The 137533-nt window shown below is 37.2% G+C and overlaps 18 protein-coding genes, 1 long non-coding RNA gene, 1 other non-coding gene and 1 pseudogene across 44 annotated transcripts; 14 read left to right on the top strand and 7 right to left on the bottom strand.

Annotated features, from left to right (window-relative positions):
- The first annotated feature begins 9358 nt into the window (after positions 1–9358).
- Positions 9359–10302, top strand: LOC148692072 (MLP-like protein 328; annotated as a pseudogene).
- Positions 10303–14094: 3792 nt separating this feature from the next.
- LOC137738299 (Tetratricopeptide repeat (TPR)-like superfamily protein) lies at positions 14095–17091 on the top strand. 3 transcript variants are annotated; one of them, XM_088682238.1, is made up of 2 exons: positions 14095–16734; positions 16867–17091. In XM_088682238.1, the coding sequence occupies exon 1, from the start codon at positions 14196–14198 to the stop codon at positions 16050–16052; it is 1857 nt and encodes a 618-aa protein (XP_088538364.1). In that variant the 5' UTR covers positions 14095–14195; the 3' UTR covers positions 16053–16734; positions 16867–17091. The 3 variants fall into 3 exon arrangements, with proteins under 3 accessions (XP_088538364.1, XP_088538362.1, XP_088538363.1); XM_088682236.1 differs by having other exon boundaries at positions 16863–17091; XM_088682237.1 differs by having other exon boundaries at positions 16838–17091.
- A 4687-nt stretch (positions 17092–21778) lies between these two features.
- LOC148692071 (uncharacterized) lies at positions 21779–23070 on the bottom strand. Its single transcript, XR_015954746.1, has 2 exons — positions 22776–23070; positions 21779–22627 (listed from the first exon to the last, which is right to left on the bottom strand). It is a non-coding gene; the product is annotated as an uncharacterized LOC148692071 (long non-coding RNA).
- A 2149-nt stretch (positions 23071–25219) lies between these two features.
- On the top strand, positions 25220–28688 carry LOC137736838 (uncharacterized). Of its 5 annotated transcripts, none has more exons than XM_068476123.2 (7): positions 25220–25495; positions 26258–26503; positions 26699–26757; positions 26860–26938; positions 27030–27168; positions 27664–27777; positions 28181–28688. In XM_068476123.2, exons 2-7 carry the CDS (start codon positions 26337–26339, stop codon positions 28370–28372), a joined length of 750 nt encoding a protein of 249 aa, XP_068332224.2. In that variant the 5' UTR covers positions 25220–25495; positions 26258–26336; the 3' UTR covers positions 28373–28688. The 5 variants fall into 5 exon arrangements, with proteins under 5 accessions (XP_068332224.2, XP_088538778.1, XP_088538780.1 ...); XM_088682652.1 differs by having other exon boundaries at positions 25260–25350; XM_088682654.1 differs by having other exon boundaries at positions 25334–25962.
- Positions 28644–31894, bottom strand: LOC137736837 (phytanoyl-CoA dioxygenase-like). Its single transcript, XM_068476121.2, has 9 exons — positions 31714–31894; positions 31465–31589; positions 31292–31349; positions 30821–30889; positions 30582–30700; positions 29815–29962; positions 29527–29671; positions 29334–29420; positions 28644–29098 (listed from the first exon to the last, which is right to left on the bottom strand). Exons 1-9 carry the CDS (start codon positions 31766–31768, stop codon positions 29032–29034), a joined length of 873 nt encoding a protein of 290 aa, XP_068332222.2. The 5' UTR covers positions 31769–31894; the 3' UTR covers positions 28644–29031.
- A 979-nt stretch (positions 31895–32873) lies between these two features.
- On the bottom strand, positions 32874–38585 carry LOC137736836 (protein ESMERALDA 1-like). The gene is made up of 11 exons (XM_088682651.1): positions 38009–38585; positions 37121–37190; positions 36852–36919; positions 36629–36717; positions 35999–36196; positions 35132–35336; positions 34854–35021; positions 34264–34431; positions 33987–34177; positions 33502–33690; positions 32874–33228 (listed from the first exon to the last, which is right to left on the bottom strand). Exons 1-10 carry the CDS (start codon positions 38372–38374, stop codon positions 33528–33530), a joined length of 1686 nt encoding a protein of 561 aa, XP_088538777.1. The 5' UTR covers positions 38375–38585; the 3' UTR covers positions 32874–33228; positions 33502–33527.
- A 4576-nt stretch (positions 38586–43161) lies between these two features.
- Positions 43162–44758, bottom strand: LOC137738069 (10 kDa chaperonin, mitochondrial-like). Its single transcript, XM_068477672.2, has 3 exons — positions 43803–44758; positions 43559–43698; positions 43162–43459 (listed from the first exon to the last, which is right to left on the bottom strand). The coding sequence occupies exons 1-3, from the start codon at positions 43905–43907 to the stop codon at positions 43411–43413; spliced, it is 294 nt and encodes a 97-aa protein (XP_068333773.1). The 5' UTR covers positions 43908–44758; the 3' UTR covers positions 43162–43410.
- Positions 44759–47755: 2997 nt separating this feature from the next.
- On the top strand, positions 47756–47837 carry TRNAS-AGA (transfer RNA serine (anticodon AGA)). The gene has a single exon. It is a non-coding gene; the product is annotated as a tRNA-Ser (tRNA).
- Positions 47838–50018: 2181 nt separating this feature from the next.
- On the top strand, positions 50019–56006 carry LOC137737515 (putative sulfate transporter 3.3). The gene is made up of 13 exons (XM_068477026.2): positions 50019–50302; positions 50528–51144; positions 51527–51575; positions 51815–52022; positions 52189–52360; positions 52557–52622; positions 53288–53401; positions 53498–53614; positions 53744–53870; positions 54281–54567; positions 54778–55048; positions 55351–55427; positions 55514–56006. The coding sequence occupies exons 2-13, from the start codon at positions 50755–50757 to the stop codon at positions 55709–55711; spliced, it is 2076 nt and encodes a 691-aa protein (XP_068333127.2). The 5' UTR covers positions 50019–50302; positions 50528–50754; the 3' UTR covers positions 55712–56006.
- Positions 56007–56285: 279 nt separating this feature from the next.
- On the bottom strand, positions 56286–59441 carry LOC137737516 (SEC12-like protein 2). Its single transcript, XM_068477027.2, has 10 exons — positions 59085–59441; positions 58873–58967; positions 58520–58667; positions 58279–58370; positions 58089–58188; positions 57735–57801; positions 57517–57637; positions 57227–57343; positions 57090–57157; positions 56286–56606 (listed from the first exon to the last, which is right to left on the bottom strand). The coding sequence occupies exons 1-10, from the start codon at positions 59376–59378 to the stop codon at positions 56500–56502; spliced, it is 1209 nt and encodes a 402-aa protein (XP_068333128.2). The 5' UTR covers positions 59379–59441; the 3' UTR covers positions 56286–56499.
- A 173-nt stretch (positions 59442–59614) lies between these two features.
- LOC137737514 (uncharacterized) lies at positions 59615–67662 on the bottom strand. Of its 9 annotated transcripts, none has more exons than XM_088682970.1 (25): positions 67179–67662; positions 66684–66796; positions 66466–66587; positions 66283–66381; positions 66142–66210; positions 65908–66042; positions 65769–65837; positions 65242–65297; positions 64929–65088; positions 64457–64621; positions 64231–64315; positions 63813–64046; positions 63631–63725; positions 63456–63498; positions 63083–63240; positions 62473–62607; positions 62301–62369; positions 62032–62175; positions 61827–61901; positions 61565–61741; positions 61301–61441; positions 61036–61161; positions 60788–60901; positions 60431–60547; positions 59615–60320 (listed from the first exon to the last, which is right to left on the bottom strand). In XM_088682970.1, exons 3-25 carry the CDS (start codon positions 66544–66546, stop codon positions 60255–60257), a joined length of 2613 nt encoding a protein of 870 aa, XP_088539096.1. In that variant the 5' UTR covers positions 66547–66587; positions 66684–66796; positions 67179–67662; the 3' UTR covers positions 59615–60254. The 9 variants fall into 9 exon arrangements, with proteins under 9 accessions (XP_088539096.1, XP_088539092.1, XP_068333123.2 ...); XM_088682966.1 differs by having other exon boundaries at positions 64457–64624; positions 66466–66592; positions 67179–67506; XM_068477022.2 differs by having other exon boundaries at positions 62497–62607; positions 64457–64624; positions 66466–66592; positions 67179–67506.
- A 4759-nt stretch (positions 67663–72421) lies between these two features.
- Positions 72422–74626, top strand: LOC137737166 (nudix hydrolase 25). The gene is made up of 6 exons (XM_068476559.2): positions 72422–72632; positions 72949–72999; positions 73274–73366; positions 73494–73588; positions 74091–74202; positions 74291–74626. Exons 1-6 carry the CDS (start codon positions 72567–72569, stop codon positions 74393–74395), a joined length of 522 nt encoding a protein of 173 aa, XP_068332660.1. The 5' UTR covers positions 72422–72566; the 3' UTR covers positions 74396–74626.
- A 1528-nt stretch (positions 74627–76154) lies between these two features.
- Positions 76155–79138, top strand: LOC137737163 (uncharacterized). Its single transcript, XM_068476554.2, has 4 exons — positions 76155–76454; positions 76904–77347; positions 77601–78119; positions 78331–79138. The coding sequence occupies exons 1-4, from the start codon at positions 76230–76232 to the stop codon at positions 78961–78963; spliced, it is 1821 nt and encodes a 606-aa protein (XP_068332655.2). The 5' UTR covers positions 76155–76229; the 3' UTR covers positions 78964–79138.
- Positions 79139–79586: 448 nt separating this feature from the next.
- On the top strand, positions 79587–83604 carry LOC137737164 (mitogen-activated protein kinase 12). 7 transcript variants are annotated; one of them, XM_068476557.2, is made up of 11 exons: positions 79587–80145; positions 80786–81194; positions 81286–81413; positions 81536–81595; positions 81789–81938; positions 82026–82181; positions 82268–82405; positions 82516–82589; positions 82709–82810; positions 82915–83029; positions 83269–83604. In XM_068476557.2, the coding sequence occupies exons 1-11, from the start codon at positions 79918–79920 to the stop codon at positions 83317–83319; spliced, it is 1611 nt and encodes a 536-aa protein (XP_068332658.2). In that variant the 5' UTR covers positions 79587–79917; the 3' UTR covers positions 83320–83604. The 7 variants fall into 7 exon arrangements, with proteins under 7 accessions (XP_068332658.2, XP_068332656.2, XP_088538677.1 ...); XM_068476555.2 differs by having other exon boundaries at positions 79657–80145; positions 82915–83173; XM_088682551.1 differs by having other exon boundaries at positions 79702–80145; positions 80789–81194.
- A 55-nt stretch (positions 83605–83659) lies between these two features.
- Positions 83660–85770, bottom strand: LOC137737167 (uncharacterized). The gene is made up of 4 exons (XM_068476560.2): positions 85266–85770; positions 85066–85147; positions 84744–84860; positions 83660–83978 (listed from the first exon to the last, which is right to left on the bottom strand). The coding sequence occupies exons 1-4, from the start codon at positions 85382–85384 to the stop codon at positions 83928–83930; spliced, it is 369 nt and encodes a 122-aa protein (XP_068332661.1). The 5' UTR covers positions 85385–85770; the 3' UTR covers positions 83660–83927.
- A 501-nt stretch (positions 85771–86271) lies between these two features.
- LOC137737165 (serine carboxypeptidase-like 50) lies at positions 86272–87872 on the top strand. The gene has a single exon (XM_068476558.2). The coding sequence runs from the start codon at positions 86352–86354 to the stop codon at positions 87714–87716; it is 1365 nt and encodes a 454-aa protein (XP_068332659.2). The 5' UTR covers positions 86272–86351; the 3' UTR covers positions 87717–87872.
- A 2463-nt stretch (positions 87873–90335) lies between these two features.
- Positions 90336–99135, top strand: LOC137736976 (ATP-dependent DNA helicase homolog RECG1, chloroplastic/mitochondrial). 2 transcript variants are annotated; one of them, XM_068476307.2, is made up of 21 exons: positions 90336–91004; positions 91142–91231; positions 91771–91853; positions 91935–92070; positions 92219–92476; positions 92585–92773; positions 92874–92986; positions 93477–93708; positions 94345–94508; positions 94854–94935; positions 95174–95263; positions 95344–95577; positions 95901–95972; positions 96098–96250; positions 96349–96492; positions 96772–96930; positions 97253–97336; positions 97604–98176; positions 98430–98530; positions 98625–98686; positions 98801–99135. In XM_068476307.2, the coding sequence occupies exons 2-19, from the start codon at positions 91202–91204 to the stop codon at positions 98520–98522; spliced, it is 2889 nt and encodes a 962-aa protein (XP_068332408.2). In that variant the 5' UTR covers positions 90336–91004; positions 91142–91201; the 3' UTR covers positions 98523–98530; positions 98625–98686; positions 98801–99135. The 2 variants fall into 2 exon arrangements, with proteins under 2 accessions (XP_068332408.2, XP_068332409.2); XM_068476308.2 differs by having other exon boundaries at positions 90869–91004; positions 98610–98686.
- Positions 99136–102575: 3440 nt separating this feature from the next.
- On the top strand, positions 102576–105484 carry LOC137736442 (homeobox-leucine zipper protein HOX3-like). Its single transcript, XM_068475709.2, has 4 exons — positions 102576–102802; positions 103249–103436; positions 103555–103634; positions 105026–105484. The coding sequence occupies exons 1-4, from the start codon at positions 102706–102708 to the stop codon at positions 105339–105341; spliced, it is 681 nt and encodes a 226-aa protein (XP_068331810.2). The 5' UTR covers positions 102576–102705; the 3' UTR covers positions 105342–105484.
- Positions 105485–112317: 6833 nt separating this feature from the next.
- On the top strand, positions 112318–118620 carry LOC137736727 (auxin efflux carrier component 4). The gene is made up of 6 exons (XM_068475967.2): positions 112318–115456; positions 115666–115990; positions 116095–116180; positions 117368–117525; positions 117611–117687; positions 118052–118620. Exons 1-6 carry the CDS (start codon positions 114190–114192, stop codon positions 118116–118118), a joined length of 1980 nt encoding a protein of 659 aa, XP_068332068.1. The 5' UTR covers positions 112318–114189; the 3' UTR covers positions 118119–118620.
- A 7813-nt stretch (positions 118621–126433) lies between these two features.
- Positions 126434–128104, top strand: LOC137738420 (putative aquaporin NIP-type). The gene is made up of 5 exons (XM_068478057.2): positions 126434–126739; positions 126844–127065; positions 127162–127359; positions 127454–127515; positions 127614–128104. The coding sequence occupies exons 1-5, from the start codon at positions 126638–126640 to the stop codon at positions 127864–127866; spliced, it is 837 nt and encodes a 278-aa protein (XP_068334158.2). The 5' UTR covers positions 126434–126637; the 3' UTR covers positions 127867–128104.
- Positions 128105–133021: 4917 nt separating this feature from the next.
- LOC137737787 (protein WVD2-like 7) lies at positions 133022–137259 on the top strand. Of its 4 annotated transcripts, none has more exons than XM_068477341.2 (10): positions 133022–133513; positions 133608–133688; positions 134231–134896; positions 134988–135209; positions 135312–135355; positions 135438–135524; positions 135622–135718; positions 135837–135908; positions 136123–136233; positions 136478–137259. In XM_068477341.2, exons 2-10 carry the CDS (start codon positions 133647–133649, stop codon positions 136946–136948), a joined length of 1812 nt encoding a protein of 603 aa, XP_068333442.2. In that variant the 5' UTR covers positions 133022–133513; positions 133608–133646; the 3' UTR covers positions 136949–137259. The 4 variants fall into 4 exon arrangements, with proteins under 4 accessions (XP_068333442.2, XP_068333440.2, XP_088539266.1 ...); XM_068477339.2 differs by having other exon boundaries at positions 133201–133513; positions 135622–135730; XM_088683140.1 differs by having other exon boundaries at positions 133341–133513; positions 133592–133688.
- The last annotated feature ends 274 nt before the right edge of the window (positions 137260–137533 follow it).

Here is a 137533-nt window from a genome sequence, read left to right as displayed (position 1 = left end):
CTCGAGTAGTCATCTTCAACGGTTGATACACTTCCAGAGAAGGGACCACTTCTGCAAGGGGGAGCAAGTAAGGCAAGGGGAAAAAGATACATTGAAGCATGTAGAGACAAGCAAATGTTGAGCTATCCTCTAACCCTTTTCAATACGAATTGGAAAGATTGAACAAAGAAACAGATAAGAAGAGGAAGCTCAGACCTTCGGGGGAGACCCAAAGGAATCCTGCTGCCCAGCTCAAGAGTAGCACAAAGGAAAATCAACGATGGGAGAACCCGTTCAAGAGTAAGCCTCAATGCAATCACCAAAGAGAAGATGGAATTTACAACGGTTGATACACTTCCAGAGAAGGGGTAAGCTCAGACCTTCGGGGGAGACCAAAAGAATCCTGCTGCCCAGTTCAAGAGTAGCACAAAGGGCCGGAGACGATTTTCACAAATGAGCAATCTTTTTTTTTTTTTTTTTTTTTGTACGCACTTGTAATTTCTCGGAGATCAATGGACATGCTTTATTTTATTAAGTGTATTGCTCACTGAAATTTAATCAGCCTGTAGATTAAGTGATTCGGACTCTTGAAATTTAATCATACAACAAAAACTTATTATAACTTATTATAACTCTTCCATGGCTTCAAATTGGCCCATTTCGACGGCTATAAACAAAAAAATCACGATCTAACGGTTATTTTAACTCTGATTTTGATGATTTTTTACAGCTACACTCTTTAACCCTATATGAATACAATGAACTAATTGGATCATCAATTTAAAACATTTACACAAGTGGATACCACAAAAGGAAAAGGCAATGCAAGAACCTCAAAAGAAAAGCAAAAGGAAAAAAAAAAAAAGGATTTTGCGCGACGTGTATATGCTTCGAGATCGCATACGCCAAAATCGCAAAAAACAAACATTCAGAAATCAAGTAATGGGACACACTATTTCGACGGCCATAAACGAAAAAATCACGATCAAATGATTATTTTAACTCTGATTTTGATGATTTTTTACAGTTACACTCTTTAACCCTATATGAATACAATGAACTAATTGGATCGTCAATTTCAAATATTTACACAAGTGGATACCATAAAGGAAAATGCAATGAAAGAACCCCAAAAGAAAAGCAAAAGGGATTAAAAAAAAAAAAAAAAAAAAAAAAGGACTTTGCGCGACGTAGGTACAACTCTGTCGCGCAAAGCTGTTTTGCGCGACGCCTTCCCAACTACGTCGCGCAAAGCTATTTTGCGCGACGTGTTTCTGCCTTCGTTGCGCAAAGTTGGAAAAAAAAGCGGTAACGATCCTTCGTTTGGCGCCAAAATCTTTCGCGACGCATATAGGGGTCACGCAAACGTCTTTTGCGCAATGCAACTTTGCGCGATGATGTATTCGTCGCGCAAAGCTGTTTTGCGCGACGTCGTCTTCGTCGCGCAAAGTACGTTGCGCAAAATAGCTTTGCGCGACGCGTTTAGGATAGGGTCGCGCAAACACACTTTGGGCGACGAAATTTGATGCGTCAGTTTAATTTTAAAAATTGGGTTTTTCTTGATTTTTAATTTTTCCGGTCGTTTTAATTTTAGTATTATATTATATATGTGGAACTTCTAAGTTTTTTTGTAACTGAGTATCTTTATCCCGTGGAGGCAAGATCTCCCATAGTGCATAGACGCATATATTTTCTCACATTTGTTTATTTATGTCACTCATATTAATTGAATTAAAAGAGAATTCAAAAAATTAAATTAACTCAGAATTTGTAAAAGGAGAAATGGGTGTGCAAATGGAGATCTTATTCTAAATTTATCCAACTCGATACGTATGAAAAATTTACTACACAACTTGCCAATTCTCTTTAGCGCACGCCTTAAGGTATTGTGACTTGTGAGCAACCTAACTGTGATATCAGTTTCTTTGTATAACTTTTGACAATCATGTTGTTCAGGATGTATTCTCACTGTTAATTACACAATGAATTTTGAGTTTTTCTGTCAATAGTTCTCCAATATATGTTGTTCATGATGTATTCTCACTGTTAATTACACAATGAATTTTGAGTTTTTCTTTCGATAGTTCTCCAATATATATGTAATGTGAGAACAACTAGTAAAAAAAACACTTTGCGCGACGTAGGGACTTTCGTCGCGCAAAGTAAAAAATCGTTGCCTAAGGGTTTGCGCGACGCAACCTTCGTCGTGCGTTAATCGTCGCGCAAAGTCTAAGACGCTAGGGTTTGCGCGACGGCCCATGGGGCGTGCGTCGCGCAAACCCACTTTGCACAACCCACTTTGTGCGTCACGCAAACCCACTTTGCGTGACTAACGGTGTGCGTCGCGCAAACCCACTTTGCACTACCCACTTTGTACGTCACGCAAACCCACTTTGCGTGACTAACGGAGTGCGTCGCGCAAACCCACTTTGCACTACCCACTTTGTGCGTCACGCAAACCCACTTTGCGTGACTAACGAAGTGCGTCGCGCAAACCCATTTTGCGCGAAATACGCATGAGTCACGCAAAGTGGGTTTGCGCGACGGAGCCATGCGTCGTGCAAAGTGATTGGTCGTGCAAAGTGGGGAGTAGTTTTGGTCAAACTTTTTTTTTTTTTTTTAATTTTTGATAAATATTGTAATTAAATTCGAAAGAATAATTAATTAACCAACCAAAAGTATTTAATTATAAAATATATGAAAATGTACATACAAGATCCGAACAAAAAAGAAAAAACTAAAAGTGAACTAGGTTTACATATAAAAATTACTAAAAATGTGACTTTCTTCTTTTCAAATTCAAATTTTTTTTAGTAAGCCCCACAATAATATATTTTTCTAACAAAAACCCACAATAATTTTTTTTACATATATCATTCAATTTCTTAAGTGCTATAAGTACAAAATAAATTAAAATCCACTTAGTAAATATATATACCATTGAACTTGATGGGAAACGCATTGTACGAAACTAGTTTCAAAGATCCAACCGTCAAACTTGTTTGTATATACTTCGAGATCGCATACACCAAAAATCGCAAAAAACAAACATGCAGAGATCAAGTAACGGGACAAAACTTTTCGACGGTTATAAACGAAAAAGCACGATTTAACGGTTATTTTAACTCTGATTTTGATGATTTTTTACAGCTACACTCTTTGATCCTATATGAATACAGTAAACTAATTCGATTGCCAATTTAAAATATTTACACAAGTGGATACCATAAAATCTTATGTTATACTTAATGAAAGTATAAATAAACTCCAAGTGTTAGTGAATCTAATATTTTGATGGGATACACATTATATGAAACTAGTTTCAACGATCCAACCGTCAAACTTGTTTGTATATGCATCGAGATCGCATACACCAAAAATCACAAAAAACAAACATGCAAAGATCAAGTAACGGGACAAACCTTTTCGACGGCTATAAATGAAAAATCATGATTTAACGGTTATTTTAACTCCGATTTTGATGATTTTTTTACAGCTACACTCCTTGATCCTATATGAATACAATAAACTAATTCGATCGTCAATTTAAAATATTTATACAAGTGAATACTACAAAATCTTATGTTATACTTAATGAAAGTATAAATAAACTCCAAGTGTTAGTGAATATAATGTTTTGATCGGATACACATTGTACGAAACTAGTTTCAATGATCCAACCGTCAAACTTGTTTGCATATGCTTCAAGATCACATACGCCAAAAATTGCAAAAAACAAACATGCAAAGATCAAGTAACGGGACAAACCTTTTCGACGGCTATAAATGAAAAATCATGATTTAACGGTTATTTTAACTCCGATTTTGATGATTTTTTAAAGCTACACTCCTTGATCCTATATGAATACAATGAACTAATTCGATCGTCAATTTAAAATATTTACAAAAGTGGATACCACAAAATCTTGTGTTATACTTAATGAAAGTATAAATAAACTCCAATTGTTAGTGAATCTAATGTTTTGCTGAGATACGCATTGTACGAAACTAGTTTCAACAATCCAACCGTCAAACTTGTTTGTATATGCTTCGAGATCGTGTATGCCAAAAATCACAAAAAACAAACATGCAAAGATCAAGTAACGGGACAAACCTTTTCGACGGCTATAAATGAAAAATCACGATTTAACGGTTATTTTAACTCTGATTTTGATGATTTTTTACAGCTACACTCTTTAACCCTATATAAATACAATGAACTAATTTGATTATCAATTTAAAACATTTACATAAGTGGATACCACAAAAGAAAAAGGCAATGCAAGAAAAAACCCCCAAAAAAAAAAAAAAAAAAAACTTTGCGCAACGAAGGTGCCTCTACGTCGCGCAAAACGCTTTGCGCAACGCAATTGTACCTACGTCGCGCAAAGTCTTTTTTTTTTTTTTTTTTTTTTTTGCCCCTTTTGCTTATGAGTACAAAATAAATAAATGAAAATGTACTTAGTAAATACATATACCATTGATTTTGATGAGAAACGCATTGTAAGAAATTAGTTTCAACGATCCAACTGTCAAACTTGTTTGTATATACAACGATCCAAGAACCCCCTCACCAAAAAAAAAAAAAAAACTTTGCGCGACATAGTTATACCTACGTCGGTCAAACTTTTTTCTTTCTTTCTTTTTTTTAACCTTGTTGCGTATGAGTACAAAATAAATAAATGAAAATGTACTTAGTAAATACATATACTATTGATTTTGATGAGAAACGCATTGTACAAAATTAGTGTCAACGATCCAACCATCAAACTTGTTTGTTTATATTTTGAGATCACATACGCCAAAAATCGCAAAAAAACAAACATTCAGAGTTCAAGTAACGGGACAAAACTTTTCGACGGTTATAAATGAAAAATAACGATTTAATGGTTATTTTAACTCTAGTTTTGATGATTTTTTACAGTTACACTCTTTAACTCTATATGAATACAATGAACGAATTCCATCATCAATTTAAAACATTTACACAAGTGGGTACCACAAGAGAAAAAGGCAATGCAAGAAAAAACCCCCAAAAAAAAAAAAAAAAAAAAAAAGACTATGCACGACGCAAGTGCACGTACGTCGCGCAAAGTTGGAAAAAAATGGTAAAGTATTTTTTGTTTGGCGCCAAGATCTTGTGCAAAGGCCTTTTGTGCGACATTTTGTGTTTTGTGTCGCGCAAAACTACTTTGCGCGACGAAATTTGCTGTGTCGCGCAAACATGTTTTTCTATTAAAGTTCCACATCGGTGATAAATCAAACCATGTAAGGGTGTACTAGAGGTTAGGCTGCTACCCGTATTGTCAATTGATTTTATGATGAAAAATGAAGTTTCTTCATGGTATATATCAAAGCAAGTTCGCCCACGTGTGAAGTCCAAGTGCCCAACAGCCACACGTGCTCCACGTCACCTTATTTGTGTTGTCCATATATCTGGCTTGAAAATGGCCACACGTGAAGGATCGTGTGAAAATATGAGGTCAAAGCCTCAAGTTGGTAAGAGACTAAACCATGCAAAAGTTTATAAAAAGTTGAGTTACTATTTAGAAATGGCGAGTTCTTTTTCCTTGATAAAAAATAATAGGGCAAGGGAGTCGGTGATGACTTCTCAACAAAAGAACAAACTTAATACCTAAATTTTAATCTATCCAGAAGGGACAAAAATGTGATAATTGAAAAGGTAAAATATAATATTGTAAAATAAAAAATAAAAAAAAAATCCAATGATTGGTCAATTTGGGTACTGCTACTTTGTACCAACATTTTAGATTACAACAATTTCACAATGACTCGTTTGGACCTTATATGTTCGAAAGTAAGAAATAATCACATCATTTTGTACCTAAAAGCTGAGTAAATAGTGAGTGATTTTAATATTAAGGGTGATATTATTGATATTTAAAAAAGGAATTTTTGAACTTTAATTTTTGAAGAAGATTAAAATTTAATAAAAATTTGGTGTTAAATTGGATATTGATTTTAGTCCTCTAATGTGTACTTAATTCAAATTTATATTATATTTTTGTTTTAATATTTAATAGATATCTTATTTAATTTCATTATATTAAAATTAAAATTATTTATTATTATACACATTTTAATTCATTATATTTATTTTACTTCCTATAATTAGTGTACCTAAACATCCGTATCATAATATATTTTACTAAATTAGTATACCGAAATGTCTGTACCTAAATATATTGTAGTGAATTAGTGGCACATAAGAAAATATGCAAAAATATAAGTATACCGAAAAATTCGGTACCTAAATATATGATATTAAATTAGCATGCCGAAATGTTGGTACTTAAATATATTATAATAAACTAGTGTACCGAAATATCTGTACCTAAACATATTATACTAATTAACCTATTGTACAAAAATGTTCGTATATATATTGTAATAAATTAATGGCACATAAAAAAATATGCAAAAACATGTATACCGAAAAATCTTTACGAAAATATTTTCTTATATAAGATACTTACCATAATGAGAATTAAAATTTATTAAATTTTCATAAAATTTAATTTATGAACACCATAAAACTTTTTTTTTTTTTTAAAGGAAGCGATGAATTGATAACTAAACTCAAAAAGAGTTACATATGTCTTGGAGGAGGAGCTCCTGAATAAGCGTAGGAGGCTCCTCAATCCAAACTAGATTATTGCTACTAGACAAAGTAAACTTAGCAAGGCAATGGGCAACGCCATTACATAACCTGGAAGCATGAATGAAAATAACCCGAGAAAAGGTGGACGCCAATTGCAACACATCCCCCGCAATCATACCTACCTCTGAAAACCTTGTGTTTGAGCTACCTGCAGACCAAATCGAACCGCTAACATCTCCAACAACGCCACGGAAGTGATCCCTGAAAACTGGTGCGCTCCAGCCGCCAAAAAACGACCCCTCCAGTCTCGCAATACCACACCCACACCCCCCATATTTGTATGACTCATCACCGCTCCATCCGTATTAAGCTTGACCCATCCTTGATTAGGAGGAGACCATCGCAGAGGAGTCTGCATCACCACCCTGGTAGACTCACAATTTGCAGCCTGGAAAGCCGATAGCCATGCAGAGACCTTCTGCCACACGACCATAGGTAAAACTTTGAAACCCTTCCATACCCATGAATTCCTTTCTTTCCAAATGCCCCCACATAATCATACACGCCAACTCAAAATCCACATTTTTCATTTCCAACACCAAAAGTAACCAATCCTTAAGCTGTATACGCATAGTCCCCACCGACCGAAGGCCAAATGGAGAAATAAACCACACTGCTCTAGCAAAAGGACATGACAACAGCACATGTGCAGCCGTTTTGTCACATCCCGGCCCGGGCGGGACCACTTCCCGGGCCCGCTCCACCACCGTAGCACGATATTGTCCGCTTTGGGCTTACCATTCCCTCACGGTTTTGTTTTTGGGAACTCACGAGCAACTTCTCAGTGGGTCACCCATCATGGGATTGCTCTAGCCCCCCTCTCGCTTAACTTCGGAGTTCCGATGGAACCCGAAGTCAGTGAGCACCCAAAAGGTCTCGTGCTAGGTAGGGATGAGAATATACATATAAGGATCACTCCCCTAGGGCGATGTGGGATGTCACAATCCACCCCCCTTAGGGGCCCGACATCCTCGTCGGCACACACGCGACCAGGGTTAGGCTCTGATACCAAATTGTCACATCCCGGCCCGGGCGGGACCACTTCCCGGGCCCGCTCCACCACCGTAGCACTATATTGTCCGCTTTGGGCTTACCATTCCCTCACGGTTTTGTTTTTGGGAACTCACGAGCAACTTCCCAGTGGGTCATCCATCATGGGATTGCTCTAGCCCCCCTCTCGCTTAACTTCGGAGTTCCGATGGAACCCGAAGCCAGTGAGCTCCCAAAAGGCCTCGTGCTAGGTAGGGATGGGAATATACATATAAGGATCACTCCCCTGGGCGATGTAGGATGTCACACGTTTCCTCCTCCCCTTGACACACCCCACACTCCATCTCTACCCTCACCCCTTTCCTTCGGAGATTGACTTTGGTCGGGAGTATATCATGGCATACCTTCCAGGTGAAATTCTTAACTTTAGGAAGGATATGAGCCTTCCAAAGATGGTTCCAAAGCTTCTCATAAGCACTGCCATTAGTAGAAGAAGACGCACTACTATTCACCGATTGAAGCCATTGACGAGCTACCTTATACCCACTCTTCACTGAATACAAACCCCGCTCATCATAATGCCACACCAATCTATCCCCCGGGGCACGAAAACTAATAGGCAGAGATAGAATCAAAGCTACTTCCTCCAGGCCAAAAAATTCCGATAACAAATCGGTACGCCAAACCCGTGTAGAAGTATCAATGAGTTCCTCAACCTTCATTTGAAGTCTTCCAGGTGGAGGCGAAGAAATAACCTTGAAAGTACTAGGCCGAGACAACCACCTATCCAACCACACCCTAACTGTCCACCCATCTCCCACCACCCACCTCGATCCACGAACCAGAACCTATCTTGCCTTCATAATACTTTGTCAACAAAACGAAGCAGATCCAGTAGCTTCCGCATCCCAAAAAGAAGAATTGGGGAAGTACCGAGCCTTGAGAACTCGCGCCACCAAAGACGTGGGTTGATGGAACACCCATCACCCTTGCTTAGCCAACATTGCCATGTTAAAAGCATATAGATCTCGAAACCCTAACCCGCCTTCAGCTTTGGGTTTACACATCTTGTCCCAAGACCACCAATGGATTTTCCGATCCTCTGAGCCATTACCCCACCAAAACTGCGACATGAGTTGATGTAACTCATCACAGAACGTCTTCGGGAGTAAAAAACAATTCATCGCATAAGAAGGAAGGGCCTGAGCAACAACCTTGACAAGAAGCTCCTTTCCGGCACTACTCAAAAGCTTACTCTCTCACCCATTAAGCATTTGCGTCACCCGCTCCTTAATAAAAGAAATTATAAATAAATAAAAAAAGACATCTAATATGCTGGCATTAAATAGAGTCTAGGGACTAAAATCAATTTTTAATCTTGTATAAGACATTTTTCTAAACTTCATCTTATTTAAGGATTAAAATCTAGTTTTCTATTTAAGGAATCTCATTTAAGCATTTTTACAAGTGTATTTTTCATTATAAATATAAAAAAAAAAATTATGTGCACAATAATTTTTTAAGATATCAACAATAGCATCCTACAATTATTATTGATCCAAATCATGTACTTAACCCAAAGTTATTACGACTTGATCCCTTGAAGAATTACATTTTCAAAGTTATCCAATAAATTAATATTACACAATTGAATATTGTAGCAGTAAGGGCTGCCCTTAAGTTTCTTTAAGAGTCTGCCTACGAATCGCTGAGTACGATAACAACGGATCATCATAAACATGGCTCTGCGCAAGGTTGAGACTGAGATTGAAATTAAGGCACCCGTGGAGAAGTTCAACATGGCTCACCACGTCCCAAACATTTCTTCTGGCACTATCCACGGAGTTCAGGTGCATGAAGGAGACTAGGAAACTCATGGCTCTGTTAAAAGTTGGAATCACAGTGTAGGTAAGGCCATCTGTACATAATATATAAATATCTACATGTATTTGGTGTGTATCTTTTTTCTCAAAGACAAGAACACAATTATATGTTAATCATAATTCATCAATATCAGCAGGATCACAATTAGCAGAACCCTAATTCACAAGTGAACAACTAACCCATGAGTGAAAAATACATACTGATATAATGGATAATTAAAACAATATATCATATGTAAGAATTGGAACTGATTTTGAATTCAATATTCAAATGTCGGTAAAGAATCTAGGTGTGCCACAATAATGCAGTTGGTTCAACTCAAATTTGAAACTTAGACTCCATTTTGACAACGATTTCATGTTTAGTTTTCAAAAAATGAAAATTAAAATCAAGATAAATTTACAAAAACTCACAAAAGTAACTTCAGTTTTCATTTTTGTGAAAACTTAAAATTTCCATTTTAGTGCTTCTTTGGTTAATATATATATTGCTTTCTTGTGAATATAGGGGACGAAGTTGGAGTATTCAAGGACAAAGTGGAGTTTAACGACGAGAACAAATCCATAACACTGAATGGTTTGGAAGGAGATGTTTTCCAGTATTACAAGAGCTTCAAGCCAGTCTATCAATTCACTCAAAAGGATGAAGGCAACATTGCAAAATTGTCGATTGAATATGAGAAACTGACTGAGGATGTTGCAGCTCCAGACAAATACGTTGGTTTGATGGTTAACTTAGGATCTTGATGCTCACTTTATCAAGGCATGATTAATTAAGGAAATAAAAAGCATGCAATGGTGAAACGCGACGTCCATCATTAATATCTAATATTTAAGTTAATACTGCGTGCTTTGTGTGATAAAAATGCTTTGCTATGTGAGTTTGCCTTATAATAAATGTACGTGAAGGGATATCAGATGTAGAATTGTGATGCATAAACTATGATGTGGGATATATTGTGATGTATAAACTATGGTTTATATGTAAAATGAAACGTGCAGTGCACCATCTCCACTTTGTTGCTCATCATCACATAAAATGGCCTTAATTAGTACTTTTTTAAAGAAAAAAATAGTCTTTTTTTTTTTTTTTTTTTTTTTGTGTGTAAAACAATGGAGATATGATCCTGGAAGATATAAAATGAAAAAAAAATAATAATACCCTCATTGTTTAAAAATTATACGGTGAATTAACGTTGAAAAACTGATTTACATCATATAAATTACAATCAATCACTCCAACAATGCTAAGAGCGGAATCGTTGAAGTTTCTTTCAATATGGTCCGCGTAAATTCTGCTATTATTGGATACTTTTTTCTTTCCACTTATTGTTGATGTCTCATCATCAAGTTCGCTATTACATATTAAAATTGAAATATATTGAGCATGCAATGCACCTTAGGGTTTACACACCTCATGATGAATAATGGATCAGGTCATTGGTGGGTGCATAATTGTAATTTTCCATGTGAATAATCTACATATATACGTGTACGTGGAAAGTCCGAGACATCGAAGGAAAAGGTGGAAGTGGACGAAGCAAACAAGTAGGTGATGAGTCATACAGCTTTGGAGGGATCAGATGTCCTGGATCTAGAAAAAAGCATTAAGATAATTCTCCAGGTCACTCCAAAGAGCGAAGGAAGTTCCACGAAAATTGCTAAAGAATATGCAAAACTTAACAAGACCGCGATTCGTCTCCACATAAGTACCTCAGCTTTCTGGTGTCATTCAACATATTGATGCCTATCTTCTCAAGGAATAAGCGCCAAGAAAATGGTTTATAAATGCATGGAACTTTGAGTAATCTTCAAGAATGAAGACTGGAAGAAGAGCAAGCTAGCCTCCTTGTTTAAATCCGACTTGGATTGTCTTTAATTTTATGAGCAAGAATGAAAGAGTATAATAGCATTGTTATGTTATGGTGCGAATAAGTTTAATCAATTGGCATGTTTATACTTACATATAAAGGGCGGAGTCAAAATTTTCATAAGGGTGGGCTATAATTTTCATGCTTTTACTTACACCTATGGAATCAAAAAATATTTTTAAGTTCCACAAACACAATGCATAATTCAATATACAACGACCAAAAATTAGATCATCAACGGAAGGAATAAAAAAAAAATTTAAAGTGAAGACAACTTAAAATATTAATTTGTTTTTAGGTTTCATTTGGTTTGCTTTCCCTTTATACATTTATGCTACATACCCACTCTTTTGCGTCCCACATTTGACTTATGTATTTCTCTCTACCACTAACACAAAAAGTGAAAAACCAAAAAATTAAATAAAAAATAAAAAATTAAATGGTTAGCAAAAGAACTACTAAACTTTATGGTTTATAACTTTATAATAGAGAATATTTTCTTGTGAAACCATAGGCCATGAAGTCACGAAGTCAGGATGTTCAAGGAAAAATTAAACGATGAGAAAAGGTCCATAACTAAGAGGGCACGTTTATGCACTTGGAATCAGAATGAACAATAATCGGATTATGAATGAATCAAAGTCAACGTGAAATGGAAAGATGGATTTCCATTAAAATGTACCAATAAACTCCCAGGAATCAGAATGATGGTGTGAAGGTAGTTTTAGTATAAAAAGTTTATTCACATCCCCCTCCTAGCTCAAATCTCACCTCCTCTCTCAATGCAATCCTCAAAATTGGACCATCTAATGCGGGACTCGTGCATATTTTGGTTCCTCTAAAATTAGTAGACAGGAATGACATTCCGTGCATTTCCTTTCCCTATGAAATGGATTGAAAGAGATGTCTTCCAGTATTACAAGAGCTTTTAAGCCAATCTATCAATTCACTCAAATGATGAAGGCAGCACCCTTTCCTCCCTCAGAGCATCACCTAACTATTGACAAAAAAGCATGTCCAACATAAGGCGTGACACATTTCATGTCTCAAATTCCCATGCATACATACCGCATAGAACACCACGATCGAGTTTCTTACTATTGTTTTCATCTTTGTAAGACTTTGCAGGAGATTGTGATCCAAATATCTGCACTGTTAGGCTTCCACCTCCAGAGAAACAAGAAGCAAACATGAAGAATTCATATCGAAAACAAACAAGTATACGTCAACCTACAAGATGCTTGGGAATATGCTGAAGTGCGGGGGAAAGGATAAAGCATTAGTCTGAAATTAGATAAAACTTTGCTGCTGACAGTATGCTAAATTCGAAGCATTGCGTTTATTGATGGTGTACTTGGTAGTTGACTAATACTAGGTAATGATAAATCAAAATTTTGAGATAGAGATTTTTTCCCCTTCTTTAGCTGATGAAAATAAAGAGTACTTTACGTAGCACCAGAGCAGCCCCAACCCAACCCATAGCACTCTACCTTTCCCCAAGGAGAAACCATGCAAAAGCAGCACCCCAAACGGGCTACGAACTATAAATTAGCGTAGTGCTGTCCACAAATCCTTTTTTATCTTCTACACATACTTGTTAATTTTGTTCATTGATATTTTTCAATTCATTTACTCTGACGGTTGAAAATTGAGAATTTATGTAAGAGGTAAATATAGGTACGTGAATAGCGGTACCCATAAATTATTGCTCTTTCGGTTGCTGATACAGCATGCATTGCAGCCATCTGTAAACACTAGTTTCTATGGAAAAAAAACTTAGGCTAAAAGAAACGTTTCAAAAAAATAATATTTGAGAATCTATTTTATTTGGAAATCTTGGAGGCCACCGGACCCTGCTCCAACGCAGTACCATATTATTGACATGACAGCAACAACACAGACCTGAATGGAATCTTAGAACTGTCCGACAATGAAGATTAACAAGTAGCATTAATCAAGATGTAATTAACATGGACATAAGGACAACATATACCAACCTCGTACCCAAGCAGAGCTAAGAAATTTTCACTTTTCGTGTTCTTGAAATATGCTCAGTTCTTAGCATATGGACAGCAAAAAACACAGCACTTAAGAAGTTCAACAGATTAATCTCCAATCCGAAAGGGCTTTGTTTGTTACAATTTGAGATTGAGAGCAAGTGAGAGAGACTGATCACCAAAATTATAACAAATGAAGATGATTCTCTATCATAGAAGTTCCACTGGTGCATTGCAACTCCTATGATAGACACAAGAGCTCCTAATTGTTCAATGAACCTAATTAACTAACAGTAATACCATCAAGTAAGGGTTCTATAACTACCTGTTAATTTCAACATTGAATAAATATTATTTGGTTTGGTATTGAATTGAAATTGATTTTTTCCCGTTGAGCATATAGGATCATTACTTGAAGCTCAAATTTAAAATTTGATTCAACCACACAAATTTATCAATGAACTCAAAGAGAAATATAAAAATGAGAATGAATGAAATGGTGATAGAGTTGACTTTGAAACTTGTAGAGAGAAATATTACTAGACGAAGTATTAGCGATACTAGTTCAATAAATTTAAAAGGCTTTTGTTTTATGTCCCCAGCTAATGTTTGACGAAAAGATTTGTACAATCCAGAACAAAACTGGTTCGGCCCAAAACAGACCCGGTCCACTCCACCGGTCTTCCAGTTGGACACGTGATACCCCTATGCAAATTGGGGAAGAACGATGAGGTTCAAGTCATCCTCTTGGGAAATACTAACGACGACGACTTGAAAAGGCAAATGCAGATACCATGGTCGCCGGAAGCCGCTCCATCACGACCATGGCGAAGCTTTGCTTCCCTCTCCCGCTCAAACCATCTCTTCCATTCTCCTCCCTCGTCCAAATCCAAAACCCCGCCAACCCACGAGTTGGTTTGACCAAGCAAGCGTTGACCGCCCTCCTGCAATCATGCTCTGCGCACCCAAACCAACTCAAACAAATCCACGCCGTCGTCCTCACGACCGGCCTCTCGATCAAGAACAGCCTCCTCACCCAACTCCTCACCAATTTCGCACTCTTAGGTGACATGTCGTATGCCCGCCAACTGTTCGACCAAATGCACAAGCCACGGGTTTTTCTCTGGAACACCCTTATCAGAGCGTATGTTAAAAACCGTATCTTTATGGAGGCTGCGTTAGTTTACAGGCAAATGCACGTCCTGGGTATTCGTCCTGACCAGTTTACTTACACATTTGTGGTGAAGGCATGCACCGAACAGCCCGAATTGTGGGCTGGATCGGCTGTTCTTGCCCATGTGGTGAAATATGGGTTGGAGTTTGTTGCCATGGTGAGGACTGAGTTGGTTGCAATGTATGTGAAATTTGGGGAATTGGGTGTGGCGGATTTTCTGTTTGAAACTATGGTTGAGAGAGATTTTATTGCTTGGAATGCTTTCATTGCGACTTGTGTGCAGAATGGACATGCCGGTAAGGCTCTTGCATTGTTCCGCCAGATGGATGCGGCTAGGATTAAGCCTGATGCTGTTAGTGTTATGAGTGCCTATTCGGCTTGCGGGCAATTGGGGTGTTTGGAGACCGGGGAAGAAATCTACGGGATCATGAAAAAATATGGGATCGGATGCAATATAATTGTCGCCAATGCGCGGCTTGATATGTATGTGAAATGTGGTAGCATAGGAATGGCTGAGACTTTGTTTAAGGATATGTCTCAGAGAAATGTTATTTCCTGGAGCACTATGATAGTAGGATATGCTATAAATGGGGAGAGTGAAAAAGCGTTGGATATGTTTTCGAGGATGCGAAATGCAGGTGTGCAACCAAACCATGTCACCTATCTGGGAGTTTTATCTGCATGTAGCCATGCTGGGCTGGTGAATGAAGGCAAGGCTTATTTCAGTAACATGGTTCACTCTGGTGACAAGAGCATCCGACCAAAACTTGAGCACTATGCTTGTATGGTAGACCTTCTTGGACGGTCAGGACATCTTGAAGAGGCCCATAATTTTATAAGAACTATGCCAATTGAACCAGATTCTGGAGTATGGGGAGCTTTATTGGGTGCCTGTACAATCCACCAAAATGTTGAACTGGGCCAGCGGGCGGCTGGTATGCTTTTCAAATTAGCTCCTGATATTGGTTCATATCATGTCTTGATGTCAAACATGTATGCGGCTGCTGGAAGGTGGGATTTCGTCGACAAGTTGAGGCTCAGAATGAGAAAACGAGGTGTCAAGAAAGTGGCTGCCTACAGCTCGGTTGAATGTAATGGAAACTTCCATATCTTCTATGGTGGAGACAGGTTGCACCCAGAGTCAGCAGAAATATATGAGAAGTTGAAGGACTTATTGAAACAAGTGAAGAGTATAGGTTACGTTCCAAATACCAGTTATGTGTTTCATGATGTGGACATAGAGGAAAAGGAAGCCACGGTAAGCACCCACAGTGAAAAGCTGGCCGTCGCATTTAGTCTCATAAATTTAAGGCCCGAAAGCCCCATTAGGGTGGTGAAGAACTTGAGAATGTGTGACGACTGCCATAGTTTTTGTAAGTTTGTCTCTAAGGCTACCAAAAGGGAGATTGTCATGAGAGATAAAATCCGTTTTCATCATTTTAGAAATGGAGATTGTTCGTGCAACAACTTTTGGTGATCGCAAGAAACAGTGATGACTTAGAGGTGATAAAAGGTACAGAGATGTAATTTGGTTGTTGGTTTCCTCTTAATTTTCAGGTGTGTGATTCGAGAAGAACCACTGATGAGCTCACAACGGATACTAACTATTGGCTACGTAAATAATACTTGCACCAGCTTTTGCACTTTGTGCTGACATGTGAAAGGAAGGACAAAGTATCAACGCCAGCAGATATCTCATCTTTGGCAAATGCCAAAAAGTTGGATTTCCAGCATGAGCATCTGCACAGCACATTGGTTTGTAACGTTTCAGTTAAACTCATTTACAGCAGCCAAGAATTTTGGCTCAGAATGTGAAACTTGTGTGCAATGTTATCCCCCAACATTCATAAAAAAACGTTACCAGCTGTTCTAGTTTTCTTCCTGATTCCTTAGCATGCCTAAGGGAAGCATTGAGAAATGGTTTCAGTCCCACAACTGATAGATTGCAGAAGCTAAACGCGGTGGCGGGTGTTGCCTTGGCATTTTAACATCTCTATCATGGTTATTCATCATATTCGGTTCACAGTGATACAATGCCAACTATTGTCCTTCTTGATCAAGTATGGTTGCAGATTCATCTGACTTTGGCTTTCCAAACTCTAGGGAAAGGGAGCATCTACTAACCAAGACCCTTGCTACGGTTGGACATACGGCATCATGTAACGTTTCTAACTACTTGATTAATTTACTTTTTGTGTTTTCATTGAAATTATGTTCATTATATTATCGTGAAGGAAATCAAATTTGATTGATAAAAACTAGTCAAAGTTGTGATTTTTCTTGCTAGGTAGTGAAGAGAAATGTAACATGCTGTGCATCACAAATTGCGGTAACAGAAGTCCATAAAATAAGAGAGATTTCTAGCAAATGTAGCAAGGCCAAAAATTGTAGCTTGAGCACTTTAAATGTACAATAAGAGATCAACAAAAATGCATATCTGCCAACATTAAAAGTTTTCATCTGCCAGAGAGCCTCCCTTTTTGGGGAATCTCGTACGAAGTAAGACTTACATGCAATCTCAGAACGTCTCTCTCTTTCTTTCTGCTCGCTCTTGGGGTACCCCCAAGCCCCTTCTCAGTTTATGCCTTTTTCTTTTCTCATCCTCTACCAAGTCCCTTCTGATACTACACTATAAGCTCCTTAAAATTCCCGTTGGACAACTCAGGGATGTTTTAAAGAGATTTTTCAATATACTCAGAACACGGTACAATAAGCTATATGTTATTATGCAAGTGGAAGGAAACTTTTTTTTCAAATATCTCTCCACTTATATAATAGGTTTATTATACAAAATGGTCCCTGAGATTTGCATGATCGATAGAAATGGTCCCTGAGATTGAAAATCAATAGAATTGGTTCCTGAGATTGTCTACCATCCATGATTTTGGTCCTTCCGCTTCGTAATTCAACTAATTCTTAACCAAATTTGACCCATAATATATCAAAATGAAGATAAGAAAATGTAGAACAAGATTATACCTATTAGGAAGCCCAATGATTGCCAGACATGGCTGGTAAATAACCTGAAAGGTGACTGGTCCGCTGGAAAGCTGGAAAACTGGAAAACTCGTCGGAAATTGGGCAAACTTTAAACGTTCATAACTTCTTCAATACTCAACGAAATCGAGTGATTCAAAAACGAAAATCATACTTCTCGAAGAGATGAAGAGCATGATATCTTTCTTTACTGCTAACTTGCAGTGATTTGGTCGGAAAACTGCTCGAAAATGGTTAGCCACTTTCGAGTCGTTGTCCAACTAAACCACGGCGAGTTAGCCTTCGAAAAAGTTACCATTCTCTTCATCTCGTCAAGAAGTATTATTTTTGTTTTTGAATCACTCGATTTGGTTGAGTATTGAAGAAGTTATGAACGTTTAAAGTTTACCCAATTTTCGGCAAGTTTTCTAGTTTTCCTACGGACCAGTCACTTTTTAGGCTATTTTCCGGCCATCTCCGGCAACCATTGGGCTTCCAAATAAGTATAATCTTATTCTACACTTTCCTATCTTCATTTTGATATATTATGGGTCAAATTTTGTTAAAAAACGATTGAGTTACAAAGCTTTGAAAATTGCTCAAAATTGTTTTTAACGGAATAATCAAAATCAGGATGATGGACAATCTCAGGGACCATTTCTATTGATTTTCAATCTCATGGACCATTTCTATTGATCATGCAAATCTTAATGATCATTTTGTATAATAACATATAGCGCGTGTCCGTGTTCCGGACACATCTCTCGATGTTTTGGTAGAAGGAACTCCGTTTTGGCAATTTTATGGCCCTGCTAGTGTTTTTTTTATGTATTTATTAATTTTTAACTTTTCAAGCATAAAAAAAAGTACTTATATGACTTGATAAATTGTAAGGCCGGTTTCAAATGACTTGTAACGTTATCCTTACAGCACAAGCAAAAAAATCTTAAGAAAACTCAAAAATCGATATTTTCACAAAATCTATGAGTTATAACTCATGGTTTTTTCACAAAAACCGAGAGCTATACTTATGATATTAAAGTACATAAATTATGAGTAGGAAAAATCTGCAGATGTTATCGTGTTGTTAAAACGAATATAATAATTTAAAATACAAGAGGAGAAGAACAAAACAAAACTGATGATATACAGTGAATGAAAACACTATCTCAAATTCGGGCATTTTTCTGGGATTCTCTGTAAAAACAAAGTATCCTGCTCTCTTTTGAAGCTGTCACAAAACCCAACTTAGACGTTCCTTATTACCGTTCTTCCAAGAAACATGGCTGTCGTTAAACGAAAGGAAATGCCAAATAACCCCCTCTATTCACTATTTGTTCAATCAGTAAGTACTATGACTCCCCCAAGGTCTTAATCTACTTGTTTGGTGGGTGCATATTATCTTATATTATTATGCTGCCATTTGGGCTTTGAGTTTTGAGATTAACTTACATGGCGCAGTATATTGTTACGGTGATGTCTTATGTCATTTGATAAAGAGAAATTTACGCTAATGAGAGTAATATTGACACGAAACATCACGACAGTACTATCTTGTATTGTGCAAATGCAAGACCTTCTCAGGTGTTTCTTACCACCACTTGTTTAAAATTACCGAGGATTGAAGAAGATCCATTTTGTAGGATATATCAATCCTTGAAACCAATTATCATTACCTATATCATCAAGCTGTAATGATGCTGAATGCGACCTACATTGATAACATATATGATGAATTATATATATATATATATATATATTCGCTTGTTAATTTTGTGATAAACTTGGCCTTCCGGTCAACTTGTCCGCCAGTACCCTTTGTATTTATTCTCATTTATCTCTACGCTAGTCCCACATAACTAAATGTATTGCCCTCTAGAAATGTCGGCTCACACAGACTATAAATATATATATCTCTTCTCTTTACATCGTTGATCAAGTGATACATCACGTATCATTAAAATGTAGAGAGAACGGTGATAACAGATGATTCAATGAAGATGTTGATTGAAGGACCCAAAAATGAAAATAAAAATGTCTTTGAAAAGACAAAAACAAAAGACCTAGCAAGCAATAGAATGCAAAACCTTGGGGGTGGGTGGAAGCAATAAACGGGTTTTATGGGAGTTGACATAGAGAGAGATGAGGTGGTTGCATTTCGATCAGAGCCTCTTTAACTCTCTCATCACACATTTATGAACGACTCCAAGCAAACATTCATTTCATGGGGAATGACCCACTTTAATTAACTGAGTAATTTCCACAAACAAATTATTAACCTAATTAATTGACACCAAAATGCGAGTATGAGACGTGATTCAAAGTACAAAGAGTAGATGATGGTTTAAAAAACCTTGGAAAGAAACTTTTAGAAGAAAAAAAAAATGAAATATTTAAAGCTAACGAAAGACATGAAGTAATATTAAACACAGTAACATTTTAAAATTTATACAACCAACTCATTCAACATGATAAAGGTATAATTGTTACTTTGTTTATTATTAGGTGCCAGAATCTTTTGATTTTTGAACTCTAATTAATTAAGTAGTCAAAAACTACTTGATTCAGTTAGATGAAATAAATACCTTTTTCTGTTCTCTGGCCAATTTTGGGTTTGCGGGCTCTTAGCTTTATATATATTTTTATAGGATTCACGTATATTAATTCAGTTTCTACACAACTCAATTCCAAGGAAGTTTCCACGGCTTTGTTTAATTGTGGATCAAACCTTGAGAGCTTGAACTTTGTTTTGTCCGCAGGTGACATTGAAAACACTGAGGGACAACTAATCTCTATTATGCAAAGCTTTTTTTTATTTTTTTAAATGCATAGAGTACGGAGTTGGATTCTCTACCTTCAACCTCCTCTCTCAGTTTCATCTTCTTCTTTCTCTGTCTACAAAGAAAATAAAACAAGATGATGATGATGTGGTTTAATTTTAAGCATTCAAATAAGTGGGAATCAGTGCAGGAAGAGAAAAATGAGACAGGAGAGAATCCAGATTCCTAAAGGACCACAAGTTGTGGCTGCCCTCAATTTTAATCTAACAAGAGCAACCCTACTAAAACAAGGCAAGAAGAGTTGTCCTAATACCCTAGAGTTGTCGTTTCTAGGATTTTGGGACAATCCTCACATAAACTAATTAAGACAAACGTGAGGTTTGATGAACTAAAATACAGAGGATCTCATGTTTTTATGAAAATTACGTACTTTACAAATGATGGAAGTTACAATTAGAAAAGTAACTTAACTTATTTTGCCCATGCACAATGTTTTTTAAACTTTTCAAAGATCTAAAACATTAACTTCGTATCTTAAAAAAATGACGTGGTCCAAAATTCTCTTTGTAAGTTTCTTTCCAAGGAATGGGAGGGGCTTTTTGAAGTTTAAAAAGTGGGGGAGTGCCCGATGAGTGCTACATGCAAGAAAACCTTTAGCACCATTAGTTCATGTTGGGAGAAATGCACCCTAAATCCTGAGGAAGCGTGTTGGCCCATAGGGACGGGCATCCTCTTTGAGAGCAAAAAAAAATGATGCATTTAAGTCAAATGCAGATCTAGGAACAATCAATCAAAAATAGTCCAATTCCCAGCCAATATTTATTTCAGAGGACTTACAACCACATGAGCCATGCCCTACTTGCCCACGTGGCTCATTATTAGACGTTCATGTTTTACCCTAATAGGTTGATTGCTAGATGTACCTTAGACCAGTGGTCATGATCATTTGCTTTGAATCAGCGCTGTGTGATTAGGTCTAATTGCACTGTTGGAGAAGAGGCACTGATTGCACGGTTGGATCTGCCTAACAATAAACTATACACACTCCAATTTATACTGTTTTTAGCCTTATTTCTCCCTATGCATTCCAATTCATTTCCAATCTTTAAATTGAATACCTCAAAAAATAATTAATAGACAGATATACACAAAGATGGGAGATAATCAATTTCTTATTTAGTCTACAATTTAGATGTTCATGCGAAGTTTGGTAATATGTCACATGATGTATCGGACGGATGCAATAGTTTATCAAGGATTTAATAATTCTTGCATAGAAAAACAAGAAAACCTAAATCCAACACTTTATAGACTTACATCCAAAGGCATTTACAGTCTATCTAAGATTGATTCTGTAGCTATACATTCTGTGCTGCAACAATGTAAATGTGTAGGGTTATGGGGGAGCTCTGAACCATGACATGAACAAAATTAAAGTGGAGAAGAATATATAATGACTAGGTGCAGCAATGAATTGAATCTCTCTCACAAATTACAAGAATTTCTAAACATACAGAGAGAAAGGGTAAGTAAGAGCAATTTTATGAGTCACTGCAAAAAGAAAACAAGAGCATTAACTAGCCTTTCCAATTTTTTCCCTTCCTCTTACTAGTCTCTGCATTTGCTCCTCTGCCCGTAACCCTAATCGTCAAACACTACTGGAAAAGGCTAGAGCCATGCTCTCATTCTTTCTACCTCAAAAACAACAAAAATAAAAGAAAAGAAAAACTGATGACATAAAGATGTTACAGTCATATTTCACTTGAAAATTCTAGCTAGCTAACTGTAGCTAAGCTAGCAATAGTTCGTACTGGAATACACAGGAGAAGCAGCAGCAGCGGCAGCAGAAGCGGCCGTGCAGTGACACAGTAAACCCTAATCACAACCACTGATATCGAAATCAGAACATTAATTGAATTCGATATTAGTTAGTTGTGAAGAGGGTTTGGACCCGTATGAACTATTCTCTTGTCATCTCCGTATAGCTTGCCCGGGTCACCGTTGATCGCCGGAAGACGATGAACATGGTGAGATGGACTACTCGAAGGTGCGTAAAACGATACCTTGCCCAAAACTCGTGCTTTCCTCTGCGGCGATGACCTCATTATCGGACCGGTCCACTCATTGTCGTGACTGGTACTAGTAGTAGGAGTACTGGCAAAAACCATCAAATTACTCGTTTGAGCAAATATTAAAACGACACAGAAGATGAAAATCGCAATGCTTCTAGCTTCTCTACGGCCATTTCTGCTTCCTTTTCTTGTTCCACCTTCTCCAGCAGCTCTCATTGCACCAACTAAAAATTTTGTATAAATGCCAAAGACTAACAAAGCTCATAAAACTAAAAATGTAGTGTGAGTAATAGTACTACTTCTGGGAAAAGTTGCTTTTTTTGGCAGTGATTATCAGTGAAGAGAAGAAAGAAACAAAAAAAAGCTTAAAACCTTTTGCTGCTTGTTGGATTTTCCTCGTCTTGTGGGTCTGAAGGCACATGAGCTTGACCCTTGATCCCTGGAACCTTCTTATATTTTTTTTATTTCATCACTTCTGAGAGACTTGGGAGTCTGCACCTTTTACTCACCCCACCACCACTCACCACTGCTTTGCTTTTGCTCTTCGGTATCTGTTTGGTTTTTTGTGTGCTTTGATGTTTTTTTATATATAATATACATATTTATAATATTTCTCATATATGCTGCTGGCTTCGGCTTGGAGACGGTGGGGACTGTCCAGTATTAATAGCCGTTGTCCCCGGAACATTTTCAAATCTAATCTAGCAATGTGGAAAGGAAAAAAAATGGAGCCTTATACTAAACCAACTACCTCTTATGCTATGTTTACTAAATCGTAATCGGCACTTAAATAAAAAGTTAATCTCGATTATGAATCATTCTTGTGTTTATAAATCATAGGGTGAATTGCTAATTTAGTTTTTGAATTATCATATCAATGAAAGTTAGGTTTCTGAACTATTTTTTCAAAAAAAAATATGTCATTGAATTATAAAAATATGCCAATTACATCCATAATATTATATTCAAAGCTACTATATTCCAATTTTATGTCAATTTAAGTTACGTTACTTGCATGTGATAAACATTGGAGGGTAGGTTGGTAGTTTTTCATAAAGAAATAGTGTATGTAGTTAACTTTGAAGAGTAAATTGGGAGTTTTTCATAAGAAATAGTGTAAGTTAACTTTGGAGGGTAATTTAGACTTTATATTCGCAACCTATATGAAATGTTAAGGGCTTATAGGCGAGAAAAAGAACGGTATTACACTATAAAGCGTGTCAAGTGACTTAAGTTGACGAAAAATTGGATAAACTAGCTTTGAATATAACAATAGGGATGAAAGTAGCAATTTTTTAAAAATCTAGAAACTTATTTTACTGAAAAAATAATTCTAAGAACCTAATTTTCACTGTGGTGATAATTCAACAATTAAATCGGCACTTCACCCTAAACCATATAAGATTGAAAGTAAGAATGGAGCCTATTCAATATAATAAATTTAATTTAATTCTTGATTTTGGAGAAAATTCGACTTTTGGCTGGATAGGAAGTGGCATTCTAACTTCTAGATAAACAGCACATTAGAATTCATTTTTTATCCAGTTTATCCTCGCATTATTTCTAAACTTTCAAGCTTGCCCAAGAAAATAATTTTTTCCAGAACAAGAGCATCTTAGTAATTAAAATAGTTTTAAAATTGATTGAGAGAAATCAATAAACAACTTACATGGAATCCAATATTATTCTTACTCCAATTAGAGGTATCTTAAGTAAACAACTTTAATGCAAGTCCCAATTCCGACTCCTACTCAATCCAATTCATAATTACTGACTTGAAACTAGTAAACATATCATCAGTATAGTAGTACTTCTCTTCTTAACGTGCACGACATTTCAAGTTAAAATCGCACATTACAATCACTAAAAAAAATAGTAAAACTCAATCGTTGTACCGTATTATGGTTTATCCATTGCTTGTGACACCAATAATTTTTTCTTTTTGGTATGTAGCTAGGGATGTACTATAATTTACCTGAATCTCTCTCTCTCTCTCTCTCTCTCTCTCTAATTTCATGGACTTTACTATTCTTTTACCATGCTTCAACTCTTTTGTCCTCACTAGCTAGGTAGGTACAATATGAAGATTTTGTTTTTGTATTGCACAGCTAATACAAAAACGCCTTGATCTTGATCTGATTGTTCATTGTTACTTACGTTACAGACACTTGATCATTTTGATTTTAATTTAATTAGTTAACACTTACCCAAACTCCGATCGAACCTATGCTTAGCGGGCCTACGGCCTGCAGTCTGAATATGGGCCGTCAAAAGCATCCTGACATTCCGTCTGAGGAGAAAGGCCCACTATTTGGACGTGGAGTTAAACTCTGGTCTCTGTATATATCTAAGATTTTTAATTTTCAATTTTCGACCAATAGAAGAAAGTTTTCAACTGAAAATTAAAAACATAATATTTGTTTGATAATTTTTTTTAGTTTTCTAATTGAATGAATTATCAAATAGATTATAGAAGAACAATATTACTATGTTTAGACGAGAGAAATAAATTTGAAATTTGAACAATGTTCAAAGTTTATAAATTAACATTCACTAATTATCTTGTTTGAATTATAAACATAAAAATCTAAATTTTTTGGGTGGAAAAAAATCTTAAAATTTGAAACCTCTAATTTTCATGTTTAAATTATATATAAACATGTGTCATTCCATAAAGTTTTATGAGTGAGAATTTAAATATAACAAATTTTGTATTTAAATTTTATTGTTATTGATTAATCAAATAAAAAAATTCATAAATTCTAAAAAAATAAAACTCGGCTGTTCTTAAATTTTTTTTCGTCGAAACAGAGTGTACAAAATTTCATAAAATTATAAATTGACAAAAAAAATAAAATCCATTGGTGGAGAGAAGAGACAGAGAACAAAACGCTTGGTCACCGACTCACCCTTTGGCTTTATCATTGCTTATGAAATTAGAATTTTGGTAAGATTTGGATGCGAATTGGGGAATATGCGCATCAGGAGGGGAGATTCCCAGCGTCGTGCGCATCTTCTTCCCCTTTCTCCTTCCTCCCAACTCAACTGAATTAACTCCCCTTCCTTTCCTCACCTCCACCAATCCCACCCAGGTTCTCTCTCTCTGTTTTGGTTATACAATTTTCTGTGATTTTTCTGATGTGAATGTTGGTGTCTTGCTTGCTTTGTAATTATTGGGTTTCTTTTGGTTTTATTTGCTTTCTGGAGAAAATCAGGTAATGGGTTTTGGTCCTGGGTCGGGATTTTATCATGCACACAACCTGTTTGATAAAATGTCGCTTCGAAATCTCAGTTGCTTCTGGGCCGTCCGGTTATGTTGGTTTTACCATGACATGGGATCTTGCTATGACCATCTGCATTTCGGGTGTTAAATAACTTAAATTATTCATGTGCGTTTTGATTCAAAATTGCACCTCTAACCACATTTGCTCAAACTAATTCCTGCTCCATTGAATTGATCCAATTGTCTTGCATGTAGCACTACAACACCTGAATTCTGGGCCGGCCGGTTATCTGGTCTTGTGGGTGATTTCGGGTTTTTAGTTCTTTAAGACCCTACGTAAGTTACATTGAGGTTTCTGCCTGGTTAGGTTTAACATCATTTCCTATGACCAGGCTCTTACTTTGATTGCTTAAAAGATGCAATGCAGCAGTACAACTTAGAAACATACACGGGTCCGGGATAGCTTGTAGTATACATGTTTAGATTAATTTCCAGGGTAAATTTGGCGATACACTTTAAAAAGATTCGAGCTTTTCTTTTCAATGCACGCTTTATTTGTAGCTTCAGTGGTTGCTCAACATTATGATTTGTTCTGCTCTTAATTTGTGGAAGTACTGCTGCTGTTTTGTAGTGGTGCACTTTTAAGCAGTATATTGGCTCGTAGCCAGCACGCTTCTTCCAACACTTGCCAGCAAGTGATTGCTGGCAATATGAGTCCCAAAAGTACATTGAACTCGAGCAGAGCCCTACAGGGCATGCATGGGGTGCATGTGGTGTCCAGTTCTCGGTTTGAATCAGAAGAGACTACTCAAAATGACCTTTCTCACTCAACTTGTGGAACCTCACCTATTGGAGCAAATCAGCAGCTTTTTATGCAGTGAGTGAGAAACCTAATTAATGAGACTTGTTTATCAACATACGCTATTAATATTTTGGATTATGCATAGTTCCCATCAACAGGACAAGACTAAGCAATGAATAATATTTATTTAAGATAATTGTGATGAATTTCTGCAGTTTTGATGTCATGCTACTTTCAAATACTTATTTAACTTTGTCTACTTGTTTTCAGGCGAGTGTGGCAGCAAAGACCGCCATGCTTGAAGCCCATCCAGGGCTGCTGCATTCAAGGTATTTTAGATATAAAAGCATTTTTTAATCTTCATCTGGTTTGCAATCCAATTTCTTGCATGACAAACAAATATTTGCTTACATATTTTCCCGTTTTATCAGGTGATCAGAGTGTTACAGAAACATTCGTGAATGTGCTCACTTCACTTCCTTTTATAGTTCTTGGAATCCATGCCCCAAGGTAATACATTTTTGGAAGTCAGTTGATAGACATAAACATAATCTTACTGATGCATCAGGTTTAATTAAATTTATCCTCCTTGGGGAAACAGGAAGAATCTAAATACCAAGCTATATGCTAATTCATTAATCGGAGTTGGAGTCGCCTCAAGTTTATATCATTCTTCAAGAGGAAAACTAAGGAAATATTTAAGATGGGCCGACTATACGATGATAGCCACAACAACAGTAGTAAGTCAGATAAAAGTCCCTAAATATAGTTGGCCGCACTCTTTATTATCAGCATCTGTGAGCTTTTTCTGGACGATGGCAAATTGCTTGAGTCAATATTAAACTCATAAAAATATTGTAATGGCAATACTTCCCTCATACTTGAATGTATGGAATCATGTATCATATATAGAATTGTTACAGCTTAAGAGGGATTTTCCACATAGAAATCATTGCTCGATTCAAGCATTAAAAGTCTAAGATATAATGCTTCTCCACCTCCTGCTCTCTGAACATTTACCTGGATTTTATTTATCTGAAGAAGTGCCAGGATTAATTTGTACATACTCAAAACTCATCTTTGGCATGTTTACATGGATTATGCCCTGCCAGTTGCCAATGTGTCATTTCTTGTACGAATTATTAGTTGTATCTGTATATTTTGTTTCTGTAAAGTTTCTCAGTTGCTCACTTTTAGGCATGTAATTGGAAATGGATCAACTCAAATTTTTGCAGTGTCTATCAAGAGCCCTCAGAAATGAAAACCCAAAGCTGCTGACGGCAGCTTCTGCATTATTTTTACCTTTCCAGCCTCTGATGGTTTCTGCCGTTCACACGGGATTAATGGAGGTAACTTTTAAGATTTAACCACCGTTCTTTATCAATTTTATGACTAGTGTCATCCTTGTTGGAAATGGTGCGTGATCAGCTAGTAATAGGTAAAATCATCCGACCATGATATTTATGATTTGAAAAATCTACGGTTTTAATGCATTTACAGAGTCTATTATCTACAACTCTGCGTTGTGGATGAAGCTTGACAAATCTGGAAACATGTTTTATGGAAGTAGGCTGTTAAATATCACAAAATTCAGACTTAAGCTTGCAACTTTCCAGTAATTGTATGGAAAAGGACCATGTTAGTAATTAGTCATAGCCATAGGTAACCTGAAAAGTTTTATGTTAAGCTCCTCTCACTTTCTACTAAAACAGTTTCCCACTTTTCTCATCAGCCGTTACTTCTTGTTTTCAGGTAGCATTCGCCAAGAGAGCATTGAAAGATCCAGAGCTAAGAAATGCCCACTATGCACATAAGATGTCATCACTATTGGGAGGTGTCTTGTTCATTGCCGATGACATGTTTCCTCAGACTCCGTTCCTTCATGCTGCGTGGCACCTTGCTGCAGCCGTCGGTGTTGGCACCTGCAATAAGCTTCTGGAGTAGCCATCGTTCAAACAGATAGAAGACCTGGCTAGCAGGCTAGATACAATTCTACAACCAAATTTGTCGATCCAACCTTATTATTTTGCAGAATGCCACCGGAATTATTATTTATTTAATATCTAGGTAAAATCATAGGCGCAGGGACAAGGTACGAGGTACGAGGGTTGTCTGGGAAAGTCGGAACAATATTATCTAAAATTATCCGATTGACATGTAAATAAGATAATAGCATTATTATTGTTGCTGGTGGATATTCTGTGTAATTGAAAGATAGTGGCAACCAATTTCAGTACTAAAAGGGACTTGAGCGTCAAAATGTCTTTTACAGGTACCCTTCCTCCCTCTATGATGACAAGGATTCATGTGTGTCGTGCTTCTCAACATGTCTACAAGATTATCGTTTGAGGATTCGAATTTTTCCACTCCATATAAAGGCGTATAAAAGTGAAAATAAGTGTGCATAAATCATTTTTCTAAAGAAGAGAGGGTAAAAGCAAGAGAAGATTATAAATTACAATGATCAATGGCTCGGCTTTATTCATCCAAAGAAACAAATGTATCAGCGTTCATCGACCTTCTTGTCGACAACCCCTTGTAGATGTAGATGATCTCGGGAACTTCGAATACCGAATACCTCGATCAGATGGTCTGCTTGAGATCTAGAGATCAAGTTTTAGGTCAGAAGAGGATACGTACAGAGGCTCTGGCTCCACTTTTCTCCTGATCCTGCAGGTTAAACATAAAACCATGCACATTCTTCAGAAAAATTCAGTTCAGACTTCAGAGGTCGGAGACGCTCAAGAAAACGTGGAAAATTATTCCAAATCCAGAAGAAACATTTAAGTTACAATCCTAGACACCGCACGAGCCCTACGCCTAAGGTGGTACTCGGGAGATTCACTCACTCGTACCACTAGCAACCAGTAAAGCTCAGTAATTCTACAAAGAGAGACGTAATTACCAGTTATCTTGAGACCATCTGCAGCCATCGGTATCCACCACGTGCAAGCTGTACGCATGCCTGGATTTTGAGGACTGGTTTTCGAAACTGCAGTTGAAGCATTTGACAGGAACGGCAAAATTAAGCTCCTTAGAACCACCCGACTACGAATAAATATTTAAAGGGTCAACAGAAAGAGTTTATTTGAACTCACCTTTGATGAATAAGATCACCGTGAATAACAACTAAAGACCCAGCTTTCACTTCGATGGGAACAAAATCCTTTTGATCATACTCAGGGGAAGGCCGATCAAAGGTCACACCGTCTTCACCTCTAATGAACCGTCTCATTAGCCCATCTGTTAAACAACATAAAGACCGATTACAAGAAAGAATTACTAAACAAAACAATTTCGAAGCCTTTCCGACTCAGAAGCAGAAAATTAAAATAGGCAAAGATATTATTTAGGAAAAAATAGAGAGAGTTGGAGGAGAATGCTACTCTTTTGCGATCCAGGAATAGCCCATAGGCAGCCATTCGTTATTGTTGCATCTTCTAAAGCCAGCCACAGCCCCGTGCAAGTTGGTGGATCGGTATAAAGAAATGAGTTATCCTGATGCGGCACTACCTCACCTCCGATTCCTGGTTGCTGCCAACAATATTCTTGCAGATTAGTTTATGCATACTTGAAGAGAAGAAAAACAACCAGTATAAACATATAACATAACCAATCTCTCGAACACATACTATGTTCCGACACTATGTCAACTTAAAATCATGCGATCAAGGTTTAGAGCCTTCAAATCATAATACTGCTAACTCACAACTCCGTGGACACAAGTGTTCCCATTGTAGACCTAGTCCCAACAAAATAACAAAAAACTTGTTCTAAGCGGGGTGAGGCAGGTATCTCGATAAAGACTTGCCCCTCTCTCCCTGATTATGTGTGTGCATAACTGTATAAAAACTTTTGAACCCATATTTTTATATGCAAGTGTTTTCATATAAGTGTAGAAATGTCGATCAAGTGTTCCCCATCTGCAACCACGAACACCAGTCTATATGTACAAGCCTCCATGCCAATTGTAAATTGTATCTAGTTATTCCAAATGCATTGTGTCTAATATTTTTAGGGTTCTTCCGACCTGGTAGCCTTATTGTTAGAAACCAATCCTTTCATCCAAATGGACCTTAAGTCTGCATCAATATAAACCTTATAAAAGCTGCAGAACTAAGCGTTATACACGAGAGAAGATGTAATGTAATACCTTGAAAATGTACATAGACTGAATGACAATGGGCCTTCTGTAACCCAAGGAGATGAACAAGCCTGAAACTTTCTCAGAAAAGGTGAACCCTTTAAATACTGGATCGAGCTCATGTAATGCTGCACCAACAGACCACACGCTTTACACTCTCAGTTCGAGTTAAAAACGCAGAGACAAAAACTACAATCCATTTCTACAACTTTTATGATAAAGATAAAACTAAAGGGTTTAGAGCTTACCATGGCCAACTTTGTTAATCGAAAGTTCCTTCGGCTGTCGCAGTTCTCCATCACTCCCAAAAGCTTTCTCTGCCAAAATTAACGAGTCCCAACATGTTAAGATGTGCTAATTAAGTGTTCAATTTCACTATTGGAACAAATTCAAGCTACCTAAAATTCAAAGTTTTTTAACAAAGAAATGGAATAAAAACATACAAACAGGAATCCAAGTAGGGGCTTGTTTGGAAGTGTATTTAAAATGACATAAAGCGGTTTTAATGAAATTGATCATGGGTTCCAAAAGCATTTAAGTGTTTTTTGGAAAAAGCACCAAATATGTACTTCTTGCAGGAAGTAATTCAAGTGTTTTTCGAAAGTCCAATTAAATTTTTACTAAGGATTGGTTTCGAAAACACTTTCAGTCATTTTAAAAACACTTCGAAACAAACTCTAAATGATTTAGAATACTGATTACTGAAACATAAATCATACCTTCGAAGAAAAACGAAATTTTGTCAACGCTATCATAGAAGTAATTGTCAGTAGACTTCTCGTGCAAGATATAATTAAAAGGGAAGATTTAATTACAGAGAAACATACACAACTAGCTAAAAATTATGATAAAAACATGATGAATTAATCAAAAAGAAAAAAGAAACAGAAACCTGGTTGGTGGTGGAGAAAATAGAGGCGGTGGAAGAGCAGTCAAAGTCCTGGAGCAATTGGTCCATTCGGTTCCTCATGGCCTCGATGTCCTCCGCGCTCGCAAACGATTCCATCACAAGATAACCTGCGTAACCATAAAAACAATTTAACAACAGACATGATTCAAGTCAAAAACATAAGACTAGTGTTTTCTTAGGATAATAGGAGGTAAATAGGAGCTTAATTAAGGTTTGGTTTGGTTTGGTTACCTTGGGAGTGGAAGGTCTGGAGCTGGTCAGGACTGAGACTTCCGACGATTCCCATGGCGTCTGAGACAGAGAGGGGCAAGAAAACAGGTCGTCAAACGTTGGAAGTTTTTGGAGGCGTTTCGGAGGTGACCGTAATCTCCTCCGGTCCTCTGTGCTCTTTTATATATATATATATGAAAACGTGCAATCTTGGATTCCATATATTCACGCGGGAGTAAACTGCCGTTTAGTATCAACCCAGTTGAAACTGAGCCACTCCACTAATTTGTTTTTGATAAATTAACCTCATGAATAATATGAAATTAGCCATTAATCTCTTGCCGTCGAATTCAATGAAATTTCATTCATTTTTCCGTCAAATACTGACATGTGACCAACACGTAATTCACTCTTGAGAGTAAAGTCGTGCCAATATTTAACAGCAAAGTGAGTGAAATTTCACCAAAACTGACAATGAGGGGTTAATTGGCTAATATCAAATAGTTTAGAGAGTTAATTTACCAAAAAATTAATTCAGGAGTCAATTCAACTAGAGTAATAATCCAAGGAGTCAAATGATAGGTATACCCATTATCGCAGGATTTGTCAAATTTACTCGTATCTTCTAATAAGATCAAAAGTCAAATTAATTGTGGCTAGTCTCGTTTTGATATTAAGAGGTTGTTCAAATTTTGTTTGTAAATATCTCATCATTTGTAAATAATAATAAAAAATCAACAAAAATTCGACAAGAGAAAAAAATAAAGTAAAAAATCTTCAAATTAGTCACGCAATGCAAGTAAAAATTAACGAATTGCATCACCGATTCGGTTTATACCGTTGAACCCTCACCAATTTTGGGTCAGGCCAGCGAAATAAATCCCCACCAACGGAAAAACTGGATCAAATCACGTTCTGCCTTTTGAAAGTGGTGTAATGGACAAAATCTCCACATGCCCACGATCCGTATACCATTCCCATAAAACGCTTCATGAAACGACACTGTAACGAGTAAGTCAATCACGTGTTGTTACATGTTTTATAACTTTCCTCTACATGACCCTGTTGCAGATTGGCCACGACCGAAAACGCAAGTCCAAAGAATACACAATTAAGGAAAGACAACGAAGCACTAGCTCTGGCCAGAACCACAGAAGAAAAGAAAACGAAACACACTACAATTTTAAAAAATTTGAGGCCAACTGTAATTACTTTGAAGCTCCCTGTATCACAAAATGTACATACTGATGGAGTTTAAAACGTATCCTGGGAGCGTCCGTAACGAAGGTAAAACTTCGATGGAAGGGATAGAGGTCAGGAAATGATACACATATGAAACACCGAAAGAACCGTAAGGAAAAAAAAAAGAGAATCAAAATAAAACGAATGCCCTGATCTTGGATAAATGTACAAAAATTATCCTACCTGATCCTGTTTGCAATTGCAGATCAAACTCCTAACTAACCTACAAACACGGCCAAACCAGGGTGTGAAAGGAATGTGATTTGTCAGTGCACAGCTTGTTAAATACAGCAGCTGCAGATATGAAACAATGCTCCGTCAAACACCCGGGAAACTCTTGTGATGGAAGGATTTATGTCTCGCTATCTTGTCTTCTGACATCGTATACAAATTATGCAACTTCCTCACCGTACAATCCCGGGTAAAGAATCAGGCAATTGTGACCTCCAACAAATTCCTTGTCTCTCCCAAAAATTAGTGTATGCCCTCTCCGCGTCCGGACAGGGGAAAAAAAAATGAAAGAATGGCAACACAAATGTAGGGGGGTCAGCAGTAAGGTGTGCTCACATAATCAAAGGCATCTTCAAGCAAAATCATGTAGCTGATGCTGCTCTTGAATCTTCTGTCTTGTTTGAGCGGCACATACAATCCGGGCATGGGAAGGTATATATAGAGTCATTAGGCCTCTTGATCTCATAGCCCTTTGAATCACTATGGGACCTCATGCCCAGCAAGTGACGCTTGAAAGTCTTCCATCTGAGGAATAAACAACAAAGCCAAGAAATGTTTACTATGGTGTCCAAGACATTTTTGTTCATATAACTCAAATGCATGACAGTAAATAATGTATTTTCATCTATACTTAACCCACTGCGTCGGCTAGAACCTCCTGCCTACTGCCGCAACATCCATAAAAGGCTTTGACACAAATATCAGCAAATGTAACCAAACTTCTAGCCATTCAATACATACAAAGACGCATTTTTAATGAAACTAAACTAAGATTCACCCTCAAATAAACTAAAATGGCAGCAGTAGTCATGTATACATACCCAATTTGTGGATTATCAAAGAGTAATGCTAGCTTCCGCTTGTCGGGCCTGATAGTCTTTGAGTGTCCACCATACATGTATCTTCTGTGTCCGATCAAAAAATGGGGAAAGTTCCCTCCTTGAGTTGTCACAAATACTTCACTATGTAGACAAACAGTGTAATCTATCGCAGCCATCCTGGAAGAATAATTCTAGTAGCAGTAACTCAAAGTCAGAACAATCGTATTATACCATACCACAGAGACAGTAGAACCAAACAGAATTAAACGATTTGGACCTTGAATGGAGCAAGCTCCTCTTCTGACGCTAGCATCTCTTTTGTCTGCAAATTAGGAAACATTTCCAGTAATGGGGCCATTGACTTCTCAGCATTATATATCTTTCCGGATGCCAAATATATAAATGTGTTCTTATCAAAACCCATTCCCCTCAGCATCAAGCCAACCTGATTAGATGACACAGAAAAAGAAATAATCAACTATCCAAATCAAGAAATACAAAAGAAACTTGAAAAAGTCATAAAATCTTTCCGAAGTAATAACAAATTCAACAACGAAAAAAGACAGTTGCAATTGTCTTCGAAAACATCAATTTAGGGGACCACAGCTGGCAGATGGCATCATAGCACAGTGGTATAGTCTGCCTTGCAATGCAAGTGCCTCCTATTCTGGATTCCAATACAGGAATGACACAACGGATAAGGGCGGGGCGGCTAACCCCCTGTTATGTTGCTCAACTCGAATGTGACATTTACATTGCTCAATTGGAATTCATGCAAAACTTTTTTTCCGTTAGTCAAGACTCAAGAAGAAGTTCAGTTTGTAATTAAACACACCAGAAAGAACTACCCAAAAGCAAAAGTTATACCTCTAAGGGAGTGAGGGGACATTTGCCATTGACCCTAATTGCTCCAGGACGTATAACCCTACCAGGTTTGGTAAATTTCCCCTTCCAACCTCTTTCCCTTGCTGCTTTCATATCTTCATTTTCTTGCTCTCCACCATCAAAAACACAACAAGAGAACGCAACCATGTCCTGCAAATAGGATATCAGCAATTCCGCTTGTGAAAGAAAGATAATACCTTCTTCATGAGGTTATGAAAAAGTCAATTACAATGCCACACTTCTAGTTTATCAGGACAAACCTCCTCAAACCGCAGATGAACAGAAATATATTTTCCACCATAATTTGTGCTGCGTTCTTTCATTCTTACAACCAAAACTTCTCCCAAAGTTAATATAGGACTTGAAAACTTTAAAGCTTCATAATTTGCCAAGCATCTTAGCCGTTGGACAGCAGGAGGAGAATCAAATGATAAACGATTTGCAAAAGGAGAAATCCGTATAACCCTGTTTCATCCACCAATATAACCATAAGGATCATTTTATATAAGCATCGCTTGAATCTTGCCACACCCATTCACAAAATTGATGAAGGATGAATATGTCAGATCATCAAAAAAGAGATGGAAATATAAGCATCCCTAGAATATGCAATGGATTAAAAAAAATGAAAATTTTCAACTCCTGCGCAAAGTGCATAACAGTCCATATTAGCTCAATGCCCCAGAACAAAAACCTTTTTAAGTATTTAATACCAAAAAATTAAACGGAACATATAGTTACTGGATCTCATTTAAAATAGTGATAAAACAACATATAAAGAATGAATTTATGATTGATGGCCACTAATAAAGTTGAAATCAAGTACACAAGTTTATTGCGCCTCAACCCAAGAAACCTCATCTACCATGCAGAAATTTGTTAAATAAAAAACACATCGCAGAAAAAGTGTCCAACCCAAAAACATCAGATTCAAGTGGGGTGATAAGTCAAGGTTGAAATTTACCACCTCTACCTGCACACAAATATAGGACTCGCACCTAAGGCCTCAGCATGTCTCATTTGATGCAAAGTTTTCATTTTTAGCACAACATTTAGCAGGACAACATAATGAGAAAGTATCTTTAAATAAATAAAGGCAATATGAAGATTAAGAATTTCTCACTCACTTTTCTTCAAGTAGCCTTGGGAGAACAACATCCTCATAGTACAGAATGGGAGACCATGCTTTAATTCTGAAGTTGTAAACATTGGTCATATTGTAGTCAAATCGTTCCATTAAATATTCAGGAATCTTGTCAACCACACGTACATCATTTTCCAACATACTGATGAAGTAATCTTCGTCGTAAATTTCACTGAAATTACTGGACAAAAGTAATAAAAAAGAGAAGACAATCAGATTCCAGTCTATATGAGAATGAAACTGTCAATACTAGATTCATATTTTTGTTCAACAGAAAACTCCTGATCAATCTATGAGGTAATAAGCAAGGTCAGGCCAACCCGATAAATAAAAAAATGCTGTATTTCACCTTATATCATTTTATTCCTTTTATCTCATAATGTAACTTTACACTTTTACCCCTCCTTCAGTTCTGTTTTTAAGCTGAAGTGTTAAACTGAGCCAAGTTGTATGGAAAACATGCCAAACTTCACACACTGTTTCTGCTCAGATTCACACTCTGTTTCTTATATACCTAAGAATTTTGGCATGTCATCCTTACAAAAGCATGGATATTTGTTGTAAGGCACCCTGATCGTACAAGCGCAACAACAAAGACAAAGTTATGACAAACCTTGGATCTCTCCAGATGCTATGAAAATGAAATTTGGGAATTACAAGTGTCGCATTAAGATAGCCTGCAACAGCAACTGCATTGCATATCTAGAGAGCATCAACAACAACCATCCATCAAGGAGTCAAGAAAGTTGTTACAAGAATGATCTTCCTTATGCAATAGGCAAAGCACAAACTTAAACATGAAAAGAAACACTCAACAAGACAGCAGTCAAACTTACTGAAGTCCTCTGCTGATTTAGACCACCATTTGCCTCAACGTATATATAACCATTTGACTCGGCTAAACCTACAAGTATAAACAGTAAAACCACATTAAAAACGTACAGAAATACATAAATGTGCCAAACTAAATAGAAAAGAAAACAAAGGCATTGCTACAGTAGGGGAAAATGTCAAAAAGCAGGGCTGTGAACGCATAGAAATTCAAAAAGTGTACCAGCAGCAATCAGTGTATAAAATTGCAAGAACTAGTTGAGATAACTCATACCTCCAGAGGATTTGTTTACACATGGTCTCCACTCGCCACTTTTATAGGAATGTTTCCAAACAGTTGAAATCTACACAGAACCTGATGGGGTCAGTAAGTAGCACTGCATATGAGGAACCTAGAATTCTAAGTCATAAGCACATCGAGAGAATCCAATATCTCTAAGAATAGCCTACCGAACCTAGTAGGTTAACAAAGGGAACATTCAAAAAGATCAACAAGAAATCTCCTTCAAAGCCCACTTCTACATTGCTTCCCATGTAATAGGGGCATTATCTCTAAGTTTTTTCTATTCCCGGCATTTTCTCTTGATGGTGATTTGCTTATTGTTGTACAACCCAAGGTTAAGATGACTAAATAGCACAAAATGCCATCATAATAAGTTCAAATTCAACTCCCCGGCATTTTCTCTTGATGGTGATCTACTTATTTGTTGTATAACCCAAGGTTAAGATGACTAAATAGCACGAAATGCAATCGTAATAAGTTCGATTTCAGCACAATGAAACAAAATGAGAATGTCCAACTTATAACAATACAAATAGTTCGCCAGCGGGTTACAGTTACTAGCTTGATTATCTATGGCAAGTTGGCAACTTAGAGATTGACTGTTCAAATCCATAGTCCATTTACACAAGATTTCAAATCCCTAGAATAAATAATAAGCAGTGTTGCCGATTAAGTACTAATCACTAAGCAATTTGGAACGCCCAGCAATCCTATCCAATGTGATCAATGATTTGAATTTCCTCATTAAATTATGTTGAACAATAAACAAAGCAAACAAAAAAAGCAGATTCATTGAAATTCGAATTCATGTATTTTGAATAAGATCTCAAACTGTAAATCAGGAAGGAAGGAAGCAAGGAAGGAGGAGATGAGACGCACCGCATCGGCGGAGGAGTTATCAGCATCCATTTCGGGGCGGAGCTTGCCGTAGAGTTGGGGGCTGCGGTAGACGGAGCCGGGGGCGAGACGATGCGAGATAATGGGAACGACCTCGAAAGAGACGGAGCCCATGTAGAGGAGCATGCCGGCGATGTAGAGGAGAGGGGCGAATAGGAAAAAGCCCTGGCGGCGGATAAGAACGGAAAGGAGGTGCCAGACGATGCGCTGGATTAGGGTCCGACCCGGCTGGTTGAACCTGCCACCTGGTTTGGAGCGGCCGTGTCGGAACCGGGGCGAGCGGAGCGGCGAAGGCGGCGGCGATGGGCTGTTGTGTCCGCTACTCGGTAGCCGGTTGTATGGGTGCATTGGGATTTCTGTACTGCTCTCTCTCTCTCTCTCTCTCTCTCTCTCTGCTACGTCATGTGGCCTTCTCTCTCTCTGGCTGTGTGTTTCTTGTGAATTGGGTTTTCTGAGAAAATTTTGAGAAAAAGTGGACACAGAAGAATTTAGAGAGAGAAAGAAGAGAGAGAGAAGTGTTTGTATTGTATTGATTCGAACAAAATAATGAGTTTGGAGTGCACGTGCTCGGCGCTTCTCCTCTCAGGGTTTTTCATTTCTTCAATTTTTTTTTTCTGATTTGAATTTTCTTTTTCTTTTTCCAAATAATTACGTCAAAGTGTTGTCAAATATATATATATATATATACATTTTATTATAAATAAATTCAACGAGCATTATATTAATTCGTATCAAACTCATAGTGAATTCAATTGGATTTTGATTAATTATTTGTAATTCTAGATGTATTTAATTAGAATTTTAAAAGAGTTTTTAAAAGTTCAGATGTATTTAATTAAAATTTGACTTTAAAAAAAATTAAAAAGGAATGAAACCATATGAATTAGAGAAATTTACAGTATATTTTTTAGGGGTGTGATATTCATATTTTTTTTTTAACTTCTCACACGCCCTTGTTGATCTCTGTCATTTGATATTTTTTAATACATGGATAATGCTACTTATTTGGGTTAGGAAAATTGGAAGGAGGACTATGCTACTTATTGTATACCTTATCTCTAATCCTATAATTTTAAATTCTTTCATGTTTTATTGGACGGGTAACTTTATATAAGAGGATTTTATTTTTGTATATATAAAAGTTTATTCGATCCTTTGTGAGAGGGAGACTGCTAAATAATAATAATTAATTGCATAATATTGATATCTTGGCCCTCGGTACAAGTAATTGGACCACCATCTCAAATTCTCAATCGTATTTGTCTTATTTAATTGGGTTAAAATATGATATTCCTTGGTTGTTGGATAAGAATTTAGATGGTTGCGGTATACCATCACAGTAACGTTGTGGTTCAATAACACAATATTATGTAGAATAAAATTAACAAATAACATTGTGTTATTAAATCAGAAATGCACTATAGCAGTATACACAATCTATCTAAATTTGTTATTTGGTTGTTGGCATCAATTAAAGGCTGTTTAAAAGTGCTTTTACAATGACGTTTTGGTAAAAATGTTTTTGAAACTATCAAGTTAAAATGCAAATAAATCTTTAAAAAATACTTAAATGTTTCATGCAAGAAGCACATTGTAGGAAATATTTCAAATGCTTTTTGATCCAAAATATTTTCTTTAAAAATATTTTTATTCATTTTAAAAATACTTTCAAACAATCTCTAAGTTACAAGAGCCTTGAAATTTGGAATATTTTCTTATTTTAATTGGATATTAGCATTATCACTGACCACTAACCACGTCGAGCATGTTTCCTTTTGTTTTTAAACAAATTGGCTGTATTTGTGTCACTCCATCCATCATGATTCTTTCATGTTTGGCAACCATGTGGACATTTTAATTACAATTATTCTTTTTTTTGTTTTTCTATCGGTGATGGTTTTTTATTTAATTTAATTTAATCGATCAGGGTGACTACGTGGCTGCATTCCTGTCCCAGATCCTTATTTTATTTTAGTTTTTTATTGAAATTGTGGTATTTTAACTCGACAAGAGCTTGGGTCATTTTCATTGGTAATTTTAAATTTCAAATTTGATTGATACTTGATAACGAGTTTAAATTTGATTAATACTTGACAACGAGTTCAATACCATAATTTCAATTTATAACGATTACATATTGAACTCTTTATACTTGATAACGAGTTCAATACCACAATTGATATAAGAGATATTATATTCACACACCTCAAATTACTTCTCCCACACCTTTTTAATTTTTTAATATTTTATACACACCCCTAGCACTTGATAAATAAATATTAAAAAATTAAAAAAAGTGTGGGAGAAGTAATTTGAGGTGTATAAATATAATCTCCCTTGATATAACTAGTCAATATTGACTAGTTATATCAATTTATGCAGTTTTTAAATATGTCGAGTTCAAATTGACTAATACTTGATAACGAGTCAAGTATCGTTATTTTAACTTAGTTCAATACCACAATTGATGACACACTCCGACCAAAAATCAAGGCGTGTTGGCCGTCACGTGAGGGTGACGGCGCCGCACGCCTTGATTTCGATCAAGGTGTGTCAATTGATATAACTAGTCAATATATTGAATTGCATAAATTTGAAATCGTTATGTCAATGTATTAATCAAATTTGATATAACTAGTCAATATAAAGATTTCAAGTTTGATTAATACTTGATAACGACTTCAATACGTAATCATTATATATTGACTAGTTATATCAATTTATGCAGTTTTTAAATATGCCGAACTAAGTTAAAATAAACTAACCCTAATTTGTTTGTTTTGATTCAATGATTGCAGTAAACTTTTTTTTTAAAGTGTGAATATAGATCAAATATTTCGAATTAGTTTGGATGCTTTTTACAAACGATAAGATACGTACAATGATTGTTTTATAACTATTTGTGAATCCATGCATCTTTTTCGTAATAACTTACAACTTAGTATCAAACTCTCTACGGACATATATATATTTTTCTTATCTATATAAACTGAACTTAAACATATTCCAACTAGTTTGAGAACCAATACCGCTAGACCAACTAATCACTTCATGTAACAACTTACATGTCATGCAAAAGACGAACGCTAAGACCAATTGATCATATGCAACGCAAAAGCTAACTCATTAACGAGATACGCAAGATAAACGAGTTAGTTGTTGTGTTTTAACTATTTGCATCGGAACATAGCATGCACTATAGCTTTAGACCATTGAATCCTTTAGATTTTTGACCAAACATAAAGAGCAAAAATGATCTAGTCTCCCAACTCACCGATGAATACCATGCTCCAAAACATAATAAAATTTTGTCGGAACCCAAGTCATAAATTTGGGGAATATTAATTCGAATAAGGCAATCTCAACATGGACCCACTAAATCGTCTTCATCGCCAGCTTTCGATTTGGAAAACTGAAGTTCCGATCTGGAATGTGACCTCTACGCACGCTTGCACATGAATGTTAAGAGCAGATGTAACAATTTTCAGTTATATTTTAATATAAAGAGCAAAAATGATTTAGTTCGATTTGACACACAAGACATGTTTGTTGTGTTTGTGTCATTGTGTAAAAATCTTATAATCCAACGGGTCGTATTGGAGCACCCGAATGATCTTAACGGATTTAAAAATCTATGAAGAATACCATTTTTTTAAAAGTCGCCTTAACATTTCTCTTTCCATTGAGCACTACGTGCTATAGGTCTACATACCTCATAAATATTACTTTCAAAACACATCATAAAAATATAATACGGATATAATACATGAAACATCGTACGCATAACACATAAAATATATGTATAATCTTTGTATTATACGCAAATTTACTACCATTTCGTTAATTTAGAATTATCTTCTAATTGTAAATAAAATTATTTATTAATTAAATATGAATTATTTTTGAATTATACATAATAAATAATAACATTATTAATTATATTATTATAAGATTGTATTATACAATAAAAATAGAATAAGTGAAACAATACCTAAACCCGAAGATGCTCCATAATCTTTTCGATTGCTCGTTCGAGAAATACGATCTTTGAAGAATTTCCAAATTAATAGGAAGGAAGCTTAATCCGAATGATGTGAATCAAAATTTTTCTTCTATGATCGATTGGTAAAGACCCGAATCAGTTATTTGACGGATCCTTAACAAGTTGACCGGATAACCCTACCTATTAAGCATTGACCCAAAACCTAATAGTTTCGTGTCATTTCGTATCGGGTTAATAGATTGTATATAAAATTACCAAGACTATTTGTAGTTGAGGTTCGAAAACGAAATATGCTAATATAATATCTAACACAAAGACTATAACCTTCGAAAAAGCATTAACTTCCCGCTTACACTAAGAAAGTAGGTCCAACGTTTCAATCAAACTCTAATAACAGAAGGCAAATCTGATTAATAATACAGAAATTCCAGAAGACAAATCATATCCATCGGAATAAAGTCTGCCACTGAAAATTTGAAAGCAACCGCTATCTTGCAACATTCAACAAACAGCCAGCGGGCACCGCAGATTCGGCTCCACAGAAGCATCATAGATAAGAGAATGTCTAAGATTTGGCCACATCCAAAGTGCCAAAAAAAAAAACCACAGATTGCTAGCTAGGGGCCCCCTAATTTCCTTTCTGTACGAATATATTCCAGGAGAAGTGATTTTTGCACTCTCGTCTTAGGCTGTTGCCTAAACCGAAAAATAAGTACACACAACCATTACATAGTTTGATTTGATAATTTTGATTGCGAACGGAAACACCACAATAATGTTTAAGGATAAGTTTCCTTCATGTCTAATCCCCTCAAAACGAAAATTATTCACTTGTACCCTCAATAATATACGAATTGTCCAATCCAATGCAATCCTAGGCACCAATCAAACCATAATGTACACCATATGAAATGCATTATAAACTGGAACGGCTTCCTTAATTACACTGTGAACAAAAGATGACACATTTCACTGAGAAACCGAAGACATTGGAAACGGATACAGATAAAAAAGGGAACGGACACGAAACCAAGGAAAAGGCCCACAATTACGAATTCCGTATCCAATCACTACTTTTGGTTATGATTGGTTAGCTATGTATTGCAACAAAGACAATGCGAAATGTTCCGAGTTTGGAAGCAATGGAAAGTTCACTAATATCCAACAAAGATGATACCATTGTCTCTACCAGTTTGACAAGAAATTTAGCTCATAATTTCCAGTGCCAAAAATCCAATCCAAACAGAAGATGGTAAAATAAACGATAAAGATGCTTCAAATTAGTTCATCAAAAAGAAAACTAACATCCCATTAGATTAAGAACTTCCCAGTCCGCTGTTTCATTAGATAAAGATACGTCTGACCCTCGTGTTCCGATGACTCAATCGTGGAGAGTGCCCAAGATGTCCTCGTCCCTGTATAAATGGAACCTGCAAAACAAACCAACCAACCAAAAACCCAAATATAAATGCCAGAACCCTAATGCAAAAATTTGCAGAAACTGGGCAGAATTGGCACAAAAGACATACTCTTTGTCACCAAGCTTCACTTCGGTGCCTCCATACTCGGGCAAGAGAACGGTATCACCTTCTTTCACGGCCACCGGAATCAGATTCCCGGCCTTGTCCTTGGCTCCTGGTCCCACAGCAACCACCTTCCCTGAGTTTAGCTGCACCGATTGGACCAATCGCAACGGTTAAAACTCAAATCAAGATAAAACCCTAAACCCGAAATACATTTATGCGAAGAAGAAGATGATGTCATAGAATTTACCTTGGTGGAGGACTCGGGGAGGAGAATGCCGGCGGTGGTTTTGGAGGGCGGGATGATTTTCTCGATCAGGACGCGGTTGAGAGTTGGGATCAAACGCCTCGCCATTTGGGTCTCTGAGAACACTGGAGCTACTGGGTTTAGGGTTTGGGGGAAGAGGACGACTGCTGATGGTTTACAATGTGAGGGTTTGGGGAGGAGGGGTACTGCTTGTTGATCAAGTTCTAGGAGATGATGGAAAGTTCTAGGTCTTAGGGTTTTGGGGGTTTTAGGCGTTGGGAGGTGTGGGCTGTGGGCGTGGGTCTGATAGTGGAGTTTGGGCCTTTGTTTATTGATGTAAACAGTCCAATGCTTAGGCCTTGTTTGGTAATAAAATAGCCCAATACATTGGCCTTGTTCTGTTGTTTGGGCTTACCTTCATTGAAAATAGCCCAATGCTTTTAAGCCTTATAACTACTTCTGTGTCATTTAGTTTACAAAATTTTCTCTACAAATTTAATCTCATTAGAAAAGAGAAGAGAGAAGAGGAGAGGGTGACGGAGACGAAAGCTTGCGCTTGTCTTCGAACTCGATTCCGAGTTCAGGTTTTAGAGTCCAAGTTAGTTTGGAATTGGTTCAACACTCGTGTTTAATCCGAGTCCTACTTAATCCCACCAAACAACACTTGAAACCCATGTTCCTTTTAATTGGAGAACTATAGTCCAGCCCGACCCACCAAACAAGTCCCTAGATGTTACAAAAACAGAAACCATCAAATTTGTTACAAATCTCTTGTACTTGGTTGTATCAAATTAACCAAGTCTCACCCCTAAACGAAGTGTTCATACGTAGGGATGGGTCGGGTTTGCCCTTCCCATCCTTATCCTGACAAAATCTCATCTCCATTCTCCGCTCCATTCTCCACTGAAAATTCACCATAGAAAACCGGCCCGTTGGGAATCGAATAACAGATAACTGTCAGTAAGTGGAAGCACCGATCATGGTGGCTTTATCGGAAAACAATGTGAGGAACTTTTGAGCTATTCCTTGGAAAAGATACCTCTTTAGGCTTGACAAGCAGCTAAAGTCATGACAACCTCATGACTTGTCCGAGACAGGAATTCCAGGCCACACCCAATGCTCATGGCCATTTCGATCTATTTGCAGCAAAAAGTACTTCATGCATGTAAATTTTTCCCACCAGTTATTCGTTTCGTGCCAATATATATATGTGTGTGTTTGTGTGTGTATGTATGGACCATAAACTTTATGAAATATATATACAAATATATATGGTTGACATACTTTAGGTCCATAAGCATTCTGCAATCCCACATTGGTCATTGGTCATTGGTCATTGGTCATTGGCCATGCCATCCCATGCGCGTGATAGGTTTCTGCGGTACCCATTAAAAGGAACGGAGCACATATATTTGCTTTTTTAGGACCATCCCATTTTCTGATTTTTTTCAGAAAATTGGATCGATGCTTGTCATCATTCCGAAGACATGTATCCTTTTTCCTTTCTTTTTTCAGTGTGTGGGCTGTGGTGCTTATGATTTTCATGCAGATTCTTAGCTTTATTGATTGTTTTCCAGCCGGTCAGATTATTTGGGATAAGTTGCGTGTACGGTTTGTATTAATATTGTTCGTAGAGATATGGATGAACCAATCAGCATTGCCTTTAAGTAAATAGAAAGCCGAACCCATCATTGCCACATAGATCTGGACGTGAAATATATGCTAGTTTGAAGAAGTTGAGGTTCTATGGGGAGTAATCTAACTTCTTATAAACCCTTAAATATATGGTTTGGTTTCTCACCGATGTGAGATTTTGTCCTCACATTCTCACGTAGTTGCTGCTTAAAATTTAGGATTTCAAATAGTCAAAGCACTCTAGCAAAGATAGGCCCCAACTAAACACAACCTCAACACAAGCAAGCAATGTCATTCATAATTTTTCAGAAGCAAATGTAAGTGGAACTTGTTAGATATTGTAATTTTCGTCCTAAACTTAAGTTGCACTTCTGGCCCATTATAACACGATAAAGGAAGAAACGTTATGGGTATCGATGATTTTCACATGAACTTATTTAAACGAGTCTGAATGCCAATCTTCTATAAACACGGTGCTTATATCAGATTTTAGATTCAGGTTTCCCAGCTGGAGTGGGATTAAACTAGTACGTATGATCAAAGGTTTAAAGAATTTTGGGTTTACATGGTTTTCTTATCTGTGATCTGTGACAATTTCCTATTAGGGTTGAACCGTGGATCCGGATTAACATGCATCGTGCAATATGTAAAGTAATTAACCGTGTCTTTTCGACAAATACGTAATCAAACTAATCATCATCGACCGTAATGATTTGTGAGATCATCAACTTTCAACTGTACGTCTTCCAATATCTTTGGTGATCGCTCATGGTTTCTGAGTTTGACTTTGGTGAATGGTGATCCAACTAAGACATTACATATTGATTATAGCTCCTTAATGTGTCATTAATTCAAAAAAATTAATGTGCATTTTATTTAATGTCTCCCATTAAATATTTAAATTTATTAATGTACAAATTTAAATTTATTTTTGACACACCCCGACCGAGATCGAAGCGTGCTGGCCGTCACACGAATGTGACGGCCAGTACGCTCCGATCTCAGTCGGGGTGTGTCAGTTTGGTATCAGAGCCTAACCCTGGTCGCATGTGTGCCGGCGAGGACGTCGGGCCCTTAAGGGGGGTGGATTGTGACATCCCACATCGCCCAGGGGAGTGATCCTTAAGTGTATATTCTCATCCCTACCTAGCACGAGACCTTTTGGGAGCTCATTGGCTTCGGGTTCCGTAGGAACTCCGAAGTTAAGCGAGAAGGGGGCTAGAGCAATCCCATGATGGGTGACCCACTGGGAAGTTGCTCGTGAGTTCCCAAAAACAAAACCGTGAGGGAATGGTAAGCCCAAAGCGGACAATATCGTGCTATATGGTGGTGGAGCGGGCCCGGGAAGTGGTGCCGCCCAGGGCAGGATGTGACAATTTTTTGACCAAAAATAGTTTTTTTTTTATTTTAAATTTATTAAGTTTATTTAATATTCTTCAAACTTGAAAGACTCAATTAATGTACTTAAATGTTAGTACCAAAATGTATTATATTGAACTAATGTATTTAAATGTTAGAACCGAAATGTATGTATTAAAATATATGCACCGAAATGTATTATATTAAATTAATGTACCTAAATGTGTGTACTGAAATGTATGCACCATAATGTTAGTACCGAAATGCATTATATTGAATTAATGTACCTAAATGTTTGTATCGAAATGTATGTAATGTATGTACCGAAATGTATTATAATGAATTTAATGTACCTAAATGAAGAAAACAAAGTACATCGAAATATATTGTATACCAAAAATTACTTTATCTAAATGTTTACAAAAAAATATATTACGACAAATGAAAAAAATTATAATTATAATGAAATAAAGTTAATACATTAAAATTAGGAAGAAAAAGAGAAATAATTAAAAAAATCAAAATGTAATTAATAAATTAAGGTTATTAATGTATCAATGGACTAAAATTACATACACACACACAGAGAGCAAAATCTAATCTGAAATTCCCTGTATCCATCAGTTGGTGGAGTTTCTTATGGCTAATATTGCTAGGGTTGGCTGAGAATCTTAATCGAGGGCTGCTTAGAACAAGACCACCGAAAGGCACTGAATAATATGATATGAGAACCATAGATGGTGTGTTTTGATAAACTGAAGCATGATCATTGGAGGACGGGGACTCACTAGAAACGTGGAGTTCACTAACGGGTCCTTTTCATTTATTTTAGGCGTCAATGGTTTAAGTGATGACGTGGAAATCCTTAAATACCGGAATCTGCTTTACCTTCGGCAAAGGGTGAAACCCACTTTGAAAGTGAGTCAAATAAATCAGAAAAATTCCAAGAATCCGAACAGAAAGTGGACGTGCCGGAGTGGTTATCGGGCATGACTAGAAATCATGTGGGCTCTGCCCGCGCAGGTTCGAATCCTGCCGTCCACGTTTTTATTTTCTTTCTTGTTGTTTTTAATTAAATGTTCTTCAAAACGAGATGTTTAGGATTTTATTCCATCCCTTTTAATTCTTATTTGTTCCGAAAGAGGTGATTTGGATGTATACTTCCGCTCATGTTTTGACCATTTATATTGAATCGTTGATATATTCTGCTTTTTTTTATACAGCGAATTTCTATATAAATATTATTATATGTCATCGTTATTCATATAAGTCGAATATAACTCTGTCGTTTAAGAGTAGCTTAACTGCAAGTACATGCAAAGTAACAGAAAATGAACAATCTAACTTTGCGGTTGGTGCTGATCAAGAACCATGGAGGGAAGGCCCATGAAAAGCTAAGTAGCCACTTGCAAGCTCATAATTCATTTCCCACTTTATGTCGTACATTGACTTGCCAATTTTGGCCATGATGAAATGTAGTAGGGTTTCAATAATTGAGAGAAAATCCAGCATCATTCTCTGGGTTTAGTGCCGCTTGAATCTCCCATACATATTCGAAAAGTCCCACTTATCTCTTTCAACTAAACCCTAGTTTGCAAAGATGTAATTAGTATTCGGAGGTCAAGCTGCCTTTTTTCTTTTGTTGACAACGGGATATAAACTCGAAACAAAAAGAAATATTACATAAAAATATCACGACCCCATAACTTGTAATAATTGAAGTTGATTAATTAGAAATTATGCAGTAAATGTTTAGTTCATTTTTCAAGCCACACATAAGTTATAACTGGGGGTCTGAGCCGAAGATTGCTTCAACCCTAAATTTTGGAATTTTCCTATTTTTGGTTCAGAAATTTATTTGATTGGAGATATTTCGAAAACCTTACCTTTTTGCTCATCATATATTCCAATTACTTTAGACTTATGGTTCTGGGGTTTGCTAGATTTCCTGGTATTCTTTGAAAGCAACAAGGTATTTTTTTTGGTAAAAAAAGCAACAAGGTTTTGATCCTTAATTTCTCTAGGGTTTGATTATCTACACGTTTTCCCTGCATCTAGTTCCAAAGTAGGAATACTAATTATTCTGCCTCTGTATCAATAAGATATGGAGGATGATTCCTGAATTGGAATTAGTACCTCGAATTTTAATGGAAAATTCAACAACTTCTAAAGTTGATTGTAGATTACTTGAATTCGTAAGTGAATTGCATCCAACCGGAGGAGGATGAATTTTGGTATGTGTTTCTAGAGCCCTACGTTTATTCTTTTGATAATTGTCCCGTGTTTTAATTAATTTAGAATTTACAGTAAAGTAGATTCAACCCATATATTATTATGTAATTATATTTTGGCTCATCTCCATAAATATTCCGACTGGCAAATCCGTGCACATTTTTATAAAATGGCAAGTAAATTTTTGTTTTTATTTTTTCTTTTGGAAGGGGTGAATAAAATTCTCAAACCTTTGAGCTTTTGTCTGTTCATACGCAGACGGTGGTTGGCAAGAAAGAGTTATATCGTAAACAAGTAACTTTACGTGCGAAGATCTGAAATAAAACAGTATGCATTTCCCTAGCCCCGACCAGAAGTCACATTGTATTGTCCTCATCTCCTTTGGTTTCTTTCGAGCACAAAGTTGGCTCTTGCAGGTCTATGTTTTTAGTGGAAATCTCGTAGCTGTATTTAAACTGTTTACTTATCAAAACAAATAGTTAAACTGTTCGTTTATCTAAATATTCTTACATTCCAAAGTTCAAACAAATATTTGTCTTAAGTTAGTAGAAATCAAATTAAAGGTGATTGATGGAATAAATCTGACAGAAAGTTTGAACTTTTTTGTTGCAGAAGATACGAATATAGAGTTTATGGCATCACATATTGTGGCACGTCATAATTAAACATGTTCTTGATCGCACTTATTTACCATAAATTAAGTTAAAGATAAATAATGTACTGGGGTTTAATCAAATTGATTAGATCATTTTCTTCTTTGCACTCGATTTGAAATCCCACTCCTTTTAGGTTAGGTTAGAAAATCAGTTGGGTTTAGAATCATTCTCCGTGGATTAGGTTAGAAAATCAAACGAGTCAAAAAATTTATGCGAAGACAAATAATTAGAGAATGGTGCTAGGCTGCTAAATCCTGACCAGAACAAGCTACCGACCCAAACCGAATTACAGATAAAGTGATATAATATAATGTGTGTATATCTATATATTTATATTATATACACACAGCAGCACCGACTCTCTTCTTCTCCTCTACACCTTCTGAGAGATTGAAAGTTTGTAACTTGTGCGTTTGTATTGAACATGCCCAGCAGCTGCAACCGTCCACATAAAATTCATACAGTTTGGCCAAGTGTGCACCATTTTTTACACGTCTTCTTCCACCGTGTAATTATTTCTACAAACTGATGATATTCAAGAACACAGAGAATATCCCTCGAATATTACCTGCTGATCGTCTTCTCCACCCAACCGTAAAATTGCATGGCACACTCCTCTATGTAACCTTCTCCAATGTCCATCAATCTTTTTCCCCTCAAAATTAAATCACTACTGCATATATACATACACACACGCACACGCACACGCACACACATATATATATGGGTAATGGGCGGTGAGAGGTATTTGTTTTCCCATCATCAGGTCCAGTACTTTTTCAGCAATATTTTCCACTTATAAGCTGTCCTTTTATCGTCTCCTTATACCTCTACTTTTTTTTGCAGATTCCTCCCTATATATTTTTCATTGTATTGTTTGACCACCCAATAGCCTAGCTTAGCTTAAATGTACATATATGTGCAGGTATCGAGAGATATCAGATAGAGATAGGTGAGCTGATTAATTAGAGAATTAAACATAATTAGTCTTATCATCAGCAGTAGTTAGCAAAAGTTGTGGGGGCTAGTAGTAGTAATTTGTTTGATAGTGGTTCTTTGGAGAAAGTTGATTGATGGGAGAAGTTTCACATGATAAAATAAAGGACTGCTGCTCTCCCACAAGGATAAATATAGAGAAGCAGCAGCAGCAGCAGCAGCAGCAGCCCACCATGGACATGCAGCAGCAGCAGCACCGCATGGAAATCCCAATGGGGATGGAGGTGCACAAGGTGGTTCCACCGCCTTACAGAAGCACTTTTCGGAAGCTGCTGGCCAGGCTCAAAGAAACCTTCTTTCCAGATGACCCTCTCTACCAATTCAAAGGTCAGCCACCAAAGAAAAAATGGATTCTTGGAGCGCAGTATGTCTTTCCAATCCTTGAGTGGGGCCCTAATTACAGCTTCAAGCTCCTCAAATCAGACATCATTTCTGGTGTCACCATTGCCAGTTTAGCCATTCCTCAGGTAGTTCAATATTTATTAAAATTTTATCTTTACTTTTACTTTTGATTTCAGCAAACGTGTGTTACGCCAGTTGACGAGGACACAGTGTTAGGCTAGTTCAGGCACAATGTCTTAGGCCCATTAGCCTATAGATTGTCCTAAGTCAGTTGACAAGATCAATGTCTTAAATCAGTTGGTCACGTCAGAGTGTTAGCTTAGTCGATCAGGTCAGTGTCTTAGGGTGATTGGCCAAAACAATGAGCAAAGACAGTGCGTAGATCATCGCTATGTCCAAGTTTGAATCACCCTTCCCGTACATTAGTAATTGAAAGAGACAGAAAATTGCCTTGTCTACATGTGCTCTGCTCTTAATAAAGCTCTGTTTATTTATTTATTTTTTCAGGGAATCAGTTATGCTAAGCTTGCGAATCTACCTCCAATTGTGGGTCTCTGTGAGTAACTTTTTTTTTTTTTGGTGGTATTTCTTTACGTACTCATATGTATAAATTGAAATTTTTTTTATCCCTTTTCTCAATTTTTTTTTCTGTTGCATTTGTTAACTAAATGACTTGGGCGCAAATTTGAACGTTGTGACATTCTATAATTCATACAGCCAACCTCGCTTAGTGGAATAAGGCTTTGTTTTTGTTGTTGTGCGTTGCATTTGTAATTATTGTAATGGAATTTGTAGATTCAAGCTTCGTTCCTCCTTTGCTGTACGCTGTGCTTGGAAGCTCAAAGGATCTTGCAGTAGGACCTGTTTCCATTGCTTCTCTAATCATGGGATCAATGCTCATGCAAGAAGTATCTCCATCCAAAGATCCAAGCTTGTACCTCCAACTTGCTTTCACCTCAACCTTCTTAAGTGGCATCCTCCAAGCTTCCCTAGGTTTATTAAGGTAATTGGTCCCCCACCTAATTTTCGATACAAGCGATATTGAGGAGGGGGAATAAAAAACCCGGAAATTTAGCGTCAGAAGTTGAATGATCTTAACCAACTGAGCTGCTATAATTTTGCTTTTTTGTTTTTAAGAACCCGAAATGATTTAAGATTGATGTGTGCAGGCTTGGATTTATAATCGATTTTATTTCGAAGGCAACTCTTCTTGGTTTCATGGCCGGAGCTGCTGTGATAGTCTCTCTGCAACAGCTTAAGAGCCTCCTTGGAATCGAACATTTCACCAAGAAAATGGCAATCGTCCCTGTTTTGAGCTCCGTTTTTCATGAACGAAAAGAGGTAATTAATTAAACACACAGCAAATTAATGATACAGTTTGAACAGTGATTACTCTGTTAATACAGTGTTTAGCTTTTCTCAGCTATCATTTAGTAGATAACTATCAACTAAGATATTATTCAAAATCGAAGATAATGTTCCTTTCGGTATATTAATCATATCTTGTTGCCCTAATTTGGGTGCTTTTTCTGTGCAGTGGTCATGGCAAACCATATTAATGGGCGTTTGCTTCCTTGTGTTGCTCCTAATCGCAAGACACGTTGTATGTTTTCCTTTCCACTGTTGTCTTAAAACTTATCTTCGCCTTAGATTTTTCGCTGGCAGTATCATAATTTAATCGAACATTGTCATGTTTGAAACTTTAAATTCGGCATACAATAAATTATTTACTTGCGTATCGCCATGGTGACATGTTCTCAACATGCATGCTAACTCTGTTTAATAACTTCATTCATGACTATTATAACAACAATTTTTCTTCGATGATACGTAGTATTGATGACACGAAAAACGAATGGTTGAGATTAAAAATAAAAAAAATCTAACGATTGTGGAAATCAAATATAACGACTAAAACATCGACGTTGAAGCCAACAGATCAAACTTCGAAGTCAATGATGCAATTTTCAAATGTGTTTCGTGATCATATTGGATTGGGGTGCGTTATTTTACCACTCCACTATAATTTCAGTTGGCAAAATGGCCACATACCTCTGTAATTTGCAAACAAATAATTCATTCGGATATTACGGTGTCAATGTTTTCTTTACATGTAAGTCCATCTTGAGGAGGAAGAAGAATTGACAAATTTGATTAATTTAGTAGGATAACCAAGCGTAATGGCTTTTAGGATTCATACATTCGACCTAAATAAAACTCTGTTGTTGTTAACTAACCTTACATCGGGCTGTGTGCCATGGAACGCAGAGCTTAAAGAAGCCAAAGTTGTTCTGGGTCTCAGCTGGAGCCCCCCTGGTGTCTGTGATCCTCTCCACTGTGATTGTCTTTGCATTCAAGGCCGATCGCCACGGCATCAGTGTGGTAAGTTGTTTGCTGGGACCAACACTCCACCATCCGTATCCGGACCCACACCATATTCTGAGATGATGATTTTCTTGGGGTTTTCTTTATTGGCAGATTGGAGAATTACAGAAAGGACTGAACCCACCATCATGGAACATGCTGGTTTTTCATGGATCCCACCTTGCACTTGCAATCAAGACCGGGATTGTCACCGGCATTATTGCCCTCACTGTAAGTTGAGTTCTGCAGTTATCGATACTGTGTCAATATTATTAGTGATGATGAAAAATATCGACATGTTATCGATATATTTTTTACAGTATCGATACGTGATTGGTTGATTTTGCATCAAATTTATAGGAAGGTATTGCAGTAGGAAGGACTTTTGCTAATATAAGAGAATACAGAGTGGATGGAAACAAGGAGATGATAGCAATTGGGATCATGAACGTTGTTGGCTCCACCACTTCGTGCTATATTACAACAGGTTCACACTCATTGATTACAGATCACATAAATTAATAATATCGAACCAAGAACACTATTCAGACTCTCTCGAGAACAAGTTTACATGGACTTGCTGATACTCGTAAAATTTTATCTTCATCGTGTCAACATATACCGTGTCCAAACTGCAACGTGAGTTGTAAAGCAAAAATTATAAGTGAGGCTTTCGAGAGAGTGTGAATAGCAATCATCTTGCCATTTGCAAAAATTGTAAAATAGAGCGGCTCATAACATGGATCAGGTGAATGAAATGCTGGATGTGTGGCCAAGGATTCAATGGCTACAGATCCAACGACCAAGAATCCCGACGCATGCCACGCTCCGGTCCATAGTGGAAAAGCCTAGAATCTGATAACAAAGTTTTGATTTTGGTGATGGGTTTCATTTCAGGATCATTCTCAAGATCAGCTGTGAATCACAATGCTGGAGCAAAGACAGCGTTGTCCAACATAGTAATGTCGGTGACAGTCATGGTGACACTGCTGTTTCTGATGCCTCTTTTCCACTACACACCCAATGTAATTCTGGGTGCAATTATAGTCACTGCCGTGGTCGGCCTCATTGATGTCCCAGCTGCTTACCACATTTGGAAGATCGACAAATATGACTTCCTTGTCTTGATCTGTGCTTTCTTGGGAGTCATCTTTATCTCTGTCCAACATGGCCTCGCCATCGCGGTATTTAAACAAACAGTGAACCGTATATTATTTTATTAAGAACCGGTTATTAGAGAAGACACTAAGGAGACTGTAAGCCGCATGTAAACCATAGTTTCGTGCGTAGTTATTGTTTGTTTAGTGTTCTTCCGAATAAGTTTGTAGCAAATTTTGTTTGTGTATATTTTCCGATGAAACCCTAAATATAGATAAATTTGACGATATGAACAGGTTGGGATATCAGTTTTCAAGGTTTTGCTGCAAGTGACAAGGCCGAGGACGGTGGTGTTGGGAAACATACCCGGGACGGACGTATTTAGAGACCTGCACCAGTACAAGGAATCAGCAGTGAGTGTGCCTGGTTTCCTAATCATACTCATCGAAGCTTCAATCAACTTTGCCAACACCACTTATCTCAATGAAAGGATTTCGAGATGGATAGAAGAAGAAGATGACGGGAACAAGGTTTCAAACATTAGATTTGTTGTTATAGACATGTCAGGTAAAGCTTGTTAATCTTGAGCATCAATTCTCTCCTCTTTCAAACAGAAACTTACATGCGCGAGGATGTCACGACATTCTAAACTAATCACGCACTCTAGTGTGTTTTAACTTTCCAATATGGCAGTGCATGGTTGGGGATGTCATTGCATTTCAAACCAATCATGTACTCTCATGCATTTTAACTTTCTTGCATAACAATGCGTGACTAACTTGAAATATGGACACAGTAACATTTATGTTGCATGAAAGTTCTTCCCGCCAATTGGGTATCTCAGGCTCCTTTGTGTCCTTTATTTTCAGCTGTGAGCACAATAGACACAACTGGGATCACACTTTTCGCAGATATAAGGAAATCAATCCGAAAGAAGGGAATTAAGGTAAGTTGGTAGATTTGATGTCTACATATGTTGTTCTTGATTTGGATGTTAGGTGAAATGGACAGTAAATAATGAAATAATTGCAGCTGGTGCTGGTAAATCCACTGGCGGAGGTGATGGACAAATTGCAGAAGGTGAACAATGGAGGCGAAGAGTTCATGCTTTACCTGTCGGTCGGAGAGGCAGTGGCGTCGCTGTCGATGGGAATGAAGAACAATCATGCATCGTCAAATTCAAACACGTACGATGAAGAAATGCAGACGGTTGCCAATGGTGTTCCCTAATTAATCATTAACTAAACCTAATTACTCCCGAGTTAAGCAGCATCGCACGTTCCAAGTTTTGGCTGTTGGCCGTCTTTGGTATCAAGTTCCTAGTTGGTGACCAATAATATTGTCAAGTTAGGTTGTAAGTCTGTACCACCATGTAGTTTTTGTGGGTCGTTTTCGTTCATTATAAATAGTTTTCTAATTTGGTCTTTTTCAGCCTCGTATATACCCTTGTTTAATCTTGGTCGTTGCTAACAAAACGTGTGTTACTGTCACTTCCTTAAAATTTTCGTTCTAGTTTCCTCCATAACTCATGCATGCACCTTTATTTTATTTTATTTTACATGAATAATATATTACACTAAGATGGCAGAGGGATAAATTGATTGCGGATTTGAAATTTTTAAGATTCAAACCTAAGACCTCTCTCATACAAGATTAGTGTGAGATATGCATTAACTATATCATAAAGGTAGTGCCCACAAATGGATAATTTAAGCTACAAATAAGTTGGGCTTCAATGGGCCAAGCCCAACTCATCAATGTCCCATTTATCCAATTTTTTATCCCATAACAAGAAGCCCGCAAAGACAAAATTCTCTATCATATTTATGAAAACTTGAACGAAAAGCTCCCGTAATGTTCAACTTAACGAAAAACCACATTTTTACACTAAAAAGTCAATCCTAGTACTATTCACTTTATCCTTTATTTTATCTTTATCATTAAAACTTAAAGTTTTCAAACCATTTTCATTAGTTTGCCTCATATTTATCACAACCATGAAGCTGTTTTCTGCAAACTTAAAATCCTTTCAATGCCGAAGGCAACTTGTCAGGATTCTTCTGGAAATATGCAGCAATGGCGACCAGGATGATGAGTATGATGACCCATAAGCTCAACACTCCTCCTGCAACCAAACCAAAGAGAAATATGTCTCATTCTTAATGAACTCAACATGTAACGACGTTAAGGGACTTGATACTCGTCCCGCCATACAAACAAAAGAAGTTTAGGCATTTTCGGGTAGAAATAATGGACTCAAAATTTCACAATTCAGAAAGTTCAGCACTGGTGATCCTAATCATCCTGTTACCGTCCTAATGTTGTATGGTTGAAATCAGAATTGGTTATTGTTTCAACTTTGCATTTATTCATACCGAGTTGGTGTTTTAATTTCTAAGTTCCTAGATAGCAAAAAGGATAAAGTGAGTTGGAATTTAGTTGCTTATACCACCAGAGCCATGAACAACCGGAACGGGCTCCAAATATTGGTTAGGCTTTCTTCTACCATGATGATTCTACCAGGTTGTAAATAGCAATTCCACAATTTCGAAGAAAAGTGACGACATGTGATTGAATCATCCAACTAAAAATCATGGTAGGCACTTACCATTTTTCTTCTCCTCCTCAAGTGTGGACACCCTTGCACTTGAATCCATGGATGCCGAAGCCAAAGCTCTGTATTTAAAACCACACACTTTACTAACAGTTCAAGGGGTAGAAGAAACATAGAGTTGAGACGTTTACCTTGAATCATGAGAGAAACTCAATGCAGTTACCAAGCCCATGTGCGCTTTCTTAACCACTTTATGAATCCGCATTCTGGTTGGATTTACCATCACAAGATCTCCACCAGCTGTCCCACTGCATTTTCATCGATCAAACGTGTTAATTTTCTCCTTTATCCAGAAAATCAATGCAAGTACTGTTAAACTGATGATCTCAAACGACATGACATGCAGTCTCATTTGACACATTGCGCTATATGAAAAGCATCTCCAAAAATGTTAACGGTAAGCTTCTAATATAAATTTTACCATCCAAGGAGTTTTCCATCAGCTGAAACATCAAAGGCGGAAATAATGTCTCTACTAATGATCTTTGATCCAATCCTCTTCCAAGTGGTCGTGTTCCATGTTACAATGCTTCCCGATTTATCTATATTATACAAAAGGTACAGATAAAAATAATTAACTCATGCAAAGGTAGAGCGATGGCAGTTATCGAGAAAACAGATGAATTATTTTTTATCTACCTGCAACATATAAAATATGACTCCCATCATCAATTACAGAAAATCTGCATCCGCAAAAAACCTCATCCTGCATTTATTATACTCATTGGTTATATTAAAAGAAAAGCATGAGGAACCTCTAATTCATATTTAATGACCAAGTGGTAACAACAGACATGTAGGTTAATGATTCGCAACAATGCAGAGATATAGGTGTCAGAGGCTCGATGTATTTTTTAGTCGGTGTTCAATAAGCATACAACTAAATACAATACAAGCACCCAAGTCAATCTACAAAGTCGAAGATAATTTCCATCCACATAAAGTTGGAAATCAAATATTTTTATTTAGGAAAGAATTTCAGATATTGCTAACCTTTTCCGCTGGTAGAGAAGCTACAACAGTAGATGAAGTTACATCCCACACCCTACCAGGGCCTCTATCTCCTAAGGAGACGAGAAATTTCCCATCAGGGCTGCAAGATAACCAAGCCAGATCATCAGCAACGACTTTAAAAATAAAAGACACACAAAGTAAGTTTTTCAACGTTGCCAATACTGCCGACCTGAAATCTAATTGCTTCATTGTAGGATGAGCTTTAGCTTCATCGAGAATAATTTCCATGCTAGGCCACTTGAAAACCCTTAACTTGCCATCCTGTGCTGCACCAAAGGAGAGCATTATCATACGGTATGCTATCCAATGTCACGTCTAAAAACAATCTAGAAAATAAAACTGTAAGATACTAATAAATTTCGACAAATGCAATTGAATCCAAAAAATAAAAGGTGAAGGATGGTCCATACCTCGCCTCCAGCAGCAAGCATGGAACCGTCTCTGTCAAACGCCAAAGCTAACTGTTGTCCAACATCTTGCAATTGCTCCAGCACTCTCCCAGACTGCCTCAATGCCAGTTTAGGCACTTCATCCCTTTCTTCCTCCAATTCAAACCATCTGCACAAGAAAATATATATGCTCTTATAGCATCCTACAGGTCAAGAACCTGAAGATATAATCATAGAAAAAATAGTAAATCTGAGTTGGGTTTCACTTGTTTCAAGCCAAATGAATTGGTAAATAAAGATAAATCAAATCAGTAAAAGATTGAATCTTGTGCTTTCAGTATGACAGATAGATGGGAAAGTTGAACAAAAAAGACCTGCAACTATCGGGGAAAGAGCAAACAAGGCCGCTACCGGCGGGGTGAACCGCCATTCTATACGGCAAAGCAGAGCCAGTGTTGAGCTTAGCCACCTGAAAAATCAAACACCAAACACCCAATTACACGCAGCCAGGCAAATCTATGCAACACCACACCACACCACATATATGCAAAAACTGGTAGGGTGGGATTGGGGATTGAAGTATTACCGGCTGATTGGAGAGAGAAATGGAGGCGGGATCGAATTGGGCAATAAGGATGGCGTTTGGGACGCCGCTGCGGCCCTCCCCGCCACCGCCGGAGAAAACGACGTGGTTTTGGCTGGAATCGAATTGGGCTAGTTCAGTCTGGGTCTCTGTCTTATGCGTCTGAGTCTCGGTTTCCTTTTTGTCGTCGCCGGCGTCGTCTTCCTGGTCCGGTCGTTTAGATTTGCCGAGGCCCGGAAGCCAAGCGGCGGCGTAGAAAGGGACGCCGTACTTCTGGTAGTTATTGGGAGTGTCCATTGGCACTTGGGATCTTCGGATCAGATCTTTGTCTGAGAAAAGACGGTCAAACTGAATAATATATAAATAAGCTCCCTTTTTTAAATTTATATTTTCCCAACAAAAAATTATTTAGATTTGATGAAAAAATAAATTAATCCAGAACTTAAATTAGGATATCCTTTTTCAAAAATAGCATTCTTACGTCCTACATTTTGAGATATGAACAAATATTTTTGATAATTTACTTCTGCACATGTGTAAAATTGTTACGTATATAAATGAAGAACTATCGTTACAACTTTCATTTTGAAATGACAATGTTATACTCGGAAATGCACATCCGTTATAACCAATATATACATCAACGAGTTATAACCAATATATACATCAACGAGTTGATATCAACTTGACCATCGTTTATGAGATTTCAACTCAGAACGTCCTCCTCCAATCTTCACTAATTAATTTCACATTCGGTAGTCAAATTTGGCTGTGGGTTCAAGACAAAGCGCGAAGGCTCTTTCTTTGCAATCAGAACAAGTCCGTCTGCCAGAGTAAATGGGGCCGCCCATCAATAATCTGGACACAAATTTAGCCACAAAAAGTATGGATGTGTATTCTCCGCCTGTAATTTTCATCTTCATCAGAGTATTCCCGGAGAAAGGATCACTCAATACATTGATTCATTGCGACTTAAACCGATCCTAGTTCCGAAAACCAGGTAAACTGAAACCGTAGTTAGGAAGTTACTGTTCAGACTCGGGTATTCGGCAATTGATTTGAACCCACAAAAGGAGATGGAGGGGCTCTCTGTGGCAGCCGCAGTAAAGATGATATGATCAGTGCGAGACGAAAATCCCTTTCTTGCAACGCAAAACAGAAAACAAAACGACATCATTGACGCTTCCTTTCGTAGAGTGTGTAACCAACGAGCGCAGACATTAAAAATGTCCACAGTACCTGTCACAGAAGCACACGAAAGGATGAGCACAAGTAACACCTATTTATCCAACAGATGGACAAATAGTAGTTCCAGCTGAACTTTGTGTGGAATAAGGTATTGGAAGCACCGTATTGATTGTATGCCACCGCTCAAGTCTTCTAATCCTTGACTGCATGTCTTCGATAACTCCTTCAACCGGAGAAACTTCCCTGATTGGTGAGGATTCAGAAGCTGAACTGCTGCCCTGTTCATTACACCAACATTAGAAATGCAAAATTATAAGAATTGAGTTTCTCTCGTTGGCTTATGCCATAATTTCTCATTCGCAATGCCTGCCAAGTCCATAAAAGTCAGCACAATTCATGCGGGTTTTTTTCTACCATTTGACATCAGTTGTTACATCAACCGTATTTGTTGTGACAGTTTTCTCAACTAAATTCCAAAATTAAATGGGATGCCATCCATTAACTAGATAGCAAAATACCTGAGATTGAATCAATTCCACAAGTTCCTGCAACCTTGCGGCTTGCTGAGTGTGAATTCCACCTGAGCCTCTTCCCAATGCTGGCAATCTTTCCAGAACTATTTGAAGATAGCTCTACAACAAACAAGCCAACTACCAAGTCAGATGAAATTTAACCAAATCTGAAAAAGGAGAAAAGTTTCATCCAGAATTCTGAATTCGAAACCATGCAAGAACAGAAACTTTGCAGTGTAAGTAAAGGCAAAAACCTTCGTAGTATATGAATCATCCAGTTTAAGCATTGACGCTGCAGCTGCTACAGCATCTTTATCAACCCCCTTGATTTGCAAGTACGGGTTTGGGGCATCTTGTAGATGATCGACCTCAACCAAAATCTAAAGGGGCAATCAGAACCAATTCTAAATTAAACACCAACTAAAAATATACATGTTACAACCACAAACAAAGTACTATCCAGAAAGTATACATGTAAAAAAAAAAAAACCAGATAAATCTCATAGAATTTGATCTGACCTTTCCATCTTGGTAGATAGATGCAGATGCTTCAATATAAGCTACGGCTTGATACCCAAGGTTAAGAAGCCCCGCAACTGTGCTAATGCTAATATCAAAATCCACTTTAGGTTGGATGATGAAGTTTCCTTCTCTTATAGGCTAAACCAAACCAAATTCGGGAAAAAGAAAAATAGAAGAATTAAGTGTATACCGTAGGTGGAAAGCAAAAACACTTTATTTATTAACAAAAAGAGCAAACTATATATAGGACACATTACAAACCTCCCGTATCAGCAATGCAAATCTGCCCTCACATATTCTGACCCTAATGCAGTCACCCTCTGTTAACTGCCCATTAGTGGGAAGTCCAGGAAGCTTTAAGTACATATCAATGAAATTCTGCACGGAGCTGCAGAACTTTGAAGGATCCAGTATCTTTAAAATATCTTGGTATGCCACCTGTAAGTAAATGGAAAAAGTTAAGAGTATGTTAGGTGCAAAACAAATTTTATGGATCAAGACAGAAGCAAGATGATTCCCGTACTTGCTTGTTACTCTTCAATACAAACAATGAGCTCTCAGGGGAAAGCACTGGATCAAAGTCATTACGAATTTTGAGCTGCATTAAGATAAGGAGAAACAAACACCAGATTTAGCCCTCGAAAGTTGCAACCAAATATCAGCAGTAAAAGAAGTTCTTTCACATGGTGACAATTGAACTACTTTTCTAATAAGGTTAAAGTCCTAACGTGTGCATGAACAAGATGGGGTTCAATGAACTGCTGGAACATTGGAAACACCGTCATCATGATCTCTTTCTGGGACATAAAACACCCCACTCTACTTTTATCCCTTTGAACTCTAGAAATGAGGTGTGAATGAACACCTCCAACCTAACCAAAAAACAACAATGGATAGTTCCTGGTCAGTCTTTCTCATAAACAGCTCAAACTGACTTAGAAACCCAATGAATACATAGATATCAAAGCTCTAACGGTACAGTGGGGGTTATACTTACAACAGCAATCCAAAAGTCAAGTGATTTTCGGATATCTGGATGCAAAGCATAAACTCCTTCAAAAATAATCTGTTAAAGAAAATACAAAGTATAAACTAATAGATTTGTTTAAAAGAAAACACAGAACAATAAAATATTATCCCAATGGAACAAGCCAAAATTCTGGGAGTACTGTCAAGCCTGTATGATAACTGACCACTCCACAGTCTTCAGAAACTTCAAGTTCCTTAGAGCCACTCCGAGCACCAGTTTCCAAATCAAATACAGGTACTTTTGTCCTTTGACCATTCCTTATATCATCAATGTTCTGCAATGGTAATGTAAGACTACTAAGTACTGCAACAAGAAAGCCAGGCGCACACAGTATATCTAAATTTGGCGCTGTGCATTTTGAAGTCAATGAAATCATATTTTCATTGTTGTCATCATAAGTTGTAAGTTAAGATGTGATTCAGCAAAGTTCAAAAGGATAAGCCATCAAATTGGCAGTTATTTGGCAACTGGAAAAACAAATTAGGGAAATATGACCGTCACGGCTTCAACAACCTTAAGGGCTTACTAAGGGATGAACTTTGCATGGTAACTCAAAAAACATAAACATAATGGGCATATGGAAGAAACTAATATAAAACAAGGCATGCTTTCTGTTTCTTCATGAGGTAACAATTTATTGTCTTAGCACAATTATACCAATCATCTGACTGGCCTTCCCATATGGCCCAGAGTTGTACTAAAAAGAGAATACAGAACTAGTAAAAAAATATCCAGTCATCAAACCTTACTTTTGAAAGCAAAGACATATCGAGTGAGCTGAAGTCATCATACTTGAAATCCTTAACTTGTTCAGATTTATAATAGCTTTCAAGCGAAACAACTTCACATCCTACTATGTTTGCCAATTTATGAGCCAAACTAGTTTTTCCAGAACCACTTGGACCTCCTAGAAGGACAACACCAGCGACAACATAAGGATGTACTTCAAGCTCAATCAAGTTGGAATGGTAAAAGGTTCTGAGAAATAACAGTTCTTGAAATGAATTAGGACTGTATTATTCTGTTTACAGAATGGAATAGCATAACATGAACAATGGTACACCGGTGACAAGCAAAAACACAAAAAGGAGAGACGGTGAGAGTAGATAAAGCCTGTATTACCAATTCCAACTATAACTGGAAACCCCTTATTCTCCAACAATGCCTGCAAAAGATGAATAATGTATGAAGGTACAATCCAACAAAAACATACTACTAAGTTTTGTCTTTTTTATACACTTTTGAGTTTTCATCATGGAAATCTCTCAGACAATTCGTTATTCACTTCACTCCTTACCTGTATTGCTTGCACAGCAAGAAGCAATCCTCGATCCAAGTCATACGAGTCAGGCATTGGAGCAAGTTGCATGGTATCCCTGAAAGAGGATGGATCTGTGGTTGCTTCATGAGAGAAGTCGAAACACAAAGAGATGTAACACATCCAAGAAAGATATATATCTCTAAGTCAAAGTATCTTACCTATGGTTGAGCTTTCGGCTTGGGAAGGATCAGATGAGATGAAATGCCATGTTGCTAATATAGGTTCCATCTTAGATTTTGTTGGAGATCTAGTCCATGGCTGAGATAGATCCTCAAGCCGAGTAACAAGGTTTGGAGGAACGCGAATTGGTCTTGGTGCAACAATTGTTTTGTCCTGATTACTGGCCATAGATGTATTTGGCAAAAGGGGTGGTGTATTAAGGCGAGGTACACCTGCATCATGAACAAACATGATCTACGTTACATACACAGCAGAGAGAGAGATAAATAACAATACAAACCCTCGTGTCTTAGTGAAATAATTAGTTTAAACACCAAAGGTGTGGTTCAAGACCAAAAATACAAAAATAACTTGGAATTAAAACGATGAAAAGATGAGCTATTTCTAGCTTCCGACCCTTGCTCTCAAGAATCATTTCTAGATATGATTTAGTGATCCAAGGCTCAGTGATACCCATCTTCAATGCTTCAGTTCCAACCGTCTGCACAAGAGTAAGAAACAAATGAACGTTTAGTTGTTAACAAATGACAAGCCAATATCTCAGGTTCCAGAATCTATATTTCCTACATTTCAAAACCAAAAAAATGCTATAACGACTATAGTAAAAATACAAAGTTCATACTTTTCTATTTGTGCCCCTCAGCACCATGAAGGTCTCACCAAGGGTATCAATGGTTTCAAGTGACAAGGAAACATTGCCATTATCGACTGATTTTGATGCTCGTTTGTAACTCACAACCACAACATATCCCAAAGCCAGTAACCCGCCCAGGGTCATCCTTCCAACCTGCTTTCAATGTTAAAAGGAGCAAACAGATAAGAGTTATTAAACATCTAGAAATTTTACAGTACTATTACGCAAGGAGTCAGCCTTTACAAAATTTCACATATAAACAGACATCTCATCTAAAATCCCCAAAGAACAACCCTATTATTTGCTCGTCACTGACCAGAAAGCTTGCATAAGAACCATAAACCCTAAAACAGAATGTAGATAGATGAGGAACCAACCTAAAGTATATCCCGATGATCAGTGGCTTTGTGTATTATCTAGTGTCTATACTATAGTCGAAACCTATGAAAACACTTCTTACCTCAAACTCAGCTTTTGGCCTGATAATGAAATTTTTGTCAACAATCCTCTGATCCCCCAGTGACAGATAATATCTTATACCCGATTGACGCACCTTGATCCAATCATTTATCCGTGCTTCTTCACTCGCCGAAGGAGGCCTAAGATACATCTCAATAAAACTGAAGGAAAATAAATTGAGCAAAAGCTTCAGTTGCAGTAGAATTCAAAAATTTAGGAATAAAAACAATTTATTTTTCTTTAGTTCTATAACATCAAAAGAAATAGACAAGATATATATATATAACAATCATCCACTAGAGTCCCAGACTCACTTATCTATTTGAGGTTCACCTCCTTGAAAGGGATAAGCAAAATGCCCCTCTGCTGCCTGTAACGAAAATGTGAAATGTAAGTCCTATTGATGAAAGCATGAGGGTGATGAATAACACCCTATCTCAAACTAAAGTTTCCAGAAATATGATGGAGCACCACTAAAAGCTAAAGGAAAAACAACACTGTAATTGACAACACTATTGCCCACACGCATACACATTACAGTTAAAATGATTTGATAGGCTGTATCATAGTAAAAACTCACTTGATTCCACTATATGCATTCATCTTAAAAATATTGGGCCAGTTTATTTCTCAAACAAAAAGATAAAAAAGTGGGCCGGTAAAAAAGCCATTTTCTCTAAGCAAGTTAATGTCGTCAAGGAGTTAAGATAATACAAAAAATGTTAAACACTGAAAGGTGGGTCTTTTCAGGCTTTAATCAGATCACCCAATCATATAGCCAAAAGAGAAATTTAAATGGCCCAATATCCATTGAAATAAATTATTTAAGGCACATACAGACCTCACTCCGGCATTTCAGCTTGTAGATTGCCTCCCTAAATGATGAGACAAAGCTGTTGTTAATCCTAATCTGCAAAATAAATGCTATATATTGAGAATTAACAGTGAAATTTCAAAGGTAAGATCAGTCAAAGACCAACCTGTGCATGATGAAGGTCTGGTTCAATGTGCTTCCTGAACAATGGGAAAATGCTGTCAATAAGATAATCCAGTGAACAAGAATCTCCGATATCATATCGAACTTTGGACAGAAGGCTAAAATGAACACCACCAACCTGATATACCAAAAACACATATTAAATGTCATGTCAATTTTCTGTTAACTGATATTCTAGAAGCCCCAACCCAACCAAATAGGATTAAGAAGATTTTACCACTGCAACTCGAATATCTAGCAAAGAGCGAAGCTTTGCATGCAAAGCATAGGTACCATCAACTATTACCTGCAGACAAGGGGAGGATAAGAACCTAGCAATAAAGGAAAATCATACAGGTTGAGGGCCAAACAAACTTACCACGCCAGATGAAGCACTCTTTATTGTTTTTGAACCAACACGTTTCTTTTGTTGATAGTCAAATACTGGAATCAATGTATCCCCACCCTTTGTCAAATCCTGTTTTCAGCGTACGCTTGTCTTATTAAGTTCACAGACATAATCAAGTAATGTGAACATTGCCATAAAGAAGTGGATGCAAACCTCAAGATTTCTGACCAGCATATCAAAATCTATTGAACCCAGATCATTCCCTTCATCAAATCCATCACGATAGTTCTCCATTGACACAACAGTGCAACCAATAACAGATGCCACCTTTTCTGCTAAGCTTCAGGAAACATTAAGATGGAAATAAAAATTAACACCACGACAAACACGAGAAGGAATGCTTTTTTCCCTACATAAAACTCTATACAAACCTTGTTTTACCAGAACCACTTGGACCACCAATGCCAACTGTTACAATGCCCTCTTTTTTCTCTCTAAGTTCTTGGATAGACTTTACTAGCAAATAATATCCGTGATCGAAAGACTGCACCATCTCAACAACAGCAGTAATTAGGGCATCTCATATAATATCAGAAATGAATAGGTTCAAGTAATGTATATATGTAATGGCATCTTAACCCGATTTCGAGATTTAGGTCAGTTCCTAGAATTCTCATTTCCTACAACCTAAAGAATTGAACCCGCAAGCAGCAAATGAGAACCCAAACAAGCCCAAAATCTCACCTAACCAGTAGAAACAAAAATTACGGCTCCAAAACACGAATCCCAATTCCATGAAAACCCAAAATTTCAACGCAAAAAATCACTCCAACAATTCAAAATTACAAGCAAAAAAAAAAAAAAGGAAAAATGCTGAACTGCGAAGCAAAGCACAAAGAAGCCAAGTGCTAGGTGAACTGCCATACCACATGGAGAGGAAGCGATTGGAGAATTGAGGAAGAGGAAGTGGAGGGTTGCTGCTGAAAGTAGTCGCGGCCTCCTTCTTGGAAGACTCGCTGTACGACGTCCTCGTCCATTTCTGGGGTCTCGACGAAGAAGATGAAGTCCTGGAAGTGGAGGATTCGCTGGAGAAATCGCAAATCCCCAACCAATTCGAGCTCTGCACCTAATCTTTTCTTTTCTTTTTTTTTGTTCCCAGATTGTTTGCTAGAGAGGAAACTTTTGCTCCAATTAAAGACAGAGAATCTTTTATTATTCTTTTCCTCGTCCCGCCTTGTTTCTGTTTCATCTCTTTGTGTTGGAATTTTGGTTAGTTTAACGTTTAATTTAACAAAATTTACCAACCGGAACGAGGTTGTCGGCAGCGAGATTCAAACGCTCTTTTTTAACTCTTGGTTTAAGCTATTGTAACGATCTTTATCCAACTCAATCAATCATCCTTGATATAGCAAATGAAGCCATTCCACTTGTTAGATATTATTTAACAGCATATTTGGACGAGGAAATTTAAGCCAAATTCGGATTTGAGAAGACTTTAAAATTTTAGTATAATCAATTAAAAGATTTTAAAGGATTTTATAATCCATTCAAATCCAGGTGTAGTCAATTAAAGGATTTTATAATCCTTTAAAATCTAGATGTAGTCGATTAAAAGATTTTAAAAGGATTTTAAAATTCATCCAAATCTAAGTGTATTAAAAAAATTAAGATTTTAGAGGATTTCAATAAGTTGTGGATTTTGTGGGATTTGAGAACCAAAAGTATATATAACCAAGACTAAAAAGAATATAACCTCACCTCCTAGGATTTCAAATCTTTCCACCACAATCCATTCAAATTCTTTAAAAATCCATATGAATTTTGTAAAAGTCTCTAATCCTTTTAAATCTTATCAACTTTATCACTTTTAAAATACTTTGAAATCCTTTAAAATCTTAGTTAGCACGATATTGTCCGCTTTGGGCCCCGACCACGCCCTCACGGTTTTGTTTCTGGGAACTCACACGAGAACTTCCCAATGGGCCACCCATCCTGGGATTGCTCTTGTGCGCTACTCGCTTAATTTCGGAGTTCCTACGGAACCTGAAGCCAGTGAGCTCCCAAAAGGCCTCGTGCTAGGTAGGGATGGGAATATACATTTAAGGATCACACCCCTGGGCGATGTGGGATGTCACAATCCACCCCCTTAGGGCCCCGACGTCCTCGTCGGCACATTTCTGGCCAGGGATTGGCTCTGATACCAAATTGTCACATCCCCGCCTAGGGCGGACCAATTTGGTATCAGAGCCTAACCCTGGTCGCGTGTGTGCCGACGAGGACGTCGGGCCCCTAAGGAGGGTGGATTGTAACATCCTACATCGCCCAGGGGAGTGATCCTTATATGTATATTCTCATCCCTACCTAGCACGAGGCCTTTTGGGAGCTCACTGGCTTCGGGTTCCGTAGAAACTCCAAAGTTAAGCGAGAAGGGGGCTAGAGCAATCCCATGATAGGTGACCCACTGGGAAATTGCTCATGAGTTCCCAAAAACAAAACCGTGGGGGCGTGGTCGGGGCCCAAAGCGGACAATATCGTGCTACGGTGGTGGAGCGGGCCGGGGAAGTGGTCTCGCCCGGGCCGGGATGTGACACTACTCCCCTAAGATTACTAAAAAAATTCAAAATGAGAGAAATATAAATGATGAAATTTTATTTTTTAGAATTTGTAAATTTTCTTGTTTAATTAACTTAATAGAATAATGGAATTTGAATACGGAATTTTTTTTTTTTTTAACTCTCACTCATGAAAATTTGGAAATTAGACATGTTTACATGAAATTTAAACTTAAGAATTAAAAGTCTCAAATTCCAAATTTTTTTTCCACGCGAAAATTCGAAATTCCTATGTTATGAATCTAAACAAGAAAACATGTAAATTTAGAAATTTCATTAAAATTTCTAAATTTATTTTCCTCGTTCGAATATAATGGAAGTTAAATTCATATGATTGACAAGGATAAGGGGAAAGGGATCCGGATCCTTTCCACCAAATTCACTCAATCAATCAATCTGAATCCTTGAAATTTGATCCAACGGCTAAAATTATTATAACTTTTAAAAGAATCTTCTGTTTTTAGCCGTTTAATCAAATTTCAAATATCCGAATTAATTGATTTGATGAATTTAGTGTAAAGGATCCGGAAATGATTCCTTTTCAGGATAAAGAATGTTGGCACGTAAACCAATTCATTTTAAAAAAATTCTAAGTACATGAAAAGAAAAACTAGAGATTTAAAACTACAAGAGCCCAAAGGCCACATAGATGAGAACCCAAAAACAGATGAGGAAAGTCCAGTCCCAAATGAGCCGGCCCGAATACTATTTCAGCATCCAATAAGGAAAGTCCAGTCATATCCATGTTATAAGTCGTAGATTAAATTAAAAGCTTTTTGTCATGGTGACTTGACATGTATTCACAACTATGGATCTCTTTTCTATTCAAGCGATGTATTTATAGTCCAAAACATGTTATTCTAGACAATTTGGGTAATATGTCTTATACGCAAGTAATGTTACAGAGACTAAATTTATAAATAAAGTTTTGAAAATTAAACGATATGGAAGTTCATGATTGGCTTATTGTTTACACGTTGATAAACATGTATATTCTTATTGGTGATACGTCATTTAGTTTGCAAATTTAATCTCTAAATTTGGTTTCCCTAGCATTACCCCCTATACGCACATGAGGGACTTTAGTTACAAGAGTTTATCGCCACGGTAAAATATCAGGTCACTTATCAAGGTCATGTGTTGAGAGTTTTTAAACCGTCATTAATAAAACCCATGTGAAAATAGTCTTATACATCATTTGTGTTGGTAGCTCATGACGTTATAATCTATGCTATTATTAAGAGAAGAGCCATTGTCAATTTTTTTCCCCATTTTTTTCCAATTTTGCTCTCACTTTTTAATACACAATATTGACATGAGGAGGGCAAAATAGTAATTTTGTACATATTGACAAAATGACAATCATATCCATATTTTTCCTATTTTACCTTTTTTTTTTACTTATTTTTCCAATTTTACCCTCACTTTTGATACACAATATTTACATAAAAAGAACAAAACAATAATTATGTAATATTAAAAAAAATATGTATTTATTAAGATAAATTGTTCACACACACAAAGTATGTATTATCTGCTAGTGATAATAAACTCGTCTTACTCTAGTTATTATCTAAACGTACAAAATACGATCAACTTGCATAAAACGAATTTATTTTTTCGTGACATTCTAAATCCAATATACAGTGCTAAGTGTCAAGAAACTTAATGATGGAGAATGTAAAATATAATATACACGTTCCATGTAAATTTTTTTTTTTATGGTCGACAAGAGGATAACGACGGAAATGTAACAATGATGATATGTAAAGTAGAGATGTAAAGTTTCCAAAAAAAAAAAAGAAAAAAAGTAGAGATGCACTTTCTGACTCTCAGGTACCCAAAGTCAACGGCCTTTCTCGCCACTTTTATTATATTGGCTCTTTGTCTTTTAGCGCTGCCTCTTTTTACGCTCATCTTTTTCTATGCGCATGTTCGGTCATTGACTTTCAGTCCCATGTCACCATCACGCGCCACATTCGACCACCAAAGGCATGTTCCTATGTGCGCGCCCTCAACTCCCTACCATGAGCTCTACCCATTTTTTCCAAAATTTATTGTAAATTCAAACAACTAAAACGTCAAATTGCAGTAATCATCTTTGAAGTTCGCCACGATTTCATTTCAGTCCTTGTAAAATATTTTGTTTCACATTACTCATCCAACTTAATGAATTGGGTGAGTAATAAACAAAATTGATCTACAAGGACAAAAGTGATACAAAATATACTAAAATGGTTACAGTAATTTAGCGTATATAAAATAGAAGAAATTACACATAGAATCAAATTATAAGACTATATTTTAGGGAAAGACAAAGTTTTTTAGTTATATTAAAGAGGAATGTGGCATGATGTCACGGTTGTTTTTTTTAATTATCTTTGCATTTATAATTTTACGTCTCTATGTTTGAAACATGGGTCTCTTTCTCCTCATTCTTCTCTAACTTCTTTTTGTCTTCATTACTTCTCTCTCTCTCTCTCTCTCTCTCTCCTTCTTCTTCCTACCTCTCCCTCATCCTCGTTCTTCTTCCTACCTCTCTCCTACTTCTTATTCGTACTTCTCTCCTTCCTCCTCTTCTTTGTATTGTTTCTTAGATTTATGAATGTTTCTTTTTCTTTTATGAGAACAATTGAGATTTTTTAATTTTATAATATTTTTTTTAAGTGTTTGATTTTTTTTTAGTTGGATGCATACATTTTTAAACTGATATGGCAAAAGTGCTAAAATTTTGAAACTCATCTTGTAGAAGTGATGGATTTTTGAAATTGATATTGCAAAAGTGCTAGAATTTTGAAATTGATCTTACTATAAAAATGATCTTGCAAAGAGGCATGACTGGTGAAATTGATCTTGCAGAAGAACATGAATTGTGAAACTAATATTAAAGAAATGCATAAATTAATCTTTATGAATCTAAAATCAATTTGAAGTTTATAAATGCATCATTTGTAGTTTTGGCTTGGTTAAATAATAAGTCTATTATAGACATGTGTGAAATTTTCAAATTTTAGTTTGTTTGTTTTTTAACTAGGTTTTGTTGAAATTTTAAACTTTTGTATATCTTTGAAATAATTTAAACTACTTGTATTTATATGCAAAGCTTCCTATAAAATATTAGATTGCATGTCGACGTATGTGAATTCTTGGTTGTCAAACTTCATAATTTTTTTCAAACTTATTTATTTCATGAGAAATATTAAGACACAAAAGAAAAAGACACTGTATGCATGTGAGACGCCCATCATGGCAAGAAAGTGAGGGGAGTTACGTAGAAGAGTACGCTTGATTGGGAGAAAAATTTTATGTTATTAATTTTTCAACGCATATATTTTATTATTTATATAACGATATATGGTATATCATTTTGTGTTTCGATCACAATTAAAAATCTTTCGAGAAAAAAAGTGGAGAACAACCCACGTGGGTTTTTTATCTAATATATTTTTAAATTTTTCTTAATGTATTATTAAATTAAGACATAATATTATTACATGATTGTTGTGAATTTATTTCATATAAGTTGCTTTTGAGAGGTGCGCAAGATAAAGAGTCTGATTCATCATTTTGTCACGGCCAGCGTCACTAATTCCCACAAACCCAAACCCCCACTATTTTTTATTTCTTGGGATTGGGCTTCTGATTTTCTGAGGGTCAATCATTCGCAGAGCAGAGAGAAGGAAGAAGAAGAAGCAGAGGAAAATGGACGATCTGCCGCCTGGTTATCGTCCCAACGTTGGCGTTTGCCTCATTAACTCCGATAATCTGGTACCCGAATCTTCTTTTCCCTTCTTAATCTCTTTAATTAACTTAATTAATTACCCACTTAATTATTCTTCGACTCTTTGGTGGGGTCTTGTATGTTTATGGGTTAGATTTGATCTAATGTTGTTACCATGTTAACACCCAGTAAATCAAATCCGTTGTTCTTGTTGTTGCATATGAGTTTGAATCACCGCTGTAGAATAGAGTAGTTTAAAATATCTCTTTGTTTAAACATCTTTTGATGAAGAAGAGCGGTTGTAAATTTTGAAGTAAACATATTTGAGGGAGGAAATTTTAACGGGTGACGATTTTACTGCAGATTTTCGTTGGATCAAGATTAAATGTTCCGGGTGCATGGCAGATGCCTCAGGTAGTAACCACTAACCGCACTCAATGGATCTCTTTCTTTTTCAACCATGATAGAGCTTCATATATGACCAATATTCTTTTGTTGATGTACAAACGATATTGGGAGGAGGAGGAGGAGGAGGAGGGGGGGGGGGGGGGGGAATCAAACCATGGACTCCGGCGCTTCTTAACCAATGTCGAAACTTGAAGATGATTATTCTTTAAGCACATAGGGTTTATGGTTAATTTATACTTTACATTGATAAGTGAATTGTTTTTGGATCCTCATTTCTCAGGGGGGTATCGAAGATGGCGAAGAACCCAAAAACGCAGCTATTAGGGAATTACGAGAAGAGACAGGGATAGAGTCTGCTGAAATTATTGCTGAGGTTTGTATAGCTTGGTTAGAGTTCATAACTGAAGAATTAGGCTGAGTTTTATAACTATGCTGGGTGAGCAGCTTGATGTTGCAGTCAATTTTGCACGCTTGTGATTAACGAGGCTGCATATTGACAGGTTCCGAATTGGCTAACTTATGACTTCCCACCTGCCGTGAAGACCAAAGTTAATCGTCTATGGGGAGGTGAATGGCACGGGCAAGCACAAAAATGGCATGTCCTTATTCCTTCACATGCACACACTTGACGAACTTGAAACAACATGAATTTTAAGCTTTGCAACTTGTTTTCCAAAACTTCTATTTCCTGTCTGTCTGAACGTGTCTGATCGATATACTAGGATTATTTCCTCGTTAGTCACCAGATATGTATTGTTGCATTCTCAAAGTATCTGTCGAGAAACATTTTGCTAGTAATTTACTGCAGATGCGTTCCTATGAATACTTGGCATGTGTAATAGTGACTCTGGTACATGAAATACCTTTGTATTTGTTGCGATGACTGATAAATTTCGATACTGAGCTTGCTAACCACGTAAATGTTCAGTCATCATGCTCCTCTCTCGGTTAAAATATGAACTTGCTTGATGTAATCTTTCAGTTGTTAGAATGTGCTTCATGTGTTGCTACAAATCTGTATGGACGAGTATCTGAATGGATGGAAATAAGGACGCAAAAGTTTCCGCTTCCTAACAACGAGTTAGTGCAATTGACAGGTTTCTTATGAGGTTCACCAAAAATGAGAGCGAGATCAACTTAGCTAATGGGGCAGCTGATCCAGAATTTGCAGAGTGGAAATGGGCTACCCCTGAAGAAGTTATCGAGCAGGTACGATGAAAAACCATCGTTCTACTCAATTACTTTTCCAATAATGTTTCACGGACATGATCAAATATGGGTTGTTTGATGATTACAGGCAGTGGACTACAAGAGGCCAACGTACGAGGAAGTGATGAAGACCTTCCAGTCCTACTTTGACGGAAGTAGTTTATCTGCGAAATGTAAATCGACAAAATGGTGAACGCCATGGGTGTGCTTGTGCAGTTATGTCCTCAATGGATTTGGATCAAGTAGGGCTCCTGCTTTTTGTAAATGATAAGGAGATAACTTGGTAATTAGATTTATGTTTGGGTTGTTGTAACTTAGATCAATAAAATTCTATGTGGAATTACTCGTTGCTTCAAATGCTTTTGCCTGGCATGGTGATTGCATACAGCATCAGAATGCAAAAATATGAGAGATTTCAGTTCCATTCGAAAGAATCGAGCCATTAGGCCATCTCCAACACAAGGAGGGCCAGAAGGCTCCATTTAGCCTTATAATCATGTAAGAAATTATATTTTAATGAACCTTGCTAGGTCATATTTTATACCATCTTCATGAACCTTGCTAGGTCATATTTTATACCATCTTCATGAACCTTGCTAGGTCATATTTTATACCATCTTCAACCGAGTGGGCCAAAGGATCATAGACCAAATATAATTTATTATTTTAATTAAATTAAATTATCTTATTAAAATAAGGTTTGCAGACATATTTTGAGTTCCACTTGTTGCAAAATGAATAAGCTTTTGGATTTCTTATCTTTATATAATCTCAATAATTTTTTTGATAGGATTTCGAATGACACTTGTCGCTAAAGTGAGGAACTCTCCAGATTTTTTATGTTTATGTAATCTTAATAATTTTTCGGATAGGATTTTGAGTGTCACATGTCGAGATGTAATTGGTTGTGCAAATTTTAGATAGGATTCTTATCTACGCGACACTTCTTATCTTCAGCTTTCAATGTTGTAAGAATGGTGTAGGTATTTATAGGAAAAAAAATTGGATTTTTTTTTTTTTTAATTCGTCCAAAAAAAAAATTCAAATTCCAACAGTAACCTGACGCCAGATAGCCGTTAACATTCAAATAGGCTGAGCTAGAGGGTTGGCAAAATGTCAAGCTTGACAGTCTGGAGTTGAGGGCTAGCAAAATGTCAAGCTTGACATTATGGCACTAGAGGCCTAGTTGGAAATGGCCAGCTCTCTGGCCTGATTTGGGGGTTTGGGCCTGGTTGGGCCCACAAGTTCTTTGGCTTAACCCTTGGTAGGAGACGGTTTTCGTGTCATTTTAAGCTATTTTTAGCCCCATGACCCTTTGGCCGGGTCAGTTGGAGATGACCTTAGATTTGGGCCAAGTAGCCTTATAAGCCAGGACAAAGTCTAAAGTGGTGGTGATGCTCACCATTTTATTTATCATGGTTGAATAAATTTAAGTTTTTCAAATTTATATTTATCTACCGACAGCTCAAAAAACGAATAAATAAGAAGGGTGCACAAAAATATTCCCATTAAAATTTCAAACGCATGAATATGGATTAGCATTCTCATGACTGTACTTGCCGAACATCCATAATCATGCTCAAAGCCTCTGAAAATTGGATTTGGATCCTCTCCGGATCTCCTCCTTGGGGATCTCGGGGATCAAGACAGAAGAACCGTTCATCAAAGATCGTGCGGTCACAATTAAATGATTTTTATATTTTTAAAAATAAAATAATCTCGTTTTACGTAAAAAATATTTAATTATAACCGTATGATCTTTGATGAACAGTCCTTGTATCTTGATTATCAGGATCCCAAGAGGATCCAAATCCCTGAAAATTCTAATACTGAGAAGAAGAAGGAAAAAAAAAACAGAAGAAGAGAAGCAATTCTAATTAAAGCTTAAACAAAAAGTTGACTGATACATTGTTACACAAAGTTGACTGATATACTTTTCAACATTTAATCAGAGTACGAACGATCTCACAGTATATACAAAGTGTGTCTCCACTCTCCACCCGCTCTCAATTCTCAAACCCCAAAAAATGGCAACCCTAAAACCCGACCCGCTCCTTCATCGTCTTCGAAACGCCGATGACCATAGGCTAAAACACTTCAGGCGCAGGCTCAGCGACGCCGTTTTGGCCCGCATTGCCGCTTCCGAACCCTCCAAACCCATCGACTCCTACCGCCTCAAGTCCAACATCGAGCGCGGCCTCCGGCTGCTCATCCCGGCATTCCACATTCCGAATCACCCTCCTTATGCCTCGGTAAAATTCACTTTAATAACACATCAAAGTTGTTTAATTTCTTGTTTCACTTCATTCAGTACATTTTAAAAGTGCTTTTACTGTTGGGACTGTTTTTGTAAGCAACTCATCTGCTCATAAGAACTTTACTGGAAGTGTCGAAGTGATTGTAAAGAATTTAATTGCTTTCTGGAAAATCACCTGGCTTAGAAAGTGCTTATACGACCGAAGGTAGTTAGAAGCTTTTTTGTTTGTCCTGAAGGGAAGGAAGCATTTTTGCTCAAAGGGGCTTTTGCTAGAAGTTCTTTTACCGTAAACATGCTGACAATATTTATCAAAAATCCTAACTGCTTAGCCCAAAAGTCCTTTTACGACGTAGAAGTGAGTAGAGCCTTTTTTTCCCCTCTTTTTGTGTGTGGTGTGATTTTTATGACCTCGTTTGTTTGCTTTGTGTTTCTTTTTTAATGTAGATGATTCAGAGGGCAATAAAGGCGTTGAATGAGGATGGTGGGGCGAGTGAAGGGGGCATATCGGAGTTTATCAAAAGGGAATACAAGGATTTACCAGTGGCACATGAAGGTTTTTTGAGGCATCATTTGAGGAATCTTTGTGAGAGTGGCGTGGTTGTGAGTTTGAAATGTGGGAGGTACAATGTTGCGAATCAGGATGATGAAGATGATGATGGGAATGTGGAGGACAGGGAGTGCCATAGCAAAAGGCGGGAGGGGAAAGGAAGAGTACAGGGTAGACGGCAAGGAATTGAGGATGGAGGTAGGGAGGAAGAGGCGCAGAAAAAAGTGTTTGGAGAAAGCATTGCAGAGATGCAGCTAAAAGATAAAGGTGACGCGGGGGAAAAGCAAGAGTATTTTGGAGTGACTGAAGACCAATGTGAACCAGAAACAAAGCAAATGCAAGTGAGTGGAGGACAATTTGATTACATTTTTAACTGCTTATCTGGTAATCTTTTGTTTGGCTTGAATTTTGTTGAGCAATGCTGTTCACGTATCACCATTATTGCATCTTCACTTGATATTTTCTTGTTGGATCTTGTTTTTTACTTTCCGTTGATTTTCAGGTTCTTTTCATCATTAGCACTATCGTTCTTTTTTTTGCTGCTGGCAACATTCTGTGTGTTTGTGTGTGTGTAATTTCTGTTTGACAGTGCAGATGGTCAGCAAGGAGTTGGATGAAGGGGGTTTGAGTGAAGAAGGAATAGTGGCATTTGTCGAACCGAAATATAACCATGGAGAAGTGGTTAAAAATGAAACGGTAAAAGAACATATTGAAGCTGAAGTGATCAAAGAAAATCATCATAGAAAAGAAGAGCAAAGTGGGAAGATATATAAGCAAAGCGAACCACAAGCTCAAAATGTTAAAGTCGGAACTAAGATATTGGGCATAAGTTTGGAAGGTGAGAGGTACGATGTTGTGGTTAAGGATGGTGGTGATGGGGGCGTGGAGGACAGAGAGTGCAGGAGCAAAAGGGGGCCGGGAAGGGTACTGGGTAGACAGGGCAGAAATGAGGATGGAGGTAGGGAGGAAGGGGAGCAAAATGAAGGTTTTGGAAAAAGCATTGTGGTGGGAAGACGTAATGAAGAAAAGCAAGAGCATTTTGGAGTGACTGAAAACCAATGTGAATCGGAAATGAAGCTAATGCAAATGATTGAGGAACAATTTGATTTTGAGGTACGGCCTGTGACTTTTCGTTCTCCGCATTTGGTTTCTATTATATTCATATTTACTTTGCTTATCTGGTAAATGTATTTTATTGGTGATACTGTATGGAATTGGAAGGTAGTAGGCTCACTCAACTAAAAGAGAAATATTGAAACTACCAAGAAAAACGAAAACCTTTCGTGACTTTCTGTTTGTGTATGGTTTCTGTTTGACAATGCAGAGGGCAGGCATAGAGTTGGATGGAGAAGTGCAAAGTGGGGAGACCTATGAGCAAAACGAACCACAAGCTCAAGAGGTTGAAGACATCGAAAATCACTGTCATCCACAACCAGTAAAAATCAGAGAGATTGGAGATGTAGTCCAAGGGCAAAATTATGAGGTTGGAAGTAAGATATTGGAATGCCATGGTGATGAAAACCCGAAGACTCAATCAAAGGGACCCTTGGCTCCTGATGGTCAGCAACAGAAACCACCACTGCAAGGACAGGTAAAGGGACGTAGAGGAAAGCCTCGTAAACCAAGAAAAGATTCGGAAAGTTCTTGGCAATGGGTACCCCTTGTTCTTGAAAGTCATCATGAGGAGCAGCCACCAAAGCGTCGAGGCAGGCCTCCTAAAGCTAAAAACAATGTGGATGTAAGCACTAGGGCATCGGTACCTGAACATGATCAAAATGAGCAGCCACCAAGGGGCCGAGGAAGAGGGAGGCCTCGTAAGCCAAAGCAAGGCGGAGGGGTGCCTTCTCTGCCTCCTCAACCCCATCATCCACAGCAGCAACCGCAGCGCAGAGGCAGAGGAAGGCCTCGTAAACCAAAATTAGTTGCAGAAAATGTTGAGATCGAGCAGTTGCAGTGAGGACCAAAAACAGAAAATTTGCTCCAAATGCGTCCTGGAAGTGGTAGTTACGTATTGCTCTTGTTTTCTGTGCCACGAATCACGATGATCTCACTAGTAAACAGTAATAGATATGAAACAATCACCACTAATTGAGCTTTTGATGTTAATTTATAACAGTAGAAAAGACTTTGCATATCGACTAATGTCGTAGTGAAGTTAAGAGGTTGTTGGGTTATCATTGATGCGTTTAGGTTCGAAAATCCCCTTCTAAATTCGAACCCTCCCTCTCCCATTAATAACAATAAAATTTTAAAAAGTAGAACTTTGTGAAAATATCATTTTAGAATAACCATCCTCACGGGCATAAATTTTTTTTCAGCATGCCGGAAACATGATCCGGTGTACCAAATGTTATAAAATAAGTGGATAAATTTTTATTTTCAAGTATCTAACTATTTGTATTATAACACATAATAAATCGAGTGGTGTTTTCTGCACACAAAAAAATCTTGTCACAGGCACACCTCTTTGCTTATTTCAATTATAATTAACGTATTTGTACAACGAAACATCATCCGTTCAAAAGAAAATGAAAATGAAGTGTTTTGATTATAATCGAAAGAAAGATAAACCACGACAGAAGGTGCAATCGTGGCGCGGCAGCAAGTGTTACCCAAATAGACAAATAGGTGGTCGGCATCTTATCCAACAGAAAAAGTAATTAATTAGTAACCTAGGAAGCCAGCGATGTTACTCATAATATTTAATGTTTCAATATTACAAACGCCCGATTGATAGAACGGAAAACCAAAAAAACAAACGGCTGGTTAAGTGTAGACAAAGACACAGACACGGATGGAGAGTCTTTGAAATCTCGGACGTTTCCCGAGCCATCAAAACAGGGAAAAAAACAGAGTACATAGGAAGAAAAAGCTCCGCAAAACGCGGGCAGTAGATTCATCAACTCTCGACATGGAGGGCATTCGCCGCTGGTTTCAGGGCCTCTCTTCTTCTTCCTCCGCCGACCACGGTGATGTTTCTTCAAACGACCCCGTCGAACGGCCACCGCCGTCATCGGCCAGCACCGATGAGGAGCAGAGGGAGTTGGTGATCACGGTGGACCTGGACATGAGTGGATTGAAGCCCATCAAGGTGCCGATGAGGACCAATCACAGAGTCGCCACTATGGACTATCATAAGGTCAGCCGCACTAGGATTACAGACTGTAACCCAGTTGTTGCTCAAATCATAATATATTCTCTCTCCTCTCTCTCTCTCTCTCTCCCCTCTCTCTCCTCTCTCCGTGGTTTTCTGATAAGATAAGGTTCGCGTTTCTAGGGGATTACAGAGCTGAGTCGGTCGCAATAACTTGTCTTTTGCTCAATTTTAATATTTTTCGGCTTCCATTCGTTCTTTCCCTCATGACTCTCTCTCTATTTCTTTTTCTTTACTTTTAATTTTTTTGACTTTTTTTTCCATTAATTATTAATGGGTGATCGCTCATAAGAACATTTCTGTTGACAAGTTCAAATCTGCACTGCTGTATCCTGCACACAGATACACACACACACACATACACATATACATACATACATACATACATCTGATGGGTTCATATCATTGATCATTTCATACCTGTCATATCCTTTTCTGGGTATTTTTTTGTTCCCGGAGAGGATCAGGCAATCTTATCTTCTGGGTGGTTTAATTGTTGTCTAAAATACAACGAGGTTCTTCAAAGTTTCCCCTTTTTTTTTTTTTTTTTTATGTAAAATCCTTTTTTTTTTTTTTTCTAATTTGGCTCATAATTTGCTATCTGGCCTTATTTTTCTGAATTCAGAAGATGCTGGACAAGGAATTTTTCACAGAATATGGGGAGGCGAGCCAGTACGAAATCCAGGAAGTGATTGGGAAAGGTAGCTATGGAGTTGTTGCATCTGCAGTTGACACTCACACAGGTGAGAAAGTGGCCATTAAGAAGATCAACGATGTCTTCGAGCATGTCTCCGATGCTACGAGGATTTTGCGCGAAATTAAGCTCCTTCGGCTGCTGCATCACCCCGATATTGTCGAAATCAGGCATATAATGCTACCCCCTTGCCGGCGAGAATTTAAAGATATATACGTTGTGTTTGAGTTGATGGAATCTGACCTTCACCAAGTTATTAAGGCGAATGATGATCTCACTCCCGAGCATTATCAGTTTTTCTTGTACCAGCTTCTTCGCGCCCTCAAGTATATACATACAGGTTTGACGATCATTTTGTTGCGCTACTGTGGGATTTCCTTCGTTTTCGCATAATCTATGGATCTGATGTTTTTGTCTTCTTCTTTTTGCAGCAAATGTCTTCCATCGAGATTTGAAGCCGAAAAATATACTTGCTAATGCAGACTGCAAACTGAAAATTTGTGACTTTGGGCTCGCTCGTGCTGCGTGCAATGACGCTCCATCAACCATTTTTTGGACTGTATGTGTAAATCTTATGGAGAAAAAAAAAAAGTTGTGGGTTGCCATTGATGTAGTAGTTATTAGCCTTTTTAGCTTCCTTTTCGTTCTTAATGCTGTATTTTTCCTTTTGCTTGTTCCAAGGATTATGTGGCAACTCGATGGTACCGTGCTCCTGAACTCTGTGGTTCCTTTTTCTCCAAGGTGAGTGTGTAAATATGGTGTTGTGAGATTTTCAGGTTGCAGTGATATAAAATGAATAATTTGCTGACAGTGGTATAATGCTCTTTGCTGCAAGGCTTTCTGAATGTTTTAACTCCGATAATTTTCGCAAAGTTTGTTCTAAAACTAAACCCTTTTAGATTTCGGCTAAGCATTTTGTAATTTGTATATGCAGTACACCCCTGCTATTGATATATGGAGCATAGGGTGCATATTTGCAGAAATGCTAACAGGAAAACCGTTGTTTCCTGGGAAAAATGTTGTGCATCAATTGGATCTCATTACCGACTTACTTGGCACTCCTCCCACTGAATCTATTGCAAGGGTTTGTTATCTCTTTTTGTTGATGTCATTTTTTATTAGGACAGTGTTAAAAGAACTTGTTCCTGTGGGATCATCTTAATGACTGCAGATTAGGAATGAAAAGGCCAGAAGATATTTAAGTAGCATGAGGAGAAAGAAACCAGTTCCTCTCTCGCAAAAAATCCCAAATGCGGACCCATTGGCTCTTCGTTTGCTTGAGCGTTTGCTTGCTTTTGATGCTAGAGATCGCCCTTCTGCTGAAGAGGTAACGTTGTAATGAGAACAGTTGTTTACCACAATTTCATTTCTTATGTATCTGTGTCCTGATAAAAGTAATTGCTTTCTTTACAGGCCTTAGCAGACCCATATTTTGTTGGATTGGCAAATTTGGACCAGGAACCGTCCAGACAGCCCATTTCAAAGCTCGAGTTTGAGTTCGAGAGGAGTAGACTGACAAAAGATGATGTGAGAGAGCTAATTTATAGAGAGGTATGACTGTTGTCAGTGATGGTTTTCTTTGGTGGCATTATCCTTCACTTCTTCTTGTTGGTAATTTCTTTCCTCGCCACCTACTCATAGCGAATGTTCTTATCGTTCAGATTTTGGAGTATCATCCGAAGATGCTGCAGGATTACCTTCAAGGTTCAGATAATATTGGCTTCATGTATCCAAGGTCAGCATTTGTTCGTAAAACTACTACTTGTTCATGATGCGCATCCTTGCATATGTTTATATTGTGATTTCATATTACATGAGAATACATATAGTGAAAATTCATCTTGTGTCCACCAGTGGAGTTGATCGATTTAGACGACAGTTCGAGCATCTTGAGGCACACTATAGCAAAGGTGAAAGAAGCACTGCGCTTCAAAGGAAGCATGCCTCGTTACCTAGGTAAAATTTTGAACAAATTGCGTTGAATTCCTTTTTTTTCACTTCTACTCGAGTTCCATTATCATCTTCACAATATTGATTTCTTTCCATTTTATTGTCCATAGGGAACGAGTGTGTATGTCGCAGGATGAGGCTGCGGAGCAAAATGGTAACGTTAAAAAAAGTACTACGGCTTCAGTGGGTCGTGCAGCTGTTCATAGCCCTCAAGGGTCCCAGGAGGTAAAATTACCAGAACCAATATATCAAAATGGATCAACCATACCGAATGGCGTTAATAATCGAAACCATAGTCCCCACAGCCTGTGGAGGAGCGATAGCATTAGCGCTTCTAAGTGCGTGGTTATGAAAAGCCAGTACTGCGAGGTAAGAGTTCCCGGATTTTTCAGTATATTTAGGTAGCTGCCTCCCGATTTTCTTTGAAATCCAAATTTGTAAATGCACATTGTCCACCTCTGCAGGAAGATCGAATGGCAGGGAGAAACGAAGAGATGGTCAACGTGCTGTCGTAGAGGATTGCAGCAGCACCATACTACATTACAACTGGTATTGATATATCTGATAAGATTGAGCCTGCATTACCAAGTGGGATGGATTTATTTTGTTTGCCATATTTTCCCGATAATTTACGGTCTTTTACCGTGGACTTGCATTTTATTTTCATCTTCTTCTGTTTTCTTAAGGCCAGAAGGCAGATGCCACTCACTTGGCAGTGACACTATTTGTAAAACCTATATGATGATTTGTTCTTAAGCCTATGTGCCGGAAGAATGCTAGTAAAGTTCACAATTGCGGTATCGGAGAGCTGTTAATTACTTTGATTGATTGTGATTAGGAAAGCACATAAACGGATTATACAGGAAAACGCTTCATACAACAAAAACGGATTATTCAGGAAACGCTTGTTACAACCATGATTTAGATTAAATGTATGTTGTATTGGGTGATAGAACAACAAAATGATTCAAGGGAAGTTCCAGCATCATGGGATTCATCTGCTCTATAATCCTCACATCTTACGATTATATACGTAAAATATCAGCACGAGCGTCAAGTTTCGTAGAGATGTGCCGATGTGGTATGCGATGTTCTACTTATCATCCGGCGAACAGCTCTAGTGCTATCCACTTCCGTCGAGCTGCCCGTGTGACAGAAGGTGTGCCATGTAATGCTGCAATCATGCAGAAAAAAATGCATAAGTGAAAAAAAGCACTGAATGAGCTTTCATATGTAACAGTTTACCCATGGAATTGTTGGAGTCAAATTTGGGGCATCAATACATAACTGAGCTAACAAGAATCATAACCGCTTCTTACGAACGCTGAGGAGAGTTCACAAAACAGGTCAATCGACATAAAAGTGAACTCTACCCTTAAGTTAACAAAGACGAGGAGGGTGGAGGAAGCAGTTTAGTGAGCGTATAATGGTGCTTGTTAACGCTTGCATAAGACCAAAGGTGTCTCTTTTGAGATAGCTGAAAACCCTACACACGATTCCTATAGCCATTCGTTTGGGAAAGAAAACAAGTATAACAATGTAAATGTAGATAGTCACCGCTCTGGTAGGGGTCGAAACTTTATTTTCATGACAATGTTTGACGCAGCACATTTTTCATGTTCGTCTCCTTCAGGCAAATAGCATTGTCAAATTTTCGCCACTATTGGCGCAGTTTGTAATTGTCTTACAATGGGAACATATGAATTCTTAAACCAAAACTGAGATCCACTCTACCCTACGGGATACGAACAAGATGGAATGACGAATGAGAATGCTTATGCAATTTTTCTAGCTTCTAAAAACAAGAGATGCTGAATCCGGAAGCGTCAAAACACCAGCAACAGAAAAATTTGTGCATTAACATAGCAATTCTCACAAGAAAAACAGAATATCAAAACGTAACTAGAAATGCAAACTCAAGAAGAATCGAGTAACTTACAGCATGGTACGCATAGGGCCCTTTCCCCTGTCGCTCGAAGTGCTTGGCCATGATGCAGTACTCAATCGGACCCCATTCTTCGTTTTCGAAACAATTACCAAGCGCAGCTTTATACAACTGAGCAACAAACCAAGAATTATTCACGTAGCATATCAAACGTTCAATTTTTTATTTGAGAACACGATATTCTGAACACTTTAATCTAATACGAACTCGGGTGCAAGGGCACGGACACAGAGAAGACGAAACTAACACAAATCAAATCAAACACATAGAAAGCTAAAACCTTTTGCATTCAAATAAGTAGAGTTCTCTCACAAACCTTTGCCGTGTCCGTCAAGAGCTCGGTTCCAGCTGGGTAAGAAGCATAGAACTGGTCGGCTCTCGAAAACCCAGCTCGAGTTCTGCAACACCAAACACAAATACCATGGATGAAAGCAGTTAAAAACAACACGAGCTTCAAAACCCAGAAATATTTTTCTTATTTCATACGCGTTCGAGGTAGGTTGAAAAGCGACTCACGTATTGCTTGTGTAAGCGTAGGTCAGGACTGCTGTGAAGCAGTAGAATCCAGCGTACGACACGATTCTCCGAAACTTCTGAATCTTTAGAATTTCTTTGCATCCATTGAACACATTCATCGTGATTTGAGACTATAATTTGAGTACCTGAAGGCCAAAACGTTTGGGAATTTTCAGCTCGACATTTGATCAAACAGGTGGTGTGCCCTTCACTTTTCAGGCGTCTTGGAACTGGGGGGGTTGTAAAATGGCGATATATTAAGCAACTTGGGCCGGGCACTATATGTTTGGAACCCGGCTGGGCACAAATTATTCTTTTTTTTTTTTTTTTTAATAACAAAAATAGTATATTTACATGTGATCCCAAACTAATGAAACACGGACATTTGAAAAAATTACTTATATTTTTATTTTATTGACACTCATCATGACAGTGTACTGTAAATACTAATCCGAAAAAAATGTAATATTACGTGAGCGTGATGATCTCCTTAGGTAATTTGTATAGTTGTTCTTGTACGGTTGTATCTAGAGAAAGCAAGAAAAGAATATAAGTTGCATAGCCGGCAAGGGCAACAGAGTCCAATCAACAAAGCTTGAGGGGAGGAGGGTGAGAAGCCAAAGCAAATGAATGTTACAATAAACACGTGCAATTTATTTGGCATCTTGCATTTGAAAGATTCCCATCATTGTAATATGAATCGAATAATTATTTAAAATCCCAGTATTTTTTGTATGATTAGTTTAAAATACCGTTAATTTTCTTGTTTGGTTCAAAATCGCATGCATTATTCGATAAATTTTTAGTTGTGACAGAAATACAAGTGATACACCACGTATTTTAATAAAAGTGGTGGAAAATTTTATTTTCTAAGTTATTAACATTTTAGCACACATATCCCACCATTTGTATAATGACACATGATGTACATGTACCGGTCAACTCCACTGTTTGTAGCATTCATAGTGCATTTAGCTACGTGTCATGCAAATGAAGAGTCGTACGTAGGTACCTTTTTTTTTAAGAGGTCTGTAGGTACTTATCGTCAAAGAAAGTGTCTGGACTCCCTCCCTCCCCGTATCATCGATGGAGTCAAGTGCCCGAAACCATCTCAACCTCCTCTTCCTCCTCCTCCTCTTCTTTCTCCGCCGCGTCGCCGCCGCATCGTCCCCCCCTCTGTTCCCCAAACAAGCCCATCCGACCAAATCAGGCTACCTCCCGGTCAACTCCACCAGCGGCTCTGCCATTTTCTACACTTTCTACGAAGCTCAGAACCTCACAACCGACGTTTCCAAAGTCCCCCTCCTCATATGGCTCCAGGGCGGCCCCGGCTGCTCCTCCATGCTCGCCAACTTCTACGAGCTCGGTCCATGGCGCGTGAATTTCAACAAACACCCTTCCGATCCCCTCAATCTGGAACCCAATTCTGCCACCTGGAACAGAATCTTCGGCCTGATATTCCTTGACAACCCGATTGGTACCGGATTTAGCATCGCTGCGAACTCCGCAGAGATCCCGAGGGACCAGCACTCCGTCGCGATACACCTCTTTGCCGCGATCACCAAGTTCATTGAGCTCGACCCGGCCTTCAAAACCCGACCCATGTACATAACCGGCGAGAGCTATGCCGGGAAGTATGTTCCGGCGATCGGACACTATATTTTGAAAAGAAACGCTGAGTTGCCAGCTGGGTCTAAAGGGGTGAACTTGCAGGGCGTTGCGATCGGAGACGGTCTCACAGACCCCATAATTCAGGTGAACACTCACGCCGTCAACGCTTTCTACAGTGGTTTGATCAATGAGAAACAGAGGAGGCAGCTGGAGAAGCTGCAATTGGAGGCGGTAGGGTTCACGGCGGCGATGAACTGGAGCGCGGCTGCGGATGCGAGAAACAGAGTGTTGGATACGCTGCAGGACATGACGGGGCTAGCCACATTATACGACTACACGAAGAATGAGCCTTATAAGATGAGTTTGGTGGATGAATTGCTGAGCTACGAGGCGGTGAAGGTGGCGCTGGGGGCCAAAGGGGAGGCGCCTTTCGAATCGTGCAGTGATTTTGTAGGGGGCATATTGCACGAGGACGTGATGAAGAGCGTGAAGTACATGGTGGAGTATCTGCTGAAGGAGAGTAAGGTGTTGCTGTACCAGGGGCAGTACGATTTGAGAGACGGCATCGTTTCAACGGAGGCGTGGATGAAGACGATGAAGTGGGAGGGGATTGGGAAGTTTATGGCGGCGGACCGGAAGGTTTGGAAGGTGAGGGGAGAGGTTGCTGGGTATGTGCAGAAGTGGGGGAGCTTGAGCCATGTTGTGGTTTCCGGGGCAGGGCATCTTTTGCCGGCGGACCAGCCGTTGAGGGCGCAGGTGATGATAGAAGACTGGGTTTTGGACAAGGGGGTGTTTAAGCCATGCTGTGGTTTAAGGGGCAGGGCATCTTGTACCTGCTGAACCTTTGAGTTCTCGGGCAATGTGTGACATTCTTGGTTTCTTGATGGGTGATATTATTGTGAAGTTTAATTTTCGTGGTTATTGTATTTTGGGTGATAATTTTGTATATTAAGCTTGATTAATAATGTGTCTTTGGCTTTGTTCACCGTCACATAACATTTCTTATTTAATAATTCATTGTCATGCACAAGTTTTTCTTCATATAACAATGTATTATTAGACCGAACACATCAAAGTTATTTTTCTTTTTTAATTCTATTATTATTAGAGGAATGAGGAGAATTCAAAATTATTACAATAATTTAGGAAAGAGAGTTTGGAACATATGACGCATTGATATAAATTTGACACCTTATCCACTAAGACCATCTCCAATCGACCCGGTCAAATGGTCATATGGCTAAAAATAGCTTAGAATGACACGAAAACTATCTTCAACCGAGGGCTAAGCTAAAGGGCTTATGGGCCCCACCCCAACCCAAACCCCCAAATCAGGCCAGCGGGCTAGCTCTCCAGCACTAGAATGTCAAGCTTGACATTTTGCCAACCTTCCAGCTCTAGAATGTCAAGTTTGACATTTTGCCAGCCCTCTAGCTTAGCGCATTTGAATGCCAACGGCTACCTGGCGTCAGCAAGACGCCAGCTAGCAACGGCTAGCTAACACCATGCTGCCGTCAGGTTACCGTTGGAATTTGAAATATATTTTTTTTGGACGAATTTAAAAAAAAAATTTAATTTTTTTTCCTATAAATACCTACACCATACCTATAATATTGAAAGTTGAAGATAAGAAATGTCACATAGATAAGAATCCTATCTAAAATTTGCACAACCAATTACATCTCAACATTTGACACTTGAAATTTTATCTGAAAAATTATTAAGATTACATAAAGATAAGAAATCTGGAAAAATCCTATCCAAAAAATTATTGAGATTACATAAAGATAAGAAATCTGGAGAGTTACTCATGTTAGCAACATGTATTACTTGAAATCTGATCCAAAAAATTATTGAGATTGTATAAAGATAAGAAATCTGGAGGCTTATTCATTTGGCTACCAGTGGGATTCAAAATATGTTTGAAAAATAATAAATTATGTTTGGCCTATGGCCCTTTGGCCCCTTCGGTTGGAGATGATTTTTTGTTAAAAGGCTATGTTTGGCCTTGACTCTTTGGCCCCCTCGGTTGGAGATGATATAAAATATGACATAGTATTGTTCATTAAAACATAATTTATTGTATGACTATAGGGCTAAAAGAAGTTATTTGGTCCTCATTCGATTAGAAATGACCTAAGATATTGAAGCATAGCATATCAAAGTTATTTAACTTTACTGTCATCTTAGTTTTATTTATAAATGTTCATTAATCAATTTGAATGAAACCCAAACAAGTGAACCACAATGTGCAATTTATTTGGCATCTTGCATTTTGAAGATTCTCATCAGTCATCATTACCAACAACCCCAATGATTCGCTCTACAATTCTGTCCACTTGGAAAGTCTTTAAGCAAGCATGCTTGCCCGATAATTGATTTACATGAAATAAAAACGCTTGATTATTAATGCGTAATTTTATACTCATTGAACGGTAGAACTTTTTGATAAAATTACCTTACTGCCACATGGCATGTTCTAGTGCGTCTAATTTTAGATGTATAGAAAAATCAAAGATCAAAAATAATTCAACGGTGAAAATTTTAAATTTAAAGAAGTAAGAATTTTATTATTTTATAAATACGCATCTTCTCCATTCCCTACAGTACAGTTCAATGTTTATATTTATTATTATTCTCCTATATTTATTTTTTACTTTTCGAACTGCTTTTTACTCAAAAAAAAAAAAAAAAGAATAAAAAAAGCGTGAAAAGGCATAAAAAAAAAAACTAACTTACAAAGAATAATCTCCCATACATTTGACCATTGAGGTTAAATAGAGAGGTTTACTAAATTTAAACGAAAAGACATTCTTAAAATTTCTTGAATTTCAATTGAAAAGACCAATAAATTTGATTATTAATTATTGAGTTTTTCAAATATTAAATAATTGAATTAAAATTTTATATAAAATATTTACAAATTAATTAAAATTTATCAAAATTAATGAATTTCTCAAAATTTCTATTAAATAGACCGCGTAAAATTTGAAATTATTCATCTTTATCAAATAAGATGACTTATGTTTGATTTTCATCAAAGAATAATTTAAATTATATTATTATTAGTCTATTATAAGACTTAGTTCTAATTTGGTATTGAGTTGATCGTAAAACAAAAAATTATAAATATTTTGTAAACATTTAACTCGGCATTTTTTCATAATTTTGGATGAAAAAAAAGCTACAAACACAAAGCTGAAAAACCTAACTTTGAAAAACCAATTTTTTTTCATTACATAAAAGTTTATCAAACATCATAATACTACAACTTTTTTTATTTTTTCAAAAATACTTTCACAAAAAATTTGACCAAAATCTGTCTGTTGCTTTATTTCATTACTTATTCTTCCAGTACAGCAGAAATAATATTGTTGCAAAGCACGACAATATCAAACCTACACGTCTACGTATAATAATATCATTTGTTAAAAAAATTTGTTACTTGGACAAAAATGTGATTTGGGATGATTGGGGGAATGTAATGGCGATTGGAGGCGGGTTTGTGAGAGGAGAAAAATGGGAAGGAGGCGGGGAAGGGAAGATTTGAGAGTCCCAAATTTCCAGATCCACAACCAACCCATCATTCAAGCACAAAACCCGTACTATGATGCCATCGTCTCCCACAGAAGAGTAAAATCTGTGGAAGGACTTGATCTCCAGGGCTTCCATGGCAGGGGGTCCTGTAGAAAACCTACAAGTAAATCAGAGCCATTGATTCATTGCTCTGCCCTTTTGCCTAAGCCCTTTGATTCATTCAAACTTGATAAAAAATTGCAGAAGCAAGATATGAACTTAAACCCAAACGTCTGCTACCACGCTGCGCCCTCTCTCCGTCGAAACCCTAGCTAAAAGAACTAGCAGCTCACTGTATTTATAATCGCTAAAATGGCTAAATTGCACTAATAGCTTCCGTATTTACTCGGTTTTCACTTTCGTCCTTGTAACTTTTCAGAAAGGCCCAACAGGGTTCGTGGGGATCTGTCTGGGCCGGTAAAGGCCCGGCCTTTTCTGAAGGAGTAAATCGAAAAACAGAGAAAAGTATCCTCAGACGTGGGAGTGAGAGATATCTAGACGCAGAGAGAGAAAAAGAAACAGACTTTCCTTTCAGTTCCGAGCTATAATCTGGTATTTTAACGTTAAATCACAAATTTGACGTTGTCTGGTTCCTTGTCAATGTTAAGAATGTTGTTTCCGAGGTTAATTTTTCCATATTTTGACATTTTGCATTCTTCATGTGTACCTGTTTTGTCAATCCTGCGCAGGTTTTGATGTTTTTGCTGTTTAGGGATGTCCGGTTCTTGGGGTAAGCTTGCTTGTTGCACATGGCACCCACAGTCTCAGCTGTGCAACCTGTAAGTTTCTAACTTTTTCATTTCCTCCCATCAACAGCCTTAATTTTATGCAGAATTTTCGATTTCGAAGTAAGATATGGTAGAGTTGCTTACTAAGATGCTTTAAAGTTTTGAACTTCCCGAATCGTGTTTCTGTATCGTGCCGTGTGAGAGTTGAGAATTCACATCAAACTTCAATACTATCGGAAGGAATTAGTTGCAATATACTTACAATTTTGGGTAGCACGTTAGATTTGAGTGAGAGTTGCAGAATAACAATGCATATTGCATAGAGTCGGGAAAATGGCCCACGAGAAACAAAATGCCTGCAGTTTTGAGCGTATAGAATGTGATAATATGCTAGTGTCCATGTCCGGCGTTGTGGAGTTTGAGGAGGAAAATAGAGCGCAAGCATATGCGGGATGAGAGTGATTGGGAGTGGCTAATGCGTAATTGCTATGTTGTTGTAAATTATTTTGACATGTTATAAAACTATTTGAAAACATAGGGATAAAGTCGACATCTTTTATATGATGATTGACAAAGAGTTTCCATTTCAGTGCTTCAGCGGGAATGGATTGAGAAGTGCCATAGCTTTCAAAGCTGAGAAGGGATATAGGAATGCTTTGGGTAGAAAAATGAGGTCTGGAAGTTATATACAATTTTGATTTTGCTTATGACATCATGTAAGTAATAACGTGGGCATGCCTATTTCGATTTGCAGGTTCAGTAATTTTCTCTTTTCAACGGTATCAAGATTATGTTTTCGTCCAAAGCATAGTCTTGTCAAAAATAATTTGGAGGAAGTAGATATTTTTGGCATAGCAAGCATCTCAGATCGGTCAAAGTTGCTCAATAAGGTAGGTTTTGTGTCTATACAAGTTTGATATTGTTTGATTCTCAAAAAGTTGTACTGTTATTGATGTAACTTTTTCTGATGTGCATGGATCCTGACTAAGGGAATGCGTAAGTTTGCTCTTCATATTCTTCTGTTTCTTTTTCTTGTAGGTATCTGCTTTGGTTGGTTATGATAGTCTTGATGATTTGATTGAGAATGAAAGAGCTGAAAAGCAGTCCGGTATGCATGTTAGAGATGTCATAGATGAATTTGATGTCTCCTTGGTGTGTGCACGATTTCCATCAATCATTTTAGGTAGTTCCCCTCGGGTGGAATTGTATGATGGAACCACCAGTTTCAGTGAAAGGATGCTTTTGTCAACTCAAAGTGGTGAAGGATTTCTGTCTGATACTATGTGTGAAGAGCAGGTACGAAGATTATCTTTTGAAATATGGGATTTTATGTATCCTGCTTATACAAGTGTAAAAAATTCCTTATTAATAGAAGATTCTTAAATGTTGCCCTTATCTCTCCAGTCCGCAACTGTGGTTATTGAGGAAAACTCACATCAAACAGTTCCTGTGGAGGAATCTTCTAACAAGGTTTTGCTTAAATCACAAAATGATACTGGGTCTGTTCAGTTTTCCCTGGACAGTTCTATCAGTTGCATACCTGGAATAACTAAGAAGCGCTGTCGGCAGCTAGAAGACTGTGGCTTTCATACAGTGAGTTTTAGGAAATTATGTTAAAGGACACATTACTCTTCTTATCGAGAATTTGATAGAAGCGTTGTGTTTGTATTGCTTTGCTTTTGTTTCCATACAGTTGCGGCAATTGCTTCACCACTTTCCTCGGACCTATGCGGATTTACAGAATGCTCAGATGAAAATTGATGATGGACAATACTTGATTTTCATTGGGAAGGTATTAAGTTCGAGGTATTAAATTTTTTCCAAAATATCTAGTGAATTTTTGGTGCTAACCTTATCAATTGGATGAGGTAAGACACTACTTGTGTAATCTGATAGATTCCAAGTTAGCTTACTTGTTAAGGTTTTTAGTATGTTTCATAGTTATGGTTCATGAAATAATGAGAAACAAATATGTTTCAAAAAACAATGAGGCACAAGTGGGAATGTAATTTACTTGGTGACAGACACCTTGATGTTTTGACATATGAAGTGATGTTAATCTGTTTCTGTACGAGATAAATGGACATCTAGTTCAATGACATAATGAAGAACATTTCATGACTTATTATTTGCTAGTATTGTGCTTTTGTATCTCATATCTGGTAAAGCATCGCCAGAGATGTTACATGCATTTATATTTATTTGTGTATGTAGCCACTTATTCACTCACTTTTTGTTGCCAATCTGCAGTAAAGTTTTTGTGTTTAAAATCGATATCTTACCTCTTCTCTTACAGGGGAATCAAAGCTAGTAGTTCTTTCTCATTTATTGAGGTAGTTGTTGGTTGCGAAATTATGGACGATGAATCAACTGAGCATTTGAATGATTCTGCTGATAGTAGAAGAAAGAAGACAATTTCTTTGCATCTGAAGAAATTTTTTCGTGGTGCTCGTTTTACTTCTCTACCCTTTCTTAGACTTGTTGAGGGAAAGCATAAAGAGGGGGACTTTGTATGTGTTAGTGGCAAGGTAAGCTTATGGGTTTTTTCTCTGTTGTTGGACTAATTGCTTGCTCTTCAATTTGTTTTTATTGGTTTAGAATGCATTGATATTTTGTGTTATTATTATTATTATTATTTGGACTGTTACTTGGTGCTCAAATATATAGTTAATCACAAGAAGAATGTAGTCCAGAGAGTAATATTCATATTCCTTTTGCGCACCTATAAACTATTACTTAGAGCCAGTTTCTACTGGATGGAAGATGACAGAATCTATGTGTAACTCTCCTGTTGTTGTTGGTCTTCGTTATTAGTATAGGAAAAGATAAAGGAGCCATCAGCCAGCACATTGCTGCGTTTGCTGATTACTCTTTGGATTCCTGTAATGTTATCAGAAATTAGAGTCCTGCATGCGAACTACCTTAAAGACCTTTTGACAAGTTTATGGTCACTCGCTGGTTAGCGCACTTTGCAGCACTTTTAGTTACAATGGATGCGCAATTGCCTCAATTGGCTCACCCTTTCATGTGCTGAAACCATTAGGGCGTAAACAGAATAGATTTATGAAATTCTGTACAAGTGCTATCTTAAGATTTTATCATTCATTTTCGAATCTTTATCTTAATTTAGAGCCTTGTACTTACCATGTTGCCTTTTAACATAGGTAAGGACAATGCCTGCCAAAGGTCACTATGAAATGAGAGAATACAATATTGATGTGCTTAAAGATGAAAACGAAGTGTCTTTTCATGCAAAAGGGAGGCCTTATCCTATATACCCTTCAAAAGGAGGTTTAGATCCAAATGTTTTGAGAGACATCATTGCAAGGTCTGTGCCTCTGACCTTTTATGTAACTTCATTTCTAACATCATAACATAACCGCTCTCTTTAGCGGGGTTATAGTTTCCAATTCTAATTTAGTTTCCCCCTTATTCTAAGTTCTTTATACAACATACCCCAGTTTCTGGGTGCGTGGCTGGTTTCTCAATATTAGAAATCTAATTTTGTGTTTATCATTTATGCAATAACGTTACTCCATTCATCCCATGGGGTTACTTCTTAGTTCTTTGCAGCTGTTTTGAATTATTTGAACTATGGTATTAATTAGGTAATCTCTTTGTAACTTGCTCCAAGACCAGTAAACTAAATCTTTGCTATTTTTACTTGTCCCAGAGTTGCACAAGTTTTGGCTGTCGATGTTGATCCTATTCCTAAAAATATCACTCAGGACTTTGGGCTGTTAGGCCTTCATGATGTAAGACACTTCACTTGTGTCCTTATTATCAAGCATATATGCAATTGAAATTCGTAGTTTTGACTATGGTCATTTATACCCCTGTGAACCTTAGCATCTTGATTGGCCTCACTTTTTCTTAGTGTCTACCTGTATTTATTAAAGACCTAGCTATATTTACCCCTTGCTGTTCTTTTAATAACTTGTTTTGGCATACAGAAATACTTGAGCTGTTGTCTTTTTTGCTCAAATAATACAGGCGTATAAGGGGATTCACGAACCAAAGAGTATGGAAGAAGCTGATTTGGCTCGGAAAAGGCTAATATTTGATGAGTTCTTTTACCTGCAGGTGATGTTGACTAAAATTTCTTAATTAGTTGTTCTCTTGGATTTGAAGTTTGAACTGACCTAGTTGTTATTGCCTGTCAGTTAGCGCGCCTTTACCAAATGCTTGAAGGTCTTGGTACACAAATAGAGAAAGATGGATTGCTGGATAAGTACAGGAAACCTGAATCAAGTGCTGCTTATATGAAGGAATGGTCCATTCTTACCAAGAAGTTTTCAAAAGCTCTTCCATATACCCTTACTCCTAGTCAACTCACTGCCGTTTCAGAAATCATCTGGGATCTAAGGCAACCAGTTCCTATGAATCGGCTTTTGCAGGTTATAATCTTGTGTTCAGGATGTATCCAATTGTTCATATTTGTTACAATATGAAACAGTATTTTAATGCTGATTTTGACATTCATGTCATGTAACTAGAGCACCTGCAGTATATAAAAAAAAGTGAGGACAAAACATGATAAATTTTTGTTGGCATCTGGTTGAATACAGTTTTAAGCCTAGACTTTTGCCCTAATTCTCTTCCTCTCTCTTTTCAAATTGGCCGCCCTTGTTCTTCATCCTAATTACCATGGCATGCGCAGTAGGTACCTGAAAACTAAGAGACATTCTTGATTTATAAATATTGTTACACTTATTTTCAGGGTGATGTTGGTTGTGGGAAAACCGTGGTAGCTTTTCTAGCATGCATGGAGGTTATTGGCTCTGGATATCAGGTTGGTCTTGTTTAAAGGTTTTCATTTCAGACCTTATTTCATTTACATTTTCGTAATGTAATATTAGTTATGATCTTTGTTACTAACCGAAGGTAACTGGTTGTTTTTATTCATTTCATGTAAAGGCAGCTTTCATGGTTCCAACTGAGTTGCTTGCAGTCCAGCATTACGAGCACTTAAATAAATTGCTTGAAAATATGGAGGATGTTGAACGAAAACCTTCAATTGCTTTACTAACAGGCTCAACCCCATCAAAACAATCACGGATAATTCTTGAGGCATGGATTAATGTCCAGTTCTTATGTTTTGTTAAGTATAATGTTTCACGCATCCTAGTTATTGGCAGTGATACTAACATTGATATTGTGTGTATCAGGGTCTCAGGACTGGAGAAATATCAATGGTCGTTGGAACCACCAGTTTAATATCTGACAAAATCGAATTCTTTGCATTACGCATTGCAGTGGTGGATGAACAACACCGTTTTGGTGTGATCCAGAGAGGACGGTTTAACAGTAAGGTTGTTTGCTTCTAATTGAACCAAGTATTCTAGTTGTGTCCTCTGGTGGTGTAGTACTCCACTTTTGTCCTGTATGCAAAATGTTTCATTTAGACCTTATGCAATATGGATGATTAGATTTTGATGGTATTGTTCTAGGAGTTCATTTTGTGTGAACATTTTAGAATGTCCTTGGATGCTGCTTGCTGTTCTCGATGTTTCCATGAAATTTGAAATGGTTCCGTTTTATACTGTAATTCTTTTTGTAAGATGAGCTAACTGAGGCACTAATCCTTGCAGCTATACTATACCTCCATAAATTCTAGAATGGTAGCCGCCAGTTCAGATGTGACCTCAAAAGGTGACAACCATATGGCTCCTCATGTTCTTGCCATGTCAGCTACTCCTATCCCGAGAACACTTGCTCTTGCTTTATATGGGGATATGTCATTGACACAGGTAAGCATTTTTCTTTTCTCATTTGGATATCAGGCTTCGAGACTGTGATTTAAACTTTAAAAATTACATTGAGATGCCCAATCTTAAAGTCTTGTTTGCAGTGAAAATTTGAACTTTCTTAAGAAATAAGCCAATCTAAGATTATTTCTTATTGCAATCAAGGTGTTCGTGCCACGTTTAGTTTAAAAGGGAACTATATTCAGTTTAAAAGTTAATAGGTATACAAATATACAATTACTTGGTGGCCGCTGCATTTGTATAGGTTGACACCCTGTGTTGAGTATTTGTTGATTCTTTCGTTTCTATTTTCTTTGAATAACAGATAACGGACTTACCTCCAGGAAGAATACCAGTTGAGACATTCATCATTGAAGGAAATGACAATGGATTTGAGGATGTTTATGAGGTGATTGTCCTTGTTACAGGACTCTAATATATATATATATTTTTTTTTTGAAACACAATAAAGCCATTTGGTGCAGAAAAGGTTTTGGATTTGAAAAAAAAAATGAAGAACATCACTGAGCTCATCATTCTGTTAAGAGATCATGGTCGTCTTCACAAGATGCTTGACAGATATATTATTTTCTTGTTAGACTAGAATAGAAAGATTTTACTAATTCTACCCCTTTGATTTTATTATTTCTGATGCAAATGATATAGCATGTAACAGATGATGCTGGACGAGTTAAAAGAAGGAGGGAGAGTCTATCTTGTGTATCCAGTTATTGAACAATCTGAACAGCTGCCACAACTTCGTGCTGCTGCGGCAGATTTTGAAGCTATATCTGATAGGTTTCAGGGCTACACTTGTGGATTGTTGCATGGAAGGATGAAGAGTGATGAGAAAGATGAAGCGTTGAGAAAGTTCAGATCTGGAGAAACAGATATACTGCTTTCCACACAAGTAATTGAGATTGGTGTTGATGTTCCGGATGCATCTATGATGGTTGTTATGAATGCTGAGAGATTTGGGATAGCTCAGTTACACCAACTTAGAGGACGAGTTGGACGAGGAGTGAGAAAGTCTAAATGTATACTTTTAGCATCTTCTTCCAGTAGTCTAACTCGGCTGATGGTCCTGGGGAAATCGTCAGATGGTTTTTATTTGGCAAACATGGACCTTCTTTTACGTGGACCTGGTAACTTGCTTGGCAAGAAACAGTCAGGACATCTTCCAGAGTTTCCTATTGCAAGATTGGAAGTAGATGGCAATATCTTACAAGAAGCGCATCTTGCTGCTCTGGTAAATAGTACTCCTGTTGTGCCCTTTTAATCATGTAAATTCAGTGATAATTTCTTGGTTACCATTCTTTTACATCGTTTCTATTTATTAGACTATTAGTACATAAAACTAATCCAACTAATCCGTGTGCAAGAATTTCTTGCTGTTTAAGGTTTAATTTTCTATGGTACAAATGCATAGTTGACTCTGCAATTCCTGTTTGGTTGATGCTCTCGTTCATGTAGTATAACACATGCAGTGATTCTTTTTGCAGAAAGTGTTAGGTGCTTCTAATGATTTGGAGCAATTCCCGCTGCTTAAGGCAGAGCTTAGCATGAGACAGCCGCTGTCTATTCTGGGTGACTGAGTGTCGTGGTAAAATCTGAAACCTTGCAAATCTATACAAGATTCAATTGGTTGTATTGATGGCATCGTGTCCTTTTTTGTGTAATAGTATGATTGCTTTCAGGAACCATGTCGTGTATACCATATCTGTTGCAAGCTTGATGCTTCTGCGTGATTTCCTTAGCGGTAATCCCAACTCCAACTTAACGATTGTACTTGTGATATGAATTAGTTTGATTAGAAATACTTGTACACAAAGAACAGTGATGTCTTGCTGAAGATGTTTGCTCGATTTCTTAGGTTGCCTCCTTGGAATGGAGCAAAGTCATGACGTAGAGTTAGGGAGCAACTGGTAATGGCTAGTCATGAAAAACGTTGCCCTGGTCGAATTTGGAGAGCAAACACTGAATATGCAGACAGGTCCATTTTTGCACACCAGCGAAAAGGAATGCCATATCAAAACATGCTTTTTGCCATTGAAGTAGATTGTTAATCACTGTTTAGTAGGCATTTTTTTATATAATTTGATATGCCAGCATCCTAACAATCCGCTTGCTTGAATCGAAGAATTCTCAAAGATGTATAAAGAAAGTGTGTAATCTGCTATGTAATTTTTATGTTTTTGCTTCTGTTAACGTTTTGATCTCTACCTAGGTTTCGCATGTTTAGGTGATTCTTTTCCTTAATCGACTCGTCTTCTCTACGAATTTCTGTTTTAGAACGTAACGATTTTTCGATGAAATTCAGTAATTTTCATTGAAAGACTGCTCCTCACGTACTTCCTTGTAAAGCTCTCTTTATCTGCTGAACATCCTGCCCAGAAAAGGACTTGAGAATATATTAACACAAATTATTGAAGAAAGTCAATGCGAACATTTGTAGAAAATGAAATCTTTGCCGTGTAGAAATATTTAAGGTCCATATTTCTTTTTTCTGCAATGACACGCAAGTATAAGTAAAAAAGAATATGATTATATCGTAGTGCTTTATGACGACTTGAATTTTACATTATCATTTGAGATTTTCGCAAAGAAAAGTAGTTTCTTGAAATTGTCGAGGAGTATACATCAGAATGAAGTCATCGAAATTGTTGAGGATTCTCTACTACTTCATAGTTTAATATTAATTTTTGTATCAACATTATAAATTATTGTATTCAAAACATGGTGTGCCAAAGAGTATGAAAAATCTTACTTTTGCGAGAATCTTTTTAGTATTTTTGTTGAGTTAGTTGATGATATCACGTAATGGTGCAACTATCGTCACGAGTGAGTGTGAAACCACAAGGTTGACGGAGGGACCCACCTGTTATCCACTGGTATTACAGGGCACGGTAATGTTTGATGGAATGCCCAATAAGCAGTTCACGAGAGGGGGACAAGCAGACAAGTGGGTCCCAAAAGGTTCCCTACCAATCATTTTAAAGTGGGGTTCACAGCCACCATGTTCCATGACTTGTCTTCCACGTAATGATCAAAGTGGACCCCCACCCCCACGCCTTTGCCAAATATGCAATAATAATTCTCTTTTCTCTTCACAAATATAATAATTCCTACTAAAAAGTTAGGACTTTACGACCGAAAAATCAAATAAATAAAAACAAAAAAAAATAAATAGAATTCGGGACATGCCCAATGACAGAGCGATGAAGGCGTGGGAAGGCCGTGCTGTGTGCACAGATGACTGCATGCGACGAGAAGCGGAACTAAGGCCAGCGGCTGATGATTTGACGGTCTTTTCACGTAATATTATTTCAATGAGAATATTTCGGTGTAACAAGTGTATATTTTTTGTGCCTGTCTTTTTCCTCATTTGATGTGTCACTCTCCAACTTAATGCAAAAGTAATCAACTACTCTTCTATCTAGTTGTATTCATAAGGATGTAGAGAGTTGTTTCACGAACAAAGTTAAGAAATCTTACATAGGCTAAGGCTAAGACTACTTCTCCAATTGCCTTTCCATGATGGAACTTGAACTTCATGTATCAACTTAAGTTTGCACCACATGTGAAGTCCAATAATCACACGTTCTTAACTTGACTTATTAAGAATTTAAGATGTATCGTTCATATATTTAACTTGAATTTCACAATACGTGAACAAACGTGTAAGAGAATATTGAGAATTGTCACACATTAGAAAATTCAGGAGCATTAGTGTGGCACTTGGGTGACCAGTAAAAGTCGTTGTAAACATCATATATAATTTGTCAAAACTTTAGCATTCATGTAAAGTAAAATGACTAATGATGTTAGATGGGTTTAACAACATGATAATTTCACGCCAGTTGTCTGATTTTAACCAATAGGAATGTCGGCGTGTCTCACAAGTGTTTGGTTTGGTTTTTGACATACATTATAACACAAATGGCCGGTTGTAATTCTTCACTATGTGAAAAGAGGGAGAGATTTTTCAGTGTGATAGAAACACAGCTCAATATACCAAATGTAATAATACAAGTGATTAGATACTTGCAAAAAAAAATTATAATCACTTGTATTATAACATTTAATGTACTGAACCGTGTTCCGGCACACAGAAAATTTTATTGAAAAAGGGAGGGAGGTGATCAATTATTTGGGACATATATTCCTGGTCAAATCTACTGATTATACATTTCAGTTTTTCATATTCCTAGATAAATCTTCCATTAATTGTTCCTCAATAATTAGGATCTTCATTTTAATTTTGCTGACTAGTCTTCTGATGCAATTTGGAAAAACAAGAACATGTTTCCAAATTCCAACCCATGAATAATTAGTAGTAGAACCTCATGAATTCATATAACGTCCCATTGGGAAAAAAAAAGGATTTCTACGAAATAGGTTTACCGCAATAGTGACGTCTCGATTTCATAATGTAATATCATGTAAATCTCTTTTGATTGTTAAAATAACGTATTACTGAACTAAAACGTCGTATAACAATAAGCTCATCACAGCAGAGAGACACAGAGAGAGAGAGAGAGAGAGAGAGAGAGAGAGAGAGAGAGGCATTAAAGCCCCAAACGGTCTCCAGAGTCCACACCAGAAAATTTATTCTGAAGTCATTGGTGCAATTACAGAGGCATTAAAAATTAAGAAGGTTGCAGAAAATTAGCAACGCTCAATTGCTTCATAAATGACTCTGCTCCAAAATACCATACCTGCCCTGAATTATGTCATTTTCTTCTTGAGCATTAACATCTTGAGCAAACGTTACAACTCCTTTTGTGCCAGCAAATCAGATAACTCGAGCAGCATTCAATTTTCCCATCATCCAAACACTACGTAACAGCACAGTGCCATTAATATATATATGCCCACCTTAAGCATATTTTAAATAAAAAGATTAGAATTTAAAACAAAAAATTCCAATGTGCCCCACCCCATGCCATCCTTTTTCCTCTGCATCGCTGATCAAACTCTCAACGGCCCTGATTCAATCATTTATCATGAAGTACGTTGTCCTCATACATGTTGATGGGTCGGTGCTTTAAATTTAATAGGTTATCCTTTTTCCTTTAAAGGGTAGAGGGGGTCATTGAAAATGTTGTAAGTATTTGAAAGAAAATTTATATAAAATGAGTATATTATCAAATTCGTAACAGTAGAATTTTCAGCACAATACAAAATATTATTAATTAGATATGTAATCGATTTATCTGTTTTATACAAGTTCTTCTCGTGTGACAAGATCAAGAAAGAAAGCTCAGGAACCAAGCTCATCGTTCCCAATCATCACTAGCAGACCTTTCAACCGACAACCACCATTCAACACCCCCTCTCTTTTGTAATCGCCTTCAACAGGAGAGCTTGCCGGTTATTCTCCCACACTGGTTTCTCTTCAGGCCGACACCTCGCAACCGAACGGTCAGACCCTTTGACTTGACGACAACAGTCAAGAAAACCCTAGCCCAAACTACATATATCCTCGTCCCATCCGTACTTTTTATGTTCTTTTTACTCCTTTGCCCTTCCACCATTTTTATTTGTTGCTCTCTCTCTCTCTCTCTCTCCCCACTATTTATTTGACCTTTACACCTTTTAACTTTTTCTCTCTATTTCATCATCTAGTTGTGTGGTTTTCATCTCTGTCTCTTCCTGTTTTCACTTTACCCTTTCCCCTCCCCCCCTCTCTCTCTCTCTCTCTCTCTCTCGTCCTCCTTTCTTCTTTCTCTTCATTCTTCATCTTCTATCTCACACCTGCGACTAGCTAGGGTTTCTATGGCGGTTTTACCGACGGCGATGGGATCGTCGAGCTTGGAGTTGACTATGTCCGTACCTGGCTTCTCTTCGTACCCGTCTTTTCCTAATTCATCTGGTAAATGAACCCACCGAAGCTTTTCTTCCTTCGTTTTTCTACACCATATTTTTCTTTTTTAAAGTCTATTAATTAGTCTTAATCGATTGATGTTTGTGTATTATTTGGAAACATATTATTAGCTATGAATATTTTCTTTTTTTTGTTTAAATTTTTTATCAAACATACGATTTTTTTGTTTTTGGTTGATCCTTATCATATATACGATACGATCTTTTACCCGGATATCTTGCATGCCTTTCCTTTTTACTTCCACCGCCAACAAACCCTAATAAACTCTCTCTTTGTCATGTCTCACGGAGACAAGTTTGGTGGCTAATATTTGTTTTAAAACTGTTTTTATTGGTACATATATATTAAATTCATAACAAGTTGAAGTTTAATCCCCCTCCCTCGATATCGTTGGTATAAAAGAATCTTTAAAAATTGTGAATTGGGTTTTGCAGTGAGAGACTTGGACATAAACCAAATACCATCACTACAAGGAGATCAAGAAGAATGGATGACAGCGGGCATGGAAGACGAAGAAGAAAGCAGCAACGGATCGGGTCCTCCCCGCAAGAAGCTTCGTCTCACCAAGGAACAGTCTCGTCTTCTCGAAGAGAGCTTCAGACAAAACCACACCTTGAACCCTGTAAGCTTAATTATAATTAGTAGTCTGTGATCTTAACTAATTAAACATATATTAATCAATAAAATAAACATGTTCATCTTGTTCAAAATAATAAATACAGTTTTGGAATGTTTTGTAGAAACAGAAAGAGGTGTTGGCGATGCAGTTGAAGCTGAGGCCACGCCAGGTCGAGGTGTGGTTTCAAAATCGTAGGGCCAGGTAAGTGTGTACCCTAAAAACTTGGCCAGCATCACCTCATGGACTTAGAACTTTATTTTCTTTGGCCCTTCCATTAATTTTTGTTTCCTTGGTGGTTGGGATTTTTATATCTCTCGTTATGTCCTTTTCACAAACTATACTTATGCCTTTATCATTTGAATCTAATTCTATACATATCTATATATATATATATATATATACATATATATGTGTGTGTGTGTGTGCGCGCGCGTAATAAAATGTCGAACTCTGGGTATTCGTAGGATTTTGCTAAAGATTTTTTTGTGTAGTTTTCCTTTTTTATGCTAAAAGATGTCATAATATTCTTGTTCTTAGATTCCTCGGAAGAAAATGATTGAATTTTCTTTCTTTTTTTTTGGCAAAAACTTAAGTGTGACATATACATAATTAACCCTAATAATATTGGCAGCTACAATTAGGTGGATAAAGTAGACACTCAAATTTATGATATTTTGAAGGAAGATAACAAAAATGTTATTCTTACTAAATACTTGTATCATTATTTTTACCATCTTTCTATTAGAGATGAGATTCAAGCGTATTAGTAGGCCCTACCTATACTTTATATATATATATATATATATATATATATATATATATATTTCTATAATACAAATATAGAGTAAGTGTAACATTACTCGAAAGATAATAATAGTCGTGTTCCTAAGAATCAAACATAATGATGATATAAAGAAGTGAGCATTGATGAAGAAGACGATGTTTCTGGTGTTTGATAGCCTCGTGTGCTCGTCAGTTCCATCACTCTAATAAGTGCTTTCTTTGACTCATGACTCACTCTAGCTGCCTGGTAGTCTTTACTCTTTGGACTTGTTGCCATGCAGTTATGATTTCATCTATGTCATCCACCACGCGTCTCATATTTTGCTCAAAACGTACCTACGTTCGTGTATTACATAATTGAATGATGTAAACAATTTGAATATATAAACATATTTAATTCGATAACATTTGGATTCTTCAGTAATTTGGAGTGGGGTTAACAGCTTAGTTAGTTAAGAGTATTTATCCTTACACTTTAGGTGTTGGGTTCGATTTCTCATCCTCACTTTAGGTGATGATTCCTCCTCCCCACTTACGTTCGTTTGTACACATACACATATGAAGTATTTGAGGAATCGCTCAACTGAAGTTCATTGTATATATGGTTACATATACACACACATACATACATACATAAACACGTGCTTATTAAAAGGTTTGCAAGTGTTTTGTAACTCGAGTATTTCATAACATATGAGTTATCTTTTACTTACGCGTACACGTAGTTTTCCAGGTTTTTTATTTTAAAACAATATATAATTTTGATATTTTAATTAGTAAATTAATTAACATGGACGGTGAGTTTGTAGGAGCAAGCTGAAGCAAACAGAGATGGAATGCGAGTATCTGAAGAGATGGTTCGGATCGCTGACTGAACAAAACAGACGGCTGCAAAGGGAGGTGGAGGAGCTGAGGGCAATGAAAGTCAGCCCGCCCACCGTGCTTTACCCCCACAGTTGCGACCCTCTTCCGGCATCCACACTCACCATGTGCCCTCGTTGCGAGCGAGTCACCACCACCACCACTCCCGACAGGGACAGGGGCGGCGGGCCAACCAAGACTAATAATATCCCGGCCACCGCTGCCCCAACCTTGTCCACTAAAGTGGCGACGCCTGCCCTCTAATCTCGGCTGCGTGTAGTTAATCTTAATCAGTTTGTAATTTGACGAACTTGATCATGATCGTCATCGATATCAAAGGAATGAATAGTGAAAAGAAATTAAGATTAGATAATGTTAATGTTAATATAATGATTTGTTTATATATAGTATAGGACGTGTTTGGGTTGGGACACAGAACACTGACTTCGTTTGGGAATCTGCGTAAATATTTCGGATGTTCTGGCATGTTTGCCACTTTGCGCAGCAGTGATTTGAAACCATAGACAAAGACCCCGATTTTCAAAAATGCTACAATCTTTAAGTGGACAAGTCAAGGCAAAAATGGTGACTTCATGCCAACAAGCTTCTCCGTTTTGAGAACGTTGAGAAATCATCAATTGTATACAGTTTTACTCTCTTTTTAAGAAGACACCGTATACCCTCGTATAATTTTCTTTTAGGAATTGAAGCACTAAAAATAACAGAAAATACCGCTTTTTTCCTTTTTATTTTTCAAAGAAGAAGAGCCCATGATGATGATTTTTTTCAGAACAAATAACAAATCCTTTTATGATATTCATTTCATGATAATATTTAATTCTTTCCTTATGTCCATAACATGAGAGGCCCACACTTTGGGGCTTAGTTTAACGAGGCCCACAAATTTGGGCTTAAGTTGTAACAGCTAAGGGAATCGATGGGCTGTAATGCCGAACAAAATAAATGAAACTTTTTAGGGAAATCTTGAGCTGCTGAGCTCGAAAACAAAGACTAAATTTTTTTTTTTTATAAAAAAAATAAGAAAATTAGAATATCAGACAAACCTTGATGGAATTGGATCACCTCAGAGGAAGAACAGGTAAGATATATATATATATATATATATATATATATATATATATATATATATATAGGAAATGCTGGAACACTTTCCTCCTTGAGAAAATATGAGGAAACAGTTTTTGATCCTGTCTGAGACAAGGACCATACGTGACAACCAGTTTTCATGTCAATTGTTTGTGTAGGACACACACCCATCCCAAAGATAATCATGTTATAATCCTCCCAGATCCATAAAGGTTTCTCATTTCTTGCTAAAAATATGTTTGGTGACCTCCATTGATCCACTAAGAGTTTGATAAGTTCTTGTAAAATGTAAGTTAAACTGAATATTGATTTAAGTTTGCAATAGTCACTCCAAACATTAACACCTTATACAATTACAGAACCGAAAGATGACCTAGCAAAAGAAAGTATGGAAATATATAGAACCACACATGAGGGTCAGTAGAGGTTCGATTTTTGTTGACAGCGAGATGAGACCAATTATTCTCTCACCCATTAATTAGTCTAAATATATCGTTGTGTTTCAAAGGAAAAGAAAAAGGATCGGTTTAGTTCTAATCTTGTTGATGACGAATTTAAACCAATTTATTCCTCCACCCTTTAGTGTAAATATATCACTATATTTCGAAAAAGAAAAAATATCGGTTTAGGGTACATTTAGGGGCTTGTACACAAATAATTCCAAACAAATTCGAGAATATGGGGGTTGATGAGTACCATCCAGTCCTTTAGATTGGGATTATGTAGGGCAAAGTTTAGCATCTTCAAAGCATTTGATTGTCTGATAAGTATTTTCAAGTTTCAGCTTGTATAAATTTATGATCACTTTATATCTAAGGCACGTAATATAACCTCCCTTCACCTCCCAACCCAACATTTAGAATATGCTGCCAAACCATGCACATATCACATGGGCCACACAATGGATACGTAGATCCTTATTCCAAATGGACGGCCATGGATTTATCTGCCATGACAAGTTATCGGAAAATTTTAATCACAAAGTTCATTTCCAACCACCACGGATGGCCCAATAGTTGGAACGAATTTTAGACTTGTATTCAACATGGTCACACAGTTGGTCTTGAGTTCGAATCCTGGTGCATGTGAATCACACGATTATGATTAGAAAAAGACTAAAATGCCTCAGTGAGTCTTCCAGCCCCTAAAAGAATGGACTGTCATGGATTTGCCACCCGCTGATTAGTTTAAAATAAAAAAAACATATATAATCTGTCAAACAACACACTCAACATGTCTCCAAGTCCCATTTAATATGTTCCCCGTATTTTAACTTTTTCCTAATAAAACCAGGAAAATTCCAAAGAGATGGTTTCTTTTTCTTAGCTGTATTTTGGAAAGTTATGCTTCTTTGGGAGGGATTTAGGGTAAAAAAAAAAATTATATATGTGAAAGGACATTTGCAGAAGCAAATGGCAGAGACGAATGCGAGTTTGTGTCACACACACCGACTGATCCGAAAGAATGTTCCTTTCACATGGTTGGCTATGCATTCAATAAACTATAACCTAACAAAACGACTCCACGATCACGAAATCTACTTGGCTTGGCTCACAATTTTATTGTTGTTACATTAACATCTATGTTATGATTATTATAATTAATCTTGATTAGCCCTATCTTTATCTTGATCACGGCCCAAGATTTGAGTCAACCTTGTAGTCACGTGTTGGAACGGATAATTATAGTTTAAAAGTCCACATTACGATGCATGTAAATGGCGTCGTTGCAATATTATATATTAACGTAATACTCTAATAAGATACATATGGATTTGGAGCTAATTTGAAGTTTAATTATATGTACATTAAGAGTACAATTATGTTATGATCATCCAATTAAAGGTGGGATTGTGAAAAACGAAATGCAAGTTGGTTTTTCTTAATTCGCATTTTGTATGTTTATTACTGGTTGGGAATGTGGCCTGAGCTCAATAATGGCAGCAATTGCTTGAAAACCCTAAAAATTGGGCCAATCAAGGTTGACCTAATTTAGTACGAAGAAGAATATATATGAAATAGGCCCAACGAAAAGCAGAAGAATGCCTTCACGGGCAGGTTGCGTGCCACACATGCATAGTTAGAGAAGGAAAATACAATACAAATTGAAGGTTCATTTGACGGTGTCTTTAAAATGACAAAATGTATTTTGTAAAATTATTTTGGAACCATGATACTTAGTAAGAATGCAAGTAAATCCTTATAAAAAACACTTGAAGTACTTCTTACAAAAAAATACGTAGTTGATGCTTCTTGCAGGGAAGTACTTCAAGTGCTTTTAGAATCCAAAAACATTTTCTCCAAAAACGCTTTTAGTTATTTTAAAAGCACTTCCAAACAAGCTCTAAGAGTACATAATTCATTGGGTTACGCATGTTTTTTTTTAATTAGTTTTAATTTTAACTTTATTTTATTGAGGCTAAGAAAACCTCAATTAGATTTTCGTCGTTAAGGTACTTTTGAGCACGATCTTAAGTTAATAATGCAAATATGTTGTCACAAACCCTACCATATAAACTAATTGTTTTGATAAGCCTAAACAACGACCTCCACAATGATATATATACAAGGCATGGTCCTAGATTCTTGATTAAGTTGTGGCATGCGATGCAAGCTTCTTTTTAAGTACGAGATCACTTTGGTGGGGTTTAAAATCTGCACCCTTTAGGGCAAGAAAGTGAAAAAGTATCAGCGAATGGAGTGTGATTATTGTCAAATAGACAATGCACCATCCATTTGGGTCAAATGATGCAAGCTATATGATCACATTTTACACTAAATTATGAGTTTAAGACCCCAACTTAAAGATAGTTTAAGACCATATATAATCACAATGACCATTTTATATGTACTTAAGAAAGAGACTTGCTTAAACTCAAGTCGTGGAAACAGTCTTTTTGTAGAATAAGAATAAGTCTGCATGCGATAGACTTTCCCATTACCCTCACAAAACAGAAAATTTGTTGGCTTGAAGTCGCTCTATTAAAAACAAACCTTGGTGCAACGAAAATGTTTATACTAACGATGTAATTTGTGTAAGCAATTACAAGTCCTTGAATAGAAGAGCATGCATGTTGGCATCGGGAAAGGGAAGATGATGAGGTTGGGGGCTCCAGCAGCATGGCGATGAGTCATGAGTCGTGAGCTAACATGGGTTGTGGGGGAGGTCCAATGGCCCGACAGGCTCACTTTTTTTCACTCACACGTTCGCCTAACTGCACAAAAGAGAGAGCCTCTTCGATCCATTCGTCTTTTAGACCCCTGCAAAAATTGATATTGCCTTTCTCTTTGGCCCCCTTGACATCTCAATCATCCCTTCTCTTTAGCCCTAATAATAGAACTCTCGAGCTTTCAAATTATATATAGCTTTAGGTCATCTCCAACCGAAGGTTAGCCAGATGACTCATTTTAATCTTCTGACCTTCTAAGATATTAATATTTTAATGAACAATACATAATCATATTTGCCTCCATCTCTAATCGAGGGCCAAAGGGATGGTTTTAGCCCTGTCACAAAAAACTATCTCCAACGGAGGACCAAAGGGCCAAACATAATTTATTATTTAAAAACTACAACTTAAATATAAAACAAATTTTGTAAAATAGAAGTCATATGTTGGTTAATGTTATTTAATGTTGTTTCATGTTACTTAATTTAATTTAATGTTGTATAATGGCTTAGGAAGTTAAAGGAAAAAAATAGAATTTAAAAAATATATGAAACAAATTTTGTAAAATAGAAGTTGTAGGAAACAAAAAAGAATTTAAAAAAAATATGAAACAAATTTTGTAAAAGAGAAGTTATAGGAAAAAAATATAATTTAGAAAAAATATAAAACAAATTTTGTAAAATAGAAGTTATAGGAACAAAAATTGTGTAACAAAAAAAAAATTGTAAAAATAAAAAACAATGGCTTGCTGACGTCAGTTAGCCGTTGCATTTGAAATTTGGCCTAGAATTAGGAATGCTAGAATTTCTGGCCTAGCCCGGGGTTGGCTAACTTGGGCCAGCCGGTTGGCCCTTTGGCCCTTTCATATTCCGTGGGGCCCACAAGCCCTTGGTTGAAAACGGTTTTCGGGCTATTTTCGGCCCTCTGGACCCTTCGGTTGAAGATGGCCTTATGACTTTGCATTTGATCTTTTATGAAAAGTTCATAGTTGGTCTTTGATTCATCATTTACTTACTAACTAATGAAGCTATTAATTTGGACACAAAAAATTGATGCACTTGTTGATACATTATCTAATACATATGAGGACTAAATATAATGGTAGTGCTCACCCTTATTAGAGTGTGCCAGTGAATGTCGCACTTATTAAAATGCTAGGACACATTATTAACATGTCGTCCAATAAAAATGAGACTCACATTCAATGGCATGACTCAGCTATATATATTAGAAAGTGTCAGTTTTGTGTCAAAATAGTTTTATTATTAACTAAAGGGTGGTGCTATTCACACCTATTTTTACTTTCCACACACACCTCTCAATTTTCAGTCGACAGATCGAATGAATTAAAGAGAATCAAATGAGAAATATTAATAGGGATGTAGGAGAAGTAAAAAGAGGTATGTGAATAGTATCACCTAACTACCTGCTCATATTATCTTAATTCTTGAGTTGAGTTTTCTTCCATATGATAGTGAAAAGTAAAAAAAAAAAACGAAGAATGTTAGGGAGACCATGTTTTTAGACTATATTTTGTATACTACATGACGTGGTGGATCATTGTTGGAATTTTTTTTTTCTTTAATGTCATATTTTGGAAGTATTTTTGAATAATTGAAAGCACTTTTGATGAAATTATTTTTGGAAGTGTTTTTTTTTTTTTTTTCTTTTCATAATTCACTTACATTTTTACTAAGGAACAGTTCCAAAAACACTTTCATGAAAATGTTTTTAATTATTTTAAAAACATTTTTAAACGAGCTCTTAAATAAAAAATGCAACCATCAACCGCCAAAGAATATCGTAAAGAAGGGAAAATGTTCAATGGGAATACGATCTTATACCCAGAGATTTCATGCATGCAAGCATGCACATCTTTTTCACAACAAAAGAAATCCTCGTATGGCTGCTAAATTAAAGCATACCATATTTTTTTTATTTAGTTAGTATGGTACGACCCCGCGAAGCATCTACATCTATAAGGTCTTATATATTCGCATTGACCTGTTAATATATGCTGCTACAAAAATGATTAGTCAGTCCAGTTTTGTCATTAGCTAATCAATCGATTTAACACGATGATGAATAATTAATGGCCAAAATGTAAGATTAAGTGAATGGTTGATCAGCTAATGATTTGGATGATCGTATATATGTCGATGAGAAGGGAATATAACAGAAGGTGGGAAGTTCATGATTGATAAGCATCAATCGCATTCACGTACCTAAAATATCATGACTGAAAATACAGTATCGTGTCAAGAAAAAGTAGGCACCTTTTGGCTCTGGTTACCCACCCTAAAATTCCTTACGATCACAATTAACATAAAATATTGAAGATCCTCTTTCTTTCATCATAGAATGGCTTGGTCTGGTTCGACCCAAGAACACAAATTTGAACAGAGAAAAATGTTGAATAGGGAAGGTAGTACCTGCTAGCCCAACGGATGTTGGAGTGTTATCATAACAAACGCTTCAACACCAAATCATGTGTTCGACAAAAGAAACACACTTGATCACGTGATGAAAGAGAAGGAGATGTAGAATGATTACGTGCGAGAAGCTCTTGCTAAGTGGATGAGCTCGATTGGACTTCGTTGGGTAAATGTTTGAGGATGTGATGGTCAAAATTAATCTGATATGAAACAATCAATTTTTGATCAAAATTGCGAAGTCCTTGCCAAGGTACTGTGATATCGCTTTGATTGATTCTCTGAGTTTTGTTTGAAACGGACCAGATTTTGTCGCCTTTAACCGCAATCCACAAGTGCGGAATCTTACTATTGCCTAGCTAGGTTAAAGTTCAGTTCCAAGGGTAAAGCTGCTAGGGCATTGCGTTTTAAATTATTTACCGATCGCATGATTAACTTGGAATATCGTAACTTTGCATCTCTGTTTCGTGCAAGTCATTTTCATAAATTAGATGAACTTTTTCTATTCACACACCTTTCGCTTCTACTTTGAAAGAAAAGAGCAACCAGAACCAGGACCAAAGAAACCAGAAAGTAGATATGGAAAGAAGATAGAAGGTTGTCCACGTCATTGAAGAAGCTCTACCACATGAATGCCGCCGCGCGTGCGAACCCATGTCGGGTTAACCTAAACATGTCAGGCGGTCAATTCCTAACCCACCCTTCACATTCGCCTCCCGCCTCCCGTCTCCCGCCGGCCCCAATGCCCTCGGATCCAACTACAACACATATTTCACGATCAACCTCTCTCACCTCCGCCGTATACGCTTCCACACCCGTGTGCCTCCCTTGCCTGTCTGTATTTTTTGAAAAAATATAGAATACTTTAAAAGGGTTTTTCTTCTTTTAAATTAGCCTAGACGACTGGCAAGAATTTAAATAATAATAATAATAATCTCGTAACATAAATAATATGGTTAAGATAGCGAAAGCTTTGAAATCACCTGCACGTCGGAAGTTAAAAGATGCTTTTATGCATTGAAATAAAATCAACAGACAATTATAAAATGTAAAGTTTTGGGGAGATGGTCGAGCAAAACTCGTAATTTAAACACCATAGATAAACTTAATCATATATTAACAAAGAAAGTTGGCCACGATTAACAATCATTTGTTGGTCACACTTTTTTTTTAAGAAGCAATATAGTATTGGTTCTAGAAGACTTGCAATTTTGAAGTGATATAATATTGATTCATTTTTTCTTCACATTTTATATACAACATCGTTTTGTAGAGTATCCCATTTTTACTCTTTAACCATCCATTTATATACTTATTAAAAGTTTTTTTTTTCTTTAAAAGGGGACTACTGGTGGCAAATCACTATTATCCATCTCTTTCGGACTTGAATAAGAGGCTAATTAGGAATTGCACCCTACCTGTCACGATCAATGTTATGTGTTATGAGGCTGGTATCCTCTATGCAAGTATAACTTATTAAAAGTATTTCAATTATGTTAGTTTGTTAAATTTGTACTCTACATTTGAATGGGATCATTTAATCTATCTATTTAAGTATAATAGAAAAAAAATGTTCGAACAAAATTATAGAGATAAGACACGCTGATTTAAACATGGCCCTAATAAGAGGAGAGATCTTTGTGTGTCTAGAATACGAGGTAGTTTTTAGTGTGCAAAGAACACGGCTTGGTGCACCAAATATAATATTACAATTAGTTGGAAACTTGAAGTAAAAACATAATTCAACCAATTGTGTTGTGATACTTTGCGTATTTGACCGTATTCCCGGCACATTAAGAGATTTCTCCTGAAATACAGACCAATACATCACGTTTCCTCTGATAAATGGGAGAATTCTTTTTTCAAGTGTTAATCCACTTGTGTTATAAAACTTGATGTACCGAGTTGCGTCTATCCACCTGTATTATAACAATATTTAAATTTTCTTAATCAAATTATTATTATAATTAAAAAGAAATTAAAAAAGAAATCTGCATATAGACGCCCCCCCCCGGTGTATGTATCGTTATCTACTCTGTTCTCTCTGTCGGCCTATATATACTCCCTCCAAAGTTACTACAACCCAATCCTCCCCTTGAAAAATCACTGCCTCTCTTCCGTCCTCTCTCTCTCTCTCTACTTTCTCTCTCTGGGTTCATCAGCAGTATCAGAACCTGAGATAACACACTGATCGAGCGCAGCCAACACCAGCTGCGCAGAGTATCCTTCCCACTCCCATTTCGTTAACTAACGGTTTTATTTCCTCTTCCCATTTTGCCCTCCCCTCTTCTTCAATTCACATCCAAATGCCATCCCACCTCCACCAGATCTGAACACCGAAAGTGCCAGTAGTAATTAAGCACCGCCCGTTTCACTCGCGCGCACTCCCAACAGCCAATCAAAAATGATTTCGTGGCACGACCTTTACAAAGTCTTGACGGCGGTGGTGCCGCTGTACGTGGCCATGATCTTAGCCTACGGCTCCGTCCGGTGGTGGAAGATCTTCTCCCCCGACCAGTGCTCCGGCATCAACCGCTTCGTCGCGATATTCGCCGTCCCCTTGCTCTCCTTCCACTTCATCTCCACCAACGACCCCTACACCATGAACTTCCGGTTCATCGCCGCCGACACCCTCCAGAAAATCATCATGCTCTTTGCCCTCGGTCTCTGGACCAACTTCACCCGCAACGGCAGCCTCGAGTGGATGATTACCATTTTCTCCCTCTCTACTCTCCCCAACACTCTCGTCATGGGGATTCCACTGTTAATCGCCATGTACGGCCATAAAATCCCGGAATCCGGCAGCCTCATGGTGCAGGTTGTGGTGCTGCAGTGCATCATCTGGTACACTCTCCTCCTCTTCCTCTTCGAGTACCGTGGCGCCAAGCTTCTAATCATGGAGCAGTTCCCGGAGACCGCCGCCTCCATCGTCTCCTTCAAAGTCGACTCCGACGTCGTCTCGCTCGACGGTCGCGATTTTCTCGAGACCGACGCCGAAATCGGCGACGACGGAAAGCTACACGTCAAAGTCCGGAAGTCCAACGCATCAAGGCGGTCGCTCTCCGCAATGACGCCTCGGCCGTCGAACCTCACCGGCGCCGAGATTTACAGCCTGAGCTCCTCCCGAAACCCGACGCCGAGAGGCTCCAATTTCAACCCCTCCGATTTTTACTCCATGATGGGAGTCCAAGGGTTCAACACCCGGCACTCCAATTTCGGACCCGCCGACTTGTATTCGGTTCAGTCCTCCCGCGGCCCGACTCCACGACCCTCCAATTTCGAGGAGAATTGCGCCGCTCAGAACGTTACATCTCCGAGGTTTGGGTTTTATCCCGCGCAGACGGTACCCGCGTCGTACCCGGCCCCTAATCCGGAGTTCTCAGCACCCATAGCTAAAAGTAACAGCAAAAATCAGCAGCCGCCGCAGCCCCAAGTGGAGGCGCCACCGGTTTCGAATAGTGCTATTGCTAAAACGAATAGTCATCACGATGCTAAAGAGCTCCACATGTTTGTATGGAGTTCCAGCGCGTCCCCGGTTTCCGATGGCGGTGGGCTTCATGTTTTTGGCGGGAACGATTTCAGTGCGGCCGAGCAATCTGGACGGTCCGATCAGGGCGCCAAGGAGATAAGAATGATTGTTGCTGATCACCCCCAAAACGGAGAAAACAAAGGTAACTAACTTGTAATTTTCCCGGCAGAGGTAATAATCACACGTCATTTTTCCGTCTTACAACCTCTTGTTTATTTTTATTTGTCGAATTAAATAAATTAAACGAAAACGATTGACGGATTAGGAGTACTGTCGTTATCATTTCTTTAATGCAATGTTTTTTTCCCAGTTCAATCTAATTTAATTTTTACCCTGACTATGATTGTGCAGCGGCAGTTCCGGAGAGTGCGCCTACGGCGGAGGGGTACGGCGGGGAAGCGTTTAGCTTCGGCGGGAGGGGTGGCGAGGGAGAGGAAGCTGAGAGGGAAAGAGCGGGACCCACAGGGCTTACTAAGCTGGGGTCAAACTCCACTACGGAGCTGCACCCAAAGGGCGGCGGACTTGGTGATCTCCATGAGTCAAGTGTCGGAAAGCAAATGCCGCCCGCGAGCGTTATGACCCGTCTGATCTTGATCATGGTGTGGCGGAAGCTTATCCGCAATCCCAACACGTATTCGAGCCTCATTGGTCTCATCTGGTCTCTCATCGCTTTCCGGTGAGACAACTTTATCCAGTTTTATTAATTTTGTTTTCGATATGTTTGTTACAAACATTTTTGTTTCTCTTTAAAATTTATGATTTGAATTATTTGATTTGTAGGTGGCATGTGGCGATGCCAAAAATAGTAGAAAAGTCCATTTCCATACTCTCTGATGCTGGGCTTGGAATGGCTATGTTCAGCTTAGGTAAGTCAATTTGTTTCTTAATTACCGTACTCTTCAAATTAATCAAGCTATTATCTTTAACAAATTGTTATTAGCGCTACAAAATATTTCTTATGCATTCCTCTCTTTATTACTCCTCTGTCTAGTGTGAGTAAGCTATCGACTAGCCTAGGCGCTTGGGAGGCACGCCTGAGGCGTTGTCGATGGTCGACCCGGACAACAAATTTGCACTATTGAATTTAGTTCAAGTAACATCTTCTTATACAAAAACTCGTGATTGACATTTCTAGTTAGATTATGAAAAACAAACTTTAGAGTTGAAGTTCAATATATTATGCAAGTAGGTAGATATTGTTAGAATAATATCGAGGAAACTTTAACGGAAAGCTCACAGTACTGTTCACTTTAACAAAAAATCATATTTTTATACTGAAAAGTCAATCCTGGTACTGTTCACTTTATCATTTATTTTGTCCTTATTGTTAAAACTCAAAACTTTCAAATCATTTTCATTAGTTTTCATTAATATTTAACGTCAATTAGGCATTTGTTACAATGTCATTTCAATTACAAATAAGTTTTATGGGTGTGGATACTCCGTACTCTGACGAGTCACAACCAATCAGTGGTTCTTACAGCTGCTTGTTTGCTCAGAAGAAAATAGAAGTTGGAAGGGTGTAGTTTTAGTGGACTTTAAACGGGTATATTGACCACCCGACATGTGGGTCAGATCTTGCGGTCCAGGGTCGGTGGACATTGGTTGTGACAGATGCCCGATTTGGTCCAAATTTGTGAAAGTAGTTAAAAGTTTGAAATAACCAGCAAAAATCCAAATTAAAATAAATTATGTATTTAAATTATAGAACTTTTATCGAAAAATTATTGATAATGTTCATTTTAACGAAATTAAAAGATCAAAATTTTCAAAATTTTGTCATTATCGTTAATATTCAAAATTTTCAGACTCTTTTCATTAGTTTTTCTTTTAAATTATATATTTTGGTTTACGAATGATTTTAACATTTTTTTTTGTCGAAAATACGATCTAGTACACTAAATATTATGATATTTAATGTAGCAAACCGTGTTCGAAACACATTGAAAAATCCCTACTTGATTAGTTTTTCTTAGTTTTTAAGTATTTTATATTTAATTTGCAGAATAAATCACTGATTATTTGATTGTTACTGGTTTGATAACAATGGCAGGTCTTTTCATGGCACTTCAGCCCAAGATAATAGCCTGTGGGAACTCAGTTGCCGGATTTGCAATGGCAGTAAGGTTCCTCACTGGCCCCGCCGTCATGGCTGCCGCCTCCATTGCTGTTGGCCTCCGTGGCACCCTCCTCCACTTAGCTATTGTCCAGGTACTTTTAAATTACCCATCATGCTGTTTATTTATAATTAATATATACTTACTTAACATTGTTAATCCATGTGTGTCAAATGTAGGCTGCTCTTCCTCAAGGAATTGTTCCCTTTGTATTTGCCAAGGAGTACAATGTTCATCCAGCCATTCTTAGCACTGCGTAAGTGACAAAAAATTATGCGCTTGTTTGAAAATACTTTTAAAATGACTGAAAACGTTTTTTTTTTTTTTATAAATAATTTTGATTTCCAAAAGCACTTCAAGTGATTTAAAAAAAAAAAAAAAAAACTCCAATTATGTGTTTTTTTTGTAAAAAATACTTCAAATGCTTTTTTTACTAAAGATTGGTTTTAAAAATGTTTACTAAGAATTGGTTCTGAAAACATTTTTTTTATAAAAATGCTTTTAGCAATTTTAAAAGTATTTCTAGACGAGTCTTATATTATTAAACTTAGTTCGTTTCTTATCTCAAACTTAATTTGTGTATATTTTAACTAATTAATTAATTAAATAATTTACTGCAGGGTTATTTTCGGAATGTTGATAGCTTTGCCAATTACTTTGGTCTACTACATTCTTCTGGGATTGTAAATGTTGTTGTCACAGAAGCACATATGGAGATACACAAAGCTAGGAAAACGAAGAAGAGGCTTCAAATCGTATGTTGGTGGCCGTGCATATATGATCAAAATGTGTCACACTTTGAAACCGACGAGGATTTTCTGGCAGAGAAAAAGTTTAGCTAGCTAGATTAAGTACGACGGAGAACGAAAAATCCGCCGAGGTTGGAAGGTGTTTTAATCCAAATTTTGGGAGCAAATTAATAGATTTTGACTTTATGTAATTAAGAAAAAGCCCTGTTTTTAAGGACTATGCTCCCATGAGAGGCCAAAGTGTGTCTAAATTTGCGGGAGAGCTTGTTGGGAGGGAGCAAAACGCAGAAGAGGAAAAGAAGGAAGAAAAGCAGATGATTTATTACTTAATTAATCAATTTCGCTTCGTTGCGTTACGCATTTGTTGTTGTTTAAAGTGATGAGATTATTTCAGGCAAAATTCGTCTTTTACTATATAAAAGAAGTGGCGGTTGAAATTAGTTCATGAATACATGGACGACAAAGGGTTAGGGGACAAAATTACTAAACAATGATTTATTTTTTAATATTTTTTCTGGTGTAGTTTTCTTAATTTTGTTCTCAGATATGGTTTTGAGGTGTTGTCCGTGGAATGTGGATCGAAATTTTTTTGCATTTGTCGTGTTCCTTGGTGTTACTTAAAAAGAAATTAATTGGTTAAGCCTATGCACTTTTGCATTTGAAGAACTTAATCGTCTTGTTATTTAGTTGTTAATATGAAGATTCAGGATAAAAGACACAGTTTTTATTTGCAATATATAAATTGCAGAAAATTAAATCAGGAGTGCTAAAAACTCAATGATCTCTCAGGTATCGTTTGGTACGTGGGACGGGACGGAACAGAGTGGGACAAGGCGTTCCGTCCCACGTTTGGTGCGCCTAAAACGGGTGGAACGAGCTGTTCCACGGGACGAGTTTTGGGTGAATTTTCGTTCCACCTCACCCCCTGAAACACAAAATTATAACCTCTCCGTCTCCTTCTTCTTCCTCCTTGTTTCCATCCGAGGGCATCTTTGCTCCTGCTCCGTTCCGTTCCGTCCTGTCCCGTCTCATTCCGTTCCGTCCCGTCTGCATACCAAACGATACCTCAATTATCTTCTTAAAATTTTATTTATTTAATTACTCGTAAAATTTCGTTCTTAATTATTTTAAAATCACTTTTAAATTAATTGCAATTTCTCACTTACACGCCTCTTCTAGATTTAAAGCAATGAAAGCAACTTGTGGTTCTGCGAAGACTTTAACCACTTGGGGTTAGAGGACATGTCTTTCTACCAGGCGAGATAAAGAAAAAGCGTAAAGGTAGATAAGCAGGAGTCAAAAGCAATTTTATGCTTAGGTTACTTTTTAGCTTTTTGCTTTTCGGTTTTGATGCAGGCACACCAAGTCACCAAGCCCACAACCCTACCCTACTTTTTAGTTTTCATATAGGCCCGTAGGCCCACTAGCCAGTGGCGTGCTGGTCAGCACAATAATTTTATTTTTATTTTTTAAGCAATGATAGCACGTGATGGGTGCCAATCAATTTTTATGTCATTCATTCAGAATGATCACGGGACATGATCATCACCTCCATGAGTAGTCGGTGGTGATCGATCATCAGACGTCAATTCGAATCTTAACTGAGTGGTTGAATCGATCCTTCACCCGATTGCTGCCCGTACGGATTTTGTGTTGAAACTTCACAGTTGGATAATTAAGAAACTTTGCAAAACGCAAATCGTTTTTGTTACATAAATGTCAATATTTAAACTAGGGTACAAAATGACGTTAAAAACGTGTGTTAAATTACCTCTTGTTGGTAATTAGCGAGATTGTTGGGCATTTTATTGGATATAATGTTTGTATTTTCTCTTAAAGGGATGAGCTTGTTCTCCAGTTGCGAATAACGCATCTTCACTGTAAGATTTTCATAATCGGAATTATTTAATCTTCATTTGAAGATTATTCCTACAAAAAATTCGTTTGAATCAAAGATCGTTTAGTTATTTAAATATATCAAATAAATTAATGGTATAGGTATCAAGTAGCATATTCTTGATGAATTGTTGATTTATTTGATATAGTTAGATAATTAAACAATTTCCTATTCACATAATTGTTTGTAAGGATGTTATTTAATGAAAATTAAGAAATTGAACAATGAATTATGAAAATTCTACAATGAAGACACAATAATTGCAAGTGTGGATTGAGTTCATTCCTAAAAAAGTGAAGTGCAAGCATTATCGTATTTTATTTACCAAGACAGAAGATTAGTTGATTCAAGGGACTAATGGAAAAAAGAACCTGCATTAGCTTTTGTGCGTATATAAATCAGCCAATTAACTTAAGGCGGTAATTATCTATTTTTTTTATAGTAAAAACGATATTCTACACTAATTTACACTTGGAAAAAAATGAAAGATTTTAAACTCAAAACACAGTAGATTGAAGGGAAATACTCTAATTATCAACAGAATTCATCATTTGTAAGTTAAGGCAGTTTTCAAGTTACCAATTAACTTAATCAATGTTAATCCGTCGACAAGTTGGCAAGTTTTATGATTAGACATGAGGGCAAAGGGGAACCCCCGTATCCCAAGATTTGAAGTAAGGAGGGGGTGTGTAGTTTTGAGAGGGAACACACGTACACACTACTCAGTGTCAGGTGTTAACATTTTTAGCCTTAATTTAATTAGTATCCCCGTAAAGAAAGTAAAATGTAAGGAGTCAAAGAACAAAATTAGGCAGTAAAACACGAAAGAGGGAAGAAATTAAAGACCAAAATGTTCGACGATCGATTCGATCAGTAGGCCAACAAGAAAACGAAAGCGACGGCAGTCGTGCATGCATGTTGGAGGTTGCAAATTGGCGAGTTACGGAACGGCGGACTCAGCCTTAACATGCAGATGGGTTCGCTCTCACATGCGATTGTAGCCACAATCCAACAAATGCAATTAAGCAGGTAGCTCTCACCCCCACGTGTGCACTGTGTTTTCAACCTCACGATCTTTTCAATAACACAAGAGTTCATGATTTGTATTCAAATTTCAAATTACATGGTGACGTTTTGTGAGAAAACTCTTGCGATTGTCGTGTCGTATAAATTGGCAAAATGCAAGTTGAAAGATAATTTATCGGTGTATATTTGTTACTAACCTTCCTAAAATCTTGACACTTTCTAACTCACTATCCCGTTTTAGTAGCTATTGCTTGTTAATGGCTAAATGGTTAATGATATCCCCAAATTCAATTAATTATTGATCATTATTTTTAATATAAGGCCCTACCCTACCTTTTAACTTGTTGCATTTGGAAATGCTAGGGTTTCATGTTATTAAATCAATTAATATTATACCAAAAATATTCAATGTAAACCCTAAACCCTATCTTTTACTTGTTGGACTTGAAATGCTAGGGTTTCATGTTGGTGAAAATGTTGACATGCGGCAAACAACATTAACTTCCGTAAAGAAAGTCTTAAACATTAATCTTGAGATTATGCATTGGAGAAAGACTTACATAAAGAAGTTTCAGTTTAGTAATACAACGTTATGTGTGACAATGTATTATTAAAACAGAATGTTACGGTAACGATAAATTCATTATATATAAATCGCTCTAATGCATTAGACTGTACATGGCATGCATGCATGGCGCTAGTATGATTGATTGATGTGGACTAATTCTCATGGGCATGGCGATTAAGTGGCGACCATCGTACAGTTCCCGCTTGCAAACACGTGGCCAAAGTGGCGGGGGTCGATGCTCATGTGGATGCCCATACCTTGTTCATGTGGAGCTGCAGCCTGGAAAGCTAGCTTAAACTGTTCAAACAGCGATTGCAGCCAAACATGCCATTACTGTCAATTATTGATCGAATTGCTCAATGTGGCCAAGTAGATAAAAGATATATATAATCCAAGCAAGGTAGGGACGGTTTGGGAACCAAGTTCCTCTAAGGCTTTTGGACTTTGTTGTTGCAACTTTTCTCTGGATACAAAAGGGAATGGACCCCGACGTGACACGAACCACACTCATATATACATATAGTTAAGTAGCTATAAGAGTCAAGGTCCTACCATTTTACGACTCTTTGCTTTGTAAAGGGATCCAACCCAACTTTGTGTGGATGAAAAAAATACATGGAAGGGAATTATATAATATTTAAGAGTCCCCACGATATGGCAGCAGTTGAATTATGAGGTCCTTTGTCCTAAAAGTCCAGGCCTTTTGAAGTTTGAACTTATCTCAATCTATATGTGCATATATCTTTTTGCAGCTAACGAAAAGAAGCCTCTGCATTTGCAATGCATGATTGATAGTCTGCTGCAGCTAATTATATTCGGTACTTTGGTCGTACACAAATGCCGTCAGCTTGCACTTCACACACTTCGATCGGTGCATGGTTCATGGTTGACAAACTAAAAGATATAGCTCACCACGATCATCTCAGTCTATACAGAAAACTCTACTTAGATAAGGTTTTTAACGACTATTTTCATAAATAATGTTCCTTAGACTCAAAAAATAATCACATGTTGCTAACACGCTCTTTAATATAGATGAATGCGCCATAACTAATTGTAATATATTTGTACTTGGACGTATTAGAACATAGATTATGTAAGGATTAATGGGTGATTAGGTTGGATTGAAGATGAGTAGGGTACACCATCAAGAAATATGGTATGTCCTCGTGCGTGTGGCTTCATTCTTGAGCATCCATGGGGGCCATGCTACCCTTCTGGTCCTAAGTCCTGCAGGCACACCACCTCATGATACAAAAACAAATCTCTGAAATATGGAATTATGATTAAATACTGCGTGACTTAATCGGTTCCTAGCAATATATACCCCCAATTTCATAACCAAAATTTATTCAGGTGGAAAATTTTCAGTAACATAAAAATAATATACCCAAACCCAACCATCATTCGTTAGCTTTTTCATTGATTATATGATAAGATAATGTTTGTGTGTGTGTGTGTGCATGAATCGATAGATATCAGAAGAAATGTTGCGCAAGTTGGAGAATTGGCTAGGTTTTGGACCAAAACATTAAAGGCGTGGTGCAGATGAAAATAAATACATAGGAACAAAAATGGATCATCAAAAGATGGAGAGAGCAAGAGAGGAGGTGGTCATGCCGTCGTGGTCAGTGTAGGGTGAACAACGAACACGAAAGCCAAAGAGATGGACCAGCTGCGGCTTTGGGACCATTATTTGTTTGACTGTTGAGAGCGATCGAGAGAGACATTGCATGTAATAGAAACTTTGTTCGTCCAATCGAATGAGATACAATAATATTCATAAAATTAAATTCAATATTAATTAAAAATTTTAATAACAAAAATGATTAAATCCTTTCTAAAATCATGCAAAAATTAATACCAAATAAGAAATTTTAATTTTCTTCCCTCAAATTTGAATTATGAAATATGATATGCGCTTTTTTATTTTTGCAAAATAAATTTTTATTTTTAGTTTTAAATATTTGTACATTCTAAATTAAAAAAAATGGTACATTTTACATATATATATATATAACAAAGTGGTACATTTTCTTTATGAAATACTACTACATTGTAAAAAAATTATGGGTACACATAAAAGTTTAAAATATGGGCACAGAAAAAAGAAAAGAATATATATAGGTAGAAATTAAAACTAAAAAGAAAATTGGTACATATTAAAAAAATGGTTGCAAATTAAAAAAAGGGTACAAATTAAAAGTAGAAATATACAATACAAAATTTAACTATAAATATAAATATGTCAAGTGTAACGTTTCTAACACTAAATGAATCTTTTTGAAAATGGTTGAATAATTTTTAATTTAAATAATTTATTATATATTGAAATAATGGCGTAAATAAAAAACAAATGACGTTTCGGAAAATGAAATACAAGAACAAGGAATGAAAATCTGATTTCTCCTATATCTGATTTGGAAAATGAAGTTTTCTTGCAACCAATGCACCACATTAATAGCATAATTTGTTCGATAGACTGTTGACTTGTGACTAGAGACATACTTGCATCATGTGAATGGTCCCATGTTCCTCTCTTGATTAGCCATTTTTTCTTCTTTTCTCCCTTTGTATATATGAATTCATATATCCTCTATCTCCTTTCAATTAATTTAGTTAGACCAAGAATTCCATAAATCAATACTCGTATAACGAGGAAATGTCGAGCTCTGTCAAAGCAAACTTCACTTTAAGTTGTGTGATTAATGTACAGACACTTTAACCTACTTCATTCATTGCTTTATTTTTGTTTCAAAAGAAAGAACGTCAAAAGCATATAATATTTATTTTGTAACTAAATTAAGAAGATATTATAAAAAATTTCGACCCCTGCACAAACAAGGATAAAATTTTAGTGAAACATTTACTAATTAAAGTCGAAGTATACATGTAAAAAACGTTTCTTCATTTGAAAGTAAAACATATTTATCGTATAAATTATATAATTGGAATCATTTGATCTCTTAATCTTCATTTAAAGATTATCTTTACAAAAAATCTTTAAAATCTGATATTGTTTCATCATCTAAATGTATTAATGTCACATCCCGCCCCGGGGCGGATCGCTTTCCCGGCCCGCTCTACCACCGTAGCACTATATTGTCCGCTTTGGGCCCCAACCACGCCTTCACTGTTTTGTTTTTGGGAACTCACGAGCAACTTCCCAGTGGGTCACCCATCATGGGATTGCTCTAGCCTCCTTCTCGCTTAACTTCGGAGTTCCAATGGAACCCGAAACCAGTGAGCTCCCAAAAGGCCTCGTGCTAGGTAGGGATGGGAATATACATTTAAGGATCACTCCCCTGGGCGATGTGGGATGTCACAATCCACCCCCCTTAGGGGCCCGACGTCCTCGTCGGCACACATGCGACCAGGGTTAGGCTCTTATACCAAATTGTCACATCCCGGCCCGGGGCGGATCACTTCCCGGGCCCGCTCCACCACCGTAGCACGATATTGTCCGCTTTGGGCCCCAACCACGCCCTCACGGTTTTGTTTTTGGGAACTCACGAGCAACTTCCCAGTGGGTCACCCATCATGGGATTGCTCTAGCCCCCTTCTCAATTAACTTCGGAGTTCCAATGGAACCCGAAGCCAGTGAGCTCCCAAAAGGCCTCGTGCTAGGTAGGGATGGGAATATACATTTAAGGATCACTCCCCTGGGCGATGTGGGATGTCACAATCCACCCCCCTTAGGGGCCCGACGTCCTCGTCGGCACACATGCGACCAGGGTTAGGCTCTTATACCAAATTGTCACATCCCGGCCCGGGGCGGATCACTTCCCGGACCCGCTCCACCACCGTAGCACGATATTGTCCGCTTTGGGCCCCAACCACGCCCTCACGGTTTTGTTTTTGGGAACTCACGAGCCACTTCCCAGTGGGTCACCCATCATGGGATTGCTCTAGCCCCCTTCTCAATTAACTTCGGAGTTCCAATGGAACCCGAAGCCAGTGAGCTCCCAAAAGGCCTCGTGCTAGGTAGGGATGGGAATATACATTTAAGGATCACTCCCCTAGGCGATGTGGGATGTCACAATTATGTAGTATCTATACCATTGATTTATTTGATACATTTGGATAACTAAACGATATTGGATTTGAATAATTTTTTGTAGGGATGATTTTTAAATGAAGATTATGAGAATAAACAGTTCTAATTATGAAATTTCTACGGTGGTCATACGTTATTTGCAAGTGGAAGAATGAGCTAATTTACATGGCAAACACCTTTACATATGTTTACACATGTTTCCAAAGAATAGGATTCCTAAGAAAGAACAGATTACATTAACCTACAAAATATCATGGAGTAAAATGTCATCTGCACCCTGCCAAAACAAAATAAATAGGTAAGCAAAATGTGAGCTGCGTGGTGGGCTGGAAAATATTAGCCCAATTGTTAAATGTTTCTGAATTGAAATCATGGGCTGGGTTAGATAATATCAAAATATTCATAGCAACAAATTAAAGCAGAACCCAAAAGACCAAAAGTTGGACTTCGGAGCCTCGAAGTAAACTGGCGCAGCCCTTTTTAGTAAACCCCAACCCTTAAATAAAAGTTGAAAACCGATTTGACAAAATGCATGCAATTCAACCCAAATTTTCGTATGAGGTTGGCAAGTATAACCAAGATGCAACACCACAAGTTTTACTGATTCAAAATGAATGTTGGCTGTTAGTTGCGTATTTTGGGGATGAAATTTGATAAATAGTTAGGAACATTTACCTACACTAGTTACTCACCAAAACGGCTAAACCATCCATTTTGTTTATCCAAAAACAAGGATAATTTTCTTTGCTATTTAAATTTCTTCCAGTAACACCAAGATCCTTTTCTGCTTATTTGCTTAAACCAATCAACGAGAGGAGAGAGATAGACACGAAGAAATCGTTAAGAGGTAACTAGCGTATAGGAAAGTCGTGTCGCTAGTGTATAGTTCTTGATTAAAAGGATAACAAGATGTCTGATCAAGTAGCGGTAACGTTGGAAGAAGGGCGCAGTGGTAACTCGGAGCGTTCTGGATTTTGGCATTCTCCAGAGATTGTTCAACTTACCCAAAAGGTAACAACATACGTGAAAAAAAAAAAAAAGGACCCAATTTATTAGATTAAATAAATTATTAATTAAGAGTACAAATATATATGTTTATGTAAATTAATGTGCAGGTAATTGCAGAGGTGATAGGGACATATTTTGTGATATTTATTGGATGTGGCTCGGTAGCAGTGAATAAAATTTACGGTTCGGTAACATTTCCAGGAATTTGCTTTACATGGGGATTAATCGTCATGGTCATGGTCTATTCCGTTGGCCATATCTCCGGTGCCCACTTTAATCCGGCCGTCACCGTCACCTTCGCCATCTTCCGCCATTTTCCACTCAAACAGGCATTAATTAATCACAAATTATCTCCAATCAATTAATTAATTAATCATGATTAACTTTTTGCTATGTATTCATGCATTGCATTACATAATTCGCAGGTGCCTCTGTATATTGCAGCGCATGTGTTAGGATCCATCCTTGCAAGCGGGACGTTATGCCTTGTTTTGGACGTGCCCCAAACGGCATATTTTGGAACAATACCAGTTGGACCGAACCTTCGATCTTTGCTCATGGAGATCATTGCCTCTTTTCTCTTGATGTTTGTTATTTCAGGCGTCGCCACAGACAGCAGAGCTGTTAGTAATTAACACTATCTTCGTTAATTAATTAATTAAACCTAAACCCCTAATATCTTATACATATATGCATATCTGCACTGCATGCATGCAGATTGGAGAATTGGCAGGAATTGCTGTAGGAATGACAATAACCATCGACGTCTTTGTTGCCGGGTACATACATACATATACATATAGCACATATACAGCATACAATAATGTTGTTTGGATACATAAAATTAACGTACTTGAATACATATAACATGATGCAGACCCATCTCAGGGGCATCGATGAACCCAGCACGGAGCCTAGGGCCAGCAATAGTGATGCACACATACAAGGGAATATGGATCTATTTTGTAGGTCCATTCATTGGCACCATACTCGGTGGATTTGTCTACAATCTCATTCGATTCACTGACAAACCATTGAAAGAGTTAACTGACAAACCAGTACTGCGGGAGTTAAGCAAGAGTGCTTCCTTCATCAAATCCGTCTCCAAAAACAATTTTAATAGAACTTGATAATCCTAGCTAATTCATAATAAATTATTACGTACTGCTTTGATGAAATCGATCGGTAGTTGATCTCTTCCCCTTCTACAGCCTGCTGCTGCATGACATGCATACCAATGGCTTAAGCTTGTGTACATTATCCTAGGCCCTAGGGAATATGCTGATTTTGTTCTTTTTTTTTGAGGTCAAATAGGCCATTTGCTGTTTGGAAGGGAGTATAAAATAAAAATCGACTTCTTTTTGTTGATTTCTTAGTCTGCTTTAAATTAAATTGTTTTTCCATATTTTTTTAAAATGATTTGTAGCTTTTGTGCCATGCTTACGAGTTATTATATATTCGTTTACTCAAAGTACGATCGCTATCGTAATATGATTATTGTTAATTTATACAAAATGAACCAGTTTATACACGGTAAATTTTGTAAGAAAAGAAAGAACTTCAGAGAGAAAAGGAAGAAGAGGAAATGAACAGTCGTTTATTACATTTCTTATTGAGGTAGTAGTACAAGGAATGAAGTTTTATAGTGGTCGATACTCCAAGATTAACAGTTATCTAACTAACTATATATCTAATCAATTAATTGACAAGCCCTAAACAACCACATATAAACTCTAGCTATCTATCACACGGTAAAATACTATTTTACCTAAATAATAACATATGTAATAGCTAACTTAAGTTCCGAAAGCAATAGACAGTTTCTCAATAATTTCAACTGGTAACCATAATTTGGCTTAAATTTTCCATAATTTGTTACTCTATCAAAATCATATTTGATTGCAATTGATGTGTAAACATATACATAATGATAGCTGCCTTTGTTTAATATGTATATATATGACCTTCCTGAGATGCTCCATTCATAAACTTTGAACTAATTAATTTAATTAGTTATCAAACATTAATCGCACTTAGTTAAACAAAGAAGGTTAGATCCAAAACACATGGAGTTCCTCACATGCATGAGTTATACGTTGCATAGAGCAAATACCTCACGTGTCCTTCGATTCGAAACTACCACATCCTGACTAGTTACCTTTGAACTTTTACCAATTGTTACATCTGTGGTAAAAACTTGTAAAATCAATCAAATTGTGTAGTGATATACATTCGTCAAAGGACCCATATAATCTAAGTTGCCGAGTTATTTTCACAACCATCTCGATCGATCCTTTGTTTTTATTCTTCAAAGTTATATATATGGTGAAGCCATAGACTTTCCATCTGACGTATCCCTCCCTCCCACCAAATGTCTCTAGGCGAAATCATTGACTCTCTGACCTTATGGTGCCACATGGGTAAGGTCTAATTTTGGGTGCAAATGTGGCATATACGTCAGCAAATATGTGGAACTTGCACTTGCCACAACATTAGTTAGCAACTAATTAATTTGACTAATTGACTAATTGACTAACAGATGTAAAATAAAGCTTGAACTTACAATGTTTTTAAAATAAAACATGAGTTTGCAATTACATTCAAACGTGAGAGTGCAAAATATAATTTATCCAAACAAATACGTAAGTGTCATTGATTAGGAAACAACATTACAGATCTGTTTGCCTGGTTGGAATCAGTCCCTTTATGTTCATGAGGATTCCATGGATCTATCATGTTTGGTTAATATATGATTAGTTTATATATTATTTTCTAAAAAGCGAAACCAAAGGATAGAGGATAAAGGATAAAAAATAAAAAAAATAATTATTAGTTTTTTTAGTTTTTTTATTAACGGACAGGATTGCAAGAACCCAATTCAATAAACGGACAGGATCCGAGTTTATTAGATAAGGTGTGGCTGGCCCTGTATCTTGAATATGTAGGGCACATTGAGACATGCACAATCCATGGACATGGCTCCTCCAAAGGTTTAGACTTTGTCCAGATTGTGAATTTGTAACTGGACCGCCCGTCAATATCCCCAATATTTTATAATGTAACGGCTCTAACGGTTCCTCTAAATACAACAACCAATATTTTTGGCATTTAAATAGTGTTAAAAATTGTGTAAAACATATTTTTTTATGTCAATATGAAAAGCTGAGATCAATTGCATGTTTAAAATTTGTTAAAAAAAAAAAAGAGAACAAGTTGGAGATCAACTAATCAACCTAATTCTTTATTTTTTTAAATGTGGTTTACGTATTGTACTGGATTGAGTTATATTCTTTTTTATTTTGTATGTGGTAGCATACACACGCAATGACGAAGCTACGAAGAGACAACGAGAGACGTCCACCCCTCCCCTCGCCGAAAATTAAGCCTAGAAGCGGTGGTTCCGCCTCTGGTCCCACCGAAAGATATGGCTGCTCGGCTTGCTTTCTAGTTTCTAGGTTTCTGCTACTACTGTGCATCAGTGTTTTATTTTTTATTTTTTAAAAAAATCCTTAACCAAACGATGCGGTTCATTTAGTTGATTAAAAAAATTAATTGAAGTGGGTTCCCTCGTTACCTCTGCCTTCACACTATTAAGTCTTCCATTCCCTTTTGAAAACCAATCAAAAAAGCAAAGATTTTCATGTTTTATTTTTTCTTAATTTTTAAATTTATATTATCTTTAATTCTAATTGATTTTTTTTCCAATCTTAACCCTAATTGATTAATTAATATGAAATTTTGTTTAATTAATAAAGAATCATAGAGTAATACACTAATATAGTTATTGATTACTGATTATTGATTATAGTTATGAATCCTATGTATGATTATTGATGAATGAAATTGTTTTTTAGGGTAAAAATTGAATTCTTGATATTGATTAATGGAATTGAATTTTGGATTATTGAATAATTTATATGATTATCGGTATTGATTAATTGAATTGTTGGTTTAATTAGTTAGTAGTCATATAGTATATTTTAGGGTAAATTACATTTTACTCCCTCAGGTTTGGGGTCGATTTCAATTCCTTACAACATCTTTAAAACATTTCACTTTCATACCTCAAGTACTATTTTATTTCAATTTCATACATCCGTTAGAAAATCTGTTAAATAAACCGTTAAGTGATGACGTGGCAAATAAAAGGTCCATATTTATGCTGATGTGGCTGCCACATTTATGCCACGTGGCTAAACACTATATAAAAAAATTCAAATAATTAATTAAAAAAAGCTATAAAAAAAAAAAAAAAAAAAACCGAAACCCAGTTCGTCTTCCCCGCTCTCTCTCTCTCGAACCCCAAACCCCCTAAAATCCCCAGATCCAAAATCCCCAGTTCTCGACCTTCAACCATTACGAGAATCTCATCCCAATTATCCGCTCCCAAGCTTCCCAAACCGTCGTTTTTCACCACACCACCTCTCTCTTTCCCTTTCTCTTTTACCCAAGCCGCTGCCATTATTCATTTCATCAACCCAAAAGACAAGAGCCACCCTTACCTCACCACTCGAACAGATGCAGCCACCCACCCACCCATTTTATCTCAATCCAAAGAACCTCATAATTTCAAAAACCAAAAACCCACTTGAAATTTCAATCTTTTCTCTCTTCATCTTCAGGGTTTTTTTGTTTAATCAATTCTCTCTTCTTCTTCTGGGTTTTGCAGCAGAGGATGGTGGGTTTGTGCCTGACGGGATGAAGAGTGCAGGGACTCGATATCATACACCGCCGCCACCCTCCCATTTACTTTCGGGGAAGGATGGACATAAAGCTTTGAGGAGTCCATATATGCCTCTGTGCCTGCAAAAAGAAAAAGTGAAGGAAGATACAGCAGTTGCCAAAGCCAAGGCAAAAGAGTTTTGCTTGTTGGGCTTTAGAAATTTGGATTAAGGGTGGGGAAAGATGGTAGAAAACCACACGGTAGCCGTGCGGGGGAGGGGGTGATGGTGGTTTGGACGGGGAATGTTTTTGGAGGCGCAGTGGGGAGGGAAATGGTTGCAGGTGATGGGGGAAGGGGTGGGTGATGCGGGGTGAGAGGGTGGGCACGGGTGGGGATTCTGAGGAAGGAGATTTGGGTTTTTTTTTTTTTTTTTTTTTGTAACTTTTCTTTAAATAATTATTTTAATATTTTAATATTTTATTACATGTTTAGCCACGTAGCACAAATATGGCAGCCATGTCAGCTCTTAATAGACCAATGGCTGAAAAATGTAATGGATGTATTATATTGAAATAAAATAGTACTTGAGGTATGAAGGTGAAATCTTTTAAAGATGTTGTAAGGAATTGAAATCGACCCCAAACTTGAGGGGGTAAAATGTAATTTACCCTATATTTTACTCTAGGATTAAGAGTCTAAGACCGGGAGGAAGTAGTGATCTTGCAAAGGAGTTGGTGATGATTAGGAGGTGTGTAAGCTATATGACAGCGTATAAGTTTCTTACATTGGTTTTGGTATTACTAGCTACAACCACTTCGGTGGTGAGAGCTTTTTCTGCTATGAATATTGTGAAAACACCATTGCGTACAAATGGGAGGTCAATGGTTAAGCGGTAGTATGATTGTTTACATCGAGAAATATGTATTTGCTTTGATTGATAACAAGTCTATTATGAGATGTTTTCATGACCTGAAATCTCGCCGGCAACAATTGAAATTTGTTTGTACTGATAAGTTATGGAAGATACTACTATATAAAAGGATTAGGTTGTTGCTATTTTTTTGAACCTTGCACTCTTTTAAATTCACCCCTCACCTTGACAAGTCTTGGCTTCGCCATTATACACACGCGAAGCCAAAAACCAAAATATTTTCGATGCTCACTCAACTTATTCTAATGTCCATTCATCAAATTCAGAGCTGAAAATGTAAATTTAATTGTATTGGCGGAAAAGAAAAAAAAAACCCTAGCCAGGCAATGTCCCACTCCATTTGCACCCAAGTTAAAATGTTTATCCATAAATTAGAGGAATTTAGAGTGACACTTGAAAATTTTGAGTTTTAACGAAAATGATAAAATAAAGGGTAAGATGAATAGTATCATGATTGATTTTTTTAGTATAAAAATGTGATTTTTCTAGTATAAAAATGTGATTTTTCGTTAAAGTAAACAATATCTAAAGTTTTTTGTTAAAATTCTCTATTAAAAAAAATAAAAGTTAAATAAAATCAAATTAAACAATGTCTATTTTATTGAAAAAGAAGGTAAATGGAATCATGGATGGAGGGTGCTGACCGTCGTCGGCGGGCAGAAGACATTGACGATGGAAAGAACGGGGATGTGAAGGCAATAATAATAATAATAATATGATGCGAAAAGGCAACCAAACCCTCACCGATTGAGTTCTGTCGTTGATTGCTACAGTTCACAATCCAACCTTTTCAAGCAAATCCGACTTTACACTTTGATATCGTACGTGGAAAACAACTTATAAGTACGCTAATCACTTCTATTCACCAAAAAAGTCTTTGTCTCTCTCCTACTCTTTCTCTCTCTAGAAACCTCAGAAGCTTGTTAACCAAACAACAAGATCTAATCTTGCAACCCAAAAAACAAAAAACCAAGATCTAAAGACAGACAGACAAGTGGGTTTTGTGTCTTAGACTCATGTGAGTGTTTTTTAGCTCCTAACACGCTTGCTTCAGATTCCCGACTAACATTTTAGCTCCTTCATTCTTCATAACCCAACTTTTTAGTCCGCTGGAATTCTATCCAATCCCAGATCACTGTTTGATATGCTTTTCTTGTAGCTGTGAAATGGGGTTTTGATTAAGGTAAATTCTTAACGTTTCTTGCAAGGTTTTCGGATAAATTATTGGACTTGCCTATGTTTGTTTGCTTACTAATTTCAGATTCTGTCTCTGAAAGATTGGCATTCCTTTGAGATTTCGAGGGCAGATTATAGTCATGTCTGGGGAGATAGAAGAGCCTGTTGGCTTGAGCTTTCAGGTAACTTCTTTATGCTTGATTGAATAATTTTCTTGATTAATTATGTTTGATAGTGAGTAATGTTTCTTAAATTCTGCACCAGTATGAGATTAACTGCTTAATCAGGAAGATTTGGGCCCGTTTGATAACCATTTTGTTTCAAGAGTTTAATTTTCAATTTTTGCGCTAGATATGAGATTCAAAGAATGGAAATAAATATAGGCCTAGAGGTTGATTAGCTGGAACAAATGTTTCCCTTACATGAAATGTTTTGTGCATGATATGGTTTTTTTTGTACGTCATATGGAAAGCGCTATGAACTTGCATTTCGAGGCAATCAATGAGCTCTGATCTGCTTTTCCGATCGTTGATTTGCACCCCCTTGATTAATTTTCAGTAGAAGTGCCTAGAAATTGATGTACTAGTGCATCCAAATTCTCACACAATGTGCCATTCTGCTATGAATGTCCAAACTAGTGGTTGAATTGACAAATTACGTTTAGTGATTCATTCTGTTTTGTAGTCATCCGCTTTTATAACAGCTACTTCTTCGAAATGGACAGGCAGACTCTTTACACTCTGGTTCCATATCATTCGGGAGGTTTGAAAATGAAGTTTTATCTTGGGAAAAGAGGTCATCTTTCTCGCATAACAGATATGTTGAAGAGGTTGAAAAATGCTTGAAACCGGGTTCAGTTATTGAGAGGAAAGCTTACTTCGAAGCTCATTTCAAGAAGAAGGGTTTTCCCAAACCAAATTTAGTCGAGTGCTATAGCGGTTCAAATTATCAAGTCTGTGAAAATGATGTCTTGGAGAGTGATGCGTATGGAGAAGAATTTGAAGACGGAAATGAAGATAATGGTTGCGCTCATTTTGATGAGAACTCGGAGGGTTCAGAGTACCACGGAGACTTTGAAGTGAAAGAATGTGAAAGGGAAGATCCTGAAGTTTCATTGTCTGATCCTCAGAGGGCATCTGAGTTGAACGATGAACATATTCTGGTGGATATTAAAGATGATAATCCCGAGGAAACACATCAAACTGGAATAGGTCGTGACACGTTTTCTTCAAGTATTGATGAACCAGAGACCGATGTAAATGAGAATCATAATGGTGATGCTGTGAATGCTGATGAATCACATAATTCTGTTACTATGAACCCCAAGACTGCAGCAGATGAGGAAGTTAACATCACCATTGTGGAAAGTTTGCATAATTCTTCTTCAAAGGTATGTTCTTATAGAACACTTTCATCGTACTAACTCATTTTTGTTTAGTTAGTAACAATACTAACTATAAATTCCTCGGTTTCCTATCTAGTTGAAGGCTGGAAAAGAATCCAAAATTTCCAAGTCCAGAGTAAAATCTAAGGCCAGCATTTCTCCGGTTAAGAGAAGCATTTCTGCTGAGTCGTCTAAAGTTCCTATAAATAAATCTAATGCAAGAGAAAGAGAGGGTACACGAAGAACGGATAAAGAAAAGCTGTCATCAAAAACTGCAATTCCACCTACGCATTCTGTTCGCACGACTCCAAAATCAGAGGTAAGCATCTTATCATCTTTATGATGTTCTTCACCCTCTAATGGTACATTGTAAGCATAGTGGTTTCTCAAAAACTGGTGTGCCCTTGGATTCTACACTCAGGATTCTACAAAACTGAAGGGAAAATCTGCTCATGAGAGTCGAAGGTATATATTGTTGATTGCAAGTAGAAATCCGAGATGTTTTACGGAATGGAATCTCATATGCATACTTCCTGCATTATTGTAGTGATAAAGAGTTCTTTGTTAAGAACCTTGGTGAACCTCAACCTCCTGCCGTCAAGCCTGAGTCCAGAGGACGCCAAACGGCAAACAGGTTTATAGAATTTCTTACTGAATGCTATCAGTGTTTCTACCTCTCAAACTGTAGAATTTTCGTGAAGTCACCCTTTCCATATTCCTCTCTCGTATAGGCTTAACCAAAGAGTCAATGTAACCAAGTCTGATACAAGATCAAGTGTTGCAACTTTCAATTTCAAAAGTTCTGAACGAGCAGAAAGGAGGAAAGAGGCAAGCCCCCATGTACTTTTTCTGAATTTGGTGTTCCTTTCGATTTTGGGTTAAGATTTATATGGCTTACAATGCTGAAATGACTTGTTCCTTTGTCCTCGTGGCGCATACAATCCAGTTCTTCACGAAGATGGAAGAAAAAATGCATGCCAAGGAAGATGAGATGAATAAGATCCAAGCAAGAAAGCAGGTAAATGAGACGATTCATCTATTTGACAAGTTCATTGTGGGACATCGGTGTGTCAAAGAAGACAATAATGTCTTTCAAACTAGTAGAATGCTATATTTGATGCTTGGAGCAAGGATCCAAATGGTTAATGATGAAGCCACTCAAATTTTCCTTATTGCATGCTTCCGAAACTTTGCTTAAGAATCTCAGCGGGGTTACGTTACTGTTATTGCAGGAAAAAAACGAAGCTGAGATTAGACAATTCCGCAAAAGCCTCAACTTCAAAGCAGCACCAATGCCTTCTTTCTATCATTCAGCTGTGAATTCAGTGCATGATGGGAGCAAGGTAAATAAATGCCATCCATTGCATTTCAAGACATGAACTTCCAAGTGAATCGAGCATAAATTTGAGATTAGAGGATGATTTGTTGCTGTTCCATTTTGTTGCATGGTTTCACCACTTTGCCTAAAGCAAGACCAGATGTTCTTTCTCGCACCAAACAGTTCAGTTTTGAATGTGATTAAGATTTCGAATGGAAAATTGGAAACTAATGGCCCAGTTAATCATGGATTTTCAATATGTTTTTCAGGCTGCATCTACCAAATCCTCTAAAGTACAAAGCATGTCAACAAATCCAGGGAGTGGAGCTACCTCAAGATTGCCATCACATTCAGAGACAGGAAAGTCTAATGCTCCTACTGATAGTGATTCTGTAAACACAACCGATTTGCCCGAGGCCTCAAGAGAAACTAACTTCATGATGGCTGAGCCCTCTGAAGCTAGTTCAGTTTCTTCAACCACATTGAGCGGCAAAAACTTATCCCGAGATACAACAAAAGGTGAAGCCACGAGGACGAAAGAAAGAGAGAAGAATGCTAATACACAGAAACATCGATCATTAGAGAGCGGAAAAATTGCAAAAAGTCATAAAACTGAAGGGAAGCAGAAAGTGGGAGGCGAAAGAAATAGTAGAGAGATGGCAAGGAAGGGTGTGAAAGTCAGCGTCGGCTTTGGAAGCAGTTCAAGAATGGGTCATCTAACAGTTGGTGTTGCCTCATGAATGAACACCGAGAGACGGAATATACTCAGCCGTGCAGGGTGAACCCTGCAAGCCTGAGTTTTAATGGAAGCAAAGCTTGTAACAAAACATGTAGGCGAAGAGAGAATAATATATGGTTTGTGCTGTTTGAGGGAGTAGAAAAATTGGAATCCTAGGCCCTCTTGCCACCTTTACAAATTAATGTTTTATTCAATTTATTTATCATGTAATCAAACCTAGTTATCTTCTATGCTTTGACACTGCGGACTATGTAATAAGCGGTTTTTCCGTGCACTGTGAATTCTTATTTTAATGTCTTCATATTTTTCACACATCACCTTCGTTTTATGGTTTCGTCGCCCTTCAAGCGTCGACCAGCATGTCTAGATCTCAATATTCACATGGATATTTGGTTCGGGATGTGTCATATTAGTATTGTGTAATCAAGTACCTTAAAATGAATTAATAAGTTGATAAAAAGCATTCCACTCTTGCACTCGAGATTCTAAATTCAATTCCATCTTCTTCGTCATCACTTGTATAGAAAATTGTGGCAGGGAAAGTTGGAAACTTGACCCATCTTTCACTGATTGGTGGATCAAGATT

The sequence above is a fragment of the Pyrus communis genome, chromosome 13 (genome assembly GCF_041283825.1).
Source record: "Pyrus communis isolate YQ-2024b chromosome 13, ASM4128382v1, whole genome shotgun sequence".
In the NCBI taxonomy this organism is placed as follows: Eukaryota; Viridiplantae; Streptophyta; class Magnoliopsida; order Rosales; family Rosaceae; genus Pyrus; species Pyrus communis.
This window is presented reverse-complemented; position numbering and strand designations above follow the sequence as displayed.

Excerpts from the sequence above, each read along its gene's own strand:
- LOC137738299 (XM_088682238.1), top strand. The coding sequence starts at position 14,196 with ATGGTCGCCGGAAGCCGCTCCATCACGACCATGGCGAAGCTTTGCTTC.
- LOC137736838 (XM_068476122.2), top strand. The coding sequence starts at position 25,548 with ATGTTGGTGTCTTGCTTGCTTTGTAATTATTGGGTTTCTTTTGGTTTT. Across the intron at positions 26,504-26,698 it reads AATCAGCAGCTTTTTATGCA|GCGAGTGTGGCAGCAAAGAC; the intron begins GTGAGTGAGAAA and ends ACTTGTTTTCAG. Across the intron at positions 27,778-28,180 it reads TTCACACGGGATTAATGGAG|GTAGCATTCGCCAAGAGAGC; the intron begins GTAACTTTTAAG and ends TCTTGTTTTCAG.
- LOC137736837 (XM_068476121.2), bottom strand. The coding sequence starts at position 31,768 with ATGGGAATCGTCGGAAGTCTCAGTCCTGACCAGCTCCAGACCTTCCAC. Across the intron at positions 30,701-30,820 it reads GATTAACAAAGTTGGCCATG|CATTACATGAGCTCGATCCA; the intron begins GTAAGCTCTAAA and ends CTGTTGGTGCAG. Across the intron at positions 29,099-29,333 it reads AGATGGTCTCAAGATAACTG|GATCAGGAGAAAAGTGGAGC; the intron begins GTAATTACGTCT and ends TTTAACCTGCAG.
- LOC137736836 (XM_088682651.1), bottom strand. The coding sequence starts at position 38,374 with ATGCACCCATACAACCGGCTACCGAGTAGCGGACACAACAGCCCATCG. Across the intron at positions 36,920-37,120 it reads TGTAAACAAATCCTCTGGAG|GTTTAGCCGAGTCAAATGGT; the intron begins GTATGAGTTATC and ends TTATACTTGTAG. Across the intron at positions 36,197-36,628 it reads AGCATCTGGAGAGATCCAAG|TAATTTCAGTGAAATTTACG; the intron begins GTTTGTCATAAC and ends ACTTTTGTCCAG.
- LOC137738069 (XM_068477672.2), bottom strand. The coding sequence starts at position 43,907 with ATGGCGAGGCGTTTGATCCCAACTCTCAACCGCGTCCTGATCGAGAAA. Across the intron at positions 43,699-43,802 it reads TCCCCGAGTCCTCCACCAAG|CTAAACTCAGGGAAGGTGGT; the intron begins GTAAATTCTATG and ends CAATCGGTGCAG. Across the intron at positions 43,460-43,558 it reads GTGAAGCTTGGTGACAAAGA|GTTCCATTTATACAGGGACG; the intron begins GTATGTCTTTTG and ends TTTGTTTTGCAG.
- LOC137737515 (XM_068477026.2), top strand. The coding sequence starts at position 50,755 with ATGGGAGAAGTTTCACATGATAAAATAAAGGACTGCTGCTCTCCCACA. Across the intron at positions 51,145-51,526 it reads CCAGTTTAGCCATTCCTCAG|GGAATCAGTTATGCTAAGCT; the intron begins GTAGTTCAATAT and ends TTATTTTTTCAG. Across the intron at positions 51,576-51,814 it reads ACCTCCAATTGTGGGTCTCT|ATTCAAGCTTCGTTCCTCCT; the intron begins GTGAGTAACTTT and ends TGGAATTTGTAG.
- LOC137737516 (XM_068477027.2), bottom strand. The coding sequence starts at position 59,378 with ATGGACACTCCCAATAACTACCAGAAGTACGGCGTCCCTTTCTACGCC. Across the intron at positions 58,968-59,084 it reads TTTCTCTCTCCAATCAGCCG|GTGGCTAAGCTCAACACTGG; the intron begins GTAATACTTCAA and ends TTGATTTTTCAG. Across the intron at positions 56,607-57,089 it reads TGAGGAGGAGAAGAAAAATG|GAGGAGTGTTGAGCTTATGG; the intron begins GTAAGTGCCTAC and ends GTTTGGTTGCAG.
- LOC137737514 (XM_088682966.1), bottom strand. The coding sequence starts at position 67,289 with ATGGACGAGGACGTCGTACAGCGAGTCTTCCAAGAAGGAGGCCGCGAC. Across the intron at positions 65,838-65,907 it reads CAGACCTTCATCATGCACAG|ATTAGGATTAACAACAGCTT; the intron begins GTTGGTCTTTGA and ends TTTATTTTGCAG. Across the intron at positions 63,499-63,630 it reads TTGCTGTGCAAGCAATACAG|GCATTGTTGGAGAATAAGGG; the intron begins GTAAGGAGTGAA and ends CATCTTTTGCAG.
- LOC137737166 (XM_068476559.2), top strand. The coding sequence starts at position 72,567 with ATGGACGATCTGCCGCCTGGTTATCGTCCCAACGTTGGCGTTTGCCTC. Across the intron at positions 72,633-72,948 it reads TCATTAACTCCGATAATCTG|ATTTTCGTTGGATCAAGATT; the intron begins GTACCCGAATCT and ends ATTTTACTGCAG. Across the intron at positions 73,589-74,090 it reads CACGGGCAAGCACAAAAATG|GTTTCTTATGAGGTTCACCA; the intron begins GCATGTCCTTAT and ends TGCAATTGACAG.
- LOC137737163 (XM_068476554.2), top strand. The coding sequence starts at position 76,230 with ATGGCAACCCTAAAACCCGACCCGCTCCTTCATCGTCTTCGAAACGCC. Across the intron at positions 76,455-76,903 it reads ATCACCCTCCTTATGCCTCG|ATGATTCAGAGGGCAATAAA; the intron begins GTAAAATTCACT and ends TTTTTAATGTAG. Across the intron at positions 78,120-78,330 it reads AGGAACAATTTGATTTTGAG|AGGGCAGGCATAGAGTTGGA; the intron begins GTACGGCCTGTG and ends TTGACAATGCAG.
- LOC137737164 (XM_068476555.2), top strand. The coding sequence starts at position 79,918 with ATGGAGGGCATTCGCCGCTGGTTTCAGGGCCTCTCTTCTTCTTCCTCC. Across the intron at positions 80,146-80,785 it reads CCACTATGGACTATCATAAG|AAGATGCTGGACAAGGAATT; the intron begins GTCAGCCGCACT and ends TTCTGAATTCAG. Across the intron at positions 81,195-81,285 it reads CCTCAAGTATATACATACAG|CAAATGTCTTCCATCGAGAT; the intron begins GTTTGACGATCA and ends TTCTTTTTGCAG.
- LOC137737167 (XM_068476560.2), bottom strand. The coding sequence starts at position 85,384 with ATGAATGTGTTCAATGGATGCAAAGAAATTCTAAAGATTCAGAAGTTT. Across the intron at positions 85,148-85,265 it reads TACGCTTACACAAGCAATAC|AACTCGAGCTGGGTTTTCGA; the intron begins GTGAGTCGCTTT and ends TTGGTGTTGCAG. Across the intron at positions 83,979-84,743 it reads GGCCCTATGCGTACCATGCT|CATTACATGGCACACCTTCT; the intron begins GTAAGTTACTCG and ends GCATGATTGCAG.
- LOC137737165 (XM_068476558.2), top strand. The coding sequence starts at position 86,352 with ATGGAGTCAAGTGCCCGAAACCATCTCAACCTCCTCTTCCTCCTCCTC.
- LOC137736976 (XM_068476307.2), top strand. The coding sequence starts at position 91,202 with ATGGCACCCACAGTCTCAGCTGTGCAACCT. Across the intron at positions 95,264-95,343 it reads ATGAGTTCTTTTACCTGCAG|TTAGCGCGCCTTTACCAAAT; the intron begins GTGATGTTGACT and ends ATTGCCTGTCAG. Across the intron at positions 97,337-97,603 it reads GATTTGAGGATGTTTATGAG|ATGATGCTGGACGAGTTAAA; the intron begins GTGATTGTCCTT and ends AGCATGTAACAG.
- LOC137736442 (XM_068475709.2), top strand. The coding sequence starts at position 102,706 with ATGGCGGTTTTACCGACGGCGATGGGATCGTCGAGCTTGGAGTTGACT. Across the intron at positions 103,437-103,554 it reads AAAACCACACCTTGAACCCT|AAACAGAAAGAGGTGTTGGC; the intron begins GTAAGCTTAATT and ends AATGTTTTGTAG. Across the intron at positions 103,635-105,025 it reads TTTCAAAATCGTAGGGCCAG|GAGCAAGCTGAAGCAAACAG; the intron begins GTAAGTGTGTAC and ends GTGAGTTTGTAG.
- LOC137736727 (XM_068475967.2), top strand. The coding sequence starts at position 114,190 with ATGATTTCGTGGCACGACCTTTACAAAGTCTTGACGGCGGTGGTGCCG. Across the intron at positions 115,457-115,665 it reads CCAAAACGGAGAAAACAAAG|CGGCAGTTCCGGAGAGTGCG; the intron begins GTAACTAACTTG and ends ATGATTGTGCAG. Across the intron at positions 116,181-117,367 it reads AATGGCTATGTTCAGCTTAG|GTCTTTTCATGGCACTTCAG; the intron begins GTAAGTCAATTT and ends TAACAATGGCAG.
- LOC137738420 (XM_068478057.2), top strand. The coding sequence starts at position 126,638 with ATGTCTGATCAAGTAGCGGTAACGTTGGAAGAAGGGCGCAGTGGTAAC. Across the intron at positions 126,740-126,843 it reads TTGTTCAACTTACCCAAAAG|GTAATTGCAGAGGTGATAGG; the intron begins GTAACAACATAC and ends ATTAATGTGCAG. Across the intron at positions 127,516-127,613 it reads ATCGACGTCTTTGTTGCCGG|ACCCATCTCAGGGGCATCGA; the intron begins GTACATACATAC and ends AACATGATGCAG.
- LOC137737787 (XM_068477339.2), top strand. The coding sequence starts at position 133,647 with ATGTCTGGGGAGATAGAAGAGCCTGTTGGCTTGAGCTTTCAG. Across the intron at positions 133,689-134,230 it reads CTGTTGGCTTGAGCTTTCAG|GCAGACTCTTTACACTCTGG; the intron begins GTAACTTCTTTA and ends CGAAATGGACAG. Across the intron at positions 136,234-136,477 it reads CAGTGCATGATGGGAGCAAG|GCTGCATCTACCAAATCCTC; the intron begins GTAAATAAATGC and ends TATGTTTTTCAG.